At 37.2% G+C, this 136,143-nt stretch overlaps 8 protein-coding genes and 2 long non-coding RNA genes across 19 annotated transcripts in view; 5 read left to right on the forward strand and 5 right to left on the reverse strand.

Moving 5' to 3' along the window:
• LOC116298320 (uncharacterized) overlaps positions 1 to 13,945 on the forward strand; it is a 25,236-nt gene extending 11,291 nt beyond the window's left edge. Inside the window, exons 10-20 of the mRNA XM_089036664.1 lie at positions 279 to 356; positions 972 to 1,238; positions 2,342 to 2,650; positions 3,109 to 3,252; positions 3,465 to 3,629; positions 4,183 to 4,455; positions 5,224 to 5,523; positions 10,487 to 10,824; positions 11,170 to 11,423; positions 11,649 to 11,932; positions 12,548 to 13,945. Of these exons, the coding sequence (XP_088892790.1) occupies positions 279 to 356; positions 972 to 1,238; positions 2,342 to 2,650; positions 3,109 to 3,252; positions 3,465 to 3,629; positions 4,183 to 4,455; positions 5,224 to 5,523; positions 10,487 to 10,824; positions 11,170 to 11,423; positions 11,649 to 11,932; positions 12,548 to 12,696 (2,561 nt within the window). The 3' untranslated portion in view covers positions 12,697 to 13,945. The remainder of the gene's footprint in view (positions 1 to 278; positions 357 to 971; positions 1,239 to 2,341; positions 2,651 to 3,108; positions 3,253 to 3,464; positions 3,630 to 4,182; positions 4,456 to 5,223; positions 5,524 to 10,486; positions 10,825 to 11,169; positions 11,424 to 11,648; positions 11,933 to 12,547) is intronic.
• Positions 13,946 to 18,777: 4,832 nt separating this feature from the next.
• On the forward strand, positions 18,778 to 48,655 carry LOC116298306 (collagen alpha-4(VI) chain). 8 transcript variants are annotated; one of them, XM_031706700.2, is made up of 22 exons: positions 18,778 to 19,106; positions 19,252 to 19,497; positions 22,890 to 23,081; positions 23,797 to 23,967; positions 24,389 to 24,580; positions 25,701 to 25,886; positions 26,591 to 26,752; positions 27,661 to 27,831; positions 28,572 to 29,147; positions 29,461 to 30,033; positions 30,970 to 31,191; positions 31,598 to 31,783; positions 32,181 to 32,366; positions 32,480 to 32,722; positions 33,354 to 33,500; positions 34,007 to 34,295; positions 35,110 to 35,390; positions 36,319 to 36,888; positions 37,289 to 37,987; positions 45,048 to 45,342; positions 45,920 to 46,221; positions 47,260 to 48,655. In XM_031706700.2, exons 2-22 carry the CDS (start codon positions 19,431 to 19,433, stop codon positions 47,286 to 47,288), a joined length of 5,739 nt encoding a protein of 1,912 aa, XP_031562560.2. In that variant the 5' UTR covers positions 18,778 to 19,106; positions 19,252 to 19,430; the 3' UTR covers positions 47,289 to 48,655. The 8 variants fall into 8 exon arrangements, with proteins under 8 accessions (XP_031562560.2, XP_031562559.2, XP_031562561.2 ...); XM_031706699.2 differs by lacking the exon at positions 18,778 to 19,106 and having other exon boundaries at positions 19,125 to 19,497; XM_031706701.2 differs by lacking the exon at positions 18,778 to 19,106 and having other exon boundaries at positions 19,125 to 19,497; positions 47,263 to 48,655.
• Positions 48,656 to 49,394: 739 nt separating this feature from the next.
• Positions 49,395 to 78,330, forward strand: LOC116298369 (uncharacterized). Of its 3 annotated transcripts, none has more exons than XM_031706794.2 (23): positions 49,395 to 49,663; positions 55,551 to 56,647; positions 57,746 to 57,900; positions 58,504 to 58,656; positions 59,765 to 59,800; positions 60,172 to 60,247; positions 60,906 to 61,004; positions 61,353 to 61,456; positions 61,593 to 61,750; positions 62,254 to 62,360; positions 63,054 to 63,197; positions 63,333 to 63,427; positions 64,160 to 64,246; positions 65,773 to 65,831; positions 66,651 to 66,765; positions 67,110 to 67,247; positions 67,832 to 67,947; positions 68,546 to 68,749; positions 69,298 to 71,405; positions 75,012 to 75,100; positions 76,149 to 76,174; positions 76,348 to 76,426; positions 76,977 to 78,330. In XM_031706794.2, exons 2-23 carry the CDS (start codon positions 55,588 to 55,590, stop codon positions 77,124 to 77,126), a joined length of 5,358 nt encoding a protein of 1,785 aa, XP_031562654.2. In that variant the 5' UTR covers positions 49,395 to 49,663; positions 55,551 to 55,587; the 3' UTR covers positions 77,127 to 78,330. The 3 variants fall into 3 exon arrangements, with proteins under 3 accessions (XP_031562654.2, XP_031562652.2, XP_031562653.2); XM_031706792.2 differs by lacking the exon at positions 49,395 to 49,663 and adding an exon at positions 51,140 to 51,382; XM_031706793.2 differs by lacking the exon at positions 49,395 to 49,663 and adding an exon at positions 51,565 to 52,533.
• LOC116298370 (uncharacterized) lies at positions 51,677 to 53,397 on the reverse strand. The gene is made up of 2 exons (XR_004197329.2): positions 53,240 to 53,397; positions 51,677 to 53,019 (listed from the first exon to the last, which is right to left on the reverse strand). It is a non-coding gene; the product is annotated as an uncharacterized LOC116298370 (long non-coding RNA).
• Positions 78,331 to 79,541: 1,211 nt separating the features above from the next.
• Positions 79,542 to 89,605, reverse strand: LOC116298316 (uncharacterized). Its single transcript, XM_031706718.2, has 9 exons — positions 89,329 to 89,605; positions 85,407 to 85,513; positions 84,828 to 85,181; positions 84,258 to 84,352; positions 84,008 to 84,164; positions 83,610 to 83,673; positions 83,092 to 83,378; positions 82,622 to 82,796; positions 79,542 to 82,354 (listed from the first exon to the last, which is right to left on the reverse strand). The coding sequence occupies exons 1-9, from the start codon at positions 89,411 to 89,413 to the stop codon at positions 82,149 to 82,151; spliced, it is 1,530 nt and encodes a 509-aa protein (XP_031562578.2). The 5' UTR covers positions 89,414 to 89,605; the 3' UTR covers positions 79,542 to 82,148.
• Positions 89,606 to 96,576: 6,971 nt separating this feature from the next.
• LOC116298331 (uncharacterized) lies at positions 96,577 to 98,617 on the forward strand. The gene has a single exon (XM_031706741.2). It carries the CDS (start codon positions 96,661 to 96,663, stop codon positions 97,726 to 97,728), a length of 1,068 nt encoding a protein of 355 aa, XP_031562601.2. The 5' UTR covers positions 96,577 to 96,660; the 3' UTR covers positions 97,729 to 98,617.
• A 1,145-nt stretch (positions 98,618 to 99,762) lies between these two features.
• On the reverse strand, positions 99,763 to 102,919 carry LOC116298350 (uncharacterized). The gene is made up of 2 exons (XM_031706768.2): positions 102,762 to 102,919; positions 99,763 to 100,816 (listed from the first exon to the last, which is right to left on the reverse strand). Exons 1-2 carry the CDS (start codon positions 102,820 to 102,822, stop codon positions 99,984 to 99,986), a joined length of 894 nt encoding a protein of 297 aa, XP_031562628.1. The 5' UTR covers positions 102,823 to 102,919; the 3' UTR covers positions 99,763 to 99,983.
• A 5,155-nt stretch (positions 102,920 to 108,074) lies between these two features.
• Positions 108,075 to 114,021, reverse strand: LOC116298360 (uncharacterized). Its single transcript, XR_004197328.2, has 4 exons — positions 113,739 to 114,021; positions 109,269 to 109,411; positions 108,986 to 109,065; positions 108,075 to 108,638 (listed from the first exon to the last, which is right to left on the reverse strand). It is a non-coding gene; the product is annotated as an uncharacterized LOC116298360 (long non-coding RNA).
• On the forward strand, positions 111,569 to 120,026 carry LOC116298359 (protein Wnt-10a). Its single transcript, XM_031706778.2, has 4 exons — positions 111,569 to 112,002; positions 112,159 to 112,424; positions 116,436 to 116,698; positions 118,763 to 120,026. Exons 1-4 carry the CDS (start codon positions 111,941 to 111,943, stop codon positions 119,237 to 119,239), a joined length of 1,068 nt encoding a protein of 355 aa, XP_031562638.1. The 5' UTR covers positions 111,569 to 111,940; the 3' UTR covers positions 119,240 to 120,026.
• An 8,092-nt stretch (positions 120,027 to 128,118) lies between these two features.
• Positions 128,119 to 133,045, reverse strand: LOC116298349 (protein Wnt-6). The gene is made up of 5 exons (XM_031706767.2): positions 132,907 to 133,045; positions 132,434 to 132,697; positions 132,072 to 132,304; positions 131,644 to 131,960; positions 128,119 to 129,802 (listed from the first exon to the last, which is right to left on the reverse strand). Exons 2-5 carry the CDS (start codon positions 132,499 to 132,501, stop codon positions 129,341 to 129,343), a joined length of 1,080 nt encoding a protein of 359 aa, XP_031562627.1. The 5' UTR covers positions 132,502 to 132,697; positions 132,907 to 133,045; the 3' UTR covers positions 128,119 to 129,340.
• Between the last annotated feature and the right edge of the window lie 3,098 nt (positions 133,046 to 136,143).

The raw sequence follows: 136,143 nt of genomic DNA on the forward strand, positions 1-136,143 counted from the left end.
GAAAAAGTTTATGTGCAAAATCAAACATGAGCAAAAATGACTTCATGCAAACAAACAAAAACCACTAAGAAAAACCTGGCAACGTCTCAGTAACGGTAACCATATGCTACAACAATACCAACACTAAAAACTTCCACCAGCCCACACAATGAAATGGTAGAACATTTGAGCAATATTATTTTACTTTTGATTTGGTGATAAACGAGTTGCCAAGAAAAGTTTTCACTCTGAAAGTTTACAAATTTTAATTAACAACTTAAATTTATATTAATATTTAGGACGTCGTAATACTGAGCCAAAAGTAGTCGTCACGCAGCCAATATTTACTGAAATGAAGACCTCTCCACCAGTAAAAGGTAAACGTTTGTCAGTGTCACAACATGATAGTATAATATTCATTTCGTGATGGGAGTAAAAGATCTTCATTAACTACAAATGTTTGCGCACCTCTGTAAGTCTTGTTTTCATTAAAGATGAAAAACGCACATCCATTAACCAAACCCTAGGCATCTTCAGTGGGGCAATGATGCTGATTCCCCAAACTGGCATTGCTGCTAGCAAAGTCAAAGCTTGATATTGTTTTGTTTTTGCGTTTACTCTACCGAGGTAGCATAGGACGTCTATAGGACGGTGTTCGCATACAAGTTCTGGCTCCAGATTTCGACACTCCATTTTCGACACTTTGCACCATCACCTGATTGCAGCCATGACAGGAGGCACAACAATAGAGGCTTTTCCCCAATAGAAACTGAATTCTTTCTCATGCAAATCAGATTAGACCAGACTTAATTGTTCCTGCCTCCTGTCATGGCTGCCATCACACGTGATGGTGCAAAGCCTCTATCCTTGGTCGGTCCACCTAAACCAAAAATTGTCATAAAAGCACAACTTGCATCGCTAGCCAGAATTCCCTGTGACCCTTTTTCTCGATATGGAATTAGTTTCACCAGTTCTATTTCTTTTAAACAAAGATGGTGTTACAATCTATCCGAAGACCGATGATGCAGTTGTTGGAAGCAGTGTCAAAGCTGTTTGTTACGTAAGAGGCGAGCCTTTTGAAGGGTGGTATGATCCCAAGGGCCTGAAGATAACAAGTACTAAAGACAACAGTGACACGTACGTCTATGGGCATGGAAATGACTACACTCTTGTTATTGACAAAGTTGGAGAAGAGCATGGTGGGAAATACACTTGCCGGGGTGCTTTTGCTAATGATACCTATTCATTGACTATTCCATGTAAGTACACAAGGGTTGAGTAATATCCTTGTGTAAGACTCCTTGTTCTATTTTTTTTTTTTTTTTTTCTTTCTTTGTAACCGATGTCAGGATCGTTTTTGTATGTGTGTGAACTATGTCAGGGGCGGGTCTAGGCGTGTTGAAGGGAGATAGCCAACCCGATTTAGCTCAAATTTCTCTGTAGTCCTTAGTAAGCCTACCCCCCTTTTTCTAGCATTCCTGGTCAAATCTTTGTAATAGTCACCCCGTTTCTGAAATTCTTGCACTATTCATTGACTATTCCATGTAAGTACACAAAGGTTGAGTAATATTGCTTGTAATTCTTATAGTTCATGCAATATCTCGACTCATTGAGTGTGACCTATGTCAGGGGTGGGTCTAGGCGTGTTGAAGGGGGCTAGCCACCCCGCTTTAAATCCGATTTATCTGTTGTATTATCCTTATAAGCCTACCCCTCTTTTCCTCGCATTCCTGCTTATATCTTTGCAATAGTCACCCCATTTCTGAAATTCTTGGATCTGCCACTGTCGATCTGTATGTAGATGTACATTTCTATTTACAATGCATAATTACGTAAACTCTACTCCAATAAAAACCACACAATTTTCGTCCAGGCCCTTTCTAGATCGAATTTGATTTTTGCATTTTTTAAGAAGTTGATTTTTGCAGAGGGAGGAAAACTGAAGAACCCCGAGGAAAAGCCCTGGAAACTCAGGGCAGAACCAACTAGAAACTGTACTCATATACAACACCGAGTCCGGCGGGACTCGAACCCGGGTCGCATTGGTAAGAGGCGAGCGCTCTCACTGCTACGCCTCCCGTGCTTCCCATAAATCCCAATCTTACCCCAGTTACGACAATAATGCCTTGTAGCTCTCGATTCCCTCCACAAAACCCCCAAAACATGAGTAATTCCATTTCCATTTAACTGACCCCTAACTTAGACCTCCAGTATAGGTATATATAGGTAAGCGAAGTTATCGTTGAAGTAAACTTCGCCATTTTCTTTGTGTTTGAGATATCACTACTACAGTATACACTATATTAGGCTCATATCTCTCTGCTCACTACCCTTATCACTGACTTGTTTATATTCTCTTCAGTGGCTGTTAGAGAGTCAGAAATCAAAGTATTCCTTCGCTCTGGGGCAACTGGGATGATTAAAGTCCCAATTCAAGGTTTTCCACGACCGCAGAAATACGAATGGATGAAGGCATACGAACCTCTAGATGTTAACGATGGCCGATATTCCGTAACCCTTGGAGGAACGCTCATTATAAAGGATGTCAAGATGTCTGACAAGGGGAAATATTCTGTATCTGCAACTAATCTGTATGCGAAAGACAATGGAATATTTACTTCAATGGTTGCTCATAGGGTCGATGTCGAAGCTATTCTTGAAGTTATAGGAGGTATGACGCTTCAATGCTATAGCTAATAGCTTGCCAGAAGTAAAAATGTGTGTAGGTTAGCCTACGTCTGATTTTTTTCCTGAAAAAGTCCAGATGCGACGCAGGCTAGTTTAGATGGAAAACTTGTGGTACACGTTCAGTTGGTTACTCAAACGGCTTTCAAACGGAGCCAATTATAGATAGGCGTTAAAACTACGGTGCGGTATTGTCCGAGTGGTAAACCAACTGGTTCAAGGCAAGAGACGAATTTCATCATTTATAAAGAGGATTATTTTATCAATGCATTTATATACCATGCATCAATTGAAAAGGCTTCAGACTAGTTATTGCCAGTGGGAAACGGACGTTTCAGAACGGCTAGTCTTTCTATTCATAAAAACTAATTTCATTAGCTTTAATTTCATCAAGAGCTTTTCTTTTCTTCTTTTTTTCTTTTTTCCATTCTCACGTACACAAAGGAAAATGTCCAATGCCAAAAAGGACGAGCTGCTTGTTTCAAGCAAAAGATGAATGTGTAACAGATGAAGAATGCGCGAGATCGTCTAGTTGTTGTTCAGACGGATGTAGAAAGACATGCATCCAAATTAATGGAAAAAATAAAGGTAAAAACAAAGATCTATTCAATACGCACACGACGCGACATCTTTTTCCCCATGTTGGATGCGCTTGAGGGGCCAAAAAGAAAAACTACGGTCTGAGGCTATTGCGTTTCCCGCCAGTCCATTCTTGGATTCCTATTTTAAAACAGCCCATGATGTAGAGTAAAAGTTAGTGATTGACCTTCAATAACTTTTGTTTTTTCTATTAAATCAAGATGACGCCAAGCCAGGCTACTGTCCTATTCTTCTCCCTCCTGACAAGTGTCCATCTTCCATCAAGAAATGTTCTCACGATAACCATTGCTATGGAAACCAAAAATGCTGTTCAGATTCCTGTACTCTTAGATGCGCCGATCCCAATTTAGTAAGCCCCGAATTTAGTAAGTATGAAAGGTATTTAATAGTGAATATTGCCTTACTTATTGGTGCTACCGACGGCTCCTCAGTGATTGGCATCAATCACTGGGCGTCGATCAGAGATCTACGAAATAATTCCTTGTGTGTCAATTACGTGTACAAGGGACGGTAGTACGGTTTTTGAATAATCCATAGGATGTGAATTTCAATGATATGGCGAGCAGAATGATAAGCCTACCAACACTAAAATAAGCTATTTTTTCGCATTCTGATGGGATGAACCATCTATGATATGAAATAACAGTGTTATATTCAGTATATTCTTCTTAATTTTTAGACTGTGAGCAGTCCCACTTTTACCACCAGACTCATTAAAGATGAATGTTTTAGGATTCCTGTGGACTCGAGGAGATTAGAGCCGAGTGAGCAGCCCGAGTAAGTGGTTTATTCGGCTCCAATCTCCGCGCGCATCCACAGCAATCCTGAAACACTCGTCTTTAATGAGTCTAGAGGGAAAAGTGGGACTGCTGGCAGTCTACTTAATTTTGTGTTCCTTCTTCTTTCCTATAATCAAAGTCCCAGGAGTACAGATTTATCCATCAAGCAAGACCATGTGTAACCCTAATAAACCCATTAGGTTCGTCTGTAGGATTGACAAACAGCCATTTGAAGGTTGGTTTGATTCGTACAGCCGAAAGATTCTACCTGAAACACATGGCACGAAAATGCAGGTGGAGGATCATGGGATATATCAAGTATTGGTGATACATAACGTGACTGCAAAGGATGGTGGGAGATATGTGTGCCAAGGTGCTTTGGACAATGCTGCAGTTGAACTTAATGTTAACCGTAAGTTTATCATACAATAAGTTTTTTTTAAAAGTGGTAAATTGTAATGCCGCATTCTATTAATAATCTATTCAAGAAAGAAAAAAATCCGGAAAATGCTTGCGTTATTTCTTTCCCTTCTACAAAGGATAGAAAAACCATATGATTGCATTGCTATGACTTGATCTAATATTTTAATATTTTTAAACGGATGCCACCACCTCAATAAGCTTGAAGCGAGAAGACGTTTTACCTCCGACTCTAGACCATAATCCTTTTCACACTGCTTTGGTTCTTTTTATGACTATTGTTCCTGTATTCTCTAAGGAATCAAAAATTTTAATATGAAAGAATTTCAAAAACTATTATGGTATAGAGTCGGGGGTAAAATGTTACCTCGCTTCAGGCTTATTCTTTCATTATTTGCCTGGGGCAAGAAAGGGAACATTCCATACCTGCTAAACAATGGTAATTCGAAATATTCTTCTTATCTTGGTCATGATGAAGTTCGGCCTTCGCAAACCGATTTTAGAGTGTTAACTGATCTTTGACTAAATCCTTATTTAATTCCGATGATGACCTCATGTCATCTTGTACAATATTTGACTTTTGGATATGCGATTTGACGTTGCCATGAGGTGTTGTTGCAACTCAAAACTAACGTAGATATGCAAGATCAGTAGACAGATATGCCGTAAAAAAAAAACCGCAATTCACTTTATGAGCAATTATGAATTCCCATATCGAGTACTATCATTCTGTTCATGATTCTTGTGTAATTTCTTTCAGGTACAATCGACAAATACGACCATCCAATAATACTCCATCCCGGAAAATCAGGGCTAATCCTCCAGAATGTCAAGTGCTATCCTATCCCAAAGTTTGTCTGGTATAGAAGAGGAAGACCTATTGACCTATCGTCATCTGATCGCTACAGCGTAAGCCCAAGTGGGTCTTTAGCAATACGGCGAGTCAGATCAATAGATATGGGTCTGTACACCTTGAAGATTCTTCAAGGTGGTAAGGTTCTGGATACGGGAGTAAGGGTGGCTGCAGCGATCGAAGGAGTAGATTTTACAGAATGGCAAGGTATGTATGTGAAAACTTAAAAAGTAATTCGGGGTTCTGAAAGGCTAGAAACTAAGAATGTATATTTTGGCATTATTTTGGGAGTGCTGCAAGTGGGAATGTGAAATGCAATATCCAAAATAGGTTGTGGAATTTCTCATAGTTTGGACAAGGAAATGGGATCGCGACCCCTTCAGTGTTAGGCACAAGATATTCTATTCCCCCTTTGGCTGCTTTTAGTTTTGATAATTTTGATGATTAAGCGCTCCGTCACCCTTTTCAGTGACGGTGTCAGTGTCAGTGCTCTTTCTTACCAGTTACTACAATGTGAAAAATAATAATCCTAGGAACACAGTGTACATGACGTTGGCTTGTAGTTGTGTAAGCTGCATCTTTTCTCCTCTGACAAACTACCATGTTTATATAAAAGGTTGGATAATGATTAGTCAAACTAAACTCTCTCTTTATGAGGGAAGGTCAAAATTTTTGATTAACGTAACACAACGTCGAGTAGATACTCTATTCTTATCCATTCTTGTGAAGTAGTGTGGCTAAAAATACGAAGCGTCTAGATACCCGGCACAATATTTTTCTTGCGAGTTTTCCTTTATCCATATATCATTCTATTCCTTCTTCTTAGACCAAACTTCTATAAAAATAACTAACTATAAATAACTATTATTATCAGTGGAATCCTGTTAGGGATGCTCTTCAAGTTTCGTATTCAACCCACCCTCCACCTTCCTCCTATACACGGATAAAATATCCTGTGGACACGATAGTTTGTAAAGATTCATAAAATTCAAAAAAAATGACCGGCATTTTTTTGAAACCTGTCGTTTATAAAGTCGGGAGTGACTTCTCTTTAAAACCTGGAGTCGGCTGAGTGCACTCGTGTCCGTGTGCTTTGATTCGCTTCGTCTAACTTGACCAACTTGTTCTCTCTTATGACAGAAGTTACAAAAATTTTCCTCATCAATTATATGCGCCCAAACTTGTTAGTGTACAAGGCATTTCCGCTAGCATAACATGCTGAAACTGAAGTGACATTTTTTATAGCACCAGGAACAGAATGACCAATGTGCTGTTTGTCTGATTTTCAGCAGAACAATCTTGATGATTGACATGTGTTCAATTTTTAAAACAAAGTAATGACTGATGCGTTCCAAGTATCGGGTTCATAGTGGCATGCAGTCAGGACTGACTGGCGAGTAACTCCTCTTTGCCTATTATTCTTAGACACTTTTCTAGTTACGGTAGGTGTTGTGTGATGGCTTGCCTAGGGATTTGCGTCTTTATAGTAATTCTAGTTTGCAACAACGGTATTACGAATGGGCAGGATGCTACTAAAGGTAAGTAGATTCATTGGTGTGATCTGAGAAATACTACAAAACATAAGCAAATAATCAGAATCGCTGGTGCTTGAGATCTAAATATAAAAACGCTTCCTTTCCTTGGTTCACTCTCTAGTCCACCGTGTGTCGAAACTCCAAGGAACATTGACCTGAACACACTTGATTTCGAGGGGATTTGCGGGATGCCATTTAGGATTAATAGGTAGCACTTTGTCTAAATCATTTATTTTAAGAACCCAAATAGCTATCAAATGGACAAAATGGAGTGAGTTTAGTGTCATACAAGCAGCTAATTCTTAATACTAAGATTCTTTGTATTTCTTTGTCTGGACCTCGTCCTTGTAGATTAAGAGTTCTGCGCGCTTTACAGAGCGACATTGTTTGTCAAAAGAAAGTATTAATCTAAATAACGTATCGATGTTTTAAAGATGTCTTGTTTTGTATCAAATACCAGACATAAATATATTGAACCCTCGCATAAGCTTTCTACGCATTTATGCTGTGCTAAATGAAATTATTTGAACATTGTCAATGATATTTGACAATAATATAAAACATTAGAATTCAGAGTGTGGAAGGCCAATGGAATACCTTGAATTCCTTGCTCTAGTTGGTTTATTGTCGTCGCTGTCTCCTGACCCAGTTATCTCTGGTCATGTAGAGAGAGCGGGGGACAGAGATATGGAATTAAATATCTGCCATGTTTGCAAAACAATTCCTTTCCTTTTTACGAGAGCAACGTGGTAATAGCTGCAAGGCCTAGGAACGAAACTCTCACACATGATTATCATTTTCATGTATACTACATAATAATATTGTCATCAAGAGTCAATAGTTTAGTTTAACATATGGTAGTTATTGAATACTAGGGGGTAAAGTACCATCTCTTTATTACTGATTAGAACTGGGGATTGACCTGGGGATTGATGATGCGTTCACCCGGTTAGTAAAGTAGAAGAACAAGTGTCGCTTAAAGTGCCTATCACCCTTTTTTTTTACTTTTTTATATCCAAATATAAGCTATTCTAAGAAACGTGTCGAAATAATTTTTTGATTCTGACCCTTCTTTCTATTTTTTTCGAGCGGTCAAAAGTGCGAAAATAGGCATTTCTTTGACTCTGGCCGCGTAAAATGATAACCTAGAGGACTGGGCTGTGACGTAAGAGGAGTAAGTTGGGTTTAGATGTTTCCTCATTCTCTCTAGATTTCACTGGTATTTATGACCAATTTGCCGTTTATACGCTTTCAAAAGACCTCATTTTTCTGGTTAGAGGATGTTAATTACTTCAGACTTCAAGAATGATATTATTTTTGAATTATTTTAAGAAAAAGAAAAGCAGCGAGAAGTTAAACGCAACCTAGGGAAAACCTCATATTAGGCTGTCACGCTCAGAATCAAGTGTAATAAATTAGTTTCAAAAACTTATAGATTTCACATACAGTAACTCTGAGCACTATATGAACCTACACCCTTTAAGTCTTAAATTTTTTAGCATTATTCTTATTAATATCTGATGTATTTATGGATGAATATGTGAGTCCGTGCCGCGCAAAATTCTTCCAGGTCGTTTCCAAATCAGAAACATCAAATGTAAATAACAGAAACAATGAAATAACTCCAGGTAGTTCACAAAATCTTTTTCAATGTAGATGGCTTAACAGTTTTCAAAATATCTAAACATGAATTGCATTATATATTTATACTGTAGTAGTTCAGTCGAGAAACTACATGTAAGGGTGCGTGACACTTCGCATCATCAGTCTACTGTTACTCTGCAGGTCAACATGGTTTCACTTCATAGTCGAATATAATATTTTCTATTCTATCAGTTTTCTATCCTGTCTCACAGTATCTGGCCATACCTATCTTTAAAGATAAAACGATCGTCTATTGAGGGAAATTCGATAAAGGTAAAAAATCTGAAGAGCATTCTACGGTAGCAAATAATTAAAATATTGTGAATAGTAGTATTATTGTGTCAATCGTACGGGAATTTTGTCTCAACCATTCATTACAGCCCTTTTAGCAATGCACCAAATACTTCTTAAGAGTTTAATAACCACTGAAATGTTACCACAATCACCAAAACTGTTTTATTCTTTAATAAACCGGGAATAAATTCCCGATCCGGTGCGAAGACGACTCAGTTCGAGCAATGGCAAGTAAAATGTTACCTGTTATCAACTTCGGTTCCCTATAACGACTCTAGGAATTTCCAGGTAGGAATTTCTATCTATGCTGCTGTACTTTTGGTGTATTTACTAAGGTTTTGACAAGTTTTATTCCCAGCCAATGAGATAATATTTGTGATCGGGTCGGAACCACTTCACTTCAGTCACCTCGCTTGCTTTGCTAGGTTGTGTTCGCTTCACTAATATACCAGTAAATTAGGCTACGAATCCTGATGAGAACTGGAAATGGAATCTTTAGATAATTAACTTCCTCATAGAAGCCCAAGAAAGTAGTTAAAAGTCCAAGGACTTCTAAAAAACCCCAAGAAACGCAAGGACGTCTTCAGTATCCCCCCTAGTATCCCATACATTTCTTTGTAAATCAAGAAGAGCGTGTTGCTCCTTCTACGTCACTAGCCCAGTCTCCCCTCTCGCTCGGTCATATTTTGAAATCTTCCTATTTTCGCACTTTTGACCGCTCGAAAAAAATAGAAAGAAGCGTCAGAATCAAAAAATTCTTTCGACAGGTTTCTTAGAATAGCTTATATTTGGATATAAAAAAGTAAAAAAAAAAAAGGGTGATAGGCACTTTAAGGATTTGTCCTTCTCATTTTATTATGAAGAAAAAGTAAAGTAGACCCCTTGCACTGAGTGGAGAGAAGTTGTTTTGAGTTTCCCGAGAGGAATTGTTCTGAGGGACAATGGATTTGTGTTGCATAATAATAATAATAATAATAATAATAATAATAATAATAATAATAATAATAATGGAACTTATATAGCGCACATATCAAAATTCATGGCGCTTCACAATAAGAAATAAAATAAATACCAGACGTATGTTACAATATTAATGAAATGTCATAGTAAATTGATGTTCACTTTGAACCAGAGGAGACAAAGAAAGAAGACATAAGAAAAGAGAAGGCCTTTTGTCTTGTCCCCAGAATAATTCCTCTAGGAAATTAATGCAAGGGGTCTAAGGTGGAACAAACAGTGTTAAGGTCACATAAAATATACATAAGCCAACTAATTAAATAAACTCTGCCAATATAAAAAAAACTCAACTAGGAAGTCAGTCATCATGTATTCCCCTCATGCCCAGGGTCCCCAGTTTCCGTTCCTCTTCCCTTGCGTGACTTGACCACAAGGTTTAATAGTCGTGCCTATTCAGTTTACGTCCTCTTGTGGGTTGCCATTTGGCCTCCGTCCATGCGCCTGCTCAATATTTGTTCATTACGAGCATAACGGCCAACAGTAATTTGACCCATCCCGTGACTTGTATGAGACGTGGCCGTGAGGTTGCCTGATACAATATTGTCCATAGCTTGAATTGTAGGTCTTCCTAGGTTCCTGACAGGAACAATATATCCAACCAGGAACGTCGACCAGGAACGCCAATGCAGGCAAACAATTAACCAATACAATTGACTTTACTTCAAAATTAATTTTCCTAGATTCATTTGCACCGGGTGCTAGTGTACGATGCCTCAAAGACACCATGTACATCGACCTAAAGAAAAATGCCTTGAGTGGATACAGTGAACTTGATCTGACCCTCGCCAACAGTTCCTGTAGAGCAACTGCAAATCAAACTCACTACACTTTAAAGGCACCACTAATGGGGTGTGGAACAGTGACGAAATTCACCGATGAGGCTGTGGTTTACAGTAACGTAGTCAAAGAGTACCGTAGAAAAGGCATGATCACTCGTATTCAAGACATAAGAATACCGTTTAGCTGTTTTTATACCAAGGAGGGTGTGACGTCTACGTTTGGACTCCTGCCAACAAAGGTATTGATCAGTGAACCAATAAATGACAGTGTTTAATTTGGACTGTATAATTCCAAGACAAGTTTTTATTTCCCCCCTTTTTCCTCTCGTACATGAGAACCACGAGAGGTTTACGCTCCCAATGCGCCGCCCCTTTACGCTTTGCTCGTGGGTTCATCCCTCGTGATCGTCATTGTTTGGAATCATCATCGATCGTCATTTCCAGTTTTCCACCCTCCGCAAACAAATAACTTGAAATTAAAATTTGATGACATGGGAAGCCCACCTGACGTTAATAACTAGGAGAATCCTTTTTAAATTGTTTTGTTTCCATGCTAATGGAACCAATTTGTCTTTCCTTCTCAGGTACGTAAAATATTAGATGGTGGAAATTCTACAACGAAATTTGAACTTGGCATGTCCCTGTATCGTGACGAGTCATTCTCGTTAGCATACGGTATTGGGGACTTCCCGTTAAAAGTGACCGTCAACAGACCTCTGTATGTACAAGTAAGCATTGATTCTCCTGACAAACGTCTTTCGGTTATGGCTGACCGTTGCTACGCGACACCAACACAGAACCCAGACCATGTCATGCAGTACGACATCATCAATGATGGGTAAGGATTGTCGTTTGAATGCTCACTTAAAAATCGTCGTATGATTTGTAACTATAAATTCGTAGCAGTAAAGTATTGAATTGAGTGCGGAGCAGCACCAACCACAGCATTCTAAAACCTCACTGGAAATCAGGTGTTAGCCAGATCTAGCTTGTATTGCATTTGGTGCATTGTTTTGTCACTCTTTTTTTTCTTAAAAAACATAAATTTGTTTATACGACATAGATGCGCAGTGGATCCAACGGTGCAGTTCTATAAAGGAAGCTACAACGTCCAACGATACAGTTTTAAAGCATTTCAATTCATTGCGCAAGGGCGACAGTTTGTCTACATACACTGTCATCTCATCGTGTGCAACGCATCGAACGCGGCTTCACGATGTTCACAAGGATGTTTGTCAAGTCTTGGAAGATTGAGACGTAGCGTTAGTTCTACAACAGAGGTGGATCTGACTCAAGGACCGATTATTATGGAAAACCGACCTAATGCTTTAGGGCAAAAGTCATTTGGTAAGTTTTATCATCTCAGTATCATCTCTGGAGTTAAGGAGAAAAATGTCCTATTTTAGCGTGGTATCTACTTTGCCATCACTGGTCTTGTTTCACAATTGGAGCTTTTGTTTGAAGCATTTTTGCAACGTTTATTGAAGCTTTATTCTATTCTATCAACTCTATTTGTGTTTTTGCATTATTTCATTATTGGGGTTTGTGTGACTTCATAGCTGCCATGTTTGTTGAATTTAGCGGTTTGCTCCTGGTTTCTTTCGTTCTTGTGTCCTCTACACGCCACCTATAACTATACTCGTAACTGATCGACTTTGTACCTTTGTAATCACTCAAAAGGGCGCATTTAAAGTCCTAACTTATTGGAAAAGGGATATAAGTAATCAGAATGGAATGGTTGTGCAAAGCTCTTGTACTTAGCCCTGAATTTAAGGAATTTATGGCCATCTTGGTATTCCGCTTTTTATCTATAACCATGTATTTGAAGTCCATTCTACTTTCTCTCGCCATCTTCTGCATTCGTTACGTATTTGACCTTGTCCTTTTTGTATAATCCAGCCCTCGGCTAGCCATTTATCGACTTTCCAATATTCAATTTAATTTTGCTTTCATTTTTTTCAGGTTCCTCTTTCCAAAAGTATGTTTGGATAATGGTTGGCATGGGAGGGTTTTGCATCATTTGTCTAATCATAATGATGTACATGAAGAAACAGATCAGTAATCATCGCAAGATACCACAACCTGACCCTGACAGAGAAACGAATGTTTGATCCAACCAACATGGTCATTGACGTTTGCCTTGTTAGATTATAGCTGTTGTGTATTGCTTCCCCAAAGTAAATCGCGCATATTGATGGTTTTCAACCATTCCCAAGTGAACTAAATAACAAAAGACACGGCGGCCTTGTTGGAGGATATAACAAAAGAATTCATTGACAATTCTTTTGTTAAGTTCCTCCAACATGGCCGCCGTGAAAACCATCAATTATAAAAATGAACTATGATGACAGTATACGACAGCGCTTTGCCAAACTCTACAGCTAATCAAAAAAATGTTAGTTATGGTGTCGTTGAATATTGAATGATGTTTACCAAGCCGAAAGTGCACAGTTATGGTTTACGAGAATTAATTCAACGAATGGTCAAAAAATATGGAATTTTCGCAAACTATGTCGACCGTAAGTTTTTCCGTCGTAGTTTCTTCCTAGCTAACAAACACATACTTTACACATATGATCCGCCATGCATTAGAAACTTGGTACATAAAATGCAACATACCCTTCACCAATATTTTTTGCAATAGTTGTATCATTCCACAACTGCTTAAATGACGACTGTATGTTTTTTCAGCCTCCTTATCAGGTTGTTTAAAATGAATATATTATAACGGGTGTAGCCTAAAGACCAATATTGAAGCAGTTCTAATACAGTGGTTGACCATTTATTCACCCTATAACGTTTGCTTGATATTATTTCAAAAAACATCAATGAAAAGAAACCAACATGGCCTATATGTTGGTTGTCGTATCATTCTCTTAGAAATGGTGGCAGCCCATCTATTGTGGCAAAAATGAGGAACGCTGCGGCAAAAGACCTCTTCGGCTTGGGGTAATGTTTTCCCATTTCAGACCACGTGTCATTCCCTTGAGAATAAGATTCTTTGTTTGAGCTGTATCCATATTCATGTGTCTTCTCATGTTCAACCGAGCGCAAACCTTAAACAAAGAAATTATACTCTAGAGAATGACACGTGGTCTGAAATGGGAAAACATTACGTCAGAGCCGAAGAGGCCTATTAAAATCTCTATTCGACATCACTAGTACCATATTCGGTGACCTGTAATTTACATTGTATGGTGTGAAGGCTCCTTGGACAAAAATCATAGATATAAAGATATTGACCAAAATAAACCAAAATAACATGCTACAAAAAATCAATTTTTCTGGGTTCGTTGATCACAAAACGCGTTTTTGGAGTTGAATGTGATAAGAGACTAATAAACAAGTCATGGACGGTAAGATACTGGAATGGACCAAATCCACTTGGGCGTAATGTTATTTTTACTGGGTTTCCTGGGGCAGCCCAGTCGTAAAATGCCTTTGTTTTTTTTCCATCTCACGAAAAGTGCATTTTTGCGCAAGAGTACTCATTTATGGATTTGAATGATGTGTTCATAGATTAATGGCTCATACGCTGGCTTAGCAGCTGAGGCTGTAACACCGGGCTTTAGAAGTAAAATTGAGCGGTAAAATAAGATTTCTAGAATTGTAATTCACATATTTATTAGAATTATTACAGCTACTCGGTCGGCTGTATTCTGGCTTCAATCGTGTGGGTTAGTAGAGCCTAAAAGAGAATACGACTTTCAGTCTTTTTAGTCAATATGAGACATATACATGAATTTATCGTTAAATACTACGCGGTAATAGAGCTGGTTACTTTGACCGTAAGTACTTTTCGCATTAAAGTTTTGAATCTTTTTACTAACCGAGTTTAATTCCACTTCACTGGTTTGGATATTTTAAAAAACTATATTCGAAGAATATGATTGATAATGGAGAGATCGTGAACTTCAGAACCGTTAGAAAAAAACAACAAAAAACAACCATTTAAACACATTTATAAACGAATTAGAGTTCCTGAAATATCGTCAGACGCGACGAGTCAGGTCAAGATTCTTGTGTAATTCAGGTGTATAAAATATACATACACCTGAAATATTCCAAAGTACACCCTCTCCCCAAATAGCGGTACATAAAAAATGTTAGTTGTTAAATAAGCTCCAGCATACCCGCACATTGCGCAACCCAGTGCACGCTCTTGTTTTGATTTGAATCAAGTCCCTCACGGTCCTATATGATGATAAAAACCAGGGAACCTGCAACTGCGGGGTTCAATATACGATGTACTGATCCACACTCTTGTGTTTTCATGTTTATTTTTTCGTCAAATTTCCTATTGACAGATACTTTGGGCAACTAGATGGCGTAAAAGGAATGAAATTAATGGAATCGACTGAAATTAGTTCCTTCCAAATTTCGAGTGCTGTGATCTTCGCAAACCTCCGACCTCGTACTCCTTCACACGCTTCAGAGCGACGCCTTCTGTCGATGCAATATCTAAAATAAGCTTACTTGGTGTACCTTTGGAGTGTTGCGATCTTTGTAAAACTTGCTACTCCACACTGCTTCGCACGCTTCAGAGAGACGCCTTCTGTCGATGTAATTTCTAAATTTCAATCCCCGTGGTAGATCGCCTTCACCTTATTTTAAGTCATATTTTGTCAGATTTTCACTTTAGGTTACTGGAGACCTTCGTTGGTAGTTTTTCAAAACAAAAAAACAAAAAACATACAGGAATAGGTTACTCAAAATTATAAACTTTCACTATTCTATATCTTCTGTTTTTAAAAATCAAAAAAGAAAAACGGGAAAAAAGTAGCAAAAGCGTGAGCAGGTATAATGTTTAGGTCACCCATCCAAGTGCTAACTCTCCTCGGGCGAGCTTGACTCAGTCTCTCGAACGACAACGATTTATCCACTGGACCACGGTTCCAGGTGAATCAACATAACAATAGCCGTGAAAACAATGCACCGAATAGACTAGACTTTTTAACAGTATTTTTTCAACCGATTCCGTGCGTGGCAGAGATGCAAGGGATTAGCCGATATGGTCTGGGGGCCGGCTGGTCTCTCCCCTGATGCTTTGGCTAGAACATTTTCTTGCGTAATTCGTACACCCAAGGGCAGAAGGATTTAATCGCCGTCAGGTCCGAAGTCCATACGCCGCCTCAGCTCTGCGGATGTCTCGGGGGTATGGCACAGTGGAATCGCTTTTTTTATATTTTACTTTTGGTGGGTTCGAATCCCGTCTTATCCACATAAAAAAAATTTAAATCCATTTTTCTATTAGATTTAAATCTTCAACGATAATGCAATCTTTTAAGTGAAAACATATCTATTCCTATTCAGTTGAAACCTGTATAAGTTCGATCAGACGTTATCAGTCATATAAGCAATATCGATCTACAAAAAGTAGACCTATGCTTTCTTATCTTTTATGTCAAAGTTTACGAGAAACATTTACTGTATTTGGATCATCATATGCCCGCAAAGGACTATTGGATGGTGCCGTGAAGACTTCCGGGTACTATTGACTATTTTGGTGATTCTGACAGGCACATTGGGATATTTGATCGTGTTGCGTCATGGCGCAAGATCAAATTCACAAGTAATGTGACATGTGTAACACAAAACTGTTTATTTTGTGGCCTACAAAAGGGCAGAACCTGCAAATATTTTAATATCATGTAGAGGACACCTTGAGGGAGAAGATCGTTTTAGACAACTTAAACGAAATCATTATTTTCTGTGAACCATTCCATTATCTTTTGACTAACATTGCAACGAGGCCTCTGTACCATGATGATACAGGCAACCCAGTGAACGCCTGTAGGGCGTCTTGCTCATTTTAATAAGTTGAGAATAAGCTTCTTTGTTTGAGTTGTATCAATATTCATGTGTCTTCTTACAATTACATCAAACAAAGAATTGAAACTCTAGGTGAATGACACGTGGTATTAAATGGGAAAACCTTCCGCCCAAGTGGGTTTGGTCTATATAGTAAAAATCGAGAACATGAAAATAAGAACTCCTTAGGATTCTGCGATCACTTAGTGTGTCATGATGCGATGCTTGGTAAATTGAATTAAGCAATAATAGCAAATAAAAGTACGAACATTAACGCATAACTTAATGATCGAGATAAGAGTAGAAAACCAAGCTGCGAGTTTAATATTATAACATGAAAACGGACACAATAGGGGATACCTCGAGAATGAAAGCAGCGAAACAACGCCTCGAGGAATATCAATAATACATATTATATATATTTTTCATTATCTGTATGATCATATACTACTATATATGATTTGTTCTTTATTATCATTTATTACTACAGCCTACTATAGCTGAATTAATCTTAGCAGCTACTCAGCTCGATTAGTCTAGCTATTCTGAGTAGCTATTACCAATACCTGTATCAATATTATCTTGTAGATAAATTTTGAAAATTATGGTAATAAAGCTAATCAATCAGAAGAGTGCGCCCGCAGATAATGATGCTTTAAATTATATAGCGCTCTTTCTATATGGATATAATCAAAGGCGCTTTGTATTAAGTTTTCAATTTCAGATTGCTTTTTATGCAATTTACAATCATGAGAAATGGTTAATATGAGGTGTAGGCACTGAGGGTAGTCACTGCCAGGGTTTTCAGTGGTTCTTTTACGTCCCTCCGATAGATGAAAGAAGAGAAATCAAAAGAGGTCTCTATGTCACACAGGAAACAGTGCGCACATTGACACCTTGAAAAAGCATGGAAGATCAGAGGTGAAAGCCGTGTGGTGACGTTTATTTTTAATCCGCTAATGGTATTTCACAGTAGAAATCTACCCTTGTCTACTGTCATCCCTGTAACGTGCCAAGACCGATTTGCTCTGGTACCGGCGATATCTGCTCTCCACCTTCGCCGAAATTATCGAGATCACTGGCTATGGTGTGGTGGTAATATTTTCCAAGAGATGTTTTCGTAGTTTTTTTCCGATTCAACATTTGCCTTATGCTCTCGTTCTTGCGGCTAGGGATGTTCCTGTTTCGTTCACTTGAATGCGAGAAGTGACCCTCGCCACGAAAATCACGTACACCACAAGGATATTTAAAAATACATAATAGCTGCCAAACTATAACTTGGTATATAGTTATCTATCCTGGAATACACTGGTGCGTCTTGCTTGAAATGCGGCCCCCTAGTTTGGGTCACTATTTTTATTCGACGATTAAGGAGCATGGCATGGCGCAAGTCCTCTATATTGTTGACCTTAACTGCACTGACCATTACTCACAATACAGCGTACGGAAAATTGTTGCGGTAACAACAAGAATCCTTCGCTAGATAAATTAAATCAAGCCAGTAAAAGCAAAGCGGTTGCTATTTTGATTTTGTTATATTTTGACATTCTATAGCGATATTCACCTCTGAGTTTTTTGTCCACTAAAATTCTACTCATCCACCCATTTCCGACGAATCACAAAGCAAACCGCCCTCATTGACGCAGAATGGCAGGTTAATTAAAGGAGATTCTTCTCCTATTCAACTTTCTCCATGGCAATGCATAGGGTCGGCCATTACTATTTACAAAGACTGAAAAAACTGACCCGCGCGTACGGTATGAACCTCAATTTAGTAAGCAAAATAGCCTAGGGCCGCTAATAAATAAGAGTACCTTGAAAAGTACCATACCATCGACAGCGTCTTTAAAAAGTTCAACACGATACAGGAAAAGCTACCCCCTCCCCCTAAGTCGTCCGCCATTGGCTGAAGATACTGTCCCCAAAGATCAAGCTTTCCAGCAAGTTTGAAATTATTCGAATAAATCAAATGTCTTACAAGTTGGTAGCTTTGAACTGATAGTTACCTAAACGCCTGGGTTGAACCGATGTAGGAACGATTACAACGTCGGGAAATCTTCTCATCGTAGCTCATTCTGTTTATTCCAAACACATTTAAACAGTTACAATACACAAGAGTAATCATTTATAAACGTGTGCTTTGTAATAGAAGATGTTTTAAGAGAACACTTTCAAGATCTAATTTCAAGTGTTTCCGACAAAGGTTTCCTGAAGTTCAATTTTGTTTATTGATATAAAAACAGGAGTGTATAATCCGACCTTTTATCAGTCATGTTTACGACAAATCCAAAAACTTCGTATCCAAATCACGGGCTCAACTGTCACCGCAAATATTTGAGGTCAGCTTAGAGTGCTGGAAAGGATAAGGCGAGGCGATATTTGTGCCATCGTTCGAATACGATTAACATGTCACGCCTCAAACTTTTACGTCTATTTTGGACTTTCGTGTGTGGCAATCGAGAGAGAGCACTGTCTTTTCAAAATCAACTAAAATTCCACTGAAGAGAAGTATAACATGGCTTATGCCGTGTGTTCCAAGTTTGCTATTTGACCTATGTGTTTGAGTAAACAGCATGAGACGGGGAGAATACTTGTTTCAAAACCATACACAACAGCAGGGTTCTATGCCACATAAAGCGCACTGCAAGTACCAAGTATTCTGTTACGCTTGACGCGCGCATGAAAACGTTGGAAAAATTGCTGCGAAAAGGTGATATTGTGGTGTTTCTCCTCATTAGACCCTTGTGTCACGGCTTTGCTTGTGACGCGTGAACAGGGGTATTCTATTCTACTTTCTAGCTGAACACTGAATCTTTCCTCTTAATAATCCTTTTCTTCCGTTCTCTCATCGACAGCTTGCCGGTACTCACGCAAGGGTTTTCTCTCACGCCTCGCTTCTTGAAGAGAAAGAAGCTTGCGTCACATACTTGTGTATCTCACAAGAGCGATAACTGCTTCAGGCTATCATAATTGCCTTTGGTGTTGAGAATTCAGGAGATATTCCCAGACTTTGGAGCAACTATTTATCAGAACCATGTCTGCTGGAGAACGTTGGAGTGTGTTACTGGCTTTTATTCTCTTCATCCATGTACGGGTCTTCGGTAAGTCGTACTCTGTTGAACTCAAACCACTTCTTACCAAGTCTTTGAAATCATTCAAACGGTTTATTTTATTTCTAAATGAAACACGATGTGATCATTTATTGCCTATTAAATCCTTTAAATCTTAGAGTTGTTTAGTATAACCTTAGTAATTAGTTACCTATAGATTCGCGTGTGCAGATTGACTTAACGACCATGTTTCTTCAAGATCTGGTCTTCCCTTTAGTCTTTAGAGAGTGTTGCGTGTTTTGCGATAAAGAGTATCATTATTATGATACTTTATTGTAGTATAGAGTAGGTGAAAGCACACGATCGCGAAGCTTCAATCGACAGAGGATGTACCTATCCATGGCGTTGAGAGATACGGAACTTTAATCCGCATCAATGTATTTTTGAAAACAAATGCTTCGTTGTTTCTTTGAGGACGTGCACTCATTTTTTATTGGTATTTAAGTTTCTGCTTTATCAATCTCATATCGACCACAGAGCTATCGTTCTTGCTAGAACAACAATCGTGGAAATCCATCAAGGCGCCTTCGACGGAAGCGTCAACGGTTGCCAAAGAATATCAGGAATATAATAGTCTAGTGTTGGTGATAAAGGCTTTGATTTTTATCGCAAAGTGTATTTATTTGATTTACTTCAATCACTCCAGAAATACTATTTGATTTGTGCTTGCTTATTTGTTTATTGTTTATTGTTTATTGTTTTATCATTGCTGCCTCCAGACCTCAACCTATTTACAGCCTATTATTTTCGCTTGGATTTTAAAATGGTATCTTATCATCACATTAATCAAAAAGTGAAATCATTATCAGCAAATGAGACCTTGTCAGCGAGTCCTTCTACAGTTGAGGATACTGCTGATGACAAACGACTGAGACGTTTTCTGTTGATAGTTTTATAGATTTATATATATATATATATCTAAACTTTTAAATTTCATAGAAATATGGTCATTTGGCCACAACACCAACTTGTCAGTTTTGCATAGGCTTTCTTCAAAGCAAAGAAAAGGATTATTGAAAAAATAAAGGAAAATCATCGATATTTTTACTGTTTTATCTTCAAGATCGTCAAACCTCTAGAAATGTCCTAAAAAACCCTTCTCTACGATTTGAAAATATTTGGAAAATATTCAAAGGTCAGAATCGGTACCCGATAATGGAAACTAAGATCCTTTTTACACACTAGACGTTTTGAAGACGAGCCTGGACGTGTGTCGAGGTCAAAATACGCAAAGCGCTTGGCAAAGGCACTTGTCTGAGTTTGTGAACTGTAGTTAACTTTGTGTTTGCAGAATAGCCGAGAAATATCAAATGTTATTTAGGATAACGTTTCGGAACTTCGACCCTTTGCCAGGGTAAAAGAGCCACGACATATACTGCCATATTTACAAGTTGTCTTTACACCGACTCATTGCATACAAGTTAGATTTACACTGGTTGCTGTATTGTGTGTGTGTGTGTGTGTATTTTTGTGTTTGTTTTTTGTTTGCTGGATAAGCTACACCTCGTGCGACTCTTATGCTTCCTTTAAGGTCACAGCTAAAGTATTGTTCGTGCGTGACGGCCACCCTGATAATGAACTAGGTCAAGCCCCATAGGATCTTTTGCCGCGATTATGGTTGATAAAAACGATAAAAAAGCTAAGATAGGGCAACATTGCCTCCACCTTTAGGATTTAACCAATAGAAGCTGTGCATTATTTTATACTACTCCCTCTCGATGCATTTGTGACAAGAGATAATGTTCATTAGCTCTAGCATGGTTGTAATCTCTCGGTTATATAAGTCTTATCAGCAGGCCTTTTTGCCTTATGGACAAAACGGATAGATTGATTTTAAGTTACTTACATACCAAAGTCGATTGGTAGGTAGATAATAAGCAATCCGTATTTTTAATTTTATAAGAATGCTAAAATGTAAAGATATTTGTAGGTGCAGCCTTCGCCCCCTAGTGTTGAATAAGACGTAACCCTATAGTGAATGTATTTTTTGTTTTTTGTTTTTGTTGCACGGAAGTCATCATTAGTCCTTTTTGTATGTTCCGCAGAGCAAGCTCTGGTGCTTGCTGGCTGTACTCGGCTCACTAATCGTATCATCCTTGTTATACTTTCGTCTAATATCACCAATCTTATACTTTTGTCGTAATTTAGGCTTCTCGATATTTTTGTTAAAAACACAGTCGTCGTGTAGCTGCAATGACACTGATGCGACTTGCCATAACATGGGTGTACATGTTATACTCCCAGTTATTTTCCTGTGTTTTCTCATGACAAGTACTAGTGCTGACTGCACTCCAGCAACTGCGATAGTCTTAATTCTCACTATTGTTCTTTATCTATCAATATCGCCAACGAAGTCATGTAGTTTTGGTAGCTTTAACTCCATTCCATAGCATGGATCTAAAGCTCATATAATCTTAGCGTGTTTTTCTGAAACCGTTTTCCTTTCATTTTTAACAAATTCAATAGAATCTGACAGCGTGCAATCTTTAGAACTGCTAACATATGGGGGTAAAGTTAACTATTGGATATCTTTTGTTGTCTAGGGTTTTTCTCCAGGTTGTCTGCTTATCCTTCTTCCGCAAAAAATGAGACTTCCAACTTTTCTATCGATCATGAAACAAACCCAAAGGTTTTGTTTAAATTATATAGGCGAATTAGGTGTTCTAGATAGCTAGAGAAGGAAATATGGGCGTATTTAACTTATTGTTTATTACTCAATATCATAAATAAGGCCGTGGCAATTATAAATCAATTATAGTACTGAATTTCATGGATTCAATAGTATGTAAATAATGCTCGTGGGCAGATGTCCCTTCCATTTACTTTACCACCCATTATGAAATCTTGTTAAAATTGTAATATGATAATTGGATAAAAGTAATCATCAGCAAGCGAACGTACCGAAATCTGCAGGAGACTTGATTGAAACCCCAAAACACGTTATCCCAGTTACTCAGTGACGTTTTGAAAATGAAATAGAAGGGAACTTTTTGCTTTAATCGCTTTAATCGATATGCCATAGTTTATTATTTGCCATTTGCTTGTTTATAATATTGTTGACCAAAGTCAAGGACATTACAGTAACATGAAACAACATTTATTAAACATGTCTATATGCCGGGATATAAAATACTGGATTACAGCGTAGCAGATAGTTCAAAGGGTTAGCTTTAGGCATGGTCTGGATGCAGGCAAGTCTCTCCTGTGATACCTTAGGGCTAGAACATTATCCTATGTAATCCATACGTTAAGGCAGGTTGGCCTTTCCGTCAGGTCCAAAGTCCATACGACGCCTCAGATTCCACGATTGTCTCGGAGGTACATATGACATTGCTTAACATTTTGGAATCAATTTTATTTCTATTTGTTTTCCATCTTTCTAGTTTCAAGCGGATCCATAACAAAGGGAGTGTGTCCATATCTTCCTCCGCCAACATACTGTCAGGACAATTATAATCTCTGCAACAGTGATGTTGACTGTGCTACTTCTCAAACTAACTTCAAATGCTGCTCAAATGGCTGCAAGAAGATCTGTGCTGCTTCTGTTACAGAAAAGTCAGAAGTACCTTCACCTGGTATGTAAACTGTCTTGCAAGTTGGAGAAAGAATGTTTCTTACACCACATAACCTGAAATATGAAAAGTGTAAATTGTGGTTTAACCCCGTACGACAAAAACAACAACAAACAACAACAGTAAATACTTTGCGCATGCAAGAGGTGGTAACGCAATTCAAGTCACGCTCAGTAGGAAACTAACAGTGTTGCAGAAATTGTTCTCCAGGCAAGAAAACGTACGCTCGGTGTGCAATTCAAAAGCAAACAGTAGTACGGAAAACGTCGTGAGGTTGTTTTCTACTGCACCTTTCATTTCATGCACTCACGTACTCTCCTGACAAGAATAGAACCGGCAGTTGCTTCCTCTTTGAATGCAATGACCTGCTGCAACTTACCATAACATTGTGAGAGATGACAAACACATTCGCTACACTCAAGACTCTAGTAGACCACTGTGTATCATGTTTACTTAGCTAGTCTATCCATAACCGGGAATATTAGACTAGCTACTTATCTCTTTGCCAACTTGACCCCAACAAAATTAAAGCAAGGGAAATACAGGTTTAATCTGGTCAAAATGCCATTTCATCAATATTATCCTTTACATCTAGATCTGGGATTTCTCAAATTCTGCAAATTAATTTTTGTCAGGTGTGCTTGTAATCTGCCCTCACTCTGATTTGCCCTTTGCGTAACCTTATTTTCATTTTTGAATTCTTTTGATAATTTTTAAGCACCTTCTGAACTACCCAGGCCTGGGAACTGTCCATTTCTGTCAGTGCCGAAGTTCTGTATTCCAGAAATAAACGGATGCTCTAATGACTTCGACTGTAAAGACCAATTCAAGTGCTGTTCAAATGGATGCGCAAAGAGATGTTATATTGCCACGACAAGAAAAGCTAATGGTAAGAAAACACTGAAAAAATAGTAGGTGTACCAAAGCTACAAATTAGAAAAAACTCATGCAAAACGCGGCAGTATTAGTTATTACTTTTTTCTAAGTTCTCGAAAACGACATAATAATGATTTAATACTTATATTGCGCGTATTACATAGGGAGATGCTCACACGCGCATTACAAACTGATTAAAATAAGTAATATAGAAAACTCCTCAGGAAACAAGAGAGGTTAACATTGGGGGCAAGTCTACCTTAGGTTGGACTCAAGGATTATGTTTTCTTGTCTTGACACTTGTCTAGTTCCGTCAGAAATTTGGAAAGACAAATGGCAGATAACTTCACTTGACTTTTGTCCTTTCCGGCGGTGGGAGAAAACCGGTACAAGTATGTTTTAACATACTATTAAAATAGTTTTTTATTTAACAGAAAATGGTAACGTAGAACAAAGAAATGCGACTTGTCCTCATTTTCCAACCAATAGCACCAACTGCCCCGCTGGTTCCTCTGACCAATGCAACAGCGATACCAACTGCCATGATCAAGGTAGATCCTTTAAATGCTGCTGGGATGGATGTCGGAAGATTTGTCTCAACCCTTCTGAAGTAGAGCAAACGAAAGGTATGTCTGAGAATGCACCTGAGTAGATACTTGTTTGCTTTAAGAAAAAGGCCAAATTCGGTTTAAATTGCATTTATAAGACTTATTTATCATGAATTGTCTTAGTCCCATTATTGTTAGTAGTTGCTACCATTTTATTTGAATGCTCAATATGAAAATATGTGAAAGCTGCCATGCAGCCGGAAACTAGCCAGTTAGGGATATCCAATAAAGGAAAATGTCAAATAGCAATAAAGGGAGAAAAAGAGAAGAGGAATGAAGACAGAATAGAATTAGGAGACGAGAGAGAGGGAAATAGTTATAGCCTTTTGTACAATCAGTTCACCGCCGTATTTTTTACATATATAATAATTCCATACGCAGACGACTAGTTTCTGGCTTTACTGGAGCCCTAATAAAATCACATTTAGTGCATGCAATTAAAGAGAGGGTTAATCAAAGATCGTGTATTTTGCATGCTCTGTAACAAAGGAAAAAGGATTTAATTAAGTTAATTTTAATATGTTAAGCACCAATAAATAACTGCACCTTTAAAATAATATACAATAGTCAGGATTGCGTATGGAGAAAAAGCATTTCCATTAGGAACCGAGGAACAATTCGGTATATGATTTGCCGTGCTTCAACTTGAACCGTGATAATGGGAATCGGGAACAAAATTTGGCGAGTCGAAGCCTATCATCTGAAGTTTGAAAACTCGTAAAAAGGATTTTCTTTAAAGATTGTAAGTGTTACAAGTTCCCACTTGAACATCGGTGGGAGTTTTGGTGTCGCTACGCTCATCCTAATGGAAGTGCTTTAAATGTCTATGATTGTCCGTTTCACAGTTCCTGCGCCATCTTGGTAGGTAGCCGTGCCTTTGCATCGAAGGGAACCGAACGGTGAGCTCTTTTTAACACCTTGGACAATTATTCACTTGTCTTTATCATTGCAAGCTCACCGTTCGTCTCGCTTAGATGCAAAGGCATGCTACCTTTCAATATGGCGCCGGGAACTGTGAAGGGGGACTACTGCATGCAAACACCTATGGGTTTCCTGTATTTTGTACCACTGCATTTTGTATTTGCATGGGGGTGCGCAAAGTTTTATTTCCACAGCTGATCTCTTACATGCACGATAGGAAGAAGTTTATGCCCCGTTCTACGTCGGAATGCAAGATGTACTAACTTCCGGCATGAGTGTATATCCGACAGCGAATGCAGAGACGGGAAAGTATGCTGTTCTGATGGCTGTACTATGAACTGCGTAGGGCCAAAAGCTACTGCTGAGGCCACTTCGTCTCCAGTTGCTGGCAGGACTGCGCCTGGTATGGTAAATGATGGCAGAAGAGTTTTTGGTGTAATACTTGCATGCATTTTAAACTGCACTTGCACTACTAACGTTAATAGTAATCGTGTATCAACAACTCTAGATAGCTATACTTTTCATATCTAATCTTCGTATATGTGTCTTAAATTAAACATCCTTGCTTTTCCTATAGCAGACTTCAACTTCTATAAACCTCAAGCATTTACAAAAGAGCCCACATGCTCATTGCATAAAATTTTCAAAGTAATATTTCCATTATTCATTACGATACGATAAGCAATAATAAGTACAAAACACAACAAGCAAACCACATGACTAGTCTGCGCATTCGTATTTGCCATTTTCACAAGTTCGTTTTATCATATCAGTATATTGGATATTTATTGAAAAAATTCAATCCAAATTTACGCCCACCCGGCTTCAGTGTGTAGTCATGAACAACATTCTCTCAACGGAGGATTCCACAATAATCTTCAAATCTTGGTGTTCACGTATTTCACTGATACATGCAAAACATCCACGTTTCCCAAGCAGAATGGCACAAATGAATTTCCTATACATCGTCCATTAGTAGCACAAATAAATTCATCATTAGTCTCCTGTACGTACTACTAAAAACAACCGTCCTGTCGTTCAAGACAACGAGGAAGAGATCTCTTAAATTCCCACAATTTGATTGGCTGTGTCTTGCTGTCCCTTTAGCTGTCCATAAAATATTCCGACTTGACAAGTGCCCGTTCATAACGAGACCTTCTCGGTGTCCTCTTGGGGCCCTCCACCAGTGCTATAGTAACCAAGAATGTCCCAAAAGCTTGATGTGTTGTTCTGATGGCTGCCGAAACATTTGCTTCGATATAACTAAAGGTATTTATGTTTATGAATCTCATGGTCCCAAGTATTCATAAACGTTCACTCAGCGCCAATCATTATTCTTCAGTTATTCGTGCACAATATTTGTAAAAATAAAAAAATTTGCCTTTGGCTTTTGGTAAGCTAGGAATGAAGAAATGAAATTATCGCCATTATTAAGACAAGTTAATATAGATTTGTGAACTTGGCGTGAACTGCACTCTAAATTCAAATGATGAAATAACGAAATTACTTTTTCCCAATGCAGCTTTGTTACAATTTCGCACACCAAACATAGTTTGTGAAATCTATGAAATATTAGCACCAGTTTAATCATTAGTGCGCGTATCGGTCAGTAGGTCGCTTGTTGAAACTATAATGTAGAGAATAATGCTATGTTTGAGTTGCCACAATCTATATACGATCGAATACGTCTTTTCGGAACGCGCATCAATATGCTGCACATATACTTTCCTTGGTGTTCGAAATTCATGACTTTTGAACGAAGTGTTTTTTGTCCATCTTTTCCCACCTGAAGATCTGATCTAATTTTAACTAGCACGTTTGATTATACATCTTCCATAAAGTATTCCAAAACGTTCATATGGGTCTTTCATGATTCCTACAAAGAGGCTTTTTACTAGTACTAGATATTGGTAATAACAAAGCAGAAGTTTGGAAGTTTATTCAAGTCTTTTAGCTGCTACACGAAAAGTATAAATTACGAATTTTTTTTTCGTAAGGGGATAAAGAAATCTATATTTTATAATATAGATGGGCCATTTACCATCGATATCGACATTTATAAATTATATGTAGCACAATTTTGAGTTCGTTATTATTTGCAGTTATCAAAGAAAAGATTAATATAAGCTGAACATCTAAGCAATTCAATTCTTAGTACTTGTCGTCCATGGTTCTAGATATTTCTCTATTGACGTGTCCAATTGCTCGTCGTCCCAAAAGATGTCCCGAGAACAACCAAAACTTTTGCACTGATAATAGCGACTGTGAAAATGGGCAAAAATGTTGTTATGATGGCTGTCAGTACAGATGCTTTGGAAGAGAAGGATTCGTAGACGTTGTAAGCGATAGTAAGTATGAAAAATACATGTACCAATATAAATATGTGATATGCAATGGATGGACTCCATTACCAACATTGAGTATTAACGCCCGTGAGTATATAACTGGTGATACTCGTAAAGGCATCAACGCACAACTCAATGTGTCTGATACTTTTGTCTATTTCGATTTCTCTCGTGGATAAAATCTCAAAAAATTAATATACCACTTTACTTGAATAAAAATTGAATAGAATGCAAAATTAATTAGGTTACCGTGTACGTAGTATTGATGCCCATCCGTATGACTAATGATACTCGTAAGGGCTATGCTGAATTTGACAATCTTCATTCCTTTATTTCCCGAGGGTATGATCTTAAACTATTAACATCGTATATCACTCAACTTAATCAAAATCGCGTATAAGATGCACAATGAGTTTTTAGGTTATTAACTCAATTAGAATGACTTTTAATTAAAATTGCGCAGAAATTGTAAAACCTTATGATGCATAACTGGGTGCATGGCTGATAAAGCTCATCTTCTTCAAATTCTCATATCAATTCTGTTTAAACTCAATGCTAAATCTAATCATGTAATTTGATAAAACGTTGTAAAATAAATTTGAAACTAAGTACTTTGGAGTTGCGTTAAGGCGATCTTCTTGCAATGCTGCATGTCCTTATTACGTCTAAACTAAACTACATTTGGAAATGATCGAGTTTTCCTGGAGTGTTTTCAAATGAAAACTCTCTTCTTGTAAATTCAGGTCCAGTGGTCATTCGACCAATGCTCTCTGCAGCTGAAGTGGTATTTGTGTTGGATACCTCAGATGGGCCAACTTTTGAAGAATTCGAGCTCCAAAAATCCTTTGTAACATCTTTGAGTCATTATTTTGAACTTGGAACAAACAAGGTTCGCGTTGCAGTCGTTGCATCTGATCAAAATGCAAGGGTAGTTAAGTACTTGTCACCGTATGTCACCCAAGCTGACGTCGAGAGCTACATGATACGACTTTACAAGCAAGGGGGAAGCAGAGAGCTAAGCTCTGCCTTTGAGGTTATCGAGAGAGACATTTTAAGTGCAGCAAGACCAAACGTAGCACAAATTGTCATCATCTTCTCATTTGGCCTGCCATCGTCGAGCGTTTGGAATCTTCTCACATCTGTTCGTGGTTTATACACTTCTGGAGTTAAGTTCTTTACCATTGGTATCGATGTGCAACACGATGAAGCTCAACTTCGGGCTCTTGTTTATCGCCCTACAGACCTGTTTACGTATTATTCTGGCAGCCAACTGGAACAGATGGAAGGCTTTTTTGTTGGCCATATTGGTTCCCGCGCAGGTAATTTTGAAAGAAAAGACAAGAATAGATGCATGAATTATCTGAGAAAGTTTCTGAATTTCTTCTTTGAAAATACCAATTGAAATAAAATGATGAAGAGAGCAATAAAAAGAAATGATGTATGAAAAGAATGCGTTTGATTTGAAACATAGTTGATTTTTCTTCCTAAATGGAAAACTTTATCCAAAACTATAATTGTAATGTAATTAACGTATTCCATGTAACTAGTTCGTTTGTTAGCATTTGTTAACATAATTGCCCTAATAACACAAATTTCTTGTTTTATTTCTGTTTTTGCCCACGGACACCGTAGACCCCGATGCCGTTCCCGAGAATTTCAATGCGGATTTGATCTTTATTCTTGACTCTTCAAATTCCGTTGGCCGAGAAAACTTCACCATAGTCAAACGCTTCGTGGTGTCTTTGTCTCGACTGTTGAACTTAGAGCCCCGAAAAACGCGAGTTAGTCTGATATCCTTCGGAGACGTGGTTGCAGAAATCTCTTTTCAATTTGAGAGATATGATTCTATTTCTAAACTGAGTGATGCAATAAATTGGTTGGTATTCTTGGGAGGACGTGCAAGAGTTGAAAGAGCTTTGGAAAAGGCTAACGAGCTCCTCGGGGAATCTAGAACTGGAGTGAGAAGAATTGCTGTAATGATCATCGATAAGAATTACTTGGCTGGAGAGGATCGACCATTAAAACAGACCATGTTACCGCTCAGAAATAAGGGCCTTGAAATGGTTACTTTGGTTGTAGGTGGAAATCAAAATGATGCCAGAAGACTGACAGGTTTAACGACAAGGTCAACAGATATATTTACTGCAACAAGCTATGGTGATTTACCATATCTTGTGCCTCCAATTGCTAAGTACATTGCCCATGGTAAGAGAGCATGGTTAGGTTGTTCCTCCAGCACGCCGCGCCACATTTTCAGTTCCGTCGTCAGCAAACTATATTACCTTAATATTTACTTTTATTTATAAGTTTTTTGTTCCCAAAAAATTGCAAAAAATTTTGTAATTTAATTTCGTAAAAGTTCATCAACGTAAATAGATTCGAAATATCTTTGAAAGCAAGGTTCTTTCCCCAATAGATATAGTTCGATTAAAAACTCGTAAACTAGAATAGCTGTATGTCTGAATAAAACATGATACTATAAGATTATCTGTTACCTAAGAAGGTAGCGATATATTTACTTAGCATATACCAATTTGTGTACTTCCTAAGAACGCGCGCGCTCATTGGTTAATTGGAGGTGAATATTGTACGATATTCATGCCGGCAATCGTTTTGCTACAATTTCCGATGAGGAAATTGAAAAATGAAAGTTAATGCCATTCCTATCAATACAAAAATAAGGCAACGAAGTATGGCCTAAAAGTTTTGCGTGAATTTGTCACGCAAACTGCAAGTTTCTGTTTGTTTGTTTTTATTGAATTATTGTATATAAAAATAAGTTACTCTGTACACAAGTTAGTATATGCTAAAACAATTATTCGCCTCAGGCTCAGTGAATACGGAGAATATTTAGCTCGCCGCTCGAAGACTCTCGTCTCGGTAAATATTTCCCGATATTCACTTTTCCTTCGGCGAATAGTTGTTAAATATACCGAACATGTACTGAACATATGTAGAATATGATAGATAAGTTGTATATAGTTTGCAGTATTTTTCGAATTTGTCGAAAAAGTCGGTACGCTCAACTTTGCACGCACTTTTGGCTCTCAATATTCGTAAAGGATCAATGGAATATTCATTTCTATTTATCAACCATTTCATTAATAATAATTTATATTTATTGTTGATTTATTTCTGAAGGCCCTCCACCAACTACAGTCGGACCAACAACAACAGCTGCGCCATCAATTGAAACCCGTTCAACAACTAGTAAAGCCGAACCCATAACTCCCAAACCAACCCGCAGTCCGCGACAGACGACATTTGTGATACCAGATGTGGTAACACAGGCACCTGTAACTACTGGACAAAAACATCAATATCAGCAGAAACCCACCACTTATATGAATTATGTTGCCGCAGGTTAGTCGGTTTAAATATTGGTACCTTAGTAGTACTGCTATGGCTTTTTAGACTTGATATATGACATTTTTGTATGCCTGTTCTATACAAAATAAAGGGCCTTACAAATGTGGTGCTTACGGCACTTATTATTATTAGGTATTATTAGCAGGTACGGTTATTACGCATTACGCATCTACATCAGATTCCCTCGGGATTTGAAAGCACAGTTCTCGCAATTGCAAAATAAAGATAAAATACCGGCTTATAACAATATTTTTTCCCCTTTAAATAACATGTACTTTCCCGCAAGCTTCATTTTGAAACACTTCAAAATACTTAAGTCTAGGCCAACCATGAAATCTGTAGAGCCCATTATGGGCCAAGTTTTCAAGTATTTCTCAAGATCGTTTTCCTTTTTTTTCAGGAAACAGACCAACTCAACATATCTTAATCAAGCCAGGAAACTGTCCTCCTATCACGAGGCAGAGCTGTCAAAATCCTCAGAGACTTTGTTTTACTGACAGGGATTGTAAGGCTGATGCAAAATGCTGCTCCGATGGATGCACCATTACTTGTGTAAGACCAGTCACTAATACCAACGTACAGAATGGTAAGTACGAAAACTTATTCTATACATATTGTAATCACTTACTAAAATGGCTTCCAAAGTTTGATGTACGTACATCAGTGGGAACGAAATGTCTTTTATTTTTCACGGCCTTCCTGGGTCCTGACACAGGAAGTCCAAAATCGCACTTTCAAACTTCAATAGCTCATTTAGGAATAATTCAATCGACCTCATATGTAAGTTATCATTTAAATGCCTATGATGTCTAGAATTTGACAAGGTAGTTTACTGTTGGGGAGTAATATATTACAATAGATTGTGTTCAATTAACCAGCTAAAAATATTTTAAATCTATAAGTTATGCATCTTGAGATAGCTATATGGTTTATTTAAATGAATCTGATTTTGTGATACTATTTTCTGTTGTTGATGACAACAGCTCCATCAAGGATAAGGCCAAAGGCAGGCATATGTCCCACAGTATCACGTATTGGAATCCCATGTCCTGGTTCTGATCAGTGCAAAACGGACAATGACTGCGCGGAAAAAAAGAAGTGCTGCCTCCACTATTGCCGACTACTGGTTTGCGTCGAGCCTCCTTCACAGGCCGAGGAACGGAGACTAAGTATGTACATTTCATATTTGAAGAGGAACTGTCTGAAAAGATTTATCATTTTTTTATTCTAAACTAAGTATATTGTCACTCATGGTCACCCAACATTTATTTGTGTTCGACAGCGAATCAACTTTATCGCCCTGGCAAATGTCCAATCTTGCAGAAGCCTAATGTGTGTCCATCGATAACGACGATAGAATGCAATTACGATGTTGATTGTTCTCGACAAAAGAAGTGTTGTAGTGATGGCTGTCATCGTAGGTGTGTGGAGGCTGTTGGTACGCCTACCCCGACCAGAAATGGCGGCGGTGGTAACGGTGGTGGGGTAGTTCGTACTCCATTTCCTGATCAAGGCACAAGACCAGGTTTTTCTTTTATACCATGATTTAATTGTTACTTTAATTTGTATAGGAAATCGCACGATCTCGAGTACAATTTGGAAATTGATAGACACGAGTAATGTTTTGAAAGTTCTTGTAATTGCACGAGCCTTTTTCACAAGAAGATCGTGCGATTTTTTGTTTATAGTTCACTCAACAAAATTTCAGTAAAAAATGCGAAGCGACGCCGTTCATCTTTGGCTATTTGGCGGCCGATTTTCAGTCCATAGTTCTTATTAGTTTTTACGGCTTTTTTTTTTTTGACGCCGTTGACATTTTTTGGTCGTGTTTCCATAGCGACTTAATTCGGTACTCGTACGGAGTACAATTAACGCTATAATTGTACTCCTCTCGACCAATCAGAGTCGAGTTATTTTGTTGAGTGTACTATAAGTTGAGAAAGCGCATTTTCATAATTGAAAATTTCACAGTTTAATTGGTGTCTAACAATGTGTAACAATTCGTTCGCGGATGCAGCCGTTTTCGGGATACTGAATTATATCAATGTAACGTGAGGTGAATTGATGTTGTGGAAGCATAGATATCGATAAAGGGGAAAGGGGGCCTTTCCCCCTTTTGATCCGCGCCATTGCAATTCCATTTTATTTCTGTTTAGGAATCATCGCAGGACTCTGTCCACCTTATTCACCTGTCAAGAAATGCCCTACACAGGTTCAAGATGAGTGCACTTGCTCTCCCGACTGTGCGTCTGGTCTCAAATGCTGCTTTGATGGATGCAAGAGAATATGTAGAAAACCAGCAGGTTAGGTTCATCGAATGCATTCTTATATTAATCTTGACAGAAAATAATGCACGGGGGAAAAGGTGGTAATCTGGGCATTTGGGAAGACAGTTATAGGGACAAGATAGCAAGATAGAGCATTTAGGTATTTTTGTTGCTTGGAACGTTATTAAATAATTATGTGAATTGTATTTCATCAGGCAATTGTTTTCTCGAAAAGGAATCCGAGTTTTTTCCAATGAAAATGTGCTTGATGAAACGCAATTGTCCACTTAACAGTTCCCTGCGCCATCTTGAAAGGTAGCCGTGCCTTTGCATCGAAGCGAGACGAACGGCGAACTTGCAATGATAGAGACATGTGAATAATTGTTCAAGGTAAGGTCTCTATTATTACAAGCTCACGCACTGTTCGTGTCGTTTCGATGCAAAGGCACGGCTACCTTTCAAGATGGCGCAGAGAACTGTGAAGAAGACAATTCACATCTTTCAAGACAAAGCATAATGTTGATCTGTAATATCTTTGACAGGCAATGTATGCTCGGCACAGGTAGACATTGTTTACCTCATGGATACATCGGCCAGTATCAGTGTTGATGACTACCGTCTCGAAAAACAGTTCGTCAAAGATTTAGCACGAATCTTCCGTATCGATATTGATGCGAGCCATGCTGCTGCTATTATCTACAACGACGATCCTCATGTGATGATCAAGCTTGGAGATCACAAGTCCACCGATGATTTTGCTAAGGCTGTTGATGCTATTCCTTACTTGCGCGGAAGAACAAGGATCGATAAAGCCTTGGCAGCAGCTACAGAGTAAGTAGTAACCAGAAGTTAGCTGTTCAAACATTAAAACGAAAGAAATCCATGCCTGTGCATGAAATACTCTAGTTATAATATGTTAGTATAAGTACACAGGTGATTATCGAAAATCTCGCGCGCTGATTGGTCGAGAAACTCAGATTATCACACGATAATCACCTCCAGCGATAATCCAAAATGGCGGCTAGCCGCTTTGTTATTACTGTTACTGAAAAAAAATGTGTCTTTTATCTTCCTTTTTTTTCTTTTTTTTGAAAGAATCACCTGTGTTTTATACTAAGACAATTAGTCACCTCAGGCTCAGTGAATATCGGGAATAATAATAATTATTATTATTCCCCGATGTTCACTTCGCCTTCGCCTTTGGCGAATAATTGTTAAATAATGTGATGGTGTATTTGATTACCCGCGCTTGGTGAGCGCTTCAGTCATTTTGAAGCATCTCCATTGCGCATGCGTTAGATTGCTGTCGTCTAAACCTCTGCTCACGTGTTTGTTTGGTATGATTGATGGCGCAAAACATGACGAATAAAATATAAACAAATTGCTTAGAATTCATTCCTTTTGCATTTACTCGTACAATAAAAAAAGAATAGTCTGCTATTACGTTCTGTTTCTTTTGTTTTCAGTTTAACGAAAGGTAATAGAACCCTTAAATGTCACGTCAAAGCAGCTCTACTTGGAGGACAAAGTAAAATAACTTTTATCTCCTCCTTAAGAACTGTAAACCTATCGTTATGTCCTCCAAGCTGAGCTGCATTCCGACGTGCTACTATGGGTCTATTTGATACGTTTCTCCTTTTTTTAGAGTATTCCGTAATGCAAGAACAACTGTACGAAAAGTGTTAGTAGTCCTCACAGACGGTCGCCAAACCCAAGATCCAGATGCTGTAGCACTGGACGCCGCAAGCAAACCTCTGAAAGATATGGGAGTTAAAATATACTCCGTGGGTGTTGGTCACAATATTGACTTGAAAGAACTGAGACAAATTGCTAATGATCCAGCAGATGTCTTCACAGTTGATTCATTTACAGCTTTGTTAGGAGAATCTCAAACTGTCGCAGCAAGAGCCTGTGGAGATGCCAGCGGTAAGTTTAGCTAAAAAAGGGTTTTCCAGGAAATGTAAATTTACCAAAGGTGGCTCCATATAGTTTTTGTACGCGCACGCGCCAGGTTGTGCACGAGCATGCGCAGTACCAGAACTTGAAGATTTTTATTTTAATGACGTCTCGAAAAGTTGGCTTCATATAGTTTCGGTATTTAGAGTAATAGAACTAGAAATTATTTTATAGCAAACACAGATCTATATCTTGATATCTGATACGCTAGCCATATTAAAGACTATGAGTTTAGAAATCATTTTTCGTGAAAATGATCACGTGATGAATAGTTAGTTACCATAGCAGTGACACGTCAGCCACAAAACGGACCCTTTCTGCCATTAAAAAACTATAATCTCGAGTTTCCCGTGGTCATTGTTTTTTAGATTAAGTAATACTAAAGTTTGTTTTATTACCTATTATATGACAGCTATGACAGCGTTTTATTACAATTGTGACTACAAAAACCAAGATATTAAAGAAATATCGATTTTTCAAGATAAAACGTTTTCTGTAGTCCAGATATTTTTTTATATTGCGTCAATTGCCTTATCATTCTACGAAGGGAAAACTGTAGAAATATAAAGATATTTGACCATGTAGTTTTCGAGTTTTTATTTTTTAAATAACGCATGCAACCAACGTTTCGTGACGTCATTAAAATAAAAATTCTAGTAAAAGTTCTGGTACTGCGCATGCTCGTGCACAACCTGGCGCACGCGTACAAAAACTATATGCAGCCACCTTAAACCAACGTCGTATGACCATTTGAAAGTGACTATATGCTTATGAAAATGACTATTCTCACTTTTATTTCGTAGAGAAGCAATATTCAAACTGCATGCTTCATATGCTATACGTTTTTGCAGTCTTAATCATGCTCATTAATTTTTTTTTTCCCACTTTTACATTACAGCTAAAATCTGCGTACAAGGCGTAGACCTTGGCTTTATTGTCGACTCCTCAGAGAGCATCATCGATGCCGATTTTGTGCGTGAGAAAAATGCAATAAAGGCAATCAGTGACGAATTTGTCATCGCACCAGAAAGTACTCGCGCCGGCGTTTTGTTGTACAGTGGCGAGCCTCACGTAAGCATAGGTTTTGACCAATACGCAAGCAATGCAGATTTCAACCGTGCCGTGAACGCTCTACCTCACATGCAAAGCCATACGAGACTTGACAAGGCGTTGCGCTATGCAGCGTCTAATCTTTACGACAAACGTCGTCCAGGAAACCCTGCTATTGCTATAGTCATGACTGACGGAAAACAAACTCCTGGAGCAGAATCCCTAACTACTGCTGTTAAGCCTTTGCGTGACCTTGGAGTGCGGGTATTTGCTGTGGGTGTAGGACCAAGAGTGTCTCAAAGTGAGTTAAGAGAGTTGGTTGAGAGGTACGAAGATATCTATACCGTAGATTCTTTCACTCAACTGATAGAAGAAGCGAAGAAGGTTACAGAGAGAGCTTGTCCTCCCCCCAGCCAAAGTAAGTTTGTATGTATATATATATATTTATGTACTTATATATATATAGCCAGAAAGTACTCGCTTTCAATGCTTTGCTATTCGAGTTAGACAATTCACGTGATGCAACAGCCCCAGAAAATTGCAAAGTAATTGATTTATTTTAAAAATTTCTATAAGTTAAAAAAAAAAGTATTTGCAAACGTTCATGAATATCGTTGTCAGACGGGAGTTCTATAGAATTCACACAGGCAAAATTTTTTTTTTTTAAGATGATGCAACAGAGTAACGTCTTACTTACTTCAAGATAAAGCTAACGGGAAAATCTTACGCCTCTGCCAATATCTAGCTCTTACAATCAAATTATATGCACACTTTTTAAAAATAGAAATAAAAATAAAGTATTTTTTATAAATTTGCAGCTATTCTCCCTCCTGTTACGATTCCAACAGCATTTCCAACAGCATTTCCAACCCCATATTCAACTCCATCTCTAGCCACTCCAACCACACATCACAGAGTTACTCCATCAGCATTAGCGTCATTGGCTCCAACACCTCCCACGGTCCAGTGCTCTCATTTTCTGGACATTATATTCGTCATGGACTCCTCACGAAGCATGGACTTGAGAGAATACGAAAGACAAAAAGATTTTGTGAAGAGACTTTCCAAAATATTCAATGTAGGTCAAGGTAGTCGAGGAGCTGTGATCATCTACAGCGACGATCCTATACTCAGTATTGACTTTGAAAAGTACAACACGCTTAAAGAGTTCACCGATGGCGTCGATGCCCTTCCATATATCATGTTGAGGACTCGCATTGATAAGGCGTTGAACATGGCTTCACAGGTTCTTTTGGACGCTCGGCCTGGCTTTCCCAAGCTAGTTATCATGATGACGGATGGACGCCAAACACGTGACCCTGATTACGTCCCGTTAGATAAGGCGGCGCAACCACTGCACAACGCAGGCGCACGTGTCTTGGTGGTTGGCATCGGACCGCAAATCAGTGTTTCAGAACTTGTGTTGATGGTGAATGATGCAAGTGATGTTTTCACTGTTAAATCATTTAATAGTTTGGTTCATGCCGCTAGTGATGTTGCCGCAAAATCATGCCAAGGTATTTGTTTATAGATAATCTCGTGAGGTATATTAACATAGATAGATATAATGAAAAGTATGAGAAGGGAGTGACGGGCAAAAAGACAATACAATAAGAACTGCGTGATTGACTCCGTTAGGAAAAGCCCGTCTTCCTACCCTTCACTAGTCTCCCCCACATCAGCTTTCAGTGTCGTCACGCAACGCTTTCTCCCCTGAGTAGACTGAAAGCGGCTGTGGGGGAGACTAACCCTTCATACACGATGGCACTGCTCTCTTTAATTCTTAATTCTAGTTTTTAGCTAGTTATCTCTTCTTTAAGAGGCAGTCTCTGTAAAAGCGGTCCGGTGCAATTCGGGTAGGGAAACAGATTCTCTTTAAACTTTGCCAACAAAACTGTCTTACTTCAAAAGTAATTGGAATGCATTTAATTTTTAGAAATATTTTAAAATGAATTTTTTACACGATTTTCTTTCCAGAGCCGAACTTCGCTCGATTTTGAATAAATTAAACGGAAAAAATAGCCGATATTCGACGGGTTGCGGCATCAAGTACAAAAAGTATTTTCACAAACAATTATTTTTCCAATGTAAAGCAGTTCTTAGATAACAATTTGAAAGTACTTTGAAGTAATTTGCTTTTTTTGAAAAAAAGATAAAAATCATGATGCGAGGGCTACTTTTAGAATACGTGACTGAGGGCAAATAGAAGTGATTTTCGTGGGTCGATTTTTTAAAAGTCTGGCGTATTTAATGCAATCTATCGATTGGATCCTACTAAAGAAAGACTCAACAGCAAGGAAATGTAAAAATATTTTGCGGTTTTTATTTCTCTGCGACACAGTGAGCCTGTAAATTCAGTAAAACTTTGAGCATGTCACGGGGATTGCGTGACATAAAGCGAAGCGTATGACCCCTTTCGAGTCGAACGTAAATTGGTATTTCTCACCTGTTAAAGGTTTTATTATCATTAAAACATGCAGCACGAGTGGCCTACATTGACAGCAGTAAAACCTTTAAAGCTTTTGACGATTACAGTGGTTGACATTTCGAATTTATTTATAAGGCCCCGTCCACAAGTATCCCGCGGATATTTTTGAACAAAATTTGTTCTTTACGGATTGGCCTTCCGTTCGGTGAATACGCCACTTGAAAAGGCAACGTTTCGACGTGTGGATGGGCCAAAAAAATTCAAAAACTCAACGTGCAGATGATTACTTAAAAAAAAACGTACGGATTAAAAAATTTCCGTTTGTGCCGGTGGATGGGCAATCTCTTTCAGCCACACGTACAGCTAATTATATATAGTATTGCTCTTTTGACTGCCTGGTAAATTAACTGCATAAATAAATTCTTTGTTAATAAAATGGATTCGGGCCCAGTTCCTTGCTCGTTTTGGAAATGTCTAATGACAACTGCAGCTTGAGACCATATCAGTCACTTTACTGATGAGAACACCTTTAGTGTCTCTATACTTATGAGGAATCTCGAAGTAGGTACAGATCTCCCTAAGCATTTTCACGGTGAAGGAAGTAAGCTTTTGCTCATCTGTCATCTTGCATAAGTCAAACACATCATACATCATAGGGTGGGTGATGTCAATATCAGCGAGTACAGCTTTACTAGTCGCTCTTATCTGTTCTTCATCTTCAAGATAAGCATATTCCTCGTCGCTATCATCGTCTTGTTCGCTTTCAACATCATCCTCTGTTTCTTGATTATCTGGTAAAATTCCCTTCTTCGCCTTTGCTGCCATTCTTGAAAAGAAACCCTGTATCTGCGTTTTACTGAGCCATTCGGTTCTCTTAAACAATCTCAAACCATCTGTAGTACACGCGGTTCGCATGGCTTTAGCAACTTGGGCAGGGTCTTCTTTACGTCCAGTGTTTTGTCCGATCTCGAACTTCTTCTGGAGGTAATTTCGAACATTAGGAGAAAAACGTTTCTTGCCACGTTTCTTGTGCAGTGCCCATCCCATAGTATTGGAATACTTGGCATTGGACGCTTTTGACCCTGTGTTTTCAAACGTAAGTGGTATAGGTTGTGACGACAGAGACAACGTCTGAAAACGTTGTACCCAGTCTCTTCTTATGTTGTCATAAAGGCTCTCTTTGGTTAGTGCAGGTATACGGTGTCCAATCAAGGCTAGATGAAGATCAAGGTCTGCGCGACTTTCAAATTCCTCTTTGCATCTCGGGTCGGGGCATTCATGCTTAACGACTTCTTCCTCGTCATGATCACTTGCTTGTTTCCTCTCCTTTATCTCTCTTGATTTTACTGGGAAGAAAGGAACGTCAACTTTCACAAGTGTAGCTCCTTGGGGATCACATACTATAGTATCCCACGGAATGAGTTTTCCAGAGCCTATATTAAAAGCTTTCCAAACACGAAGGCCAGTAGAAGTGAACTCAAAACTGTGATAAGAAGAATAGTTGGGAATCTTATTAATTTGCAGGGATAGATTCTGTTCTTGTATAATACAAACAGCAGCCGTCGTACCTCCCACTGGTCTTTCCTTTAACGCATTATGCATGTCCTCAGCACAGATAATGTCATGGCCCTCGTTGCAAAATCGTCTTATAGCAGCTTTCATCGGACACAGGATTCGATCACAAATATCTTTTCCAAATTGCGGCTCTGAGTGGTCGTACCTAACAATCTGAATGCTATGTCGTTTTCCTAGTTGTTGAAGAGATGCAATCAGTTGACTGTTATGATAGCAGCCCGCTTCATCAGATCTGAGATAAGCTTTGGTGATGCCTGCGTTATTGGTCTTTATGATTGAAAGTAAGTTTTCTAAGACAGACAGAACAGCATACCAATCCTGCTTACAGTTGTCAAATAAGTGGGCATAAGAAGTTACCTGTAGCTTCTGGCCTTCTTTGAAGATGACACTGCTGATATGCCAATTCATTCCCCTTTTCCCATACCATTCTGCTTGCTTCTCTCTGAACTTCATCGCAGTAAATTTCATCGCCCAATCAACAATAATAAGAACCTCCTCCTCTCCAAGAGACTTCAAGACGCCATGCTTGCTACTTTCTTGATTTTGAGCACGAATAACATGCGCTTTCCAGTCAAAAATCTTTTTCGAGGCGGCGTTTGCATCGAACTGCAGGTCTTCCTTCTTTTCTTTGCCGAGTGCTGACGAATGGTTTCGAATTTCCGACTGAACATCTTGGATGGTATCTGCCAGTGATTGGCAATCAGTGCACTCGACGTTGTGTCTGTGACCACAGTCAGTTCTAAAATCCTTGTCATCAGGGTCACTCAGAGCGAACGCTATGCAGTGATCGGGGCACTGACAATTTTCCTCTTGGCAGCGGTTACGATAAGTTGTCTTCAGATATAATTTTCCTGCATTAAGCTTCTTTTTGGTTTGTGAACACCAGACGTCATTGGCACCAGCCTCTTCCAAGTCATCTATAATCTTCAGTAGCTCTTCGAATCCGTCTGCACCATCTGCTGCGGTATTATCTAGGCCTTGCAGGGATTTCCTCTGTGTAGCTTTCTGGACTTCTAATACTCTCCACATCGTCGGTCGACTCATTGGTTCAAACTCCGTTTCTTTACAAAATTCTAAATACTGATGGATAATAGTGCTTCGAGCTACAGTACGAACGATGTTTGGCATTGGCAATTCTTCTCCGTTTTCGAGCTTGATTGTGCGGTTGCCATATGAAACATCTTGGTAAAAATAAGGCCGAAACGTAAACTCAAGAAAATGATCCAGCTTTGCTTTGTCTATTCGAACCCTGTGTTGTAATTTTTTTCTTATAAGCTGCTACGAGAGCCTGCAAGCCCACGTCGTTATCATTGCAGCATCGATTTTCCTGAAAAGCTTTAAGAAGGTGATTACTATCATTCGGTGCTATAGCAAGGCATATCAATCTGCAGGCATCTTCGGTTGTTTGTAAATACATTTCTTTTTCTGAATTGGTACATCTATCCCAAGAGACAACTTGAGAGCTCAAGAGCTGCATTCTCGGTTTATTGATAGCATCGGCAAGTTGTGCCATTGAGCTGTTGAATACCTCTTATGCGTGTTCACTGTTATCTTCACAGTTCAGTTGTAATTGTGGCCCTGGTGTCCATGGGTCATCTGTGCAGCTTTGCGCTTTCTTAACTTGTGGAGTAAGAAATGGGGAGTCAGCACACAATGCCTCCAAGGAATCTGCTACCGTTACTTTGGACGACCTTAGAATTATTAAAAAGATAGCCGTCTCAGTATTGTATATATTGATCAGGACAGGGTTGTTATGTATAAAATCAAAAGCAAATGCGAATGTTTTATCATGGTTCCAAACACCGATAAGCTGTTGATAGCACGAGGCCGTAGGTTTTTCATTTATTTATTCATTATTCACCTGCTTTCAAACAGAGTTCTTCTTTACTTCCGATCAAAATAAGAAATTGAAATCGTGAACATATTTTTTTATTTTTGGCAAGTCTTTTAACGTATGCGCTCTTATACCGGAAGTGCAATAAATCCTGGTCTCAAAAATGGATTATGCCAGAGCCCTCGTTCTTCGCCGCAGGCCAGAAGAAACGCAGGCTCTGGGTACGAGATTGGTTCGTACACAGAGCCTTTATTTCTTACTGCGCATGCTCGACGAAAAAAATAGCATGCACACAATCGTAGTTGCAACGAATAAGGTATTTTTGGACGTCAATCAAAGCGTTTCCATGACAATTCCTAGGCACGTGCCATTGCATGTGTTTTCCCACAATGTTATGGAATACTGTGATTGACGTATACCAAAAGCGGCCGTATTTCGCGCGTCTCTTTTTGAAGCAATATAGAAATTTTTTTCTTTCACTATTATCAAGAAAACTGAATGTACGGAGCATAGGATGAGAGGTGCCCACATCTCACATTAAGAAGAATCCCCTTCTGAGGCCTTCAAAGAAAAATCGTTTTTCAAAACCTGCGCGTACTCATAAATCAGTTAAAGCTAACACACCTTATCCTCTCAGCTGAAGGTTCACTATCAGTTTCAGGTTTAGGCAGTGCTTCTTCGGCAGTCCAAGTTAACTTGTCAAATGTTGCCTTGTGGTATTTGCGACAAGTGCTGCAAATAACTATTGATAGCAATAATAGATTTCGCGTTATTACATCGTCATCAAAATTGCTATCTGATCAACATAACGATAGAAAAAAGTTGCGAGTGAACAGTGAGTATTAGTTGAAAAACATAAATATTCGTAGTAACATCCAGTTATTGTAATTAATGAAAGCAGTTTCAGTATATATATACATCAAATATATTGCGTCATACCTGAACCTACTGGAACAATAACACCATAAGCCTGATGTATAACTTTAGACATTGCCAAGTTGCACACATCTCTGCCTTGTACTGCAGCTTTGCTTCCCTTGTGTTTTGGATATTGACAAGTCTTCCTCGCTTGCCAATATTTTCCAAGGCTATGCCGGTGTTTTGGGCAAATCAACAATTCCTGTACTTTTGATGTCCCTTTCAAATCGAAAAAACCTACTCGTGCAAGGATAAGTTCGTATTCTATTAGCTTCTCGTGTGATAAGTGAATAGAGAACAAATGATTTTCAATGGGGTCTGTGTACCCAGAAAGTCTTACAAGTTCTGTCAAACCACGTGAATCACCACAGTTTTCCAAATAAGATAAGAAACACGACATTTTTCCTTTTGACCTTAAAAGTTTGTTCGGCTGAGGTTCTTTACGTCTTTCATGCTGGCGAAAAAATCACCGAGTGTGAAATGTACTAGACAGTTATTTGGCGGTAAAAGAAATGATAAAAGAAAACCATTTCAGTGTCTCGAACCACTATTTTTCTAGTGATTTTCATCTGGTATAGCATATTTCACTTAAAAGATAATGTTCAGAAAACATAGGAAAAGAGAGTTCAAATTTAATCATTTTAACTGTTTTAAGTCAGTTACAGCTACAGGAGTTATGGGCAAAAACAATGTGTTTGAATATCACTACCTTGCCTAAAGTTTTTTTCTTATCTAGGCACACTAATTAGTTCAGTCTGGACTTTCGACATTAGACAGATAAAATCTAGGTCCCAGATTTTTAGTCGGCGTACCAAAGTATATACCTGTGTTACGGAGTAGAGAGGACTATACATAATAAAAATTCTAGCAAGTTTGCTTTTCCTAATTTTTCGGGTAGTTTCCGAAACATATCTATTTATATTGTATGACCAACAATATAATTATTGAATGCTGAACACATTCCATGCACTTGCTTATTTACTCAGGTTATTGCAGAGAAAAAGCGCTCAATAATGATGGTAAATGAAGTCCTTATTGAAATTATACACCATAGAAAATATTACGCTCTTCATTTCTCGAAAAAACCATTTATATTGAGGTTTTTTTGGTTTGGAACTAGTCAGCGACTTCGCTTTTATGTCACGCAATCCCCGTGACATGCTCAAAGTTTTACTGAATTTACAGGCTCACTATGTCGCAGAGAAATAAAAACCGCAAGATATTTTTACATTTCCTTGCTGTTGAGTCTTTCTTTAGTAGGATCCAATCGATAGATTGCATTAAATACGCCAGACTTTTAAAAAATCGACCCACGAAAATCGCTTCTATTTGCCCTCAGTCACGTATTCTAAAAGTAGCCCTCGCATCATGATTTTTATCTTTTTTTCAAAAAAAGCAAATTACTTCAAAGTACTTTCAAATTGTTATCTAAGAACTGCTTTACATTGGAAAAATAATTGTTTGTGAAAATACTTTTTGTCTTTGATGCTGCAAACCGTCGAATATCGGCTATTTTTCCCGTTTAATTTATGCAAAATCGAGCGACCTTCGGCTCTGGAAAGAAAATCGTGTAAAAAATTCATTTTAAAATATTTCTAAAAATTAAATGCATTCCAATTACTTTTGAAGTAAGACAGTTTTGTTGGCAAAGTTTAAAGGGAATCTGCTTCCCTACCCGAATTGCACCGGACCGCTTTTACAGAGACTGCCTCTTAATTCTTAGGTCGATTCTTAAATTGTCTGCCCCAAGTGTCAAGTGAACGTTATTTGCAAACCTGCATGCATGCCTGTGACTGATGTAAGGTTTACTTTTTACCCCCAGGACCGTTTCCTTCAATTGTCCCTTATACGTGCTCCGAGACCTTTGATCTAGCATTTGCCATGGATTCTTCCGGTAGTATGCTCATTTCCAGCTACACCAAGGAAAAGGATTTTGTCAAGCACGTTGCAGGACGTTTGGTAGTTGGTCCCAGACAAGCCATGCTTGGACTCCTGGTGTTCAGCGATCAGCCAAGAGTTTTGGTCAGATTCGCATCTCAGGCGAGTGTCTCTCTGCCTGCCTTTGATGCTGCAGTGGATAGAGCACCGTACCTGAGGGGACGCACTCGGATCGATAGGTATGTATGCAGGGCTGTCAACCCCCAAGATATTCAAATCTGGAGAATTGATAGGGAAGGGACATGACGTCACAGCGGAAAAAAGTGCACGAAAAGACGTCATTCACTTTGTAACATTAGATGTGATTGGTTTATTTCTGACCAATCAAATTATCGCTTATAGTTACGATGGCCTGCTTGCAATAACAGTTTATGAGGAATGTTTTGATTTTGTTAGCGATGTAAAATAACACAAACAACACAAAATAATTGGAATTTCATGGTTGTGAAAGTCAAGTCTCCGGGAGATTTGAGACTCTAATCTGGAGACCGGGAGATACGGTCCAAAATCTGGATACTCCCGGTTTATCCGGGAGAGTTGACAGCCCTGTGTATGTTTGCTTGTATGGTAGTCTTAACACTAATAAATGGCTTGCTACAGATAATAGGACGAGGAATTCATTTCCTCGAACCTTAACAAATTAAAAGCTTGTTAAATACCAATGGAAGACTTAATGTACTAAATATAAGACTTACCAACAATTTGTAGCAGATCAACAGCTTATTTTCTTTTATGCAATCTTTCTTCTTTACAAAGAGCTCTTCAATCAGCTTTCACTCTTTTCAATGGCGGTCGAATTGGTGTCCCAAAAGTGTTGGTCTTCTTAACAGATGGCCGCCAATCGTCTGACCCAGGTGTAGCCCCCCTTGAGGAGGCAGTTAAACCATTAATAGCGCAGAACGTCAAGATAATAGTGGTTGGCATAGGACATGAAATAGACAGAAGACAATTGACCATCCTAGCTAATGGTCAGGGAAGAGACATAACTCAAATTGGTTCTTTTGATGATTTGGACAAGTTGAAGAAGTCTTTCTCGCAGACAATATGTCGTCGAGTTGGTAAGAACCTCTAGTTTCTTATATTCATATGTTTTATAGTATTTGAGAGGGCAGCCATAATTATGCTTAATTTTATGGCAATAAAACAATAGCAAAGTGCTTCTTTGGAAAGTGTAAACCTTGAAAATGGCGATAACCTCATAATTCTGATACGCCAGACCAATCAGATTGAGCGGGAATTTACTCTCCATCCAATCAAATATCCGGAACACAACACGAACAGGACGCGGACGCGGACGCGGACACGGACACGGTCACGGTCACATCAAGCTCATGATCACGGCACTGCTAGACCAATCACATTGCGCGAGAAAGAAAATCAGTCATTCAAAATTCTAGAAAACGTCACAGTCGCAGCAAGGCAAGCATACGGCATTAATTGAGCTTCCAAAGTTGTCTCTTTGCCTTAGTCTTTTATACCTCAGGCATAGTTAACTGAACCAAATAATCAAAATGTATCAAAGATTCAAACTAACGATGCGCGCAAAGTTTACCTTAAGGTGCTGACACACGCGCGGTGCAACATTGCATGCAACATTGCATGCAACATTGCACGCAACATTGCACGCAACAGAACTGTTGCAGCGTGTGTCTACCCCAAACTCGTTGAACGCAACGTTGCATGCAACAAATCTGAAGTTGAATCGCGCCCCACTCTTGCAATATTGCGCGCAACAAATTTCATCGCGTGGACATGGCTGCAACATTACCTGCAGCATTTTGAAATTTCCAGCCAATCAGCTTGCACCAAATTTATAACTGCTGACCAAATATCTTAACATAGCAGGCTGGCACAAGCGATGTTCGTGATTTTGTTGCATTGCGTGTCAGCCCGATTCAAATTTGTTGCTTGCAATGTTGCGTGCAATGTTGCACTGTGTGTCAGCACCTTTAGCATCAGATCTTCCCAGGTAATATTCGCATAGAATATTATGAAAGGAAGTATCAACGGTAGCAATAGCAGCCTTTGTAAAGAGTGTTGCTGCAACCTTCTACGCAAAAGCTCTCAATGACAATTCTGTTTTTATTTGATTTCAGAAGACGTAATCCAGAGCGGATCACCTTAATTTTGACGGGTTCCTGACCACTAATAATAAAGACCAGATTTAGGTAGTCTTATATCAAGAATATTATCATAGCTTAGATGACCACTAATCTTTATAACATGCTTAACAATTTTCTTTTTGAATTTCTCTGAAAAGAATACGGTGCTCCGCGAGGTTCGTCTTCCCAGCATCAAAACATCTTCATACACTTTACTTTCAACCATCTATAGAATTTTGTTTGAACACGAATAAATGCGTATTAGCTACGCTTTCCATACAGTCGTTGTGGAGACATTTTACTTCAAGACTCATTTACAATCTATATCCTGAGCCTCTCTCTCAAGGTTAAGAAATCACAATGTAAAAGCGAACAGGATATTTTAACTTCGAATAGTTCAGCTTGAATAAGAAGCAAATTAAAAATGGAAGATTTAGGTATATGTCTTAAATTCCATCAACAGGTCATTGAAATGAAACAATGTGATGTTATACCTGAGGTCAAAATTCTATAGTTTCTGCTCTCTCCTGATTGGTTCCAGTGTTCTTTCTACATAACGATTGGTTAATTTTGTCAGAGTGGTTTCGCGGTTAGCTACATGAAGGTCCACATTGTAAATTGCTCGACGCACTTTAAAAAAAAAAAAGTTTTATATTAACACAGGGGGTCGGAAAATAACTGACTTTGGTCAGTGAAATACCTAATCATAGACTTAAAGCAAGAAGGTGCTACTTAAAGTAACACTTATTGCGATTGGGGTCTAGCAGTATTTTGCAGAAATATAGATTTAAACAATATCAAGCTAAGATAATGTATCTATACTAAACTTTTGAAAAGATTTCAAATTTCAATGTAAATTTATATCATGAACTTAACAAGTTGAAACCTTTCCCGAAGTTCTCAAAGCAGGTCGGATTGTTTACGATTTCATGTGAAGGATCGATGGCGGGATTGACTGCGGCAAGCCGGGAATTAAGGGCATCCTTGGGAAGCGGAGCGAGCTTCATAAGTTGAGCTGATCTCCTGATCTGATTGATTCGCCACGAGCTTTGAACTTTGGGAAGGTGTAATGCTAAATATCAAGCTGACTGACGCTTTTAATTTACGACTAGCTTTTTAGAATTTTTGTGAGAAGGATAGTAGCTAGCTTTTTGAGAACTGAATCCAAACAGATCCGAACCGCGTTGCGTAACACGAAATCGAGTGTTATTATCATTAGAAATCATAAGCTGAAGATATAAACGAAAGTTCCAAAAATATAATCAAATTTCTGGGGAAAATAGAATAAAATGAAATAATAAATGCTTTAATTTAGATATGCAAAAAAGGCGGGTTCATCTTTAGCTATTATTTGAAATTATTATTAAATTAATTTTTTGATTTTGCTGTATCACTGCCTTATTTTATTTAGCTTTAATAGTTTATGGTTTCGTATATTTCCGCACGCACGGTAATCGTCTTGTGCTCCAGGAAAGTGGTGGCGCGCGCGTTTTGGCGCCAAAGTTCCCGAAAAAATCCGCAGGAACTCTATTGAAACCATCGACAGAGCCAGCATGGGGTGTCTGTAGACTTGAAATTGGAACGATAGCACAAGCCAGAGGGCCTTTCTCATGTACGCTTTCGAACTACCTCGTTAAGAAAAAAAGGAAGCTTTCACATGGCTTTGCTTCCTTTCCCCCCTATGATTTGCTACTACTACAGGGAAGAAACGAGGCACCGTGAAAATTGTTTGCTTATTTAATCGCGGCTTTATAACATGAGACCATTTAATTCATAGCGACATTGAAAAACAGTTATTTCATACCGGGTTACGTTGAGACGTGCATTGTAACTTCGATTTCACTTGTTCATGCCTTAGACTAAACTAGTTCACTCAGAAAAGAAGATCAAAAACATATTTCTTTCTCTTTATAACTTTGTAATCTATATTCAGTACGGAGATTTGCGTTTATTTTTAGTATATAGCCACGTGAAAATCTGCCATGCAAGTGTTTACTCCACTCTTACCGAAGCTTACCGAGGCGAAAGTTCATCCTCCAGTCCATAGGTTCATCTAAACCGAAACAAATCTGCTTTGAATTATATATTTTTAACTCATGCTCAAACGAAAGTAATTCCACATTAACATGTAGATAGCGACAGTCTTCAGCAAACGATGCGAAACGAAACATATCCGAGATAATAGTTCCATCAGCTTGGCATATAAAATCAGTAATATAAAACGTTGATGGATGAAAACGGGAGTTTACAAAGTTTACATTCTTCACCGGCGCTCCTCTAGTCTGTGATTGACCAAAATAGGCCGTTTCTCAGCTCCTATTATCGGCTTGATATATATCCGTAGCATTCCCAGCACCAAAAGGAAATCGAAACTACTAAACAAGTGACGAAAAAACAGGTATGTGTAGTAATTCGATAATGTACCATATTTTCTTAGAATCAGTGTATTTACTAAATTCGGTCGAGGCCCAGTTTAAATATACATATTATGCTACATCGACGCACGGAAGGAAAAAATCAGTCCTTTGGGTGAAACTCCTACAAACGTCATATGCTTTTTTATACAAAAATTAGCAAATGACAGCAGAAAAAATAGAGATCAATAATACGAATAATCTGATGTTAAACGGAGAAAAATGTGGAACCTGTTTCCCGAACATTTCAGTCTATTCGAATCAAGGAAGAGACTGAGAGAAATTGGTGCTTACCGATCATGGGTGGAGCTAGATTTTACAAAAAAAAAAAAAAAAAAAAAAAAAAAAACTTCCCCGAAATTCGGATTTTACAGCAATCTAATTAAAAACGAGTCTAATAATCAGAAACGAGTAGCATGACTGCTTCAAAACTTTTGGTTGGCAACTAAATAGTGATGCAGTAGAATACTAAAATTTGAATTTGAATTTAAATTTAAATCCTCTGTGTAAAAATGGCAATGCCTATACGTTTTTGATCAAGTAGGGAAAAGATTGTATACATATTTATTTTCTAGTTTATTTTAAAATAAAGATTTTATATAAGTGCAGAAATGTTTTTCCCGGCTTGACTCTAGTTCGTGAGTTATATTTTAATTTGCTCGGCGCCTGTGTGTCAAAGATTTTAACCATTAAAGACATAGTGAAACATGCAACAAGAAGAGGAAGACTAAAGGACAAGAAAGAAGAAGTACTATTAGTTTATGAGCAGAGATAACTAGCTAAGAACTAGTGTAGCTAGTTTATGAGCGTCAACATTCCAGTCAGATTCAAGACTTGCGATGACCGTCTGTCAATGAGATTGATTGAAATGACGTTTCAGTGAAAGGGGGAACAACCTATCAAATCCATGTCTTCAAGTTTCCATAGGGAAGTGAAGAAAAATCGGAATTACCCCTAAGTGATTATGACCATGATTTTGGCCACTTGTCAATTTCAAAATGAGATGTCGCTCTTTCAAAAAAGCCGAAGCATTTCAAGATATATTGATCGCTACGTAACACATTTACATATGACTCAACTCTGAAACTTGAATGCTGAGATGATGCTATCGCTTTTTCTTGGGAATACTCAATATTTTTCATCAACTCCATAAAAATGTGAACAAAAAACGGCTTTTTTACTGAATGGTATTTATGACTGGATTAGTGAAACCTTTATAAACTGCAGGCAATTTAAATATTACAAAGCTTACCGGAATTTCGTCAATTCCTTTCACATTAGTAATTCTTATTCGATCATACAAAACAAGATGAATAAATTTTAGCATATAAAGGCTTTATAACTAGCTAAGCTTGCTTATTACATGACGTCATTTCCGCTATTAGTATGTGGAATTTCAGATACAAACACTCCCAATCTTTTGAATGTTCACAAATGTTTTCGGGAAAATTTCGCAAGTAAATATCTTATCTTACGGGTACAAGAATTGGCTAGAATTACTTATTGATAATGATTAATCTTTGTAATGGGTTGGTCGATAGAGAGATTAAGGCTTAAAAAGAAATGCCGAATATCATGCGACGAAGCTTCAAAAGACGAAGCTCACGGAAAACCAACGACGCCACACCGACATATTTACGAAATCCTCCGAAAAACACTAACGAAGCCATATTATCATCAAGAAGAGTCAGCTATCCACCAAGGTAAGCGTGTTATAAGGTTTCTTTGTTCAAACTGTGAGTATTTCGGGGAAATTCGATATCTTTATTCAATGGTTCATACTATGATTGGGTTGTTTCGTACACGAGAAAGTCTCAAAGCTTGCTTAGAGTATTAATCCTAAGGTCATTGTAAAGAAAGCCAGGTTGGAGGTCGAGCATGGAGCCGAAGCTCGAGTGTCTTTCTTCGGAAAAGAATCGTTAAAATTCATAAGTCTTAAACTTCTGTCCTCACACTAAATATACAAAGGCTGGATGGTTGATAGTTTTGAGTAGAAATCGTTATTTGGTGCTGTTTATTTTGGTTTTGGTAATCGGCGGAATTGTACAGGTTCTGACAAAAAGACTGTAATAGTAATCGATTGAAGCCTCGCTTTGAGTACAAGTAGACCACAAGTCAGTCATAAATATTTTGAGTTTTGCACGATTCTTCCTCGAATCTGTTTACTATTGAACCTGCACAAGTAGACAAAGCTACACCATAGTGTTGTGTTACATATTACAAGGATTTCTTAGAGCTATCAGCAGGGAAATTCTACATTGGATGTCATGTAAGATTGCGGTTTGCCTAGATTTACTTCTCGACATCTCTCTATGACTGACATTTGCAGCGAGAAGTGACTCACAGAATAACGACATTCTTGATTCACTTAATACCTTAACTACCAATCGTGAACGGAATAAGGATTATTAGCTGAATTTCTATAACACTGCTGTATTTGGGGCTGATTCAAAGTCAAGCTTTTGCTCGAGAACTGCATCATACTTCGAGGTTGCAGAGGAAGGCTATCGAGACAGAGGGTCCCAACTATAACTGATGCTGAATACGTGAATGTGTGACCCAGTTTGCCGTACTTGTATTTTTAAGATATCTATGGGTCAGTGATTGTTCTTAAGATATCTTCAAACTATCCTTTCACTCCAAAATCCAGCAAATCTTCAGTACTTGAGGCACTTTTGTATACATCGATGACTCTTCGCCGGAAACCCCATTGTATAGCACGTATGCACGTCATCTCAACTCATTTGTAACAATCCTAATAGTGATTCCAATGGCAACAAAAAGAAAATCTTCTATCTGAACGCCATTCAAGACGATTAGGGATATTGAATTCCCTTGCAATGCATCCAATGAGGTATTTATGATTGAGAATCGTAACGAATCTTGCTTAGTTTACTATAAAGAATTCATTCTCAATGCCTTTCATACTCTCTGTGGTTTATCTTGATGCAAAATTGTCTGTTCGATGTTGGTAATTGTGATCAGTCGAACGATTTAGAAACTGACTTTGGAATAATTACCTCTAGTATCCAGCAGCAATTCAATCTTGAAATAATCTAGAAAATCCATACATAACAGTGATACACCGCAAAAATGCCTTTTATTTGACTGTTTAAAAAAATATTTGAAATATTTGTCCTCTTGCTCTAGGACGGCGGAGATCGACTATTCGCGTCAGTATTATTTTGCTTTCTAAGTGTCGTGGGCTTTTGATATAACCAGATTACACAAAAACATCGAGTTTATTTGCTGGAAAATACACTGATCTCATGTTGTGAACCAGAGCTTGCTTGAAAATGTATTCCATTGCTCTGTCAACACTTTATCGAACACCTTCAGTCTGGCGAGAGAAAGTCAACAAATGTGCTTTCATCAAAAAATGTTTCAAATTTATACCTTATCTTTCTTTATTTCTACCATTTTCCACTCCTTCGTTCGTGTATAGCCTTTTTATGCTCTCAAAATATGAAAATTCAATTAGTAAAATTAGTGGCCAAAAATCTCTTTCAGATTTATTGGTCACGTAACAGTAATGGTTCTCGATTCAAATCCACTCCTACCTGTTTAGTTTTTGGTCGATATTTCGAATACCATCACTTTCACTTAGTTTTTGTTGTGGTAAATACATAAATTTATTCTATTCAAGTTGATCATTACTGTTGATATAGGTTAACTACTCAAATGCAGGTCCAATCTTATTTTTACTCCACTGCACAAGCTCTACTGTACTGCTGTGAATTTATTTTACATTTTTATCAATTTTATTGGCTAGAGACTGAAGTATTGATTATGTAGAGATTTGTGCGTGTCTATCCATTTTCACTTTCATTGAAAAAAATAGACAACCTGCAGCAATTTTTGTATCAATTTTCCAATCATCCAATTATTGGCAGCCATTCTACAGACATCCTCCCTGTCAATGTGATGATATTAACACCCAAGAAAATGTCATTCCCTGTAAAAAATTCAAAGATTAAAACCCAGACAATGTTTGGTGTTACAGAGCAGATCTTTAGTATTGTAAACAAGGTCTGGCATCGATTCAAAGTAATTCAAAGCGGAATTCTATCCTGAATTTTTTGTTTTTTCTTAATGATAATGAATTAGATGTGATTTTTCTCATAATATGATAGTATTAATGGGATAGTTTGTGGAGTAGTTCAGTACAGATCTAAATTCTCTTTGATATGTTTACATGTTATAGATGTGTAGATAGATATCTCATGATCAAGATCAGACATATCTTCTATGCCATTTCTCCCTCAATCTACACATATTATTTGTTAGCTAAGAAACTCGGCATCCAACATACCTGGAACACATTATTTGTTCTTCTGATACTAGCATAGCTGAATATTATTATTGCTTTTATTAAAATGGTATTATTTTTATACATGTACAAATGTTATTATGCTTATCTACAAATACCAAGTACATGTACCTGTATTATACATGGTCACTGAACCAAACACCATTCTTAAGATGTTTATAGTTGTAATTAAATTATATAATACTTATTCTTCTCCCTTTAAAATAATATAGGCTTTGTAAAATGATTTAGTAGAGACTCGGGAAGGGGGGGGGGGGGGGGGGGGAACTCTTGCTTATTTAAAATTGTATGGGTACTAAAATTTTACTATGATGTTTCTTTATTTGAAATTATATTATAATATATACTATGTGTACTAGAATATGAAAAACTAAAAGAAATTTGGTGCCAAAAACTGTATGAATAACCACATCTAGAATTACATGTACAGGCCTGTTGTATAGAAAATTGCAAGACCTCGTGTAAACTGGGTTATAAATAGTATGAGCACTGATGTTTTGAAAGTTTTTTAGACAAGTGAAATTTAAGAGCATTGAAAACATTACAAGTATCTATTACCACTGTTTCCATTGATCGAGACAACCGTTACGACATGATAATGGGCATTTACACTTCCATCAATCCGTCAATCAAATAAATAGTTCGAGTATGCATCCACAAATGTTAACATTTATGTCTCAAAACACACAAAACGATATAGTTTCACAAATGAGCAAACCATAAATAACAACTGAAGAAAAAAGGAATGCGAAACAAATATGATTGAAATAAGCCTAAAATTAAAAAATAAAATGTATTTATAGATGCAAGAATAATAATTTAGGGGTTAAGGAAAAATTCAAGATTTTTTTGAGTAGTTTAATCTGGTAAAGACTAAATTCTTTCTACTAGCCCCAGTAGTCTTAATTGTAAATGGGAACCAAAGTCTAGAGAAGAAAGCTTCTGAGAAAAATATTTTTGTTTGGTTCAATTAGCTATTGTATGCCAGGTGTTTATATGCATGTTATACTTTAATTCTTAATTTGGTAGGTAATTCTTGCTTTTCAGCTAATTTTATTCGCTTAACAATATTTGCTAGATTATAAATCAAACATGTACATGAACTGTATATATACACCTTCTTTAAAAAGTGTTTTTTGGAAGTCTGAAATCTGAGACCTAGTGGAATTGTGGGGATTGAGTGATTTTTGATTAAATATTCAAAATGCAATTAGCCAAACAATTTATTTTGCCAGCACGTCATTGATCAAAGTTGGCATATATAGATATTGTCTTGTTACAAACTACTTGTTAAAAATACAATTTGACAATTTACAGCTTACAAGCCGTAGTTCATTTTGGTCTCAGATTTCAGATCCCTCCACCAACAACATTTTTTGAAATAGGGGTACATAGTACACATCCAGGAATTTGAGTTTTGTATAAGCGCAGAATCAGTGTAAAGTATAGTAACACTAAATAAGATAAATGCTTTTACTGTAATTGTGCATTGTATTGTTAATTGGTAATTGCATATAACTAAATATTTTCTCTTGTCATAGATCTCAAGATGATATTGAGGCTCTTCGACAAAGTTATATGTACCATAAAGATGACGATTTAAGGAGGAGTACTGGATCAATATATGGGGGTGACAGCCCAACCAAAGCCAAACCACCTACAGGAATGCATGTAAGAAGCAATAGTGACACCAGTGAGATCAACTTTGAAAGACTCAGACATACCTATGAACTGTCAGTCACTGAGCCAAGATCTCCTACTGGAGAAAGCTTCTTCGCTATCGTACAGAGGTTTGAAGAGAACATTAAGAATGAGAAACGCACAACAAGGAAAAGGGTAGATGGTTCTACTTTTATAGAGAATTTGCGAGAGCACAGCAACCATATTGTTGGTTCATCGGCAAGTCCTACGATAGAGAAAAAGACTCCTATTCTAAAACGTAAAAACTCGCTTCGTTCAAACACTACATCATTTTTTAGGATTAAGAAAAGCTATGACAGCAAAGAGGAATTTGAATCAAGTGATAGTACACTTCCAACGAGGAAATACTTAGCTCATTATGACTGTCAGAGCTTGTTGTTAGATTACGAGGACCAAGCTCAGCGTAGAGCAAAATATGGTGATGGAATGCGTCGTAGGAATACTCGTTCTGGTGCATCTGCAGCATCTGCAAAAATAACTGCAGCACAGCGTGCTGATTTGAAAGGTTCTGATTCAAGTCTGGATAATGTAGATGAAGTAGCTGACGTTGGAGACAATAAATCCAATGAACTTGTTCATAATTGTCCATATTTTAGAAATGAACTTGGTGGAGAAGATGATCTAGATCCACAAATTAGCTTAACTAGGGATAATACTGCATTTCTAAATCCGAATGACATGTCAACTCCCAAAGATCCTAAGCTAAATGCAGTAAAGCGGAGGTCAACCTTAGACATTTTATTGACAGCTTATGATTCTGCTCGGCAAGGCAAGCTAAGGAGTGGTACAGGAGTAACTATACTTGACAATTCAAAGCCAGAAAGTGGATCATTATACCTTGGTGAGGGAGGCAGCTGGTCAGATGATGAAGGGAAAATGGTGTTTGAGCATGCTGATCATGGAGCATACTACTATAGGAATTTCTTTGTTGGACAAGGTATGTAAAGTATTAATTTAATGTACTCAAAGAAAGGAATTACTGATATTTATCTTAGGTAGTATGCAGAGTGGACAAAAATTCAATATATTTTATATATATTTTTTAATGCTACTGTAATTAGACCAATCAGCCTCCTTATCAGTTGGGTTGCAAAACCTGTAGGCATACCCTTTGTGTATCATTTGGTGCTATTGTTTATATGGTGCATCCAGTTTGAAATTTAGGTGCAATAATACAGGCAACAAAACTGCGCAGCTTGATATATGCAACATTTTTCCTTTGCAAGTTGTAGAGCACTTGTTGCTGGTATTACCTTTCCATGCCAAACAAAACTCATAGTCACGAGATGTTGAAACTCTCTCTACTTTTTGCAACAATGAAGATTTGAGAGCGGTATTAGTAGTAAGATTTGCTATGCAGCTTGCAAGGCAAATACGTTGTGCGATTTTGTTGCCCTTATTACTGCACCTAAAGAGTACCCTGCAGATCATATGAGTGCAGTTGTTTAAACTCTTTGCAGTTACAAGCCACATGTACAACATTTTAAATATCAATATGACAGAATTAAGCCATTGCTATTAAGATATGATGTATATGACTTGCATGGTATTCTGAAGGTGTACCAACTTTTATTAAAGGTTTAGTTGTAGTTGCTTTTAGATGTAGAAGAAAAGGTTAAAGTGTTAAATTTTTGATATTATGCCAACCTTCGTAGATGTGAGTTGTATATTGTACATATGTACACTTGTACACTTGTGTATATACACCTATTTCAGAAATTGCTGTTGCACCAAAAGCCTCAAGCAACAAGCCAAGACTGTAGAGAACGCTGGTACTTTTAGCTGTAATTAGTTTATTCATGGTGCATTTTCATTTATTGACTTCACAAATTGCTCCAAGCAAGGCTGCTTGAGATGATAATTAGTGGAGAGCTATAGCCACTTGCATGAACCAAGAATAAATAAATTATAATTGATAGTACCTCTCTGGAGCCTTGGCTTGTTACTTGAGGCTCTTGGTGCGACAATGATTTTCGAAATAGGTGTATAATTGCACTACACAACTTTTTCTAAGTTCCTCTTTTTATGTGTGTAGAACATCTGACATATCTTGGAATGGATGAGAGGCTTGGTCCTGTAGCCATTTCTTTGAAAAGAGAAAAAATCGATGAAAACACTTCCTTGGTGAAAAATGATACCGATGGCCAAGGAACACAGTATCAATACCGCATTATTATTAGAACCTCTGAGGTAATGTTATCAATATCTTTGATAGGCTTGCTTTGATAGGAAAGCAATAGTACTCAAGAAAGATATCATCTACATCTGTAAGCTCTTTGTCAGATATATGATCAGATCTATAGGCTTGGCTTTATTGCAAAAGTAAAAGTAAAGTAAAGTACCTATATTTAGCGTTGGTAGTTCCTTCAGTTGAAAGTCAACTGCTATCAATGGAAGCCGACGGTGCGTACTTTACCCCCTCTCTCCATCAGTGCTCTGTTTTAAGAGTATTTAAAGCTGAAGCTACACGGATTAGAGAGAAGTGGAAACAGACGTGGAGATCCTAAGGATCAAACTCTGAAACTCAAGCGCTGAAGGTCGCTCACTAACCAACTGAGCCGGGCCTGCTTCTTGCATGGCTTAAGCTGTAATACTTTGTTTTCATCCTCTATTATAGTTGGATAACTTTGTAAAAAAAAAAAGATATTAACATATTTGTACAGTAAGTTGGAAAGCTCTTGAAAATGTTGTTATTATTTGATTTGTTATGTTATAATTTGATAAAAATTCTAGTTCATAAAGTATTAATGTTGTTGTTTTGTTTATATATTAATTTATATAATTCATATGCAGCTCACTACTTTAAGAGGCAATCTTTTAGAAGAGGCTATCCCGTCTACGTCACGGCATGGCACTGCAAGAGCTCTTCCTGCTAAAGATATTTTAGAATACGTTGCTCCTGAAATACAGCTTTCATGTCTCCGATTAGGCCATCCTGGAATCAAGGTATATTTTGATATCCGCAATACATTATTAATAAATCATTGAATGATTTACACTGTATAGCCATGTTTTTTTAAACGACTGTTTTTGTTTGATGTGGTATAGTGTAATATTGGTACTGACTGTAGAGTCCAAAACCTTTAATGTCTACCATAGGAGTTCAAATACCTTGATAAAGTTTTAATTGAAAAAGGTTAATGATACATTACAAAATCATAAATTTCAATTGCCCTATTTCACTATGACGTCACTTCAAAACAATCTATTGTTTAAACGCAAAGGATCATGGTCGTTGGAGGGGGTCAAATCAACTCAAATTCAACGAAAATTGTTCTAAAACCCATATCAATCCAGGAAAAGAAGTAGAATAGCCAGCAAACGCTCAGAATATTTTTTAGTACATATTAACACATATTATATCTGAAAACCAGGCCATTTTAGATTAAACTGTTTCGCTAGGAGCAAATTTTATTTAATTTTCTATTGGATTTGGCGATTCTGTCCCCCACATAAACAAGCAGTGACGTCATAGTGAAATAGGGCAATTTATTAGCTTGAAATCCTAATTTTGTCAAAACGTTTTTGTCCTGAGGTAGTGTTATTTGTACTCAGTATGACCCGATCCTGTCTCCCATATTAATTCAAAATACTCCTGAGGAATTAAAATGGCTTTTATACTTAATTTCAAAGACCACAAAATGTTTTAATCATTAATCTACAATTTATTGTGGCTTTTTTTCTCCCATTCTTTAGCTTGTCCTTAACATTCTTATGTGCTCATATTAGGGCTAAATAATGGTTAAAAGTTGAAGTTATGGTGACCATGGAAATTAGATTTAGCTCGTTCATATATGTTGTCGGCTCTTGAAATGTTACTGGTAAAGATGAAGGACAGGCACAGATTTTTGAGACTCTGGACAAGTTCCAGTTCTCACTGAACATTGTCTTGTGACCAGCCATTATTCTTAGCTCTGCATCCAGAACAATTTCAAAATAACTACAAAACATTGTAGTTCTATCAACCATTTATTACTTGAAATATATTTAATTTTTCTTTCTGAAATGACTAATTTTGTAGAATCATAATGAATCTAAATGTTGTTTCTCTTAGATACCAGAAATGCTGATGAAACTTGATGAACAAGGGGTAAGAAAGCATACATCAAAAATTATTTTATTCTTTTGATCTTGTGATGCAGACTACAGTGTTTTGAATTTGTTATATTCCATTTTGCAAATTATGATCATTTCGTGGTTTGGTTTGTATCTTTTCCTCTGTTACATTATCAAGATACAGGGGGCAGAGCGTACCGTCTTATTCAAACTGACCACTGAGCGCGCGCGATAGATTAAAATCTGACAGTTGCAATACTCGCGCATGCTAAAATGACAATAGTGTGTTTTGATACTGTCATCAAACATGATTTTCGATTAATCACAGCGCACATTTTATCCCTATTATTTTATAATCCTTGATTAATCAGTGTAGTGTGATTAATCTATTTGACATTAATTTAGATGACAAATCAGTATAAAGTTGGGGTCTTATACTGTAGAGCTGGTCAGTCCACAGAGGAAGAAATGTACAATAATCGTAAGTATTGTTATAATGATGGTACAGTACAGCCCAGACCTGGGGAGGGGGGGTGGTACTCTTGCCCATTTAGGGTAGGGATGTGCCACCCAACCCACTGGACCCTGAAACTGTTCCAGAGTAAAATAGCTGAAATTCATACCCTGTTCCAGAGTAAATTTGCTGAAAACCATGCCCTGTTCCAGAGTAAATAGTCGTAAAAAATGTTCTGGTAGTTGCAAAAATAGATACCCTGTTCCAGTGAGAAAAAACTTGATTTCATATGTAAGAGAGCAATTGGATTTTATATACCCTGTCAAGAGTAGAATCACTGAAAACCATAACCTGTTTGACGGCATGTACCCATAATTATTTGAGGAATATAGGGGAGTGCCCCCCCCCCCCCCTGACACATGACTAAGCAGCAGTTGTTGTTTGTTGGCACAGCCTCGGAAGATCCAGGGTATGTCCTGCAGTTTACTGGACATCTCCCTTATGCCATACTCTAATGTTTTTCGAAGGGAAAAAATTATGATGCATTAATATAATATCTCTAATATTTCTTCATTTGTGTTTCCTGCATCCCCCTCCTGGCATTTCTGTATATATTTGATAAGGTAAATTGTATATCCCTTTAAGTTTGCCTAGAAATATATCTGTTATTTTTTTTTAACAACAGAAGAATCTGGTCCAGCCTTTGAGGAATTTCTAGATTTGATTGGCAAGAAAGTTAGGCTGAAAGGATTTACTGGGTACAGAGCACAGCTTGATAACAGAAGTAAGTGATAGATTACTACCTAATGGCTAATGAAGGGCTCTGTTACTGGTTGACATGCTGTTGCAGGGGTTTCATTAAGTTTTGAAATGAAATCTTGCCAGAGAAGTGAACATTTTATGGATTACTAAGTTATACACTCATGTAAATGGTAGTTTTATAAGCCAGAGAAATTTGCTTATTTTCCATGAGCATTCTCAGATCCCTGACCCATAATGAAGCCCCTGCTGTTAGTTTTAATCCTTACAGTACATGAGGTTTATGTAAATTTATAAAATGTATACCAGCCCTCATGTATTCTTGTAAAGAAACAATTTTTGCACCCATTTAATTTGTTTTATTTGTTTTCAGATGACTCAACAGGAGAATATTCAGTTTATACCACCTTTCATAATAGAGAAATTATGCTCCATGTTTCAACATTGTTGCCATGGACACCAAATAATAAACAACAGGTAATGACTAAATAATCTACCGACCACCATTTTACGGTCCAGATTTTTTCTGATAACCCTACATCAAAGAGTGTGCTCCATGTAAAAGGTGTTCATGTAATTCATTTTTCACCTGTTATTTTTATTTTCCTTGCAGCTTTTAAGAAAACGACACATTGGTAATGACATTGTCACAATAGTTTTCCAAGAACCTGGAGCTTTGCCATTTACTCCTAAAAATGTTCGCTCACACTTCCAGCATGTTTTTATTGTTGTTCGGGTATATAATCCATGCAGTGATTCAACATATTACAAGTAAGATTCTTAGAGGAGAATTGAGATATTTACTGTAACACTTACCATACATAGGTTCATTGGTCAAACACAAAGCATTCGATAGACCCCTTGCCAAAATGGTGAAAAAATTAAGCTGAGAGAAAAACCAATACCAGCTCTGGAAAGAGCACCACACAAAGATTCATTATCATATAAGGTGTTATATCGGCCGAGAAAACCCAAGTTGAAAATTAACAAATTTACAGACGTTTGTATGTCTGGGGTATATGCTATGTAGCAGTAGCTTGGAGTATTGTACATGCTTGCTAATAATAATGACAAGTATCTGCATATAGATTTTATGTCATGTGTTTTATACCAACAACACTATCTGAGGACAAAATCGACTTCAAAAATTAAGAAGCTAATGGTGGCTAAGCAGTAGTTTGGAACATTTGCATGCATGCCTGTGCATCATGTCTTCCAATGGCTATTTAGCCAGCAAATGTAAAGCTGACGTTCTCTTATCTTTTATATCCTAGAGTGTCTGTAAGTAGATCTAAAGATGTCCCTCCATTTGGTCCACCTATACCGGCATCGTCAAAGTTTGGAAAGCAAAAGGCATTCGCCAACTTCCTTCTGACCAAGAGTAAGCAAGAAATAAGACATTAGATTGCACCATTCTTCTACATCCAGGTTCCCTGAACTCAAATGGTTAAAATGTTGTCTCAAACGTTTTGTTTGGGGCCAAATATTTTACAGTCCTTCTCAAATCAAATAGTGTGAGCTGTTAACTCAGAAATGCTAAAAACATAATTTTTACGAGTAGCCAAAAATGCATAATTTCTAACTTCTGAAGATTGTAGTTTATTCTGGTTCCATCAAAGAAAATGGCAGCACATTTTAATACAGAATAAGAAAATTCAAACTGGTTAGAGCTGTGAGGCAGGGTCATTCGTAGACTGTATAGTAATGTATATAGTTTTAAATTTGACCTCTTTGAGCTGTGTGACTACTGTACTTGGAGTGGTGATAAGCCATAACAAGTTTCAATCAGTAGAAATGCCTTGTATTGGCCAATCATCGTGTTAATTGCTATTATTTAACAGGGCTTGAAATAGCGGTCTGCCAATGACCCTATGGCAGGCCAACTTTCAGGTTTTGCATGCACAAATAACGATGCACTGCCAAATGAAGGATAAAATGACATGCAAAATTTACTGAAATTGACCTCCTTTTACCATGCTCCTTTATTATGGCAGGCTGAAAAAAAATTCTTTTTCAAGCCCTGATTTAATAAAATATAGCTTGAGATGAATAAATCTTTTGTTTTTATTTTCAGTAATTAATGCTGAGAATGCAGCACACAAATCAGAGAAATTCAGCACCATGGCAACTCGCACAAGACATGAATACCTTAAGGATTTGGCTACAAACTATTTGACAAATACAACCCTAGAGTCTGGGGCAAGCAAGTCATCATTTGGTAAGTTAGAAATGGAGCTCATATTTATTTTTTTAAACATTTTTACATGCATGTCTTCTTCATATTTCAAAACACCTACTTTTTGTAAAAATAAAACAACTCATCTAACCACTCCTTTTGCTATTCGTTTTGTAGGAAAATTCTCTTTATCAGGGAAAAAGAAAGAAAAAGTCCATCCTCCCATTTGTCCTGAGCGAGTTGTTCGAGGAGGGCTAGTCTGGAGTGTTCAGGTAATGCCAGATTATAAATAAAGGTTAAAACGCTAGGGCGAGGGTTTGCGTTGAAATTCAAGACCGAGGGCCGCTGTTTTAAAAACCAACCAAGTCCAGGTTTTGAATTCAGCCTCGCTCTTCCCTGTTAATACCAATGCTTCCCGCATGATTGGTTTTTAACAAAAGAGTGCTGGGGTTTAGGGCGAAGTCTTTACTTACTTGGGTTAAGTAGTCTTTGAGGGCGTGCATTTAAAGAAGTATCTCTTATAATAACCTTCATTTATTGCCTCCAATGTTTACAACTAGTTCAATATTGAAATATTCAAAATACCATTAATCTGTTCTACGTCATAGATGTTTTATCATTTTTCCATCGCTTTCAAACTTTATGTCGCATGCATAATAAGCCTGAAGCGAGATGACGTTTTACCCCCGACTCTATACCATAATAGTTTTTAAAATTCTTTCATATTAAAATTTTTGATTCCTTAGAATTCACGAATTTCACGATTTTCTTTGCAAAACTAATGTCATCGATTTGCTGCAGTCTTTTGATTTTAACAACGCATAGCTGGTTTTCGATTATTCCCAAGAGATTGGGATGGCGAGAGACATGGATAGCGGCCATGTTGGATGATATGACAAACGAGACTAATGACAAATCTTTTGTTAAATCCATCCAACATGGCGGCAGCGAAAAGCATCAATAGCATGCATTATTTAAATTCGTGATGTATTTCTTTCTTACAGGTTGAAGATTACAGAAACTCCACCATGATTGATTGTATTATGGCAATATCTTCAGATACGCTAGTTCTTGTTGATTCATCGAGCAAGGTGCGTATATCCCTGAAAACTACCTCATGTTTTCGATGGTCAAGTGTTGAAAGCTGTATCGTGAACTTGTGCAGGCCGTAGCCACCAGTACGGCTGATCAGGTTTTAACCGCAACACGTTTTACCTTCAGAACAATTTTTTCCCTCGTAAAAAATATTTATGACAAAAATAAAAACATAGACTAAATTCAAAACTCGCACCGATGTGAGGCTTAAGTTGTGAACAAAGGGATCTGCGTGACTCAAAGTAATCTGGCGTGATTCAAAAGTCACGAATCAAGCCAGATTCCTTTGTTCGCAACTTAAGCCTCACATCGGTGCGAGTTTTGAATTTGGTCTATAGGACCATCTTTTTTAAACCGGACCATTGTCCAATTGATGGCTACGACCTTGTGCTGCTGTTAAAAAAACCTTCCAAGACCCACAAAAGCCACATTATGGTCAGCAATAAGTTTTCTCCTCGTGCATTTTTACGTAACACTGTATCGCACTTCCTAATGTTATTCAACGTGGAATTTAAGATAGGATATTCGTTTATCTCTCGTTCATGTTCGGATTGTATTATATTGTCCACGCACCTACTAATAGACCTTTTCATCTTGGGCGTAATATTTTGCCGTTTCAGACCACTTGTCATTTTCTTGTGTATAAGATTTTTCGTTCGTGTTGTATCTACATTCATGTGTCATTTCATGCACAGCCGTCAAACAAAGAAATGATACCCTAGGGAATGTTATAATAATCCAATGTTAAAATAGATTTGATTGGAAAATCGCGGGACACGGCACGGTTATGATGATGGTACGAAATTGAAAATTGGCATTTCCGTACCTTAAGGCATTCTAGCCGTCTGTTCTTGTCTACCGTAACTTTAACTGCATCTACGTTTGTGATTGGACAACCCATACGAAAATGTTGTGAAGCCATTTCAATAGACCTCTTCGGCTCTGACGTTATGTTTTCCCATTTCAGACCACATGTCATTCCCTAGAGTATCATTTCTTTGTTTAAAGTTTACGCTCAGTTGCACATGAGAAGATACATGAATATGGATACAGCTCAAACAAATAATCTTATTCTCAAGGGAATGGCACGTGGTCTGAAATGGGAAAACATTACCCCAAGCCGAAGAGGTCTAGAGTCTAGCAAGTAGTACCGTTTACGTGCTGTATGTCATTACCGTGTGTTTCCATACATACTAAACCACGCAAGTATAACCTGAATTGACAAGTACGAGAAATAAGATAGTTCTTTGTTTGGTGTTTCGATCAAAACCATGCTACTATAACCTGTATTGACAAATACGAGAAACAAGATAGTTATTTGTTTGGTGTTTCGATCCTTCGCTCGGATCATAACGTAAGCCGCATATTGTGACTGGCCTTTTATGACACCATAACGTGGTTGTACTTGTGGTTTTCACGTTTCAACTCCTCCCTCTGAATCAAAACTGACCTTCACCGCACCCTTGTATTTGGTCTTTGTATTAGTATCATAACGTGGTTGCACTTGTGGTTTTCTATCCAGGAGGCATTATTCAGCGTACCTACCAAGGCCATTATAGGATGGACGTCATTGTCGTCGAGGTAATTAATGATATACATATAAAACAGTTCAATGCAAATTCCTGTGCTATTACATATTGTGTTCAGTGCTTGGAGGCTTCAATGTTCATAAACATTGGGATTTTGCTAAAATGTTGTCAAAAGTCTAAATTTGATCATAAAAACAATTTGACAAAATGATCGGCATTTATCTTATAAAAAAGGGCCTTAGTGAGGGGGTGGGGAGTTACTAAGGCAACCATCATCTTTATGCAGGACCAATAATTTGGCCTTGAAAATCTCATTCCAAATTGCTTCATACCCAATTTCAAATGATAATTCAGCAGCCCAGACAACCTGTTAGCATTTAGTCCATACCTATGTTTTTGTCTTAAGTCAATTAAATTTCGAACGGCTGGAGTTGGTATTTTATGATTGCTTGACCAACGCCAAAAACCCAGACGCATTGAGCAGTAATGATTGCGTAATCAAGTTAGAGAAGTTTTCGTCTGACTGTAAAAAAGTCGGTGCCGTATGTGTGCCTTACTGCGACCGTGATGTTTTATAGAATTTTGATTCGGAGATTATTTCGTGCATTGTGATTGGACTGGCAAAGCCGTGACCTTGGTGTGACTGTATCCGCGCCGTGTTTATGCCGTGTTTCGGGATTGAAGAGCAAATTATCGTGTAATGTGATTGGGCTCGCGTATGCCAAGCCGTGACACGACCGTGTTCGTGCCGTGAGCTTTTCACGGTCTTACGGAAACTGGTCTATGAAAACCAGTGTAAAACGTTACCAGTGGCAGAACATAATTTCAGCTTTTATATAACTCATTTTGACTGTGTTTTTTCTTTTCTTAGCATCAAAGTGTTTTATGGTGGTGGTGACTGCCTGGTCCTCAACATCCCAACCTCAGATTCTGATGATCTGCCTGAGATTGTTCGTAGACTAGAGGCTGTGACTATTGGTTGCCAGGTAACGAACTATGAATATTAATTTGATCTTTTTTAACAAATATTTTTTCATCAATTCTTACAGACAAATCAAAATCTTAACGCCGGGCGATCATAAATTATCGGCGCTCTTGTGGTAAACTTCATGTCACGTATTATGAAGCATCACGGTTAACTATCGAAAGTGCATGTGTGCGTGTTTATAAGGGTGGGGGGGGGGGGGGGGGGAGATATGAAAATATAGAAGACTAGTGTGTATAATTCTAAAAGAGGAAAAAATTGTGGAGGATAAAGCTCCGACCCTCAGCTCTTTCTCTCCGCGTTCTCTGATTATTGTTAACGTGATAAAGTAACTTTTCGTTGCAGACGCAGACGATAACGCTTCGTCGTAACGTTCATGGTCAACTTGGTTTTCACGTACAGTATGAAGGTTTGGTGGCTGATGTTGAACCTGGCGGCTATGCCTGGCAAGCTGGGCTGAGACACGGGTGTAGATTAGTAGAGGTATTCTATCATTGTGTTATTGTTTTTATTGTCATCATCAGCATCATCACTATCATCATCATCAAGATCATTACATTATCAACTCACCACCACCTTTAGTAACACAATTACTACTACCATTTTTATCGTTATTATTATTGCCATCATCGTCATCATCACTATCATCATCATCACCATCATCATTTCTATCACCCCACCGTCATTAACATTAGCATCATTTCATCATCATCACCATTATTACATTATCTCACCACCCCCTTTAGTACCACAACTACTAATACCATTGTTATCGTTATTATTATTGCCATCATCATCATCATCATCATCAATATATCACCATAACACTACCACAATTATTATAGCCATAATAATGATCATTATCACTATCACCACTATTATTGGAGTTTTCATCATCTTATATCAATTATTACCACTACCTTTACAACCCTTGTTATTATGATACACCAGAGATAAAACTGTTGTCTTCTACAAAAAAATGAAACAAAGTATCAGTATATTCCTCCCTGCCCCTGTTTAAGTGTTATGACTGTTTGATGCTGGCTAACCTGTAAATGTAATTTCAGATCAATGGGCTGATAATGGCCACGTTAACCCACGAACAGATGATTGAGATTCTGAGAAAACCTGGTTCGGTGACAGTAGTTGTCGTATCTCCACTTCCCAGTGGGAAACCCAGAAAGTGAGTGATGATGATGATTATTTTATATTATTTTATATTATATTATTTTATTTTATCAAATTGAGCTGATCCTCGCAGCATATGAAGCAACTTATGCAGCTGCAAATCCTGAGTCTTGAACACTGTTATTGCTATTGACCACCGCAAGTACATCAATAGCGCAACTCGGCGGTGTTGAATTGAAAGCAATTTAACACCTCTGACAGCCGCTATTGAGAGGAGGGAGGAAAAACCGGAGACGACAGGGATTCGATTTATTCTGTTGACCTTTTGCTGTTTAGGTTAAAGACCTTGAGTTAATCCCTCACTTATTTTCAGTTAGCATTTAGAGGGAGAAGATCCCCACGGATACTCCTGAATTGAACAAGAATGACAGGAAGTTAGCTAAGAGTAAGACTTAAAACCCGCCTTGTAACATTTGTTTCGTCCTCCCCAGTAAGGTGTTTTGTTAAAAAAAAAAAAAAAAAATTTAAGACATTTCTATCTTGACCATGGAACTAGGGCCTAAGGTGTGTTCCTCTCGCAAAGCAATAACGTTTGTTTTGAATATATATGAAAAACAAATGACTAATGCATTTTCTATTTAATCTTATTTTAGAGGTGTTCAGGCTTCCAATCAACATTACTGGTGGTCGGCCAGATCTTCTACGAGTACCATCTCGTCATATGGTGGCAGCGCCACGTCCGTAGGAGATGATCACGAATCACGTGATCATTCGGCCTATTATCTCACGGCTCCTCCAAGAGTGGCGCCAAAAAGTCAGTCTAAGAGATCGGGTGACGAAATGGAGACGGACGGAAGGTGAGCTTAAAATCTTTTAAATGATCTAGTTTCCAATTCTTCATTGGTTAGGTGTAGTGTTCGATTGTGTGCAGAATATTTCTTTGCGTTTTCGTGAAGACCCGCATAATTTCAAAGTGTTTGTGTACTCAAAGTCAGCGTGCATTTTTGTTTTACTGTTGCTTACCGCTAATATTCGTTTACAATGTTTACGCTAACCTTGACCCGAACTAAATGAGTCTGTAGTCAAAAAAGCAGAAGTATTTTACAAGATTGAAAACGGACTGTATTGGAGCTTTGTATCATCCCTTGATGGCAGCCATGACAGGAGGCACAACATTACCCTTGGATAATTACATTCTTTCTGATGTTAATCAGAATAGACCGGATTAATTCTGCCTCATGTTATGGCTACCATCACGTGATGCATGGTGCAATGCCTCTATTGCTGACAAATTTTCAGTAACCATTGTGGACGCTATTTTTTATAGTCTCAATTTCTGTCAGAGCATGCTGTTTTATTTGAGATTGTCGAGGCTAAAACTAATATTCCATTTTTTTGGTTCCAGTTCTAGCATCATTTCAAACCTAAAACCTCACCGATCACGTGAGGATACCCGTTCGACCAACAGCTCGATATCGTCCGTCACTGGAAGTTCCTCGACTCTCAACGACGATGGGCGTGCCCACACCCCTTCGTACGGTGCTGCCTACAAAATCACGGTGACACCTGGCAACGAAAATGATTTCAGGACCCCAATTAACCACGGATCACAGGGCTCATCTAGTTCGTATGAGAATTTGAATCCTCCAAGGCCGAAGTGGAGTGGAGTTTCGCCGGTCGTGGAGAAGGAAAGGAATCCCGTACCTAGTTCTGTGGGAGTCACCTTAAAAGCTCCTACTTCTAAAGGGACACTCTATGTTATAGCAAGTGGGCCTCAGTCGCCAGGTGTCAGCCCGAAGCCCCCAGAGACGCCTTTATTCGGCAGCACCTCGCAGCGTTCAGATCGTCATCGACGAAATGTATTGAACGATCATGACGTTTTAGATGGCGAGGCTATAGTATTGGATCCATCGTCAGTAAGAAATGGCGAGAATAACTATGATTCACATCAACGATTTGCGTACGACACCCCTAAAGACAACCTAAAGGAGAAAAGCAATGGCGAGAATAAAAAAGTTCCTTATAAGGAGACTACACTTGGTGCTGTTGTGACCACAACTAGCACGTATACGCACGAGAATGAAGAACTCAACGAGGCGTCTATGACTGAGACAATGGATAAGATTGAAAAGGCCTTTGGTTTCAAGACGCCCAACGTGACTGACTCACCAAGGTACGATTATGGTCAGTTTGATAGAACCTCCAACCTTAGAAAAAGCGGCCGAAAAAGTCCAAGAGGATCCACTGAAGATCTTAAACTAAGACAACGAGAAAGGTCTTCAGAATCCCTTAACAGGCATGAAAACGAACAAGAACAAGTCAGAAAGGAGGGTAACATGACACCGACGATTGTCGCGCATGAAATAAAGAGCGAAATGGCAAGGGCGTTGTCCCATGAGGAGCTCCAGGTACAACTGATACTGGAGGAGTTACAACAGGCGGAGAAAGACCTCGGTGGTACAGAGGGAAGGATCCAAACTGTTGTCGAAGTGTCTCGCGGGAACACAGAAGTTATCCGCGAAAGCACGACGAAGACCAAGGAGTATGGTGCACGGTTAGCTCAAAGAAATAACGTTATTGAGCGACTAGAAAGCCAGAGACATGCTTTAGGGAATGAAGGGGTGGAAGGGTTAAAGATCTACCATGCTAAAAGCCGTAGTACGCCTGCAGATGTCAGCAAGGCGCAAGTGAATGCGGTTGAAAAAGTTTCTAGAAGTAAACACGTGTCATCGCAGAATGATTTAACGGGAAGGTCTAAATCTGGTGATGAAGTGTACGCTACTTCATCAAGGACTAAAGATACTAGTGAACCAGTTCAACGGCGTCACAGTAGGCGAAAACGAAGTGAGAGACTAGAACCAACAGAGCGACCCCCCATCCCGAGAACACCCGAAGCTCGTATTGTAAAACCTGTGGTAAGATCCGAAAGAAAGATAAAATTGTCCAGTTCAGGAGGTTCTGGTTTATCAGACGAAAAAGCATCAACTCTTCCTAGGTATAAATCAAGTCGCAAACATCGCTACGTCTCCAGGCAACCGAATGATAGCGACTCATCAGATGAGGACTTAAGGGCAGGGGCAGGTTCGCGGGATCTTAGTAGGACTGATACCAAAGAGGTCAAGCCCACGTTTGACAGAACCACCAAGTCGACTAGTTTCCCGCAGGATGGAGAAGAACAAAGGGGAAGATCCTCAGGGGACAATCGTACCCATAAATACCCACACTTAAAAGGAGCCCGTATAACGAAGTTAAAATTAAGTGCCAGCGAGGAACCGACCGATTCTGTGGTCGATCAAACCGCGCGCCTTTTAAGTGCTACAGCAGAAACCAAACACGATTCGAATTTTGTTGTCACCCAAGATGTACTACATTCGCTGACGCAGGCGTCAGATTTGTTGTCCAAGAACCAGTCCACCGTCAGAGACGATAAAGACAGAATCGAACGAAGAGAAAGAGATAAGAATAAGGAACGAGAGAAGAAGGAGAAGGCGATGGCAAAAATTAAAAGTCATGGTAAGTTTCTTTGATTATTATTCGCATTGAAATTGTCTCTGGTGATTTGTGATATTTCAGTTGACTGTTGATGATTTAGTTCCATGTCATACTACATACACATGATTATAGTCTCTTGTCATCTTTTGATTTGAATTCAGATTTGAATTGAAAATGTTGAGTGATTCCACTTGTGAGGTTATTTATTTCCTTCCGTCAATACACTACGCGAATTAACTTTCAGTTTCCTTCGAGGTCATCATTTGCTTCCCTATTATGACTCTAATCACAATTGTAAATCATGGCCAAAAAAGAAAAAGAAAAAGAAAAAGAAAAGAAATAGTATTTTATTGTATTTACTGTAATTTATTTTGAAATAAAAATCAGGTTTCGTGTAGTTCATGATACTGTGTAGCCGCCTTAACCACGCGAGAAAAATTACAAAAATTACCAGCCACAGGCAAATACAATACAACACAGTGTGATGATAATAACCCCTAGCTCTGTATTTTAATTAAGATTAACAGATAGCCCGGCTAGCTGATCGGTTATCTTACAGTCATATTAGGTCTAACTCATAACTTCTGAGTTTCTATTATTATTTCAATAAGCTTCGATACCTATCTCCGCAATATATTAGTCAACAAGGAGCAGGGAAATTTGATTTTCGTAGCACATGCCTTTAACAGATGGCTTTGTTTCTTTGATTACATTTCAATTTCTTTTTTTTTTTTTTTTTTCATGGACGGTAACCTTATCTTTTTGATGCCATCGGTTTTCATATTGAGTACTTTTTAAGGTGTGTCGAGGGCACTCAAATACCTGTTGTGGTGCCGCTTTTGTCATCCCTCCGTCAACTGGCTTCACAATATTTAACTACTTATTAAAAACCGAAATTGTATACAAATTAACGTAAAAGTTCATAGAAAAAAATGGTATTTTTTTCAGAGAGTGGGATTCCTGTGGTATAAATAGCTCTGTTCATAATTAATAGCAGTGGGTTTCCTATGTTTATAGCGAAAGAGGACTTAGATATCTCTGGGCTAACGTTGTCTTTATGTGTATTGTATGTAATGAAAGCAAGGCCAGCTGTTACCCTCTTACTGAAGGAATTATGTGCACTTTTAGGCTTTAGTTTTAATTTCCCTTATTCCGCCGGATCAAGTCAGCCAGTCCCTTTTTCATTTTCTGGTCGTCGTAATGACTTAGTTCAGACTTTCTGGCGTCGCAGCAGAATAGTTAAAGGGAAGAATTTTCACTTTCATATTACCATTAATTGCAAAGAGCAAAGAAACAAAAGAATTTGTGCTAACGACTACATTAAATTAAGAAAAGTTATGAAATTAAAGTTATTTTCTTAAGATGCTATAAAAAACACATTTGTCACAGTCTGAAAACCATCCTTCAAATTGTCAATTATCGGAAAAATGACAGAGCTGCTGTTACCTGTCTCGTTAGAGCTTTATTTTGACTTGGCTTGGTCGCGTATTCATCGATTATTTTATTCAGAGTTTTATTTCTATATTAACGTCTGTATTTAATCAAAAGTTTCTTTTTTACACGATGTGACTATATACTAGAAAAAAATGTATTTCTTCCTGCGTGTCACGTATGGATTAATATCCCTTTGTGCTGCTCAAAACTTCCGAGTTTTTGATCCACTCGGATATCAAACGGAATAAGCATATTGGTGCATGAATATTGATGTTCTCTTACTTATCCATCTGACATGCACTCAAAGCCATACACGGTGCTTATATCATCCCGTCGACTTTAAGCAAGAACGACAAAACATGGCTTTTATTTAAAGATAAATTAACAAATTATTTTAGAAAAATCGCTGAGAAAATTTTCGTTTGTTCTTCATCGGATATCTATCGTGCTGCTGGAACAGTTTATTTTTCTGGTTTTGAAAGCAAAAGTGGTTCGTTATATTGTTAGGCTTTCAAGCGAAATGAAGAATTGGTCGTTTGGAAAGCGGTCCAAAGGTAAAACCTTAGGAATACAGTATCTCAATTGATTGACTGGTTTATTTTATAATTGCCTGATTTTCTAGAGTTATAATTTTGTAGTTGTTATTTAAACTTGATTTTTATCGTTCACTCGTCGGCAACTCATATAATATTGCTTTACGAGACTGACTTCATCATTGAAGTCCTTGCCTAGTAACAATGAACGAAAACTCCTTTGCATCTCATTTTACTGACCTCTACTCATTTATTATTATGTGTTTTTTTTTGATATGCGGATTTCTCTCTTGTATTCAGAAGTCATTTGATAAACGTTTTGCCATAGTCTATAAAAAATAATGCACTATATGATATAGTTTGTTTAAGAAAAACAGGTAAGTACATATTTGTACAATTTTCTTGGTATCGTGATGTTCGTGACAACATTCCCTCTGGTTGATTCGGACTTAATCCCTGTTAAAATAACTTAGCATTTTTTATTTGTTTTCGTGTAGTGACATTAATATTCCCATCACAAACACTGAGGCACTATAATTAGGCATGGCTGACTAAACAAACCTATGCTGATCCACTCGTGTTATGCTAGTGTTATTTCAATCCAAATATCCTTGCATAAATATTCGCATATGGGAGAAAGATGCTGAACGATGTTGGGCAGTGTTCCTTTTCTTATTGGTAAAATATTCCCAATATTTTTAGCTACTACATATTGTCCATTTATTAAAGTTACTTGCAGTTAAATCAAGTTATCCTTAAAAGTGACAGTGCCATTCAACCATAAGTGATTTATTTTAAACCATTTATTCTATATTTTTGCTTGCAATGAGTTTAAACTCTGCACTAATTTGTAAAATTGTGTTAGTTAATTTTTTCACGAATACATGGTTATGCACTCTATTGCGTTGTGACATAAGAATTGATGTTCAATTATCCAAAGTGACTAAATAGCCCCTCCCTCTCCTCCCATCCTCTCGACAGGGTGCTCTTATGATGTGTAACATGAATTATTTTAAGGAACTGCCACATGTTGACAGCACAAAGTAATCATCCAACGGTCTTGGGAATGTTCTAACATCGAGTCTTCTTCGTTCCAACACGAGTCTCATAACACAAGCTTACCTTGTGCAAATAATTATCGAAGTTTTCCAAGATGTTTACAAAGGTGTAATCTTACTTGATTAACTTAAGATAGCGGTATTGTTTTTGTTACGAAGAAAGGAGTCCAAACGCTAAACAGTTGTTTTGCGGTATATTTGTTCCTGATTTGTCTAAATGCCTGGGAAAATTGGCGATTGCCTTGTTGTGCAGTGGAAAGAAGCTAAAGTCGAGAAAATCAAACTTATTTCGAATAGCTTGGAAGCAAATAACTTGAGTAAGTCCTCATGGCCTCCGATGAACAAAACATTTTTCCAATGTATATAAAAAGTTAGTAAATGAGTATTCGGACTTTGGTGAGAGGATTATCATTTGACTACACTTGCTTATAGTCCATTCAAGTCTTGGCGTGATGTGTTTAATTTATCTATGCATACAGAACGAATATCGAGAGCATGGACGACAATGATGACACTCTAACAACATGACATCACCTCCTGTGTACAAGATCAGCGTGTATAGATCATTGTCTCTAAGTTCTCTATTCTTTTTATTCCTCTAGGTCGTGGCAAATCACATGGACCACACAAGTTTCACATCCCTGTCGTGCCAAGAAGACATAGTTTCGATGACCGGTTATTAGCCAACACTGTAAGTATTTAAACTATTCCAAACTCTGGCTTTGGTTTTTACGAATGTAACCGTCATTTTAGGTGGTTCTTCGATATTTCCTCTCTTAACTCCATGCCAAGAAAGACAGTATTACAGTATCTTCGAAAAGAAATACCATAGGGAACAAGCGCATGCGAAAATTGAGATACGTCGGTGAGGATTTCATGCTATAGCTTCATTTACAAAGCAAGTTTTGATAAGGGATTAGTCAGACAAATTTCGAACTAACTGAGGTCGTGTTTACTTGTTCCAAATGAATGATGTTTCACGAAACCGTAAATTTCCTCGCATTTAATTTTATATGTTCGCCATTTTCTCCTCTATACTACGAGACTCTTCATTTTACAGGCAAGTTATTCTTATTCAAATTATTCTTAATGAGAAAAAAGAAAAGTCGGGTTGAATTGATGTCGAGTCTAATTATTTTGATGTTATGACTTCACGTCACTTCCTGGGTATTTTGTTTTCCACTGTAGTCTGTGATTCCTGAGGTGTGCGAAGAATGGTTCATCAAAATCCATTACCTGTTGAATTATCCTCGGAGGCATCTTAAACATTAACCCCGAAAATAGTCATAGAAATATTGTTTCCATTTTGGAGGGGATTACACATAGTAATGGAGGGAGTTAAAATGTATACATTATTATTGATGAAGTGGCTTTACAATCCCTGCCATAGTAAAATTGTAAATATTAGAGTGATACTACGTGCCTCGTGAAACAAATTTGTATAATTGGTAAATATAGCTGAAGCAAAACAAAAGAAAACATCGGAAATCTTGTCTACTACTATACATTATACTTACTTTTTTGTCATGGGTCAGACTTAAACTCACTCTAGTAGATATTATCTTTTTATGTGTGTTTATTCAGGTTATTTAACTGATACACATTGATGAGTATTTCTCTTTTTATTTTTTTTGCGAGAGGAACAAAGGAATAGCCAATTTATTATTTTGTTCTAATCTAAATTGCAACACTATTCTATAGTGTTTCTGAATTAAACTTTATGTTGTTTTTATTTGTAGGCAAGTAAGCCATCAGGTGGAGAAAGGTAAGTTGTGAACTATCTCAAGAGAATACATAGTCACACCATAATTCAGCACGCTGTGACACTGCTTTATTTCTTATTCTTCTGATAATCCTTGTGGTGTTATTAAGGTGTTATCCCAGAATACATTACCCTACCCTCTTTGGAAGCTAATCACAGTCCTGTCTTTTCGATAGTTCTTTTACAAGAGAGAGTATTGGTCGTGAAGCAGAGCTAGAAATGAAGTTAGCTATTGTATCGAATGCCCTGATGAAGGTAATAAATACATATACACTTTAATTATAAGATTCAAATCACTTCTTAATTCCTCATTTTTCCTTGAGAGTTTCCTCCCCATGCTTCCATTTGCCAACTTAACACATCAGGCATGAAGTTGAGAAGCTCGTGTACTCCAAGTAAATGATTCCAGTAGATCCCCCACGACGACGTTTTCCTGTTTTCTCATTTTCCTGTTGCCAACTATTTAGTTCTAAGCTCTCCTTTGTAGCTCTATTCTTTCCAAGCACCATGCCTTGAGAAATCGTTAAGGGGGGAGGGGGGGGGGCTTAGTGGTCAAATGCATGGTGTTCTTTTTGAGACTTAGTTTGAGTATAGAAGGAGAGTTAGGAGCCACTATACTAAGTAATAGAAGAACTTGTAGTCACCCCCTTAATCTGAAAGCCACACCACTTGTTACCCTCTCTTTTCTAAATATCCCATATCGCTCTCACAAAATATATCAGGAATGGAAAAGTGGAGAGAAAGGTTGAAGAGCCCCATATACATGTGCTCTCATCAATGATAAAAATGCTTAATTTATTCACAGGAGGGTGAAGAAAAGCAACGCGTGGAATCAGATTTGAAAAGGGCACTAAAAGAAAACAAGAAACTGAACGAAAACCTACGGACAGCATCCAGTCAGCTGAGGAAATTCACCGAATGGTTTTTTCGTAATGTTGAACAAAACAACTCATAGCCAAATTATTCCTATTAGTAGAATTAACCTATGGGTGGGAAGGGAAGGGATAAAAGAGACCCCACGACGACGTTTTCTTGAAGTAAACAGTACCACCTTATGTTGAAATAAAAACGAGGCTATCACTGACAAGACCGTCGACCACTCCGAATTTCGAAGAATTCAGTGCAATATCATTTTTTATTGTCTTGTTGCGTTTTATTCGTTTTTTAATGGTCGGGAAAAACTTCCCTAGTGAATATTGCATACTTGACATCACAGCCTACGCTTAGCTTAGTCCATCAATATACTGAAGTAAAACTTATAACACAAAGAAAGAAATCGAGTTCTCTTAGTAGAAAACTAACGAGTATAATAAAGTTTAGTAAAGTATAGGCAATTATTAAAGTCAAAATGATTCATCCGTTTAATGAATGAATGAACTATTTTAACACTGGGTAAGGGTGGCTTGATGTACATATGATAAATATATTAAAATTATTTTACTGAATAATATCTAATAACTAGTTTCAAGTTACGAGTTATCTAGTTTCTTTCAATTCTCAAGACTGTTTATATACCGCTCTAGATATGGTATATAATTAAAGTGCTTATAAGCCTTTACACAATATTTTCAGAATTGATTCTTTAAATAGTGAATAGTTGATTGTGAAAACGTAACAAGGGATTTGAGTTATTTTGTGGTAATTTTTATTATTGAACGCTGGACATTTTTTGAAAACAAAATTGTAAGAAACTTTACGTGAGTCACGAGTAAAAGGGTAATGCTTTTAAAATACTGTATTCCAGAACGAGTGCGGTGTTGTATATCAAATGATCCCTTATGTTACGTCATAGTCATTAACATATTGGGAATATAAACCTTCGTATCTCAAAGACCCGACATTCAAATGACGAAATATTTTCACAATTAACTATGCACTATCTAAAGAATCAATTCTGAAAATATCGTGCAAAGGCTTATAAGCACTTTAAGTGATATGCCATTATCAGGACTGATGTGTTTATATTGTCTATATTATGATATTGCTAGATCTTTGTTGCTTTATGAAGTCTTCTTAGATTTTGTGCTTGCACAGGTTTCGAAAGCTTTTTGGTGGTATTTTTAGTAAGAAATAGATTTTACTTTTGTTCAAAAGAAAGAAATTTACTTAATGTATTATTATTATTATTGCAATAATAAAATAAGTATAATATAACATTACCATGTGCTTCATAATCAGAAAATAGGCATCACAATGACCTCATGGTACCAACGTATTGTTTGAATCAAGACTTTATGGAATGCCAAGGGGGCAACTATTCGAAAATTTATAGATGTCAGGATGTCTTTTTATACAACTTTGCGCTTTTCAACGAAAATTACATCTATAAAAAGAAAATAAATTTGCTGGTAGTTGGAACAAAATGCGAAACACAAAGACTTCAAATTATTTGAAAGCGTTACCCCGCAACCATATGCTTTATACATTTTTTTCGTTCGCTTCTTTGCCCCCTCCGCATCCCATAATTCAAGATGGCCGCCGTATCAGTAAAAAAGTCTATTTGGGGGCGTAAAACATTTTTGATCTCGCGTCTTAAAGTTAGCGTCAAAGTTTCGCGATCCCGTGGATCTCAACTGGGAGTTATTAGTCTTTATTTCAACTGGGAAAATGCAAATTACCTAATCAACAAAACAAAACAAACTATGGGAGATCGATAGCAAACTTGTACTTTCAAGTAGTTATTAGGGCAACCTCAAGATTCCACGGTGAACGATGCTGTTGCTGTTTAAAATTCGCAAGGAAAAATCTCATTGAATTTTTTTCTTGAATATTGTTTAATTTTCTTATTTTCCACATTCTTGTGTTTCATAGTTATATGTTGGTAGAGTTTTGTACGTTGTTATTAAAGACAACATATATGATAGTAATAGTTCTCTTAGCGCCTCGAAGCAGGTTCTTAATATAATAAATTCAAAATATGCTGTCATGTCAGAGTGCAAACCTTTTTTCCTTATTGGATCTTTTTTTTTTTTTTTTTTTTTTTTGTGTATGTGTGAAGGGGGACTACTTCGAACTACTTCTAGCGACGGGCATGCCCATTCAGTTTAGGTGTAATGCTAGTTCAACAAATAGGAAAAGATGCTCTATTTCGAGTACGTTTTTTTACAGTGACAATGCCGATTCCTTGATTCTTCTTTTATATTCTAAAGGGGGTGGTAGCTAGTCTCTCTAAACACTGTCTGCCCTTTACACAATTGCAAACTCGTGTTCTATAGTACAACTTGTTGAGGTATGAAACTTCGGCAGTTCATCCAGCATTTGTAGTGCCTGATTATTTGTCGACTTAAATTCAGCAGTCATTGTGTTAAAAACAAACAGACAAACAAACAAACAAAAAGTAGTACGAACTTAAAAAGAAGAAACACACCACTTTTAGATTGATCCACAACCTGTTTAATTTATTTGCAAAGTGATTTTACACACTAATACGGCAGGCATTTGAAATTTAACATATTGTCAATGTTATTTGTGCTAAAGTTCACCTAGTGAGCATGAAATCTTTAAAAAAATATTCGCATACGCATTTCGCGAAAACAAAACCTCATTACAACGGAAATGTGTAATAAGCGTAATAGGGCGTGGGACGTAGTGCTGGATGATCTGAGTATGCATTTCTCGTTAGTCGAGATGCAAGCATTTTATATAAGGCAGTAAATTTAGCTGCTATTAAAGATGAGTCTAATACTAATATTCTTTGCTTTTACAGTTCTTAAATCGAGCAAATGGATCTGTGCGAACAGAAGCGTTTGCCCAATCTGAATTTTTACAGCTAACATCTGTTGTATTTGCCATTTAGGTCGCGGCCAAAAAGAAGTCACATTTTTTGGATAGCAGCATTAAACTTGAATTGGGTAGCGAGATGGTTGGTCGCGCTACTTACGCAAGTGTTGTGTCTATTTTCTAAACCTTTGAATTTGCTGCATCCAATGTGTTAGCCAAGCACAACCATAAGCAATACATATGCAGACGTGGTGCAGTTATTTTTTTCGACAAGTGTAAGGTAAGACAATTATCGAGTCTGCAAATATTAATTTTCTCACGCTAAAGCTTAGATCGATTCATTAAGTAGACCGTTATAGTGTGTGTTTAACTGCCTCCAGCGTATAGTAATTCTAGTGATATATTCTCATTTACACCTATTTTTAAAAAAAACGTTTTGAGATCTGGGAGGGGTGACCTTAAACTGAACGGAATTTTTGTGCTTTTGCGTTTTCTGACACTCCTAACTCAAAGGTCATGTATCGTATTTCAATCCAAAAAGCAAGCTACGTTGTTCTGCTGTAAATATATTACATTTTTTATCATCTTCACTTGGTCTCAGATTTCAGATTTTCGATCGACGTTTTTTTAAAAGCAGGTGTATAAGTACGTCGAAATAATGTGCTTATGAAAAACAACTTGAAATAATGTTTAGTAAAATACCGCTTCAATCTATATGATATATTTACCACTCTATGATAAGTGAACTACTAGTCTTTTTCATAGACCTATGTTTTACATTAGTTGCCGCGTCTTGAATTAATCCTTTTTGCCGCCGCCACATTGTCAATTTATATTTGACATGGAATCAATAAGAAAACTGTGGCAGCGAAACGGCATTCCAGCAGTCTCACAAAAGCAGCAAAATCCTATCAATTGGCTCACTACACCCCACGAAGAATGGCTGGTTTGGCCATATAGGTCTGTGCAATGCATGTATTCAAATTTTATTAGTATCAACTGAATAGTAATGGGTCATTCTCAAAAGTATCATGCATACGAAGCTAATGGAAATTAATACAAAAGAAATCACGCTTTTTCTTGATGGAATTTGTGGCGTTTTTTTTTTTTTTTTTGTATTTCCATGTTAAACTCATATCCATGATACTTTTGAGAAGGGTTCATTACTGTCGTAAAAAAATGTCACAAAAGTGGCCAATCTGTGCTATTGAAATATTTCAATGTTAATGGTTTAATTTATACCGGGGTATCGTATAACTCTAATTTACAGCTTAAAAAACCTAATTGGACTAATTGGATTGGTACAGATCATCGTTAGACATCAGTGTGCTCACGGAATCATTTCGATATGCTGTGTGATGTAAATCGGTGTTTCCCAAGAAACCCAGACGATCGTAGTGATCTGCTTGGGACTATCTTGCGGGAATTTTATCAAAAGTATTATGTATGTCAGTGTTAATAATTATTCTTTGGTGCCTCTTTTGATTCTTCGTATTACTTGGCCCAGACGAGCTCTGTCTCAGAACGGTATATAAACAAATATACCCGTGAGCTAGAAATTGTCCAACATACTGGTGGCAAACCCGGTCTGATCTGGGAGACCCATTAGTGTACATCTTGTAATATCGTAATTTTCATTCATATCAGTGCAAATTATAGTATAATATACTATTGATAATTTAATGGCTCGATTTCAAGATTACGTCAGCTTTGCAACTGACTGACTGAACTTGCTAAACAGGCTTCTTGCAACAACCAAAAAAAATATGCAAAACTTCGAAAAGTCCAAACATTGATTTAACAAAATATCAAATAAAAGACAATTGATTCCTTGGCAACATATTTTTGGGTAAAGATTTTGAAATCATCACCTCATAGTTTGAGGTTCCTTTCAAAACTTATTTAATACTTGCTTCATTAAAAAAAATCTTATTGACATTTTACTAACAACATTATTCTTGCCAGTTTAGCTTGCAGTCTATTTTCGATGTGACGTAATCCTGAAGCGGGGCCATTACCAGATTATGACGACGGAAAGTGTGCAAATTTGTGCTATGATTGAAATCTTCAACTCTTTTGTTAAAACCGTGGCATTACCGCCGCTTACTTGTTCTCGATGTAAGAAACCATATAGGTTTGTTTCTTTATCACGAATGTATGATAATTGTACCATTAGACAATAACTGTGAAGATGAATGCCAGTGACGTGATCATTTCTGTCGTCATAATCTGTATTTGTACAAAAGACTGAGGAACTTTAAAAGCTCCTCTCGCCGCCCATGCCCATGACGTTCACATCACTAGCGCTCATGTGGCCGTTGCGGCGCCTCAGTTCTTCAAGCTTTTTGTTCCATGCGATATAGAATCGCTGTACCTCATTCATCATAGCTTCCTCAATTTCGTTGCACTGCTGAGCTACAAGGTTCTCGTAAGATGTATCTTGGGGGACGATGCGTTCGACTTCTGTAAAGCAATTATTTACTTAATTAAGCAAACTGTCACTCGCCAAAGGGTGTGCTTAGCCGGTTCCATGAAAGAACGCTCATTCCGCACCCCTCTAGCCTGCTTGCAGCCCAACATTTTTAGCTTTCTGGTTCGATAATACGGACTTAACCACATTTACTTTTGGCTGCACGTAGGCTACCACCCCTCCCCCTCGGCCCCATTTTTCATCCTATGCGAATAACGCAACCAAAGTAATGTTTTCGTTCGTAAGGTTAATGAACTAACCTGTTTTGGCTTCCTTAGGTTGGCGAGGTCTCCAGTAAGCGAATTCCCAGATAAGTCCACAAACGGTCAACGCAGCCACAAGTCCAAGACATGTGTAAATAGCCTGCTGGAAAATTGGAGACTTGGCATCGAAAAGATTGCTGCTCTTCTCCTCGGCTGCACTCTGGCCGGCCTCCTAAGAATTACAATTAGATTACTTTTAGTTTGTTTGCTTTATAATACTAGGTATATATATGTTCTCCTTGTTGCAATTAGAGTTCCCTCAACTACGAGCGACTGGTTAGCCAATCGGACTGACCATTTTCCTGATAAAGCAGTTCACTAATAAAACACAGCTTTTTGCTCGAGACTCAAATAGTGAAAGGAACAGGTTTCAATCATATGGCCCAGCGGCGGCAGGAGTATTGTATGCTTCGCCAGTGAACGGGCATGTGGAAAGTGGTCAATGAAGGGAAATCAAATTGACTTACTTCCATTGTCTTGGCCTGACTCTGAATGATGGATGTAATTTCCGTCTCCATTCTGTTTAGTTTCTGACGCAAGCACTTGATAAACTTTTCGTCATTCAGTACGCCATCAATAACGAAACCATAAGCAAACTGGTGGTCAAGAACTGTACCAACTCGTAGATCTTCGTCCTTAAGGGGAAAATTGTCCTGAGCCCAGTAGCCTGCAACGTAACTGTCTAGCAAAGCGCCTGTGATTACCACTTCGGTATCCAATATGGCATCTCTGAGCTGCTGGACGGTACTCTTTTCTATTGGGGAACAGTTGGAGCAGTTGTTAAAAACGACCTGATATTTCAATAATTGCAGTTGTGTGCAAAAAGCCAAGAATATGACACTAGCGGCACATTTTGCAGGAATTGTGGTCGCCGGTCATTCAAGCAAAGAAAGGCTCAAAAGGTGATTTCTATAAGGGTCGGTCTAAAGCGACAGAAAACTTTGCTTTCCTTAAACGAGCAAATGAATTTTATTCTTTCATTTACCTTGAACTTTAGCATTACTTTTGACCCCAAGTCTCTGCTCCTCGGTGTTCTTCAAGGCAACGACCTGTACACAAATTTGTAATGATATAATTGAGGCTGCTTTGAAGTCAGAAATTCTCAGAAAAACTCTCTTGAACTGGAATATAGGAATTGGGGAAACTACTGACAAAAGGTAAGAACCAAGAATGCTATTTATGCAAGAAAATTATGTAATAATACATTTTTTAAATCTTCCAGAATATACTGTAAAAATATGGATCTTTTTCCTGCATCATCTGCACAGCCCTCCCGAAGCCCTGAGACGTCAACTACCCTACAGCCTTTCATTTCAGAGCCCCATTCCTGTGACTAACGTACACTAATTAAAGGTACAAGGCAGCTCATCTGTTATTACTTACATCTGAACCGTAGAGCTTTATTTCGTTGCTAAGCGAAATAGCTGTGAGGGAAGTTGTGACAGTAGCTGTAAAAATGGAAATGATAACAAGGCCAATCAGAACCCAGACAAATGCAAATGTACGAGCCAAGACTGAACGCGGAGCTCTGTCTCCATACCTATAAACAGAAGAGAAAATCCATCCATTAGAAGGTCAGTTAATTGGATTGAAGCACCGAGCACTACTAGATAGTATTAGTTAGATCACCTACCCTACAGTTGTCATGGAGACGAAAGCCCACCAGAAGCCTTCCCATGTTCCCTTGAAAAAGGATCTAGGAAATTCCTCCGGGTTCCAGTATGTGTCCTGTTTACATGAATAGAAGTTAAACTCGAATTGACCTAATTCACTATGACGTCACTGCTTGTTTATGTCGGGGATAGAATCGCCAAATCCAATAGGAAATTCAACTAAATTTAAACAGTTTAATCTAAAATGGCCTGGTTTTCAGATATAATGTGTGTTAATATGTACTAAAAAAATATTCTGAGCGTTTGCTGGCTATTCTACTTCTCTTCGTGGAATGATACGGGATTTAGAACAATTTTCGGTTAGTTTGCGTTGATTTGACCCCGTCCGACGACCATGATCCTTTGCGTTTAAACAATAGATTGTTGAATATTGTTTTGATGTGACGTCATAGTGAAGTAGGGCAATTAAATAACACTTCTTGCATTTTTCCTTAACTAAATTGATGTATCCAATTTTTTAGGTGTATAGTGTGCGGCAAGAAAATATTTAGCTATCTCGTTAGCAATAAAGTCAAGATTGCGTTCCTTACCAAAGCCCAAACAATTATGCCAGAAAGAGCTGCCATAATCAAAGTCAGCAACAAAACGGGCCAGCCTTGAAACACAGCTTTCATAACTGCTGTAGCTGCAGCCGATGAATCTTCCTTCTTCACGATGAAAACTACTCCTGGAGACTCGACTACCGGATAGAATGGAAAGGTTTGGAATTTGATTTCCTTCATGTCACCATAGACTGGTAGACTGAGAAGAGAACCGTTCTCTCCGATATGTTTCTTGACTTCCTCGGAATCGTTGTATGGGTGGGATATGTAACTGAGATTGACACAAGCTCCACAGCAGTGTTGGAAGAGTCTTTCAAGGACTGTGGGGAAGATACCCTTCACCTGATCAAATATGAAAAAAAGAAATCAAAAGTTTTGGATTATGGAGTCATGGAAGAACTGATTTACATAATTTTGTCATGACATTATACTGCACCCCTTCCTTCGGCACTGATAATGTTTACAAAATAAATGATGCAAACACAGGATTTTGCTGCATATATACTTTCACTTAGCCTTATGAAACGATTTCACTTAACGTCCTTAAAAAAAGGGAGGACTACTTACTTTGCCAATTAGATTTCCATTATCATCTTTATCTTTGTAGATGTATGGAGGAATTTCCCACCAATTGATTGGGATGACCTTTGGACATGGAGGCTGGACCTCGCACGCTGTAGGTAAACGAATTGTGACATAGATCACAACAATGAAATTATTAAACTTTTTAGCTGCAAAATTTAGGCACATGCATGATTTCCTGTAATAGCATTTAGACGACTAACATCGACAATAGAGTAACACACGGTACACATATATAAATTAAATATAACGAACTTCTTTAGAGCCAATGAGTTTGAAGAAATAATGACATGGAAGCTGCTTTCATGTACCTCGTGCAACAACGAAATCAAATGGATAATGTGATCAGTAAACAACGAGAGGTTCCTAAATATGTGGGGATGACGTAAGTGTGTGACATGGCAGAACATGAACGAAAAAAAAGTGAATGAAAATGCCCTAAAAATTTCTGCAGAACATATTTTTATTTTCGTGCAAATTCCATGCCATAAGAATGAGTGCAAGATAGCTAGGCATGCGTCTTACCGACTGTATATGAAGTGTTGTTACCATAAAAGATAACTGTGCTGTTATGTACTTCTGTGTATTGAATCATACATTGTGCAGTTAAATTTATTGGAAGATTGTGAAGTGCAGGGCAAGAAGCTTTGACTAGACAGTGCATGGTTCAGATAATTGTATAAACCACAAGGTATGAAGGAATATCATACGCTGATTCGAAAAATATTACAGTGAAATTCCTTGTGCAAGAAGAAGATAATAACCGACACTCGCAAGACTTGCCTTCTTAGTACACTACGATGATAACTGAGACACGGAGTGCTTAGCATTTATCCGGAAAAACTGGTAATTCCGGTTAGAAAACAAAGAGTATGTATCAATCGGAAAGTTCCGGAAAACTCGGTCTTCTGATTGAGGTAATCCACTTTTAGCGCTCTTATCGGTTCTTTTGATAGACGCGTGAAACATTTTTTATTAAAGCTTCCCACTCTTTTCTTACCATTAGCGAATGAATTTTCCAACCGGAGAAATTGGTTTGAATGTTAAACATATGTAAACACCGACTGCAAATAATTAAAATCGTTCTAGGAAAAAATGAAGGTTCATTAAGAATCGGCTATCAAAACATCATGATTTTCATAGTAGCCTTATACACAAAACAAGGCATTAATATATTTTTTTATACTTATTTTATTTTTTTATTTTTATTTTTCATTTTGGAAGAATCATATATACCCAAGTACTAGCCAGAACGTCAATACACCCGGCATAAACGATCGTGTCCTATACCCTGCAATTAACCTTGTCTTATATTACCTTCGACATAACTGTTCCTTTTAACTCTTTAATATCACAAAGACTGACAGGAATATTTATTGATTATTAATAACTTATAGACTCGATAATCGTGACAGGAGCAAGTTAATATAAAAAGTTACCATCATTGTCAATTGCCAAAAAAAGTCGCGGTTTGAACAGCAATTTGTTAGGATTCACAAACTCCTGGATGTTCTTGCAGAAACATTTATTTCCTTTGGATTTAGCAGAAAGTAAGACCATTGCAGTAAATATATACTTTGAGATTTCTCGAACGAAACCCTTGTTTTACTGTTGTTGAAATTTGAGTCTATCAGCCAAGGTTTCAACTTCAATTTTAAATGCTGGAGAAATAATGAACTTCGATAACTATCGATAACGATAATTACTGGTTTCAATATTTTTTACGGTGATGAATAAGAATAGGAATTAAGTGATGTTGTGTAACATAGGACCAAATATCATAATACCACGGAATTAAATATCACAATCGATTTTTTCACTCTTTTTCGACAATCCTTTATATTATAATTATGCGAACTTTAGCTTAGGATGCATTTGCGAGAGGATTTTTTTATTCAAACCAATCGACCAAATAAATGTTTTTTTAATTTATTTTATTTATAATTTATTAGTATAGGAAATCGCACGATCTCGAGTACAATTTGGAAATTAATAGACACGAGTAATGTTTTGAAAGTTCTTCCGAGTGTCTATTAATTCCAAATTGTACGAGAAGATCGTGTGTTTTTTTGTTTATAGTTCACTCAACAAAATTTCAGTAAAAAATGCGAAGCGACGCCGTTCATCTTTGTCTATTTAGCGGCCGATTTTCAGTCCATCGCGCAACTGAAATGCATAAAAAAGATTAGTTCTTACAGCTTTCAAATTTTATTTATATGTTTTTTAAATACAAAATGATAGAAAATAATTGTTTTGACATTGTTTTGGCCGTGTTGCCATAGCGACTTAATTCGGTACTCCTACGGAGTACAATTAACGCTATAATTGTACTCCTCTCGACCAATCAGAGTCGAGTAATTTTGTTGAGTGTACTATAATAATTATTATTGTTTTGTTTTGTTTTGTTTCGTTTTTTTTAAGAGAGAGGGAGAGTATCCGATCTTCAACACTGAAAATGGTTTTTATCGCGAAGTTCTGGAATATCTCGCCTCGCAACCTGCTGGCTACGCAAAAAATCAAATACACTCAAAAATTTAAATCCGGGATAGCGGTTTTGACTTCTGCTCGGAATAGAAGAATATCATTACGAGTGTTATCTCATAAAATATTGAAGACTTTCTTCCCTCAAGAATCATGCAGAGGGAAATTTCTCCCAAAATCTTTGTGAACATCAATTATGGAAATCATTCGACTTGGCTACTTAGGATTTTAATGGATTATTACAATGATAACTCAGAATTTTCTTCAGAATTCCAAATACTGCAGTCTCCAGCCAGATGTCAGAATAACTAATTTTTTTAAAGATATGTTTTTGAAATAAGCTTTTCGATATTCTCCCTGTCGTTACGTCGCCGGTCAATGTTTTGCAGAGAGTATTGTTTTGAGTTAAGTAAGCTTTCTTGAGAGATGAACTATTGCCAAGATAGATGTGTTTTTTTTTTATTCTATAAGAAATCCCGTATAGAAATGCATTCTCGATGCATTGGTATCAACTCCGACGCAATACGAATTTCTATCAGTGTCTCCACTTAAAATAAATATAAGTGTATCCTAACACACACGTAGAAACACGGTTATTTGTTCGAAAATCAGGGGGATCAGTGATCCTGGAATTGCTTTGATGATGACAACATTGTCAACGGAAGCCGCGAAATATGTTGGTCACGAAGAAGAAGAAAGATTAGAATAAAAAATAATCCACGGTTTGTCATCTTGTTTAATTATTTATTGGCCACTAAAACATAAAGTTTCCATTCACGTTTAACTCCCCTTAAACAACTTAATGGATCTACGCCTTCTAGTCACCATTTCTGAACTAAAGCTCGGTTTATTAGGGAATTAATGGCCAACTGGATGAATGAAAGAAATAAATTTAAGAACAAGATTAATACATAAACAAACGGCTAAACCGTCCGCTGATTTTAACCTCAAAGATTTCTCACATTTGTCTATCGAAACCAACGTCCTTAAACACCATCCTTCGGAGAAATCTCGTAATAAAGAGCTAGCGAATTTTCCTGCCAATGAAACCCTTTTTCAAGGCTTTATTCGTCTCTCGTCTGATGAGATAGAGTAAATCGTATGCAAGGAAGCTTGATGAATGATTTCAAGATTAAAAGATTCAGTTAAAATCCTGACAGTGCTAATAAACAGAAGTCAGAAGCAAAGAAAATTCGATATTTTTGTCCTAGTGTGAAGAATTTCCGCTATATCGACGGCTACATTCGCTAATTTATGTTGCTATATATATTCACCATCTTTAATCTTGAGAAGTACGAATACTTAGTTAGTTTGGACACCTTTCACGGCGTTTTCAAGCCATCCTACACCCGTTTTGTGACTACTAAAACTTTTATTCCAAAAATCCAATCACAAGAAAAAATTTAACCGACGAACAGAAACTTACCTGAAGAATTCGTAGCATTTGCAACGTAAGTCATCTCCATCAAAGCTGCCACCAAAACCAAAATAATCGTTCGAAGAAAATCCATTCTCGCAACCAAGTATTCAAAGCCCGATTTTCTCCAAGTCTAGAAATATTAATTTTCTGAAAGTTTTCGGCGAAGTTTTACCGTTAAACTAACCCCTTACGCGAAATTTCAGGCGCTTTTTTCTCTCAAATGCGGAGTTTTGGACCAGAATCTTACCAGATAAAATGCAAATGCGATGTAGTTTCCTAGCGATAGCCTTCTAAAATCGACTTGCAATTGCAACGTCATTCATAATTAATGTACTCTTAAATATGCACCCATAATTCTGGGTAAATTGACACTTTGGCATAGCATTTGACTCTACGTTTAGGTGAGCATTAAAGCTTAATTCTAGAACTACATTTCTGTTTTTTTATTTTGAAGAAAAACTTAGAAGACAGAAGGAAAATTGCGAGTTACGCGCATGCGTAGTAGGAGGTAAGATTCATTATGAGAAGCAGGTGGCAGGAGCTTCTCAGAGACGAGTAAACACGACTATTCAAATGTAAATTTCGGACTACCGAAACTCAATCCTAGTGAGCGAAAATACAGATGCTAAAAATACGAAATGAGCTAGTATGAATAATAAAATACTTTTGTCGAAGGTTTCTTTAAAATTTGCGAAATGTGCATTTATTATTATTTTCAATTTTCTATTTGTATTGAAATTGTCAATGTTTAGAGAAGTTTTCTAAGCCAATAAGCCAATGTCCAGGGCGGTCATGTAAAAGGGCTTAAAGTTCTTATGTCTTCTAAAGGTGTTTTGTATTGCGCGTTTGAGTACATCGGACATATAACTTATGTTTACAGTCTTTTGGCACAAATCTTGATTTCCCTCGATCTTGTTTCAAAACAAAGTATCTTTATATCGATAAATTACGTTTTAAATTTTAAACCTTGTCTACACTCGTAGTTTTTCTCGCTCAGAAAGACTGAATATATCAAAGTATTAAAACAAACAGTCATAATATTGAAAAAATCGCATTGTGCCGACGAGTTGGCGGGAAATACAACCAAGAGCAAGGGAATTTCCTTGCCTATCAGAGACTTCATAATCTTTGTTGTTACTTTTGTTTATTGAATGTAGGGTCTTGAGCCATAATATGGGATCTTTTAATATTGTCACAAAAAGCAGAAGTTTCTAGGGTATTCTTTATTTTTGAAATTTTGGAACGAATTCTTAAATGACAAGTCAGTCTCTTTGAAATTGGAGCATAAAAGGAAAAACAAATAAAACGAGAGAAGTGAATTAGTTTGAAGGGAAACAACAAAATTTGAAAATGCGATTGCGAGGAATCATAAGGAATATTTCAACAACTTTGCTTTATTGTACAATTCGCTACTTTTAAGTTTAGTACCATTTTAATAACGATGGGTCAGGAAAAATTACGACCAAAATTCAAAAAAAAAAAAAAAAAAAAAAAAATCTGTTTTTGGACTTAATTGGAAGAAGTAGGGTGAATAATAATTCTAGTTGATTAAGGTATCAGTTTTGATAAAAACAAATCTGACTTCAAGTAATCCCCCGTTGTTAATCCCTAATAAGCTTTCGGTACAACTAACGGGTTGCCTTGGAAATCGTAATCATGTCAATGACTAATGACGTCACGTATTTTTGCAATACACACTAAAAAATTAAATATTAGGAAGGGGAAGAAATACTGATCGATAAAGGGGTAAGGTTGTTGTAAGAAAATGTAATAGAAATGTCGCTCTATGATCGGAAATGAAATTTCTTTATGGAAAAAAGTTGCGTTGATCTTGCTCTAATGCAACAGGAGAAAACATGCGAAACCATGATCCATAGAGGAGTATTCTTGTTGAAGGACAAATTAAATTTTCCTTTTGTGACTCGGAAATGAAATGCAGCTATTTCAAAAAACGTGATTGGCGATTGCACGACCGAAAGGCACAGTGGGCATACATCTAAACACAAATGATCGAGGCATTTTAAATGGTTGCTTCGACTACAAACAACAATAAATACCTCCACAACAACATCTGTGCTATTGACTAGATTAATAATATACAATACAAGCCATTCCAGCTTTCTTATATCTTGAAATGACCTATCTCCTATCACTTGGCGCCTATCGCCTATTCGGCCTTTCCGGCCAAACTTTTTTGAAATATCTGTATTTATTTTACTAAAAAAAACTTGGAATCGTTCCTGACCTATACCTGAATAATGATATGGCACATGTACACCATTTTTTTTCAAGGGAACAAACACACCGGCACACACACAACTGAAATATAGTACTATAAGGGCGAAAATAGTTTTACACTTATTTTTTTAATGGATTTTTTTGATAGATGGTCAAGTTACTTATAAATGTAGAGACGTATGACGACATAAGAAATAAAAAATACATAACTGTACGTGCGTCATTTATATTATCCTTTTTTGAAATATCATGTCATGTCATACTTACCGAGTTGCAACTTTTTCAAAAACAAAAAGCTGTATCTTTAAATTCTGAATTAGCTATACACAGCCAGTGGTGTATTTTGTTTATTATTTAAGTCAATATTTACACAGGGACATCTAGTTTAGCAAAGCTACTTTAATTAGGGTCCTGATATAAGAGTAAATTTACAGTAACATAAATATAATAGACATCACATAAACTTGACATAAAATCAAATTAGCGATTAAATTAATTCCCTTCTTTAAACCATAATTTCTAAGGCGTGCATTTCTATAAAAGCTCCCCCCCCCCCCCCCCCATCCTCCCCCTATTCCAATTCATACCCCTTCCCCAACCCCCCGCCCACCCCAACGCGCAATTATTTAATTAATTCATTATTCATTCTTAAGAAGATCACGTTTGAGCTTCATTTTAATCATTTAGCTTATCTAATTGCCTTGAGCTCCGAGGAATGGCATCATATTCCCGAAAACCACTTATCTTAAAGCGGCCCTGGTATTTGCATGCTTAAAAAAGAATGCAGACATTTACAGACTAATACAAACTTTAGATATTCCCTACGCGCTTGCAGGCTTGGCCAGCTGTGCGTTTGTTTTAACTCATCGGCTCCAAGAGACTGTCCTTCGATAATGTAGGTGGCACGCCTGTTCAACTTGTCCGGATAAGCCTTACGTCCAACGCCACAGCTATCCCATACTGACGAGCAATAGTCAAACAGCAGCAAAACTATGGTATTACACAACATTATACAAGTAGCTCTCGGGAGAAACTTACGCGCTCGACGCAACATACCTCTTCTAGACGAGATTTTATTGCCAATGTACTCCTTCCAGGATAGGGTACGATCTAAAACAACCCCAAGGTATTTGAACTTATTCACCCTTTCTAAGTGCGTATTATTGATATCGATCTCTAGACTTTCTGTAGCTGCGATCTTCTCAGGTGCGTGCCAACTACCATGATCTTTTTTATCCAGGTTAAGTATTAGAAAATTGACTTGAAGCCAGTCTATGACGTTAATCAAGCCGGCACTTAGCTGAGTTTGGATTTCACTAACTGAATTACTTCAGTGCAAAGAGTATCGTCAGCATAGAGCTAGCTCGACGCTACAGTTTAAAACTATCTTGCATACTGTATACGGCATATCCTGTACAGGGCCAACTAAAATATATTCTGATCTGTATTAAACCAATGAGCGAGAAATATATAATCGGAAAAGACGTCCGATCTATGGCGACCGGGCAATGCTTGAGTGTTTACCCACTAATGGTTATGGTTCAATGGAATACAGAACGTGCGACCAACAAACTCAAATTCATAAGATTTTTTAGAAGTTCTCGATTTAGTTTTTCAATATACCTTTATAATGCGTTGATTCTAAGACAGACATTTATAAATTTTCAGCAATCGGTGTTTGTTCTATGCGGTGTATGTTTTAGCTTGTTCGAAGTATAGCAACAGTAACTAGGGAGGTAGAACAATTAATCGGTGTATCACAAGATATAGAGGTTTTGCACCATCACGTGATGGCAGGAACAATACAATCCTTAATTTACTTGAGAAATAAATCCTTTCCCAAAAGTAAAGGACTTTTATTCAGTGTTACGTAATACTGTAATTCAACATGGCCACCGGCAGTTGATATGGCACACACCTCTATGAACACAAAACGTACTGAGAGAAATGACTGCATACGTTCGCGCCAGATTTACTAACTTTTGCTCAGTTATAGTTTATTTTCGGCATACTCTTTATGACGTCCATAACGTTCCTTTTCAGTTGCTTTGGTGTTACCTTTATTTGTTTCGCCAAGGCAAACAAACCACAATAAAAAGTTCGTTATTCTTACATGTATAGAGCGAATAAAGCTAAATAAAAACTAAATACAAACCAGACTACCACAGTAACAAATAGCATAAAACCACACGATATGTTCTTACTAGAAAACAAAGCCATGAATAATCACATGTATACTATTTTACATGTGTACGTATAGCGATATAGTGGCTCAGTACAAGCCAGTCTACCGCAGTAACAAATAACATAAAACCACCGATGATATATTCTTAATAGGAAACAAATATAATGAATAATCACATATATACTATTTTATGCGTGTATAGCGAATTAAGTGGCTCAGTACAAACCAGTCTACCGCAGTAACAAATAGCATAAAACCACATGACATGACATAACATTGTTACACAAAACTCAGTGCGGCCTATGATAATCATAAGTATACTAAACATGCCTCTGCCAGTTTCATTGGATGTTCCAGATATTATATTAACCAATTACTAATGAGCAACCGTATATATTTGTCCACCGTCCGTCATTTATGATCAAGCCTCCTAAAACCTTTATATAATACAATAATCATCATGATTCATGATTGTTATTGCGAATTATTATATAGATATCGATGAAATACCAGGTTTTCTCTAGTGTCGAAAACTTGATATCTTTCACTAGTGGAAGATACCATATCTTTCACACGTAAAGATATCGCTGTTGAATTGGCTTGCTATTTTAATAAAGAATTTTTGAGCTTTTGTTTTATTTAAGTTTCATCGATATCTATATAATAAACAGAACATTACATGGCCACTTGGAGATACGAATTTTATAATTTTAATTTTATAAAATTCGTATCTCCCGCCGCGCGCCCATGTAATATCCTCTATTTATTCACATACGATGATCGCGAGAGATTGATGTCATTATTGTATGTCTTGGATATTTGTGATTAAAAAAATATTAGGACACCTTTTTACACGTGGAGGATCAAAGAGGATCCTGAAGGGGTAACAAAGGAGCTGGGATTTCGCCTTTTTGGGCTGGGAAAATAGAATTTTATGCGCTGGAAATGAGATCCACAAACAAACAAACAAACAAACAAAAAACATTTTAAAAATGGGAATGGGATTGAGATTTGAGCATAACAAAGGCTGGGACTGGGACTGTCATTTGGTCAAAATGAGGGCTTGGAAATGGGAAAAAAACCTCCCGCACCCTCCCCCACTTAGGACCCTCATCAAATGTATTGACCAACATTCTTATGCTTCGATGCTTCGGGCGTTTTAGACTGCTGGTACTGGCTGGCGAGTTCATCGGAGCGAATGCCTGTTGATTTCTGCGACCTATTGAAGCAAAAGGGTCGGGGGTGTCAAGAGTAGCGGGTCACTGTGGCTCTATGCTTTAGAGTAAATCTTTTGAGTTCTAACATCTGAATTTGTAGAACTATACCGTGTTGCCATGATGTGAGCCTATTGAAGTATTTGGCTCTGCCGAAAAAGCGTACATTGGCTCGTGATCTTTGATCATTCCTGATCACATACCAAATTTCTAAAAAATAGAACAATAGTGTATCAGTAACATGTCGTTACTTAGAATAATAGACAGCCTGTCAGTTCAACTGGTATTTCTCTTTGTTTTTATTCTTAAACCAAAGCCAATGGACCTCATTTAACTTTAATGTGGTCCAAGTTATTTCAAAAACAAATGATAACTAAAGATATACTATATTGAACGAAGACAACTTTTTAAAAATAAAGTAGTTTATTATGATAGTTAGCATATTATAGTTTCTATATCAAGTCTCAGTAAACTCCTTCTATCCTAATTCCTTTTCTCCTTCTTAGGTTATTGTCTTTTAGGTGGACATTTAATACATTTAATAACAATATCCTTTACCGGCAGCACCATGATTCAAAAATGTCTAGACTACGACCCAGTTCTAGAAAACATTACATCATTGTCACCACTAAATTTATCGAGCAGAATAGACATGCATGTCAAAAAATAAAAAAACAAAAAAAATGCAAAGAAAAAAATGATCTCATACGGCTTTCATGACGTACCAAAAACACAGAAGACACGTTCAAAAACATAGGGCTCATTTTGTATGCTTCGTAAATTCTGTCAAGTGACAAGTTCAGTGGACCGACTTAGCTTTTACCTACAAATACATCAACAATGTTTTCTTATTCACTTTCTTCATTTTTCAATGTCTTCTATCATCAATAAACCCTTTAGAGAGTTCTTTCAATCACAAATTTACCAAGAGAATAGATGTATTTTGTTGATCTTTGATCGATAATGACCACTGTCTTGATTATTTTCTTGTTTTTCTCATATCATAATAGTTCAGCCCAATGAAGCAATACTAGTTTTCCCTGTAGAATAGCAGGTTGTTATCAAAACATGTCAAAGCTGTAGGAGGAAACTTTTCAAATAAGCGAAATTTTTTTAACGTTTTGAATTGCTTTTAAAGAACTTAGACATTCCTTTTCTAACAACAGCAAACGTATTATATTGAAAAAGGATTTTTCTTTTAATTTCTAAATAGAAATGGTCAGAAACGTTCAAAAACGTAACTTTTACGACTCGATAAAAATGTGTTTTCTGTCATGTTGTAAGCGTAACGAGTTATCAACCGACAACTAAGTGCCATTTAACTCAGTCCTCCGTTTTCCCTTGCGTACGTTGCAATTTAAATGATCATACTTCAAATGAATTTCTCAAGCCTAGTTTGTTTTCAAATCAGTAACCATTTTTTAAATACGTTTTTTCTTTCGCAATTAAAAAGTATTTTTTGGGTTTGTTTTAAAACTAAATCCACTGGACCTTAATTATAACAGTTATTGTAACAGGTCGTGTTGTTATTGCTGGTACCTGTCCAAACCAGTGCGGCGATCAACTTTGTAACGGCCGTCTGAGCAAAAGATCATTAGAGCATACATCTGTGAAATGTTCAACGGATCGAAGAATTTGAGGGGCTTATCAAAAAGCCAAATCCTTTGTTCTCATTCTAAATTGTTTCACTAAAACCTGTGAATGCGTATCCCGAAGGTGGAAGTCCTGAAAATCGTTTTGAGACTGTTTTACGTTTTTTCAGGCGGACTTCTTGTTAGTATTGTTCACGTCCAGGATGTAAAGTGTTCGCCAGCAACAACAGGCGATTTTTCGCCATCGTCGTTTGATAAAGGATCAAAAGAATTTATTTATCTAGTTCAAGCCGAAAGTTGTCTTCCTAAACATCTTTTGGACAAATGCCAACTCGGTACTAGCAGCAGCAGAGACGTTATTGTTCTAAGTTGGAAGACAAAATGTACTAACTATAATCCAGGTATTGACTTTCCTCATATCCAATATATCTTTAGGACCAACACTTCTTGGGGCAGTGGTAGAAATATTCTTTACAGACTTGCTTTATTAAGAAGGAAGAACTATATGTATTACATCTTCCTCGATGAAGACTTGGAGTTCTCGTTCACAGAAGGTGTCACACAGGAGAATAATTATAATACCAGCGTAAATTCTCCTTTACTGGCGTTTGAAAACTTTCTACGTGGACATCAGCCAGCGGTAGGACTGACACATTTTTGTAGCCTTTGTGGAAAATATCTTCCGGAGACTTCTTCTTACGTGGCTGCCAAGTGTTGTTCTCCAAGACCTAGCTCGTCCATTTTCCCGCCAATTTTTCCTGTGAGTATTTCTTTTGATGCTGGATTCAATGCTTTCCATCGCGATGCCATCAAGTACCTTCTACCATATAATCTTGAATACGAGAAATATAGTTGGTGGGAAAGTCAAAAGTATGTCATCTTAGCAGCAGATTTATTCTTTCGCGGTCAGGTACTGAGATACAATCCAGTTACAGTGATTAATACGAAGCACAGGAAATACCCTAAAGCAGCTTTCCAAAACTGGAAGCATATTTTGTCTAAACTTAGAGCGCTTCTGCCAGAAAGGTTTCGTAACTTGAGGTTATTTCACGATGAACCTGTTGCCAACATGGATTTCAACATCAGTGGCGAGGTGCTGTTTACTCCAAGGTGGAACATCACGATTCCAAAACCTAGGACACCTATCGTTCCATTAAGGCACTTTCAAATTTTGTGAAAACACAAGAGTAGGGAGAAAAGCAACCTAGCAATTTACACTATGTTACACATCATATATGTGTATATATATAAATATAACGCATGCACAAAGAAATAAGAATGTACCCTGATTTATGCTATCAGTTTATTATGGTTTATAGTATTTCTTTCCTTCCCTATGTAATAATTTAAAAAGAAAATAATTTATAGGTTATTAGTTATAGAGAAAATATCAAGAAAAGGAAGAAAAGGAAAGGAAGAGAAATTGAGGGAAAAATGGAAGGAATAGGAAGGAAAGAAAAGAAAAGAAAATCAAAGAAAAAAAAAAGAAAAGAAAATCAAAGAAAATGGAAATTAAACAAAACCAAATGGAAGGTAGTGAAAGTTATTTGGACATCAAATAGTGGTTTAGCTTCAAATTCATAAATGGTACTTGTATGATGAAAGATGGCTTAGAAATTTGTAATAATTGACCCGAATATAGGATACACCTTACACCGTCTCTGCACATCGTAATTGTCACTGCCTTTGATAATGTGATTACAAATCTGTGCGCTCTTATTCAGTGACACGTTCAAAATCGTAATCGTGTATTTTTGTTGAAATCCATGCCATGGATGCATGCCATATTCTTTCAACATGTGCCTCACAAAACCTTACGTTAAACTATAAGATTAAGGAAACAATTCATTAATGCTTCATCAACCCACAACCAACATCGTCGCGGCTACGATCCTGTGTGTGTTTTCGAATCGAGCTTCACTCATAAATTGCAGTATTTGTTGGATAATTTTTGACCTGACATTTTAACAAAACCTCAAAAATAGAAAGAAAATTTTAAGATTATAAATTTATCATTATTCATGCACAATAATATTTGTAGAACATAATAAAGACACCGTGCCAAATTCCTCTTCTTGAATTTCAAAGTAAGGGAGACTTGCGAGTGCGTCTTTGCGTCTTCTTCAGATTTAATTTACATATCAAATTACTATTTTGTATTAATATTATACGGGTACTGATGGTTGTAAACCACGGGGCAAAACCACTAAACCACCCTTCCCTTTTCAACCCTTTGGGATCACGAATACAGAAAGTGGTTCAATATCTTTAAACAGTAATCTACTACTCTGGGACTGTAAACTTGTAAATTTGCTGTAAATGATCGAGCATTTCTTAGATGTTACATGAAAATATTTTTTTAGCCGTTTCATTTAAGGCCAATCAATCTTTTGATTTTTTGACAGAGCAAAGAGTACTACAATAATACTGTCGTTTTCTTTCTTTTCTTTTCTTTTCTTTTCTTTTTTTTTTTTTTTTTTTTTTTTTAACACATAAACAAATCCTAATATGCATCGTCTATATTCTTTTAGTGTTGCAATTGTCGTACGAAATAGCTGTTTTTTCTCCTTCTTCAGTCTTTTTTGACATTTGGTTAGTTTTTCTTTGACAATTCTTTTATTTGAAATTTGAAAATGTGAAATTTGAACATTAATGCGAACAAAAATTAACGGGAGTAAATTTTGTTCCTAGATTCACTCCTAACGTGCCATAATTTTCAGAATCGTAATCTTTTCCTGAACGCATATCGTGATATTGTGTACACTATGTTTTGGGTGTAATGCACTGTTTTGTCTTCAGTTGAAGTCGTTTTTATTTCTACTCTTGTTTACCTACTGACCAAAATTCTATTCTGAAAGATATAAAACTCCAAAATCATGAATTCCAAAGCTATTAATGGTTTATCGAAAAATACTTGAATGTTGGTTTGCGCGACAAAAGTATAGTTTTGATTATGGAGATAGATCAAGTTGATCCAAGTTGAAGCTGGGGGACTTGCTGAATAGCGCTGCAAGTGTTCATCATATTCAGTGTAAGGCACAAATGCCATCTTGACGTGCACGAGATCTGAGTGGTAAATTAAAAGATTCACTTTGAAGATGATGATGCAAAGAAGATTGCGTGGTTTTAGAATTGTTAGGGTAATACATATAGCTATTTAAAAAAAACAAAAAAACAAAAAAAAACAAACAAACAAAAAACAGACTGAAGATGCTTTTCAACACATTAATTGTGCATTCAATTTATTTGCATATCTATTTGGTATCTTTATTATACATATAATTGTACTATTGAGACACTCAGGAAGAAAAGTTGATATCCAATAAGCCAGATATCCGATTATTTTGCATCATTTACTAGCCAAATTGTACTTAAGATCTCCTTTCTATTTTTAAAAGAATTCCATACTTTGTTTTAGAGAATTCAGTTCAGTTAAAAATCTTGTTCTTCATCTTGAAATGAGCTGGGATCACTCATTTCCTGCTTGTTGTCTTGAAAGTTTCGTTTTGTCGTTTCTTCCAATGCCTTTTGTCTGAAAGTTTGGCTGTTACGTTGTACGTTTGAATTGACCGTGCTTCCCTCATACGTCCATGGCATATTGTATCCAAGGCTTCGTCTCCCTGCTCTCACTGAGTTAAATTGATCAGGAATTTCGTCTCTGCCTGGTCGATAGAGCATTTGGGGGACATCTTCTCTACCTGGTCTGAAAAGAGCTGGGGGGCCATTTGGGACATCATCGCGTCCTGGTCTAAACAGGCGGAAGGCGTTTTGGGGAACATCTTCTCTACCTGGCCTGAAAAGTGATGGAGGTCCGGCCACCTCGCGTCCAGGTCTATAGAGATATTGAGGTATGGCGTCTCTTCCTGGTCTATAAAGCATTTGGGGTCCTTCAGGGACATCCTCTCTACCAGGTCTCAACAATTGATCTGGAGAGCCATTTGGAACGACGCCTCTTCCTGGCCTCAAGACTCTATCTTGATAGCTACGCTTGGCCTTGCCCGTAAGGCTAACTAAAATACTACGACCTGGTCTAATGATTGTAGGCAGAGCCTTTTTAGCTTTCAAGGGGATGATATTTCGACGTCCTGGACGTGGGGGCCAAGGAGGTCTCTCATTCTTGTTGTCATCCATTTTTGTATGCTTGCTACCGGTCAGTTTGACGGTATCTACGTTATAGTGAACGGTGCCTTTCTCACCGTGTTCGAGCTTTTCAGGTACATTGTGTTCATTTGGTATTACGTTTTCGTCTTCTTCGCAGAAACAACCTATGATTTGAAAAATATGTGTAAGTGAACAACTATACAACTTTCTGCTTTAGAACTCATTGTTATACCAAAAGAGCATGAACAATGGCCATGGAAATGTCTTGGGGGAAAAAGGTAATAGGAACAGATGGAGAAGAAAGAAGAGGAGGAGAAGGAGAGGAGGAGGAGGAGGGGGAGAAGGAGAAGGAAAAGAACAAGGACAAGAGCAAATACATACAAAAAAGAGAAAAGTGCCCGGCAATAGCTTAATTTAAAATGAGCTAGTAATACAATATTAATTTTAATGATCACAAAGTTAGACAACACGTCCTATAATTTTCCATTTTTCCGAGATTTCAAGATTGATAAATTAATTGAACACTCTTGACGATTAGATGTTCATTAGAGGTTTAAATTCTTTTCTTTAGGTTTGATAGGAGAAAGATCAATATCTTTTTTCGTGTAAATAGTGTGACAATTACACTTGTCATGATTACAAAACTAAAAACGAACTCAAGTGAGCTTCATTTTGGAATTGAAAAGGTTTTCAATAGAAAATAGATTGAAAAAAAAAAAAAAAAGAAAAAAAAGAAAAAAAAGAGATCAATATTCATTAAAAAAAATCTCAAACAAACAAACAAACAAAAAACATTGAAAAACCAATAACAAGCAATTGTAATTGAAACTTTTGTTTGTCAGAGGCTATTTCAGTTTTGAGGTCATATATGAAAAGTTGTTCGGTCAAAATAAACGTTTTTATATCCGCCAATAACTACTAAACAATGACAGATTCCCTCAATTTTTGTATTAAGGTAAATACCACATATGGTGCGAGTGAGTATATCCTGAGTTTAGAAATAAACTTAAGAGGAAATTGAAAGTAGATATGTATATATTCCTGTTTTCTATTTTTCTTCTCTTTGTTTTCTTTCTTTTTTCCTTTTTCCTTCCTTCCTTTATTTCTTTATTTCTTTGCATCTCGATCTTTTCCTTTTCTTTTTTAAGCTTGAAAAGTGAATAATCTTGATTACGATTATCGATGGCACGTATCACTTAAAAATGATAAAACGTTAAAGTGAATGATTGCCATAAGAATGGCTCTCCATAGCAATTACAATCTAAAAAACGAAGGATACTCGTACATTTAAAAAAAAAAAATTCAAAGTATATATTAACTGCTTCAATCAAAAACGTTTTGACATTTTAGTGATTCTATTATCATTACTTAATGAGAAAGACAATTTTGAAGGCGAAACACTGTCGATTATGAAGCGCAAAAAGATAGCTTAATCTTATTTTGAATGCTATCAACTTTAATCTTCGTAGTATCCGATCAAAGTATTAGAAGAGGTAGCTTCAATCAAGAGGATTGATCCCTTAAAAAGGGATTCCATGTAGAAATGGGTTTTGCGTTTAAAGTTTTATGTGCTGAGGGTATTTCGGAGCATCAATATGAAAAGTCCTTGTACACACAACTGTTAGATCGAAGAGGAAAAGGTTAGAGAATTACCAACAAGAAAAGGTTCTTAAAGAAAGCATCCTGTCACTAAGTAAGAGAGAACTGGAAAACTGAAGCTTTATTTGGTCAATGCAGTATCGAAAGTTCTTGTAGAGCTGAGATACACGAAGATAGAAAAAAAATTCATAAAGTGAAAAAAATCCATGCAGAAAGTTTACTTTTTTCATACAAAAGAATAAAAAAAGTTGGCTGTGCCTGAACTAATTAAAAAGTGACGCATCTTTCATGGTGAGAGCCGAGCAAGAGCAAAGTGACCACATACTATCAGGATTTTTTCATGTAAAAATTTTGGCTTCAAAAGTTTAGCGGATCTTCGACAAGGGTATCAAAAAGACATCGGGAAATGAATGTCGTGAAAACAAGTTTTTAAGGCGCGAGAATCTTCGAAGGAGGGCTAAAGAAATGTTGTTCAGTGTTTGAGTATTTGAAGTGACATTCTTGACATACCTTGTATTAGAACCGCGAAAAGACAGAGCAGTCCAAGCCCAACGTTTCTAGGGCAAGCCATGGTCTTCTAAACAGAATCTTCTCACTCCACCTATTGCGGGTGACTGCGACTTGCAAGTATGGTACACTCGATGCAGTTTAAATTATATGCTTTTTAGTTGCTGGTTACAATATATTGTTCCATTTGCGTCATCAGCCTCGTCCAATCAGATCAAAGCTTACAGGAAATGTTTTTATATTCATTCGTATCATGATGCAATTCCTTTTTACAGTAAATTAGCGCAGTGAATTTCGCCGGTACCCAGCAGTGGGGAATTTGTTTCCTATTTCCATTAAATCTAATGTACTGCAGGAAATTTGGCCTGTCCTTGAATAGAAATACTCTCTTAATAGCCTTCTGATAATTAATGCTTTTGAAAAAGCAATCACTCAGTGCAATCATATTCGAGATTGTAACTCTCTCAGTTCAATATGATTTTTCCGGCCACACAGAATGGAATTTTCCATCAAGATATATGTAATAATAGGATCGTTTTTGCTTATCTTTTGTCTTTTTGGTTGCCATACACTTTGAAGATCTTTTCTTTTGTTTAGCTGCACTATTTTGATCACCGTGTTTACTAAACAATGTCTTGGCTGAATATCCATAGGAAGCGAGGCCCATTTTGGCAAGTTCGTCCTAAAGGGCTTGGCAAATCCCAAATAAATTTGATTTCTCAACCATAACAAAATTAAATATTTCACTTTCGTCCCTCACATATAAGTAACACTCAGTTTGCCTCTTGTTTATGACGCCTTAGGAAAAAAATGAACCACGACCCTTAGGAAACTAAGTCCATTTTAAAGAAGCTCGCAAATTAGTTGTTTCCGAGAGCATAGACATTCGGCCTCGCCGAGAATAACAGTGATTACAACTTCGACCTAAGTCATGGGCCTAAATCTGGAGTTTCTCCATTAGGACTTGAAAAATAATCCTAAATATGTATATCAACAGACGTAGAAGGAACTGTTTGTGGTAAAATCCGCATAAGATCATTGAAGATTAAGAGTTTCAACAGCTAAAACAACGAACAGGTCACTATCTGAACGTATAATTAAATAAGTCCGACTAAATAGATTACTCTGTCGAACTGGATATTTTTTTTTAATCATTCCAGTAAACGATATTAATACTTTTGAGCATGGGAAAAAAAAAAAAAAAAAAAAAAAAAGAAATATTGAAAGATAGCTATGAGTGTTGTGGAGCATAGTTTAGATGAAATAAACTATAGAGCCGTCGATGGAAATTCAAATTTTTTTTGACAAAACTGTAGTTCAGCAGTCATTGAAACTACATACAATTATGCAAAATCCTCAGTTTTTAAGCCTCCTTTAATCTTTCTCTGGCTTTTCCCCTTCGTTTTCACTTCATATTTCATAAAATAAAACAATAAAAATCCAGTTTTAAAACTCGGGTTTTCTATTAGTACCAGAAGTAGTGGCAGGTGATTTGCAGACTTTGTCGTAGTCGTTGTAGTACTCAATTATCGCCGTTTTAGAGCCACACTAAATGTAGAGATAACATTTGAAATGAATTTCAATGGTCTTGCAAATCGGCGAATTCCTATCTATATATCCTGGCACAAAGTCGTAAAATGAAACGCCTAATTTCTATGTTTGAAGGCGCTATGTGTACGGTGTGTGTGTCCTTCTGTCAAAGAGAAAAACTTGTTTTGAAGGTGATGGTATCATATCGCTGACATATCGGCTTGAATGTTTCGTAATGAGGAAGTTAAAGATGGGTGATTAAAATCGTTTGAACTGAGTCGATGGCTTTTGGCCGAGCATGACAAGATGTGTCTTGATTCCATCAGCAGCGAATTTATTTAGTCTTTCATTCAAAATTTTATGTAAACATGGCCACAACAAAAGATATTATTGAAAAAAAGCAATCTTTGATTTTTTGGTTCATTAGTACTTCTGAGCTATGAACAGGGAAACAGGAAAGGTCAAATAGATGTGAGGTGAAACCAAATGAAAATGGAGGCGCGTTCAAAAAGAAAACCGAAGCGCTATTTTACTTTCCCTGAAAAATATTTCAAATGATTTTTTCCCTTAAAGTCATAGATTTAGTCATTCATTTCCGTTTTGAGTAGTATCAAACAGTTAAAACTGCCAAAACAAGACTCAAACTTGAACTAGGAACCATTCGTAGAATAATGCGATCAACTGTCTAATTCCAACTGTGCCAAAGTAAGGGGATAGGAAAGCTAAAACGAGGGACAGCATATTTGTCTCTAACGTGGACGTAACGAGAACAAATAAAGAAAGTACATCGTTCATTCTCTATAATATTTTTTGTTCATCTAGTTTTTAGTGAATAAAAACGTTGTAGCCTTCATAGCTCATGCTTAGAAAAGGATTTTTTTAACTTAGAAAAAAAATAAAGCAATTGTTTTTACGTTCAATAAAGCTATCCCACTGAAAAGGTGTTGCGTGGTTTCCTGGTGAACAGTGAGAGGTTCGCTGATGCCTGAAATCTCGAATCTTGATAATAAACAATAGCGGAGCAGAACAGAACTGATGAATTGATACGATGTTGCGGGCTAAAATCTGAATACCCTCGAAAACAGGAAAGTCAGATCTGCGCCGAGTCATTGAGACTCTAAGAACTTTTGTCTCTAACTTCAAGTGGGTGTTGACAACAGATTTTCTCGCAAATTATATATAATTTCTCCCAGATTATATAAGTCATAGATTCAGTCCTCATTTATCATTATATTTATTCCTAGATTAATAAAACTGAAAAACGGTTCCCTTCCCCTTTTTTCGTTTTTTCCCCTTTCCTTTCTTTTGTTTCTGTTTTTTTGTTTTTGTTTTGTTTTGTTTTTTGTTTTTTGTTTTACCTCCACTATTTTTGAAGTATCTATGGCAATTTTGTTTTTGTTTTTGTATATGCACTGTTATTTGTAACTTTAAGGCTCATAAGGTAACTGGTCCCCATTTACTGCCTTTTTGCTTGTTTCAAATAATTAGCGTTCAGTAACGTCGTCTCTTATTTAGTTTTAATTCCTACCCACTGTCGATTGCCAAATTGGGCCAAAACTACTTCTCTTGTCATGTTTGAGTGTGTGTCAAAAATCAAAGACTAATTCGATATAGACTGATCTAATTTTTTTTTTAACTTATTGAATTGTGACAGTAATAAAATTCCCGATTTTTGAACGAGCAACCCTATACATTGGACATTCATGATTTATTAGGTTAAGTTAGAAATTACATCGAATGAACATGCATTAGACATTAATATATTGGGCTTCCTGTGGTCGATAGATGCCAAACTGTCATGTTTTTTAATCACCAGGCCTGGTTTTGAGTCAAGCTTTTCGTTAAGTACCGCTGAAGTTATTTAGAACAATTTTTTTCTCAACTCAATACAGCAAGAAAAAATGCCACACGTCACAAAACAATTTAAGACACGAAGAAACCATATTGTACAAGAACAGAAAAGAAAAATAACTCGCACTGGATGAACGTATTTTCATATTACAAACGTCGGTACATCATGGGAGGTAGTAACTAATTAATTTCTAGTACTCTCGATTTTCTAGACCATTTCCTCTTTTATTGTTTATTTATTTCATTGTTTCAATAGTAGTGGTAGTAGCGTGGTTTTACTCGGCCTGAGAAACTTTTGTTATGTGATTTAGTCCCTTTTGCTTTATGTTTTTTTCCTAAAGTAACATCACTTTAAGGACAGACATTTTGTGCGTATGACCAACACATTGAATAGTTTAGCTTTGTATAAATTAATGCTTTGTTGCGTGAAATGTCCATTAATACCCCATACCTTTTTTAAAAAAATAGGGGAATGAAAAGATAAAACTTCGTTTCGAACGAACATGAATTTGAAACACCTGTACCTGTATGAAAAATAGGAGTTTTTCATTCCAATTTTTATGTATTTTTAAAGTCTAATGTCAAAAAACAAAAGCAAAAACAAACTAAAAAAAAAAAAAAGAAAAAAAGAAAAAAAAAATCTACATAATAATTTTCTTTGTAATATGCAATTTCACAATTTCACAAGGGAAGCACGTGTGGCATATTGGCTAGAAGGCTAGCCTTTCACCAATGCGACGTACGCTCGTCTTCGAATCCCGAAAACTAGCACTCACATGTGACGTTGAGTTACATAATGAGAGAGGAGAGTAGAGTTTCTAGTTGGCTCTCTCCTGTGCTTCGAGAGCTTTTCTCCAGGTTCTCCTGTTGAATTTCTCAATTTTAATTCGATCTTGGAACGAGTCATCAGGACTGACCACATTTTTTTTTGCCCTCGCTAAGCAAGGACTATGAATATTGGTTTCCAAGATATTGGCCCACTTTCACTTTCGGCACTAACACTGTTATTCAATATTCAGTATAAATAAGAAACAATTCTCAACTCGTATATTAATATATAAAACATATAAAACATAATAAAATAGATAAAACATATCTTCAAACAATCTCCATGTATATATGAACAAGAAAAATCGGGCCAATGACCTGACCCGCACATCAATTAGTAGTCCATGTATTGTCTCACAAAAAATAGTCTGCCTTATAATTACTTAGATTAAATCCCTCAGTTTACATGGTGCTGAGGACGTAAAACGATTATAGAAATCTAGAAATTTCTCAAAACGATTATTGATGTACAGGGAAAGGTATAACAATAGCAATATTTATCAGAACGCCCTTGTACGTGGGACTATGATTAATACGAGTTTTCGGACTTTCGGACAATGTGTCTATGATCAGGGCATGCAGGTGAAAATAATTTACAACTGACATGCGCGAGATATTTGTACAAAAGCAGTTACATTAAATGGTATAAATGAGAGCGAAGAAGTGTTTTTGCCCGGCCTTCACGCCTCACCACAACAATTTTTTTTAAAGATGTCATTTCTATGGCTTTTTCTTTCTTTTTCTTAGACTGTGTTGAGCAAATGTGCGAATTAAAAACAAATAATAATATGTCATTCTCTGAAATGCTGAATTGATATTATTCTACGTTTTAAAGGAATTCCGGGGGAAGGGAGGGGTAAGGGCGGGGTATACAGGCCACCTCCAGGTGAACCTTCCCTATCCGCCCCAGAACATCCCCACATCGATCAAAAACACAAACAACTGTAGGTTCGAGATTTCAGTTGAAATCCGCCAGATTTTCAAGTGTTATATGAGAGAGTGCATCTGTGTGTTATATCAGGTACCAACCAACCCACCCAATCACCCACCAACAAAAGTATAGATTGGCTGTCAATGCTTCATCCAAATCATAAACACTATGGCGAGATACAACAACTAACCTAGTACACATGTACAATCGCGCTAACTTCATAAACTCCGTCTATCGCATTCTGGTCGTTTTAGCATGCATTTTTAAAAATGGCCGGAGGAGTAGCTGTAAACATATGTGCCTAGCAGTTTGTTAGTCCTTCACATGAGCTTAACTTCGAAATCTTAGGATAGAATTTAGAACAAAATATCTTGTCATGACAATTGTAAGAAAAGATAATAACAAGCTTTATTTTATATTTTGGGCTCGGATGTCACTTTTTGCGAATAATTCAAAATTAAAAGCATATTCCATACAAAGTGATGTTTGCATAATTTAAAACGTTTTAAAGAATTTGGGCAATATTTCAATTGACTCCTCTCCAGCCAATACCGTCATGTTCACTTATCACAACTCCTATGATATCTGTACCTCTTGTTTCGAGAACTGGCGGAGCATGCAGACAAAGTTCCCCATCCTTTACCCCCCAGAGCTTCTGAGGATTTGAGAGCCAGCAATCAGAAAAGCACTTCATTTAGTTTCTTTCCATATACCGGCCAGACAATGCGCAGCTGCTAACCCTGATGCAGAAGACAAATCAATCAAACACTCTTCCATAAAAGGTTACTTGGCCGCACTCCGTCACTTTCATAATCGTTCTGGCTACGACTTAGATCTAAAATATTCCACACGCTTTCAGTTGTATGTCGAGGAATATTGCGACCTCAAGTCTGTTTTACTTTACATTATGATTAGCCATTCGCATTTTTTCCATTCACAACACACTAGGAACTCCAATATTATGCCTCACAAAAAAATCATTATATGAGCCGCAATGGTGCTTGCTTTCTTTGGATTTTTGAGTAACTCTACTTTTTGCGCTAACCCCCATATGACACAACTCGATGTTATATATTATTCGTCTCACCTATCTAGAACGGACCTCTTAGTACAAGTTAGGTCAGACGTCTATTTTTGAAGGGGGGAAAAATCATGTAGTAATATGTCCTGTAGAGGCAATGAAATTATATTTACCCCTAGATTGAAAAAGATTATTTTATTTTATTATGATTTGGAGCCTCTCGATCCACATACTCAAAATACCCCCCAAAAACTATCTATGTTACTGATGTTAATGTTCTAAGGTTTCGTCATTGTGCCCTATGAATCTTACAACACATTGAGGAATGATGTATTATGTTTTCACTCACCTGTTCATGGTTAAGGGTATTCCGCCATATTGTGACCAAGTGTGGCTGGAAATCCATTTTTGAACCGATGGCCGGCTTCTTAGCGGGTACCGCAGGGGTAGTCGTCAAGGTTTAGGTATTACACAACAAAATTGCAGTCAGTTCTAAAAAAATTAAAAACGCAACTTTAAATGAAGAGTATGAATAGCCATTTAAGATAACAAAACAGGTTTAGGGGTATATAATTATTACAGAGAGAAGTATCTACTGTGATCCATGTGAGATGCCGAAGCCATCAGCGTAACTCAATGGCTTGGTCTGCAATGTCTCATAGTACAGGGTATAAACATACTCACCAAGGTAACGGTCAAGGTAAAGGTAAAAAGCTTGGCATAGTTGACAAGGTGTTGCATGCGTTACATAATAGAAACCTTTGGTTACATTAATATTTCAGGGCACAAATAGACATCTAATATTACGGTCTGTAAAATGCTATATCCTATAATCCCCTCTAATCTCACTTCTGGGTCAGATGATAGTAAACTCAAATCTTTTTAATAATGAAGTACCATGTTCCTGCATTAACGGTTTCTGATGAGTGCCGCTTTAATTTGATATTTTTAAATGCAGTGTGGTCGATTTTCGCTACAGTCAAGGTTATAAACGAAATTACGTCAGTATATTGAAATTTGCAAGCTTCCCTACTCGAATAGATGCACTTGCCTAAAGCATACCACGAAAAAAAAAGTAACAATGAAAAAATCTCGCAATTTTTATTTGCAATTTTTTGATCAATGGACCAAGATTTTGATTCGGGGGGCGAATCAGAAACTTGGTTAATTTGCGATGTGATAATTAATAGCCTTTTAATAAGCTAGCCAATGAGGCCGAAAGATGTTGCAGACGGTGTGTAGATTGTCTGCTTGTAACGTAGCAATAAAACTCGTTGATTTTCGGACGTTTCGTTAAAGACACAATACCACGAATTTCTTCCACGAAATCAGAAGAAGTTGACACGAAAATTGTACCGAAATCTTCTGTCTTTCGCTGGATTATCTCCAAGTTTATTAAATACAACACAGCTAAAAGCATATGAATTCCTGGGTGGTAAGTGTGCGGTGATATATGGTATGTTTTTCAGAGCTTTGAATTTCACCAAAGGAATCTAAAGACCATATGCTCGTCCTGGAGTGCGTTGTATAGCACTATTCGTGGTTTGCATTCCCTAGGGCGGCCTTTAGTGAGTATGACAGATTGGTGCTAAATACTTAAATGAGGGACCAATCTGGGTTTCTTAACGAGAATATGATTAAGGCACCCCGCGTAGAGTGCCTATTCAAGGACGTTTAACAGCAGTGCTATGAGGCGAAAAGAAGTAATTGATTTGCAATCTTCATGGAATCATCACGGAGATTCGTTTGTTAAGTTTTTGCCCGAAATACTTCGAAATTAAAAGAGGATTCAATGATTAGATGTCTAGAAGAAATGAAACTTTTTCGACTTCGTCAAATGCTTCTGTTCCTTGATTACATTCTCATATACTAATGGTGGGCCTCATTAGAGCCTCAATATGTTCGGTAAACTTTTTTTGGGACAAACGATAAATTTTGCCCCAAATTAAGACTAGCTCTGAGTAATAGATAATTCAAAAATATAGAGTATTTTAAGGAATCCGTAAGTGAAATGGAATGGAAATGCTTTGTTTTGTGCGGTGAAAATGAATCACATTCACCAGTATGAATACACTCTTCAACTTTAGTAAGTTGATTTCGCCTAAGAACTCGGTAAAGGTCATATAATGGCCATCAAAGATCATTAATAACGCGAAGAAAAAGTGCTGAAAAACACATGATACTCATCCAAGGAAAAGACAATAAGAGTGGCCTGTACACAGGAAGTCCCTGAAACTATAGACTGGGAAAGGGTCATTTTGTAGCAACTAACATATGTTTTTGGATAATTAATATACAGTCAAGAAGGTGACACCTGAGTCACCTGTGATATAATCGATCGTCGTGTAGAAAAGCTATCTTTAGCTGTGCACTGCAATATTATTCTAGCTGTTTAAGTCAGCATGGGTGTATTTGAGGTAAAATGACTCCAAAATTACAAGCATTATTTTTCCACAGAGGTATATTTATTGGTGCAGGGAAATTAAATGGATTAAACAAACGTATACGTTATTTAGTGGGAGACTGGTTGAGTGTCTCCATTTGGACCGGCTTTTCTAATAGTTTATATGATCCATATGATAAAGAAAACACCTCCTTGCTCAATTGGTAGCAATGCTTTCTCAGACAGCGTAATCGAGTTGTCAAATCCAAGGAAGGATAGAAGGGAATATGCCCTCAATTAACGGCTTATGATTACACCTCCATTCCTAAAGCACTGCAATAAAAACATCCAGAGAGCTCACAAGTGCATCTTTTCCGGCCCATCACTCAATGCCCTCAGATGGAAGTCTGTAAATCGAATTTCAACGTGTGTATGGCAGTTTTATGGCTATACGTTACTAGCTCTACATAGACCAGAACCGTGTTTTACTGCGATTGGAAGCCGTTCCTAAGTGGGCAATCGAGCCGATGCCAGCCAAGTTATCGAACGAGTGGTTTCAACCACTTGAGTTCCAAAGCAGATTAAATTTTGGAAACAAGTCATGGTAAAAACTGAAGTCATCCCGCATTAACCTCAACATGGAGCTTAACTACGTTTATGCTTTCAAAGTTGTACTTGTCCTATTGCAAATCCACTCAAAGTATGTTGATAAGAAGATTTTATCTGATTATTGCCTTGAGCAGATTGCCGTTTAGTACTTATACGATTAGATGATTAAATTTACAGAATTTACCTTTGAAGTCCATTTTATACAGCTATCGATCGACAGTTCTTTACTCCGCTTTCTATTTCGCAGAGGATGTTGCTATGACATTTTTAACTCCAACAAACAATTCGAGGATCCCATTCTAAATTCCAATACCGTGTGCAAAAACACGCCGTCGCTGAATCGAGAGCAGATGAGGCTTTGTAAAGAATTACCCGACGTTGTGGCGAGCGCTTTACAAGGAATGCAGTATGCTGTTCACGAGTGTCAGGCCCAGTTTCGTTATCGTCGCTGGAACTGTTCTTCGTTAGAGATGAAGAACCGAAATCCAATGTCGAACCCTCTCCTAAAACAAGGTAAGTGTTCATTTGCCTTTTTTGGCTGACTGACATGTTTTCATATAGTGAGTTTGTGAGTATAGTTTTTTTTCCGTTTTGGAAGAGGGATAACCTTGAAGAAGTTCATTACTGGATAATTGAGGTCTATAATGTAATAAAATCTGAAACTCGCAAACATCGCTTTAGAAAGATCTCATTATTCTTAGAGGAGAGGCTTTCTTCTTTGACTTTTTAAAAGGGGTAAAAACTAGAAATAGAATGCACAAAAAATATTTGTTTTACACGATGCATTTCGTGACACGTTTCAGTTATTGTCACAGAAAGACAAATTGCTTGTCTTCAATCATCATAAACATCATAAGGGTTGGGAGGAACTCGACGATGAGCTACATATGTGCAATATGACCTCCATACAAGGGCATTGAAGATTTCTTCGTCTTTCAAGAAAATAATGATGAAAATTGTCTGGTTATTTCGTATTACGATGATAATTCGGTTCATTTGAGCGTGCACAAAAGGCCTCTCGGAAGACATTTGGAGATGCTTTTATAGACCGCAAAGAATGCTACTTGAATAACACGCGACTGACCTTCGAAGCAAGGTAAACACGCTTTTGGTTATTCCTAACTTTTCCCGGTCAAAAGGAGCATTCAACACCAAGTTAATGAAAATGGAAAGAAGATGTTTTCTTTAATATTCTTCTCTCATGTGTTTTATCAATATTGGGATGTATCGCAGTCTATTGACCTGTGTTGTTAAAGTGCCACTACCCGGCAACCTCTCCCAAATGCTTTGAATACACTACTCAGACACAGGACATAGATCTCATCATAAAATTCGGTTTCTGAGTGTTACTTTGAATACCTGTGACCGTGTCTAAGATTAAATATTTATTCTATAAGGTTTTCTGTATCCGAATCATGACTACTTGGATAACCTACAGGAAACGTTTCTTATATACATTCGGGTTGCTTCTACAATCTTTGTCATTGCCATATCTTATTTTTAGAATGCACGAAAACGAAGTAGCTGTGTCTGTTAATTATCCCCTTAAAGATATTTCATATATTCTAAGGTTTTTAAAGAAAAAAAGACAAACACGAAAAGGCTGTATAGACATGGATGAATGACGTCATTTATCAAGTGCTTTCCTTCCTAACACTTTTAAAAAGCATGCTGTTCAAGTACTTTTCGATTTTTTTTTTTAGCTAATTGGAATATTAGACAAAATATTGATAGAGGATGTAAGAACAAACATATTCTAAACCATGTTTTTCCCTCAGTGTAAGTCTATCCATGGACTTAATGGAAAATCCTTCAAAACATATTTACCTTGCTAAAATTGAATAGTACATCTTCAGTTCATGGCACAACACGTCCATCCCATTTTTTGAATGGCAATTGTCTTATTAGAAACTCAAGGTGTTATGGTAAACCCAAGTATTTTTGTTCCCTTACAACAAGCTCCCATGCAAAGGTAATAAAAGATGTCCTCCAGTTCAAGAATAAATGTAAGACTAGAAGAAAGATTTTTTTAAATGTCTGAGCAATTGGGTAGTATCCTATTCTCTGACTGAAGGGTTTTCATTCCTACTTGTGCCATCGTGTGGATAGTTTTTCATGGAATACCATGTGTAACGAGTGATACACGATAGCTGGCCCTTGAAAAAGGTCTTGGCGGTAACTGCGTACGTGAGCTTTAATTGCTAATTTGAAAGCCATGAAAATATCCAAGAAATAATAATAATAATAATAATAATAATAATAATAATAATTATTATTATTATTATTATTATTATTACTAATATCCACTTTGTTGTCGTAACAAAGCATGGGATAATCCTGAATTGATAAAGTTTTAGTTTTGTAAATTTTCATGTGTTCATAAAGTTTTCATTATTATTTATATTGCGCATATTCTATAAAATGACCATATGTGCATTACAATATTACATAAAAATAATAACCAATAACATTAAAATAGAGTGCTCACACTAAATCCGTGAAACAAATACTGATTTTTAGCACTAAATAGTGATAATTAAACAATTGAAAACAAAGGATTCTGTATGAAATAGTACTAATTAGTACTATTTAATGTTCACGGTTTTAGTGCGTGCACTCTAACGTAATTAAGATAATGCTAAAACTTATGTTATATATATATATATATATATATATACAGAAAATAGTTAAGACTCTGAGCTAATAATGTATCATACTATGATGGAAACTAAGAATAAATAATAATTTAATTATATGACTTAGTATTAAATAAATAAGTCTTCAGTAATGACTAAAGTAGCTTAAGTTTACCCAGGACTATAGGAGGGGCAGCAGGAGCCCAACCCATGGGCAAGTGAACTTAGCCTATACAAGCTATCCTTCAATAGAAGATAACTTTTGAATGCCACTTTGAGTAAAATGTCATTATGCCTTAAAAAGTGCGCATGCTGAACTCAGAGAGCTATTTCAACCAGTCCGAGCAGTGTTTTGCAAGATTATGAATAGCAGGACAAGACGTGCCTGATTGAAACATTTAAAGAAGGTGTTGATCGCCCAGAACTGTGTGACATATTGTCATTGTATGCATGCAAGAACTAGAATGCTTTATCTTTCATTCACTTACATATACGCAGATTCCACGTCCCTCATGATCGATCACGTAAATATTTTTTATTGATCATATTTTCTATTACCATCCCGTGACTTTTCCGTCGCTGACAACGTACCAGTATTTGTCATCAGACATGATCTGTGTGATCATATTCATGTTCTTTGCTTATGCAAGAAAAAATTCCTCGGCAGATTTTCTTCAAGTAGAGCTGAAAGGTACTGAGTAGGCAATAAGTGGCTTAGCCGAACAGAAATAGTTCAGTCGCTTTTAAGCACTTGAACCGCACTTACGACACTTACTTTAATATCCCTACTTCTATAAAATATTGTCTTCCAAATCTGTTAAGGATGAAGTTGTGTCATGAGTTAGTGTAAACTAGAAATATACTTAAATAAGGTGTATTTAGAATTCAAACTTGCATTGTTACGAACTTCGATCCCTTGTCATTAATTCAGTGTTTTCCTTGGACTTCGTGCATCGTGGCTCAGTGGATTGCGTCGGTGTGTTTCGAGTTGTTAATGGATAATTCGAATGCCTCAGGGTATGTGGATCTCCAGTTAAGTGTATTTCTAAAGAGCGTGTGAAAAAGTCATTTAATCACATATCAGTCCTACGCTTCTTTAATTACTTTTGCAGCTTCAAAACTTCCTAGAAAGCGTTTATATTGCTGCAGCGCGTATGTTTTATTACCACATCAATTATCACTGAAAATCAAAGTTAGATATGTGGACAATCAAACATAAATATCACTTATCGCCAAATGAGATACTTCAGAACAAACAAGACTACTTTTCCAGTTTGCCCAGAGGCTTCAATGCTCGTACAAAACAAGGAATTAGAATTTTTACTAGAATTTTTCAGTTTTTCACTTCGTTGGATTATAACTATATCTTATATAGCGTACTTTAAAGTGATGTGGTGAAAAATTAATAATTTATCTTCATCGAGCATGTAATAATTATTAAGAACAAGCAGTTAAGGTCTCATTTAAACCTTGAGTGCGCAATCATTGATCCAACCAGTATTGCTCATCAGCACTGATAACAAAGATGGCTTGGAACACGGCTCATGGATGCTGTAACATCAGCGGTAGTCAATTTTAGAGATCTAGAATTTTCAAAGATTCCGAATTCGCTGAATCATAGTACATTCATATAGAAGCACTAAACGTGAGCATACTGTGATATCAGTAGTATTTAGTATTATTAGTATTTTTCAAAGTTGCATCAACGTTGATGCAAAATCAGCATATATAAAAATGCATTGCATATCCAATAGCGGATGTAAGGGAGGGGTGCCTTGATATCGTGACGCGTTCTGTTATACCTCACTACCAGACAAACAAGTACAGGTCCTGGCCCCGTCTATATGAACGCAATACTAGTTAACCAATAATGGCTTTAACTTTTCAGGGTTTCGTGAAACGGCATTCGTGCATGCTATTGCATCGGCTGGAATAACCAGTGCTGTAGCCAAGGCCTGCAGCATTGGCAAGCTTGCCACCTGTACATGTGATCAATCGATGAGAGGAAAAGGCGACGGTTGGCAGTGGGGTGGGTGTGGCGACAACATGAAATATGGAGCCAAGTTCTCAGCACGATTTTTGGATTCGCGTGAGACTGGACGCGATATTCATTCTTTAATGAATTTACACAACAACTTAGTTGGACGAAAGGTAAGATAAAGTACTTCCATCTAATAGTTTTCTAGGACCATGGGCTATATGTGGGTTCTTAAAATCAAAAGAAATTTCAAACTATCATTTATTTGTTATTCAAACACTGCACTAAGAGTTGGAAACAAACATTCTGTTAGTAACTAAAGAGTAAAAATTAACTAAACATTTTAACTTCTCATTTTAACTTCATTGCCAGCATCAACGACTTTGCACATCTATTTTTGTTTGGATTTATTATTTCCTCCAATGTAGCAATAACACTCAATAGGCGCGATAAACATTTTAAATTAAGGTCAACGAAAACTTTTAAGATGATCTTATTTGGTCAGCTAAAAGCTTTATCTGTATCGCCTTGTGGGTATTGGACAGGATAGTTAATTGGTTGTATTGACATGTACAAACACTGTTCCAGACGTCAACAGCACATGTATAGTCATACAGTGCACTACTATCTCTATCACGCATCCCTTAATAGGATGTAAGTAAACGTCTCGTTTTGCAATCTCTTTGCAAAAACGATTCTGAAACGAAATCTCGAATGAAGGTCAATAAGGCTTTTAAGATAATAATCTAGTTTAATTAGGCGAAGACGAGCTTCTTGATATTGTGAGGCCTTACTCGATAAGTTCTATTAACCGAAACTATTACTAATATCCAAATTGAAATTACTTCAATCAGAGGTAATTGATGGTTTATAATAATTTCATTTCTAACCTAAAGTTTTATCAGCCTCATTTAATATCCTTCCACTAATATGCAACACCTTTTTGAACAGATGAGAGAAGAAAGACCTTTTTGTACGGCTACTAAGACGAAATACATATTTGACCGTGCAAATTAGGAAGGTCTTCTCTGCCACATTTGTCAGGTTAAAAAGGAAAAGAAAAAGCGAGATATATAAATGATTGTGACCTAGTTTTTACGACGAGGAAACTAATGCCCTCGAGGAGTTTTTGGAACTCAAATAATTGAGCATTTTCAAGATACCAGTCGATAAAGGATTAAAAGGACTGCTGCTTTTTGCTAAACACCTAGCTACCGAAACGTATCTGCTTAAAGCTATATAAATTGAAATGGCAGCTCTGTGACGTCGCACAAAATCCAGGAATAAGAAAGCCCGATATTCTAAGGTAATTTCAGATTCAAAAAAAGTTATTCGTTTTCTTGTGTTGACACTCGTTTATTGACGAATTAAAATGTTCAGAAGCCTTTTCGATATTGGGCACGACTGCGCTACAGGGTGCTTTGACCTCAATGCCTGTTTCAGTGTATTACACGTCATGTGACTCCCAAGAAAATACTTGAGGCGCAAAACAATCGTTCTTTTTGAAGCCCTAAAATTATCCATGTTATTTTTCATCGTTTCAGCAAGTTTTTGGGTCTGGCAAGAAAACGGAGTGATAACATCATAACTGTTTAGTTAAGGAATGGAATAAACCCCCAAGGTTTAGGAATTGGCACAGATGAAAAAACACTCAGTAACTGATATGTTGAATTGAGCAATATATAGTCTGAGTGTTTGGATGTCAGTGTTGAATAGACCCCCGATACTACTTAATGATCTGCTTTTAAGACAGCCGCGTCTCAATTGCAAAGACTCTGGAATAGTTTTTTTTGAAATATATGAAGCTTGTATTTATTGTTGGAGTCATGCTCAGAATAAAATGGATACCTTATAATACAACGATAAGGAAGATGATGATGATGATGATGATGACGAGGATCAATGATAATAGTAATAATTGATGAATATGTTGCAATTGGCAGTGGTCACATGACAGGGCAGTTTATGAAGACGGTAGTGGCGGTAATGAGCTGTTGCCTGGTTTTTATGGTCGCCCTCTTGGTTGAATTTAACGAAAAAAACAAGTCGTTATCCTCTTTCGTTATACCAACAACATGCCCGCCGTGCTTTTTGTTATTTGATTCTTTCGGAAATGGTTAATAAACCAGCAATCCATTATTTATCTTAAAGCCTAGATTATGCCAAAAAAATAAATCATCTCCCTCTCCAAGCCCCTGGATTTAATTTCAATTTTAACTATCTCTTATTCCTTCCAGACAGTTATAGAAAACTCGAAGACAAAATGCAAATGTCATGGAATGTGTGGTTCCTGCAGCGTGAAGACTTGCTGGAAAACTGTTCCAAACTTTCGAGAGGTTGGTGATCTTCTGATGGAAAAATATGACTTTGCAACGCTAATACGCGTAAACAATAGAATCCGCAGCAGCAAGGTCAAACTAAGACCTGTAAGAAGAAAGTTCAGGAGATCTGGTTTCAAAGGAGAATTAGTTTATTTTGAAAATTCCCCAGATTTTTGTAAACCTGATAATTCGTTACTCATACAAGGAACAGAGGGACGCGTCTGCTCCAGGGACTCGTTAGACACAGATAATTGCAAAAGTCTGTGCTGTAGTCGGCCCTACGGAACCAAGAAACTCTCCGTCACCAAGAGGTGCAGATGTCATTTTAATTGGTGCTGTTACGTAATATGTGACGTATGTGAAGAAACGTCAGTTCTCAATGTTTGCACGTAAATTCAACATTACCGTACCTGAAGACCCAACTTAGGCTTGAAGCTGCAAGGAAGCCTTGTAGTATGATTCAAAGAAACCTTAGACAAATTGCCCAAAGTCAAAAAAGACACTGGATGATACCATGCATGCAAAGGGCCAAAGCAAGTGGGAATGCAAAGGAATATGTGCATGCCTCATAAAAACGAAGGACACGGAAGTTAGGGTAAGGCGGTCAGGTACACAGTTTCCCCTGAAAAACGAGTGTGTGTCCCTTGTTTTAGTAATCCTGGGGAAAAAAACGTCACAAAACAAAACATTTGCTTCCTATGTTCCTGAAAATTATAATTTGTTCAGTGGGAGGTTAATTATTACAAAGTTTCTCTTTCAGCTCCTCAATAATAATCTTTAAGAGTATATACATATACCCGTAAGAAAGAAAAATATAAAATACAGCAACATTTCCAAGAAAAGCAAAGATGTTATAAACAGCGCAAACATGAAAACATATTCTAATTTATGATAAATATATAATTGCTGTATATTACTTTGCTTTATGGGTGATTTTTTGTCCATAGAGATACCAAAAGCTAGCCAGGTTGATCTTATTACGAAATACATTTATTGATAACACAGACTATTTTCAAGATGTTTTCCTTTAAAAACCAAAATGTATTTTTAGCCAGTGATCATGATTTATGCTATTAGCTGTTTTTGTTTATGTTATTTAGAAAAAAGCACTTACTGAAGCTCAAAATGTTGAAGTCTTAGGTTGATTAAAGGCATAAAATAAAAGGATATGGCGATTGAATTTTGACAAACTATAGCTGACAAGAGACACTAACAATTACACACCACAGGCTTACTAGGATCCAGCACCACCACACTACTGGTTGACCACGGCACGAAAAAGCCACACCACTGGTTGACAAGGATGCCAACAAACCACTAGTTAAGAAGGACACCTACACTAACAAAGAACTGATTAACGAAGAAACAAATAACTTGTTGATGGGGAGGACAACAAAACCATTACACCAATAGTAAGAGGGGCACCAAACGGAAGACGCTACTGGTTGATCATGATATCAACAACAAAAAACACCACTGGTTCACGAGGGCACCACTGGGCACCACTGGGCACCACAACCAACACCCGGCACTGGTTGACTAGAGCACCAAAACCAATACATCAATAGGTGACAAGGGTATATGTAAAAACGACAACACACAATTTGTTGAAGAAGACACAAACACATCACTTGTTGACGAGGGCACCAACACAAACACAACACTGGTTAACGAAGACAACAACAACAACACTCTACTTATTGACGAGGACACTAACCCAAAAACACCACTGGCTGACAAGAACACCAATAAAAACACACCGCTGGTTGACGAGGACACTAACACAATCACACCACTGGTTGACGAGGACACTAACACAAACACACCACTGGTTGACGAGGACACGAACATCAACACACAACTGGTTGACGAAGACACCAACACACCACTGGTTGACGAGGACACTAACACCAACACACCACTGGTTGACGAAGACACCAAAACCAACACACCACTGGTTGACGAGGACACTAACACCAACACACCACTGGTTGACGAGAACACTAACAGAAACACGCCACTAGTTTACAAGGACGCAGACCCCACCACAAACTGAATTTGTTGACGAGGACACAATACGACACACCACACTGGTTGTCAACTCGCACCAGCACTAGCTAGTTGACAAGTACCCACATTTAGTTAGCCAATGAATCAAAGGTGACAAAGGACAAAAACCCTAGCTACACCAAAACATCAGTATTTCATACTTATTTGTGCACCGACATACTTTTTGTGCATAAAGTTTTGCCAATTTCCTAACATGTGCCATTCCCTAGAGTAATTATTTTTTTATTTAATGGTTGGCACATGAGTAGAAACATGATTATAAATACTTATTATCTTATTTTCAAGAGAATGACACGTGCGCCCAATCTAATGAGGCCTGTTACGTGACGTCATCCGCTGCATTAGATGTCGAGTTTGCCCCACCTCACTCCCCTGGTGGAAAATGTCACTAAGCTTCTCTGTTAATATGGTGTAGTACTTAAGTTTCCTTAATTTCGAGTCACGGTATTTTTTGTTTGAATTTGAATACGTTGGATTTTATTGCTTTCTCTTGCTCTAATTTTGCTGCCGTCCGCCATTGTGATCACAAAAGTCGCAGATCTTCTCCATACCTTAGTCAGTCAATGTTTCGACGTGATCATTAGGATCCAGTGAGGATGTATTACTGTATTACTGCGGGCAAGTGTATACTGATGCTGATGTGAACGCAACTCTTCCCATAGTGTTGAAAATAAATAAAGATTTGCTCTTGGGAACCAACATGGCGATGCATGAAATGTTCACTGCAGTTTGGAGGGGGTGTGGCACTTGTTTATCGATAAAAAATTGCAGCTTTTGTTAATTATATGATATTTACAACTATTAGCTCTCATGTTAGTATAGAGAACTGGGATTGAAGTACGTTTAAACGTAGGAAAATATAATTTTAACGTGACTTTCGCAAGCTCAGGAAAAGTTTTAAGGATGTATTACGGATTAGACCGACATTTGTTCAAAGATAGTGAGACGACACAATTAAAAATTCCTTTGAACCGTTTATAGCCAACAACTGCGAATACGAGTACTTCTTCAATGTAGGTAAAGGCTAAGTGAAGATACAATGTTAAGTGTTTGGTAAATAGCTCAAGGAAATTAGATTTTTGTATAAACAAACAAATCGAGATCTACATCTTTTCAGATAAAATTGCAAACCGTACGACTTAGTTTTTCAATTAAAATGTTGTATAAATCTTTTTTAGCGCTGCAGTTTTCGGAAAACTACTAAGAACTTGCAATTGCCATCGGTTTTTGTTCCAACAATCAAAAGACATGACCAGTCGGTCATTTATTAAAATTATGCTTTTTTATCTTCTTTTTCGGCTGCGCTTTTTGCTCTAATTCTGAATCTGACCTCTAATCTCTCCATTTTGCGTGATTCGTGCTTTATTTTTAGATATTATCTATCAAATCAACACTTTACTTTCTACTTAACCATAGCGAAAGCGCAGGGCTTCTGGATTCAATTGCCATCTTAGACTTAAGAAACTTTCTTGCTTGAAAACGGAGTTTTTTTCTTGAATGAATTTGTTCGATGTGTACATTCCGGCTTTTCCAGTTCCATATTCTTTTACTTCAAGTCATGTTTCAAGTGTACGTTCTCAGTCGTTGAGGAATATACCCAACCATTTGAAATGCAAGGTACATCCTGTAACGTAACGGCACAAAGGAACTATTAAAGCTATGGAAGTGTTTATCTGATCTGTTGAAAAGTCAAAAGTAATCCGATTATGCGCTCGAATTCTAAGTGTCTCCTAAGTCAAAGATAATGAAAATTGTATCTATGGGACCGGATTCGGAACAGGATTCTTGGAGTATCCTATAAGCATTACACGCTCTTATCGTTTATGTAGGGATAGAAAGACTCCTGTTCTGCTCGGGAGAGTACCACTTCACTTATTGTTATCGCAGTACGTGATCCACATTTATTAATGAAAATAACGATTTATGAAATGCGCTATCGGTGCGTTGACATAGTGACCGATTCCTTATCATGGGTTGGGGGAAACTTCTTTGAATTTCAAGAGCACTCGAAAAGGAAAATTATGAATTACTCTTCGCTGAAGCTATCTTATAAAAAAATCTGTAACAACTCAGCAAGTCTATGAAAATATCTGATAATTGATGATTAATGGGTGCAGTTAAGTGCTTCTCTATTTGCAGAGGAAGGCAATTCGGAATCTAGAAGATTAGCAAGAGAAAGTCATAATACAGATTAATGCAGGACCACAGACATGTTTCAGTGGCGGATCCAGGGGGGGTTCGAAGGGTTCCACGGAACCTCCCTTGAAGGTTTGATCTTTTAGGTAATAGAAATATGTTTTATATAAATTTTGCTTAAAAGTATCCACAAGGATAATGTTGAACACGAAATGATAAATATTTGCTGTTATAATGTTTAATTTACCTTTACGTTCCGTTACTAGATAGTAAATTAGGTGATTAGAGCCAATTTTTTTGTCAGACATCGACTAAACAAAAGAGAATTATGCACAGTTTAAGAAACGGAACCCCCCTTTGAAAAATCCTGGACCCGCCACTGTGTTATAGTTTTACTCTATATTCTTTAGCTATTCTAATCCATTTTCTTTCTTTCGTCTGTCTTAACTATTCATTACGTCCAAAAATATATCATTACGAGAAATTATATCGATAGACCTGGACAATACCATTGCTGAAGTATATGGAAATGAAATACTGTCTTACTAAGCTAATCTTTTCAGACGTCTCAAGAGTTTTTGAAAGGAGATAAACCTTAATCATATGGAGCACAATAGAGTGTTAAGGTATCAGTGTCAACGTCTTCTTGACCGACTTTGATGAAGTATATGTACTTGGTTATTACTGAACGATAGAAAGGTAATTGACTTCAAGATGATTGTCAAATTAGAAAAAGATTCCACTGAGTTATAAAGGGACGTGTAATTAACAAAGACGAAGATTTTTAGAGAGTCTTACAGGGATTGGCTGAATCGAGAATCAGTCTCAAGATTGAGCAGTATGTTGTCGTGTGGGAGGTCTTGAATCCCTTTCCGCGCCAAGGCAAATCCGCTTAGATCAGAGTTTGAGTTTAAAGATAATTAAACTAAAAAATATCCTCTTGGCTCAGTGACCAGTTCAGAAGGTGTTCCTATCTCTCCACACTTTTTTTTCTTGGACAACAATTCCATAGAGGTCGAAGAAACATAGTAAGACCCTGGAAGCAGTCAATTTTAAAGCCTCCAGACATTGCCCTCCATTGCTGTAGGGTTTGTATTTTTAATTTTCTGGACATTCTTTCATCATTCTAAATCATCCAAGTTTCAATTGTCTGCATCTGCAGCGACCTACCCTAAGGGGAATTGATTCTGAGGGTTAGTATCATTTGACTTTTTACCCTTTTTAATTTCCTTTTTTTTTTTTTTTTTTTTTTTTTGGCTACCTTTTTTGTAGGACGGGGGGTCACATTGACTTTTAGCTCGATTTTTTAATTACTGATACACTTTCTAGATTTCCTTAGCGTATAAATTGTTAATTAGCCATATCCTCTGTCTCTAACTATTTGCTTTCGAAGAGTAATGCATTGAAACTGTTTATTTTGCTGTAACTGCAACTGTTTGTTTTAGTGCAAAATGTATAACGGATTTTACAATCAAACTGATGTATGGAATCAAATACAGAATGGATATTACAACATTACGACACAATAAAATTATAATACAATAACAACCCTTTCGTTTATTTTGTTGATGTTTATGTTTCACGCACTATAATAGACAGCCTTCAAAATCAACTGGAAAAGGCTGGCATCACTGACAGCGGCGTCCATCTTTTCTTCGTCAAAAATGGTTCGGTTTTTGGGTTGCTTGAGCTTGTCTTGAATGACCTTAAAAGGAATATTCAGCTAAGATGCTCAATTCTTGCTTACCTTTCCTTGTCTTAATGAATCAAAACTGAGACTTGATTTTAATCTTATTTTTGTCATTACAATGGGTAGACCTAACGGTGTGGACCGCACTAATCCAAACCTGCATAGGATGCGTTCGAATATTTTAAAAGTAAATAATTTTAATATTAATTTCGAATTTAAATTCAACTTCATAGTATATTATCCTTTTTAGATTTCAAGTACTTTGGATATCTTGGAAATATTTTAACAATAAATATTAATTACACTGTGCCTTTTATTACGAGTTCATTTTCAGTAACGACTAAGTTGAAAATATACCATTGCCAGGAAAACCACAGTTAATCGAGATAGATTGCTATGTGCACAACTAGCAAATATTACATCTATGTAATAATAAAGTATATATGAATAACAATTGAAGTTTTGGGGAAAATATAGCGACATTGCAAAATGAATGTGAATAGTAATATGTATACGGTTCGAGTCCCGCTGTGGCCACTAGCTGAGACTGTATTTGTCCCCATTCCTGATTAGTTCAGATTCAGTTTCTCAACAATGCTTGTAGATAGCCAACTGGTTTGCCTCCTTGCCAGTCAGGATTCTTAACACACTTTATGTTTCTTTGAACATTCATTTCAGTTTCATTAACTAATTGTAGGAGGGCCGTAATGTAAACTACTGGGCTACCAGTAATGTATGTCACCGGCTCGTTAAATAAAGGTAATTTATTTTATTTCTTTATTTTATGACGTGCTTATTAAGCACTCATTTGCAAAGAAAAACTCTTTGTGAAAACTGTATAGTTTACGAGATCGGAAAAAAGGATTGTACTCGAAGTAACAATTATTAGATGCACTAAATACGACGTCATGAATGGCCACCATTTCGGCCTTCTTCTTGTTGTCTGCCAAAATGGCGACCATGTGTTTTAGGTCAGTCATTTTCCTTCGAGGCAGAAGTATTTTCAAACTAAGTAAAGATTTTGAAATGCCGACGGCTGCGGTCGTGCATTATCTCCTATTTTATTATATTTGAGTACTTAAGTTTAAGGGTTTCGTCATACGCCCTTCGGCTTGAACGAGACAGAAAAGAATCTTATGTATTCGCCATTAGTGGTAACCGTAGCCCTAGGAAGCAACGACTAAAAATTTTCAATTTGATTTATAAATTCTCCATTTCATACATCCGATATGTCAATGTCGATAAGACTTTTCAAGTGTGGCGAGAACCTTGCGAAAACAACAAATATTTATATGCGGTAATGTGCGGTGTTTACAAAAGTTATGAAAACCTTGTGGAATCTGCTGCAGACCACATCAGAGCACTCCGGCCTCTCATAGAACACTGATGTTGTCGTCCGACAAACTCGGCCATGAAGAAGCACACGACATGAACTTGAGAATGCAGTTAGTGTGCATTTATGACAACCCTTTTCAAGTGCATCTCCGAGAAAGCACTTTAAATGTTGCAAATCATTCGTCAGAATTCCGATCCAACCTTGTTCTACTTTCGCTCGTTTCGCCCACCTTGACACTTGTGTCGGCTCGGCTGAATTCCTTTCCTTAAAAAAAGGCCGTACCTGTACACACTTGTCTCCAGGAAGTTTGATTAACGAAATAAAATACATATTTCAGTCTAGAAACTGGAACTTGTTTCCTGGGGAAGTAAAACCTATATTTTCAGATCCTGTCGGATCACTCCTACTGAATTATTTTCTTTCGGTTCAACTGACACTAAGCAGTCTACCGAGCAATCGGCCCATTTGATCCCAGAAAAATACATTTATTGCTGCACACCATACCTATGTGCAACGGTGTACTTACATATAAAGTTTCATTTAGTAGTGAGGTTCGACAAATCTAAGAGCCAGTATATCTCTATATTCTGTGTTGCCTCTCAGACCAAAATCACATTGCAGCGGAGACGGGCGAGCGCATGTATCATTTCTCCGTTTGAACCTACATCTTAAAACTGCTCTTTTCCGGAAATCTCCTTTTCCTAGACTTTTCTGCCTACCACTAATCTCCCTAAAACGTTTTGCGTCAATTTAACATCTACGCGGCAATAAAGCCATTAGCAACCATTTGGGCAAATTATTAATTATTAATTATTAATTAATTATTATTAATTATTAATTATTAATTATTAATTATTAATTATTAATTATTAATTATTAATTATTAATTATTAATTATTAATTATTAATTATTAATTATTAATTATTAATTATTAATTATTAATTATTAATTATTAATTATTAATTATTAATTATTAATTATTAATTATTAATTATTGTGGCAATAATGTCATAGCGGCAGACCAACACAAATGTGTGAGAAGGCGTTTCAAAGGCGTGCAGCTTCTAGTTTATCGTTATTTCTTGATAAAAATCAGGGAATTACTTCCACATTTCCTTCATAAAGAGCACAGCATTCACTATAGTTTAACCACCCACAAGTTGCCATACTGATAACATCAATTAGATTTTGTAACTCGAGTTGAGAAATCAATTGTTTCTCGTAGCAGACACTAAAACCTTGCGTGAGATCAACTTTTTATGTTAGCTCGAGCTAGCCAGTTATAATTAAAGTGGGAGATAAGCTATGAGTAGTTTTGATTTTGACGATAAAATATCCAATAACAAAATCTTAAATTAAAATCAAAGCGTGAGAAAATACTTAAGTGCATGATGAGTATTTCAGTGATTTACCCTTCGCAAATCTTCCGGGATATACTAAACTAAAACCTATCATTTATGGTGAAACACGGGGTTGTATTTTTTATTTTTTTCGCTTAAGAAAGGAAAACAATAAAAACGATTCTTCGAAAAGGGATCCAGCTACCCTATCCAATAACATGCAGCTCATTCATAAAATTCAAGAATATAGTTCCATATAAGGACATTAAGACACATTATATTACTATTTGTGTGAGTATTAATCAGTACTGGTGAACTCCAAACATCAACATTTTTAATTGGTCTATTTATTTTTACAGATGGATATTATTGTTTCATGCTCTCAAGGACGTACCATTTCCGGGTCAAATATTAGGTTTCCAACCAAAAAGCTCAGCTATTTTGAGTAATTGTTTTTTAAAAGATGGTTATTTAGTGTTGGCCTCTGGTCTGTTAAGGTACTCAAGAGTTAATTTAGGTAATTAGTGTGTCGCCGACAAATTTCCTTCTTTCCAAATATATTCTTAAAAATACCTCTTGCCCTAGCCAGCCTTCGAAAATCTGGACTCGATCTGACAGGGATTTCATTACCCCTTGAACTCGTGTCCCATATTCATGCTTATTGTGTAACACATACCTGAAGTAATTGAATGAAAACGGTTATTACACACACGTGTTTTTTATTTGCTTGTCTATGTACAATGCTCGATAATTATCCTTGAGATTATTGGCTGAAGCTTCTGGCATCTCGCAAAATCAAGTTGCCTTCTGAGCCAAGTTCATTCCATTGAATATCGTCCCGACAGGCACGTCTTAAATTAAAATTTAATCATTGCTTAGCTTATTTAATTAAATTTCTCGCTTTGAAGTCCCCAAAGACAAAAACGGCAACTCAGCATTCAAATAGCTTTCTTTGTTCAGAAGATATAGGGAGCCTGAAAAAGGTCTTTGTAGGCGCGATATTAAAAACGGACTTCCCGCCATGCACGAGCGCGATATACTGAACTATCAGTTGCCACTTAATTGTTATCATAACACACAAGCGGCTCTAAACCCAACACTTCATACGTTTCCTGACCACTCACTACTCATTGAACTGGGTGGCCTCTTCCATTCAAGTCTAATCTACAGCTTTGTGAGTTTCTGCTTGGATACAGCAATGGGAAAGTAGTTCTACTCGATATTCACACTTACTTAACCTAATGGTTTAATAAACGGTCTATCCCCATGTGGCCTTTAGAATAGCTGATATTAACGGATATGGCTGAGTAAAGCTATTGCATCGCTGTGGTCGCACTGTGAGGTACCTGCTGTTTGAGCCGCTGTGTTTAATATAAACGCGGCGAGGAGATACCTAGCTGTTTAAAGATCCAAGATCACTGCCACCACTTGAAAGATATTACTATCAAGTGGGATTTTCTTAATCTCGCTTTCTTTTTTCAAAGGTGCTGCCCATGTCTCTCCTGAGTGGTTACTTTTAGGACTGAATTGAATAAAATCATTTATTCTGCTATAACGTGATTAGCAGGGCATGAATGTACAATTTCATTTACGTATTCCCATTTTTTTTCAAGAGCAGAATTATGCTCGCCTCAAAATACATGCTTGCATACTGACATGGCTTATTCTTATTTTACCGCACGAAATTCGCTCCGGGGTTCATACTGTTCGTACGAGCGTCTATTGACCCTGTAGCTAATCAACGCGACCAGTTGATTACTCTATTAGTAAAAAGAAAGTTTTCAAAATATTTGAAATTTACTACATCGTCTGGCTGTGTATTTTTGTCATTTGGGGTCTGATGAAAACCAGCTTTTATAAATAGTCGAACAAACTTCTATTAGTTCAGGGCCGTGGTTGTTCACTGAAACTTTCGCTGCGATTATAAGCAGGTGTGGACTGTTCTCTCTTTACGGCAGGTTTTGCATCGTACTTCACAGCACCAGTGAAATGTGCACTCACAATTCACATATTCCACTACATTCTTACTCTCGTATCCTCTATCGCAGCAAAGTAAATCACAGCCTCCGGTTCCCAAGCTAGTGACATTGCAGGTTCTTCCCTTTGTCCCTAGAGTTCCCGTCTCTTTTTCTCTTACACAAAAATTTGGAGACTTGGTCGTGTAGATAAGGTCCTCAGAAGTCGGTGGCTTGACAGTAGGTTCCTCGGCCATTAAGCTTTCTCCCTTGTTGTCTGCATACACTTTGATTGCACCATCAAAGTGAGTCTTGATTCTATCACTTGTTGAGTAGAAGGAAGCTAGCTCATTCCAGCACGTTTTATGAGTACAGACTTGGGAGAGCCCATGGCAGCGACATCTTTTATGCATATGATTTTTGACAGCCTAAAAAAGGTTTCAAAAGTAAACAGTCTTAGTAAAATGACCTAGAACTGCTGGTTGATTTCGGTTCCTAATGAGCTTGACCTTCAATGCGTGTCACTCGTCGATCTGTATGATACAGAGCAAAAAATAACACTTTCCTATTGAGGGTATCTCCCCTGTTCGCTCTCCCAGCATCAAATGGATTGGAATGGATTGGGACTACAGACTACTTAAAAATTCCTTGGAAAAGGGAAAGAATGGAATCTAAAATCAGACATATCTCTTTGATTTTTTTCTCTTGTTATGTTATTCTAAACGTTGGGTTTAGTTCTTTTGGAAAGCAGATTTGTCCGCCAACGCAAATCGTCAGGAAACTTTTGTTTGTAAAGTTCAGTAAATGCCAGCAATTACTCGGTAAATGCCTCTAATGGCGCATTTGGACCAGCTTATCTTACGCCTTTTCTAAGGTAGACATTTTGGCTTCAAGCTGCACGAAAATAGGTACGGAGTGACATCTTCTTAGGAAAAGAAGACTTTGTGATTTATTTTATGCTATAATTGAGCAGCCCTGGAATAACCGCGGCGTCAACCAAAATTATGTGTTCATTTTTTTCCTGCAAAAACATCAACTGCATGACGGGGATAATGTTAAGAATAATACACCCCGAAAATGACTAAAGACAAGAGCTTAAAATACATACAATACAATGTGCGTGTTGGATGTGCAATTCAAGACTAATTTGGACTTTGCCGGGTTGAACATTAGGAACAAATCATAAAACTTGTAACAATCTGCTTATCATTAAAATGTCCCCTGGATGAATGTTTCGTGAGGATCATTGTAGATCTGTCAGACTGTCAAATGTCATTGAATTAACACTTGCAAAGCACATTCCACGTCTTAATTGTGTAAAGTGTTGAGCCTAATGTTTTATGGAGTGGATGTGAAATAATAAGCTTTTAAGTCAGTTGTTATACACTCTGTTCGATGGTTTTCGTAGCGAGAATCGTGGTGGAAGTATTGTTTCGAGTTTTTTTTTTTTACTTTCATGGCTGTTTCAGGTGGTAAGTCACGCCTCGGCTATTACAAATTAAAGCTATCCTGTTCATTTCTTCTCCTGGTAAACACGGGTATATGATACCACAATACCTATTCAAATACGATCAAACGGCTTGAATGAATTAACCTAAGAGTGTACGCGACAGGAAAAGGTGCGTGGCGTGGGATCACTCAGCCTCCAAAACTATCGTTTGAAGAAACACGAGAAAACGGTCAAATCATAAGTTTGTTTTGTTGATGAAAGGTGGTAGCTTTTCGCACTAAATCTTCTTCGCGGTTCGCAAACCACTGCGGATTAGAGCCAGACATTAAAAACAAAAGAATACGCAAAGAATAGGGAATTTGTACAAATTACTTGGCTGAAGTCGAGTCCATTAAATTGATCCATTTTTCATCAGTTCTAGATGCAGCTCCTTATGAAGTTGTATTGTTTTTGACGAACTGAAGTAAGGCCTTCCAAAACAACAACAAATGAATTTCCTTAAACAATCACGGATTATTTATTCGAGATGCTTTCAAGTGGCAAAATAGACTTTCGAGTTTTGAGTTATTCAGATGATGTTTTCTTTGGCACATGTGTTAAAGCGTTTAGTCGGGATGGCCTTGATCTTAACTGAACACTTAGGTGCAAGCTAGCTAGTATTAAGAGGGCATTTAAGCTGACAATGTCTTAGATGAACGATAAAGTGATATGTACTTATGAATCATGATTTGGATACTCCATCGTAAACTTTGTACTTTCACGTACTCAAATAAATAACTACATTAACTCTTAAATAGGATTTGTTAAACTGTGGCTTACCAATCTTCCGGCCTCGTTGTTGTGCCTCGTGACCAAAGCCTTGGCATCTTTGTTATTTCCTTGGTCCATGAACTGTTTGGCAATTTGGTATCCAAATTCGACAAAGCTCGCTTGACATCCCTTGCGCTCGAATTCTCGTTGATCTAAAGAGCGTCTTTCAAGCACGGCGTTTTCTGTGATCAAACTGTTAGAGTTACCGACGACTTGCTTTCCGCGGCAGTAACAACCTTCGAGGTCACCTTCCGAGCAGGCCTTGCTCACAGAATACGTAATTCCCGCCGAGGCGATGGCAAATACAAAAGCAGTTTCACGATAATCTAGAAATACAAACAGAACAAATAAACTGATTAATGAACAGAGGTACTTAACATAGAATAACAATAGGCGCTTACACTCATGACAGTATAGTAGATCTTAGCGTTACTAACCATGTTGGAGTATTCTTCTAATCGATCTCTTGACTGTCGAACAGTTCCATTTTCGAGAGGCAAACTTGATTTGGCACTCGTTTACAGCTATTGCGATGCCCTTCATCACTGTTTTTACGAGCTCCGGCTTAGACGTGCAAAAATCTGAATTACCCTGCAGAACAGACTGAGTTCTTTTGCAAATAGTATTGAGATTGGCCTTCGGATTGGGTCGAAATGACATCTGTAAGTTTCTGTATTAAAAACCCAAATGAGAATAATCGGTTTACGTACATTAATCCGCCAAGTGGTAATCCCAATTGAAAGTACTTGTACATTGAGTAGTAAAAATCGTGTGATTAGTGAAAAACGCTTTTACTTACCCCCATAGAGCGAAACACCCGGTAATCTGTAGTCCAAGAATTAAGAAGCCAACCACTAGCGCATTCATCTCCGTCAAACTTTCAGGTCACTTGGTGCAGATGGAATAGTAAAGGATCTCCAATCTCCTGCTTCCTCTTATCTTATTCGAAATCTGTTGCTTGTAGGCCTTGAGGGCTTTGCCTTGCGTTAGCCAGCTTCTTAAACGTCCCTCTGTTACTTATCAATGTGAGGTTTGCGCTTGATGCATCCTATATAGTGAAGACCTAGCGAAACAATGTGTAAGACTTGAATGGGCAGATGAACAGTGTTTTGCGAAACCAAAGAGGATCGGGTCTACATCAGACAAACTAGATATGTATGGTGAAAGACCGATCAAGACAAAAATGAAATTACAGAAATTTATGATTACATATAAATAATTTTATGCCCGAGTCACGACAGTGATCGATCTCTGGACACGCTAATATCCCACCTGGCCGTGTTTGCTGATGGCTTTGGATAATTCCAAAAGAGCTCCATCCGTCAACACAGCGTGCTTAATTTGTACATTATTATTACTGTCAATGAAGTGCATACAGCTTTAGGATTCACGAGTATACGCATGCGCAATGTCAGCCGTTCCTGACAACCCGTCTGTCGGTCATCATTTTATCTCCTGTCAACCATAAAATTGGCTTTTTCCAGCTTCGAATAGAAAAGCAACGCTAAAATGAGAAATCCTTTAGAACATGCCATGAGATTGGGGAAGCATTTGTGCTATTTCGAAACCTGGACGACGATCAGTCTAGAAAACTGTCCTAGCTGGCTGTCATTTGCTACGATGACAAGTGGAATCCATGATTGGTCTTGTATTTCTTTTGTCAGACTTGATAGCATTCCAATTCACTAAGCCGATATTTCATCAATGAGTTTCAAGTAGTAGCACAGGTCGGCTATGGGTGTCAAGAACTTGTTGCTCTTCAACAAAGGCGATTATCATCCTGGTGCGTAAAGCAAACAATACTGTGCTGGTGAAAAATGGAATTATCGTACTTGTCAGGTGCAGCAGAAGGAAATAAGGATGATGTCTATGAGGTCTTTTGCCTCCTCATTACAGCCATTCTTGTCTCTTTTGTTTGATCTCTGCTTACTCCTATTCCACTGACATGTCCACCCACTATTATTAAACTTAGCCTTTGTTGATTTAGGTTTTCGTCACAAAATTTCATAATTTTTGAATTTCCCTTGAATAGGAAAATTATTATTATCATTAAATGGGGAGAACGACGGTCTCATAACATGCCAGTGAAATGGAAAAAAACTTGACAAAGTATTATATGAACACTTATTATTAATTACACATAAGAAGTTAATATATAGCAAAATAATTTAATGTATTAATTTATGTACTTTTCATGATGGGCGAGCAAGTTTATTGTTAATATAGGCTAAAATTCCAACTTGGCCCAAGTTGACTTACGCACTGGACACACAACACTACATTCAATATTCTTTGTTATTGAATTTCAACTCACTCGTTAATTTCTTCATTTTCGGCGTCGGGAGGGAGGAAAGTACCGAAGTACTCGGAAAAACCCTCTTATCAAGGGACAAAAAAAAAACAAACAACAAAACATCAAACAAACCCTATTCACATGTCGGCGGGTATCGCACAACACGCCCGACCTGTAGGACTCACCGGCAGCGGCATGCTGAAATGAGGACGTTTTACCGCCACGACATTCTTGCCAAATTTGATCGATACCCTGAAACAGACTCTTAGATCAAAGTCGGTTTTGCAGAGGGAGGAAAATGCACCAGGTAAAATTAGAAAAGCGCATTCAGCTAACATAAAGTGTTAATAATAAATAATTATGAAGAGTTGAAGTTATATTTAACCTATATTACTGAAGCCATAGAATACATGGAATTCTGGGAATTGATACCTTCTTCCATTTGGTATTGTTTGTATAATGTTATACCTGTCACTTTAGACCAAGTAAGCCATGCAAAGCTCAGCTCTGAAGGCCTCGTGTGCAAAATAATCATAATAAAATCATCATTTGAATAAATTCAAAAATATTAAAATATTTGACCTGCATGTAATTTTCTATTAATAATTGCATATAAATGATATACACGAGCACGGCGTACAAAGATTCCTCTTACGTGTATGTTGTAGAAATGCGTTTCATGCATTATATATTTGGCTGTTTTGAGGGACTCTTCATCACATCAGTCAGTTATAACATTTTATGCACCAAAGATCAAACAAGGCTATATTAAGATGTCCTATTATTTTTTAATATAAGCAAGCGAAGAAGACTATAGCGTCCTCTAAAAGATAGCCCCATGATGCAACGCGTCTGCAACTCCGGAAAGCCTGTGCGCAGAGACTCATAACAAGCCGCAAGCTTGCTGTTTAGGCGATTAGCGGACTTGAAATCCATGTTCTTGTGGGTAAAGACTGTGATGTAAAAACGCATGATATAATTTTACATTTCGTATTTGTGCATAAAGTTGGAAAGAGCCTGTGTTGTTGAGGCTTCAACTTTAAAATGATATTATAATTAGAATCCCCCAGCGGCTAAAATATTATTGTTTCATTTTCTGCCGATGAAAGCCTTTATCTTTTGTGAGATGATGATTTGTTCGGAATGTTGTTGACGTCCGTCGAAACTTGCGTAGGGTCAGTGGACGGCGTAGTATACGACTAACGGCACTGGCCAAAGTATGTAGCCTGGAACCTTGACATTGATAGGGGAGGAATGACCAAAACGTTAAAATCAAGTACACCATGACTGAATACAAGTCCTTTAACCACATTTTGTATTCCAGAAATAAATTAAATCTTAACATATAAAGGCGATATAGCAACACCTGACTCATTGTCTACAAGTGCGTCTCGTAATTTTCTGCGGGTCACTTTAGTTTTATCCTTATTTCTGTTTATGTGTTTGTATCAGTCCCAGAACTCGACTTCTTAATATAGCAGTGTACAGTAATTTTCATTACATCTTCACCTTGTCATGTCAAATCTCATTTCAATGTTATTCATGGTCGAGTGTTAGCATATTGTATGAAGTATTAGACAATGATGAGTTGACTGGTGGATTACTGAAACGGTAAAGAGACGCCCAGGAAGTAGATTAAAGGCTCAGTATTGAGCTGTCGAATTCAGTCTTTTTAGCTTGCACTATACGACTTGCAGTGAAAAAATGTTACGACCTTTCCAAGATCGTCTATCAGCAAGACGTTTGAATAGTCATGGATCAATGATAAGTTAAGCAAAGAGAATTCGGGGAGTATGTACCATGGCATTTTCTTGTTTTTTATATTTTTGCGTTGAAGGAATGCCATTAAGAGCAAAACTACTAATAAAAGAGCAAGACTACCAATAATATAAAACCTAAACACATGCTGTAATCAGGAATATTAATACATCCGGTCGTCAAGGGCCGTCATAGATGGACGATATTTAAAAAAAGGGAAATATTAAAAACGACCTGATCGAATGTGCTGTGGGATGTCGAATCTTTCCCTCTAATAACAGTTATTAAATCAAAAGATCTTAGCAACGATCGGAATAAAAGAATATCAAAGGAATTTGATTCCCGAGGGCGCTCTGCATCGTAAGACACTGCCGTTGTAATACGTGGCACCAGTGTTCACAGTCAATCTTAATTTACAAACATTAACTTCAGAGAGTCAGTCGAGGGTTTGGTTTGCC

Source organism: Actinia tenebrosa, unplaced genomic scaffold (assembly GCF_029948245.1).
Source record: "Actinia tenebrosa isolate PJP-AT-01 unplaced genomic scaffold, QUT_ActTen_1.0 PGA_scaffold4__44_contigs__length_22323623, whole genome shotgun sequence".
Classification (NCBI taxonomy): Eukaryota; Metazoa; Cnidaria; class Anthozoa; order Actiniaria; family Actiniidae; genus Actinia; species Actinia tenebrosa.

What these genes read in the sequence shown, in the direction of transcription:
- LOC116298306 (XM_031706700.2), top strand. Translation starts at nt 19,431, where the DNA reads ATGTCTGCTGGAGAACGTTGGAGTGTGTTACTGGCTTTTATTCTCTTC. An exon ending in TGCTGGCAGGACTGCGCCTG is followed by an intron (nt 25,887 to 26,590) that starts GTATGGTAAATG and finishes CTGTCCCTTTAG; the next exon opens with CTGTCCATAAAATATTCCGA. An exon ending in TTGTCCTCCCCCCAGCCAAA is followed by an intron (nt 36,889 to 37,288) that starts GTAAGTTTGTAT and finishes ATAAATTTGCAG; the next exon opens with CTATTCTCCCTCCTGTTACG.
- LOC116298369 (XM_031706792.2), top strand. Translation starts at nt 51,243, where the DNA reads ATGCCGAATATCATGCGACGAAGCTTCAAAAGACGAAGCTCACGGAAA. An exon ending in CTGTGACTATTGGTTGCCAG is followed by an intron (nt 66,766 to 67,109) that starts GTAACGAACTAT and finishes TTTTCGTTGCAG; the next exon opens with ACGCAGACGATAACGCTTCG. An exon ending in CCCAGTGGGAAACCCAGAAA is followed by an intron (nt 67,948 to 68,545) that starts GTGAGTGATGAT and finishes ATCTTATTTTAG; the next exon opens with AGGTGTTCAGGCTTCCAATC.
- LOC116298316 (XM_031706718.2), bottom strand. Translation starts at nt 89,413, where the DNA reads ATGGATTTTCTTCGAACGATTATTTTGGTTTTGGTGGCAGCTTTGATG. An exon ending in GCATAATTGTTTGGGCTTTG is followed by an intron (nt 84,353 to 84,827) that starts GTAAGGAACGCA and finishes TCATGTAAACAG; the next exon opens with GACACATACTGGAACCCGGA. An exon ending in AAGTAATGCTAAAGTTCAAG is followed by an intron (nt 83,379 to 83,609) that starts GTAAATGAAAGA and finishes GTTCCCCAATAG; the next exon opens with AAAAGAGTACCGTCCAGCAG.
- LOC116298331 (XM_031706741.2), top strand. Translation starts at nt 96,661, where the DNA reads ATGCGTATCCCGAAGGTGGAAGTCCTGAAAATCGTTTTGAGACTGTTT.
- LOC116298350 (XM_031706768.2), bottom strand. Translation starts at nt 102,822, where the DNA reads ATGGCTTGCCCTAGAAACGTTGGGCTTGGACTGCTCTGTCTTTTCGCG. An exon ending in TTTCGCGGTTCTAATACAAG is followed by an intron (nt 100,817 to 102,761) that starts GTATGTCAAGAA and finishes TTCAAATCATAG; the next exon opens with GTTGTTTCTGCGAAGAAGAC.
- LOC116298359 (XM_031706778.2), top strand. Translation starts at nt 111,941, where the DNA reads ATGGAGCTTAACTACGTTTATGCTTTCAAAGTTGTACTTGTCCTATTG. An exon ending in GAACCCTCTCCTAAAACAAG is followed by an intron (nt 112,425 to 116,435) that starts GTAAGTGTTCAT and finishes TTAACTTTTCAG; the next exon opens with GGTTTCGTGAAACGGCATTC. An exon ending in ACAACTTAGTTGGACGAAAG is followed by an intron (nt 116,699 to 118,762) that starts GTAAGATAAAGT and finishes TATTCCTTCCAG; the next exon opens with ACAGTTATAGAAAACTCGAA.
- LOC116298349 (XM_031706767.2), bottom strand. Translation starts at nt 132,501, where the DNA reads ATGAATGCGCTAGTGGTTGGCTTCTTAATTCTTGGACTACAGATTACC. An exon ending in TAGAAGAATACTCCAACATG is followed by an intron (nt 131,961 to 132,071) that starts GTTAGTAACGCT and finishes TTGTATTTCTAG; the next exon opens with ATTATCGTGAAACTGCTTTT. An exon ending in ACAACGAGGCCGGAAGATTG is followed by an intron (nt 129,803 to 131,643) that starts GTAAGCCACAGT and finishes AACCTTTTTTAG; the next exon opens with GCTGTCAAAAATCATATGCA.